Source organism: Magnolia sinica, chromosome 10 (genome assembly GCF_029962835.1).
Source record: "Magnolia sinica isolate HGM2019 chromosome 10, MsV1, whole genome shotgun sequence".
Classification (NCBI taxonomy): Eukaryota; Viridiplantae; Streptophyta; class Magnoliopsida; order Magnoliales; family Magnoliaceae; genus Magnolia; species Magnolia sinica.
In genome coordinates this window covers 53,876,942-54,021,120 of record NC_080582.1, presented here as the reverse complement: position 1 = coordinate 54,021,120, position 144,179 = coordinate 53,876,942, and the positions used below count along the sequence as shown (strand labels likewise).

Sequence of the window (144,179 nt, the reverse complement as noted above, 5' to 3'; positions counted from 1 at the left end):
GCGGCACTTTCGAGCGATTCCAGCGCTTGCGACCTCCTACATTTGCGGGTTCTCATAGACCCGAGGAGGCCGAGTATTGGATCGACCACATCTCTAAGATGCTGAGACCGCTGCATTATTCAGAGGTCGAGCAGGTTGAGCTTGCCTCCTTCATGTTTGAGAAGGAGGTTAGTCTGTGGTGGGACAGTGTTCGTCGCACTGTCGAGGAAGGTTTTGTGTGGTCGTGGCAGGCGTTTGAGGAACGCTTCCACGAGAAGTATTTCCCGGTTACGTACCGATATGAGAAGGAGAGTGAGTTCCTTCGCCTCCGCCAGGGAGGATTGTCGGTGACGAAGTATGAGAACCGGTTTACTGAGTTGGGTCGGTATGTTCCTTTGATCCTGGGTGATCAGCCGATGAGGATGCGGCGTTTCTCTGAGGGATTGAGACCTGAGATCCAATCGAAGATTTGCTTTGCTAGCATTTCTTCTTATGCGGAGCTGGTTAGCATGTCCTTGCGAGCAGAGCAGGACGGGGATAGGTCGTGCCGCATGCGAGCACCAATGGTTCCTAGGCCGCGACCGGACTTTCAGGGTGCCCCTTTCCTCGGCAAGAGGCCGTGAGCAGATTCTCCTCATAGGCGTTCAGCGCCGCCCGCTCAGCAGATGAGAGCTGATCTTCGTTGTTCATATTGTGGGAAGACAGGGCATTTGGACCATTTTTGCTTCTCCCGTATGCGAGCCAGTGATTTTACTCCACCGCAGAGGATTAGCCATCCGATGCCTCAGGTTATTTCTCCTCCACCTCTTTGATCAGCGCTAGCTCATCCATCCTTTAGACCTGCAGTTCCTAGCTTCAGGCCACCTCAGCGGCCCATGGTTCCTCCACCGAATCGTCAGCAGCAGGCTCGAGTTCATGCGCTTTCAGCTGAAACGCCTATGTCTGACTTGGTGCCGAGGTCCTTCAAGGTGACAGCGCACATTGAAGGTATTCCCGTTTCTATGTTGGTGGATACAAGGTCCACTACTTCTCTTATATCTTATGCGGTAGTTAGGCGTTTGGGTTTGAGATCTGTTCCTATGCAAGGAGTGACGCTTACTACCGCTACGGGGATTTCCTCTGCTTTGGGCAAGCGTTGTATGGATTGTTTGGTCGATCTGGGAAGTGGATCGATCCGGGTTGATTTCTTAGTCGCACCGCTTTATCATTACGATATTATTATGGGTATGGATTGACTCACGAGGATGCGAGCTGAGATTGATTGTGAAGCTAGATCAGTGACGATCCATGGACCTGAGGGCGAGATTGTTACTTTCCCAGTGCAGGTCAGTTACCCTCTTCGTATTGATTTTTATTCTTCTCTGTTGGAGTGTATGGCTGAATCGGCGTTAGTTAGTACACCGGTAGTTCGGGAATTTGAAGATGTGTTTGAGTCGATTCCTGAATTACCTCCTCAGCGTGAGATTGATTTTGTTATCGACCTCATGCCTGGTGCGGCGCCCATTTCATTACCCACCTATCGTATGCCTCCGAGTGAAATGGAGGAGTTGAGGAAGCAGATAGATGGTTTACCGGATTTGGGTTTTATTCGGCCTAGTGTGTCTCCTTGGGGAGCACCTATTTTGTTTGTGAAGAAGAAGGATGGTTCCTTGCGATTGTGTATTGATTATCGCAGGCTAAATTTGGTAATTGTGAAGAATAAGTACCCTTTGACCAGGATTGATGATCTGTTTGATCAGTTGAAGGGGGCACGGTACTTTTCGAAGGTTGATCTGCAGTCAGGGTATCATCAGTTGCGCGTCAAGGATGGGGACGTGCAGAAGACCGCTTTCAGGACTAGCTTCGGTCACTATGAGTTCCTTGTGATGTCGTTCGGTTTGACGAACGCACCGGCCGTGTTCATGGATCTGATGAACAGGGTGTTTCGGCTATTCTTGTTCCGATTCGTCATTGTTTTTATCGATGACATCTTGATTTATTCGGCGAGTCAGGAAGAACACGAGGAGCACTTAAGAGCGATTTTGGATACTCTTAGGAAGAATCAGCTTTTCGCGTAGTTCAAGAAGTGTGATTTCTGGAAAGAGGAAGTCAAGTTCCTGGGACATGTGGTGTCCAAGGAAGGAATAGCCGTCGATCTTGCCAAGGTAGCTGCAGTGCAGGACTGGAAGCAACCTGGTTCAGTTACTGAGGTAAGGAGTTTTCTGAGTCTTGCAGGCTATTATCGATGCTTCATTCAAGACTTCTCGAAGATTGCCAGACCGTTGTCGCAGTTGACAGGGAAGGATTTGAAGTTTGCTTGGAATGAGCAGGTGGAGTCAGCTTTTCAGGAGCTGAAGGACAAGTTGACGTCCGCCCCTGTGCTAGTATTGCCAGAGTAAAGGGTTAAGTATATTATATATACTGACGCCTCTCGTGTTGGCCTGGGTTGTGTCCTTATGCAGAAGGAAAGGGTGATTGCTTATGCTTCGCGTCAGTTGAGAAAACACGAAGAGAATTACCCTACGCACGACCTGGAGTTAGCAGCTGTCATATTCGCATTAAAGCTTTAGAGACATTACCTCTATGGTGAGGAGTTCGAGCTCTTTTGCGACCACAAGAGCCTTAAGTATATTTTCACGCAGCGTGATTTGAATATGAGGCAGCGCCGATGGATGGAAACGTTGAAGGACTTTAAGTTCAATGTTTCTTACCATTCGGGTAAGGCGAACCTTGTGGCAGATGCGTTGAGTCGCAAGAAGGCTATTGGGTTTGCGGCTCCGCTGATGATAGCAGAGTGGGATATGTTGGAGTTCGTGCGAGATTTTGAGCAGAAGCTTACGGTGGTTGAGCCGTATGAGGTTATCGCACACATTCGTGTACAAACCCTTGTCAACGAGAGGATCGTTGCAGCTCAGGCAGATGATGAGCTTTTGGTGAAGATGAGGAAGCGGGTTGGTACAGATGAGAACTCCGACTGGAGTGTTAGTTCTGATGGGGGCCTACGTTTTCGTGGCCGGTTATGTGTTCCTGACATTCCTGACTTGATACGGGAGGTTCTCGAGTTAGCCCATAGTTCTAAACTTGCGATGCATCCAGGTAGCACGAAGATGTATCAGGATATGAGGAGATGTTATTGGTGGGATAATATGAAGGTCCAGATTGCTGAATTTGTTTCTCGTTGTCTCACGTGCCAGCAGGTCAAGGCAGAGCATCGCCGACCTCCTGGATTGTTGCAGCCCATGCCCATAGCTGAATGGAAGTGGGACTTCATCTCTATGGATTTTATTTCTGGGTTGCCGAGAACGAGGAAGGGATATGACTCTATTTGGGTGATCGTTGACCGATTAACGAAGTCGGCGCATTTCTTACCGATCAGAGTCACTAACTCTGCAGACGAGTTGGCTAGGTTGTATATCAAGGAGATAGTACGTCTGCATGGAGTTTCCCTGGAGATTGTATCTGATAGAGACACGCGTTTCACATCTATCTTCTGGACTTGTCTTCAGGAAGCGATGGGTGTGAAACTGAAGTTCAGCATCGCGTTTCATCCGCAAACAGATGGGCAGACGGAGCGCGTGAATCAAGTCCTGAAAGATATGTTGCGAGCTTGTGTTTTGGATTTCAAGGACAGTTGGGATGATTGTCTTCAGTATGCAGAGTTCGCGTATAATAATAGTTTCCAGACGAGTATCGGCATGTCTCCCTATGAGGTGTTGTATGGTCACCCGTGCAGAGCACCACATTGCTGGGTAGAAATTAGTGAGCGTAGTTTGCTTGGCCCAGAGTTGGTGCAGGTGACTTCAGAGAAGGTTGACATCATTCGACGTCGACTTCTGACAGCCCAGAGTAGGCAGAAGAGTTATGCTGATACAAGGCATCGACCGCTTGAGTTTGAGGTTGGAGACCATATTTTTCTGAAGGTCTCTCCTATGAAGGGAGTTCTGCGATTCGGTAAGAAGGGGAAGCTGACGTCGAGATTTATTATCCATTTCAAGTTCTGGATCGAGTGGGAGCGGTAGCGTACCGCCTTGCTTTGCCCACACCTCTTGCGGGCGTGCATAACGTATTTCATGTTTCTGTGCTGAAGAAGTACGTTCCTGATCCTTCGTATATTATCAGTTGGGAGCAAGTGCAGTTGAGTGAGGATGCCACTTATGTACTGCGACCGACGCGTATTCTCGACAGGAAGGAGCAGGTATTGCGTAGTAAGGTTATCCCTCTTGTGAAGGTACTATGGACGCATCATGGTGTGAAAGAGGCTACTTGGGAATCTGAAGCTGAGGTCAGGAAGACCTACCCTCTGATCCTTGAGGAATATATGAAGGTATGAATTTCGAGGATGAAATTTTCTTTAAGGGGGGTAGATTGTAACGACCTTGGAAATTTTGTGTTAATCTTTCCTTAAGTAGTTGTTTTTGGGGTAATTAGCGCTATACTCGATTGCTTGTGAAATTTGCATCAATCACTTTAAATTGTATCTGTATAACTCAAAACCTGTAGAATAGTTAGCGCTATGTTACTCTGAAATCTGGGATCCATTGCTAAATTCAGTTGTTCTGGGGAATTTTTGGAAGATCTGGATCGGATCTAGACCGCGCGTCGAAAGTCCGATAGCGATGATCTTAGGCTGTTACGGTCACCATGTTGGGCTTGACCATCACCTCGAAAATCAAGTCCATGTGATGTTCTGGGTCGATTTGATTGAGTTCGGAGTGAAGAGTGTGAGAACGGTTGGAAATTTAATAAGCTTTTATGAAATCTGAGTCGTGTCGCTTGTGCGATTATTTTAAGCTATCTGACCGTTGGATTCTGACCCAATTTCACCCTCTGATCAGGGAAGGTGGCCCAGGCATGTCCTTGTGCTTGTGGACCTAATCGAGATTCTGTGACCGTTGAATTGAGTGTGGTCCGCCACGGCTGATCTGAAGAGCCGGTCGATATGAAAACTCAGGTTGACCTAGATCCATGGTCAATGAGCTTAAGTCCGACCTTTCGTGGTATTTGGCCCACCAGAAGTGCTTCGTTGGATCGCGAGAGGCAGGTTTTGGTTATACCCTAGGTATACCTTGGCCTTGGGGTTATTTTCATCAATATTAAGCCTATTTATAGTCCTTAAACCCTAGCTCTCTTTTCCATACGAATTTTCTCTAACCCTAGGTAAGAAAGAGAGTGGAAGAGAGAGAGAGAGTGAGAGAGAAGTTGGTGAATCATCTTAGATTCTTTCCTGTTCTTCTTTTTCTTTGAACCTTCACTTTGAATCGTTATTCTGACGATTCTGAGTTCATCCTTCGGTAAGTTAGCTTAACCCTAATCTGTGTTAGAGCTTAGAATAGTCTTTGTGTTGTTGTATCTCATTTCTATTCTTGTTTTAGGGTATTCTATCGCCGTTGACGAAGACAACTCATCTGAAATCAGTTCGGTGTTTCTTTTCTGTCTTAAGGTGCGGACTTTAAGTGTATAGGTTATGGTTTTCAAGGCTTTCAAGGCCAGTTAATGATTTATTCTTGTTATGGATGAGATTTCACATGCCAAATGTTGTGTTTATGTTGCGTTCCTGATATGCATGCGTTATATTGAGATTTGTGTATTCTATGTGTATGTATAAAGTACCGTATGCGTATAAAATATGAACCTGTGTTTGCCATGATTATTTGTCGTGCATGTATGCTAGATGTATGTGCAACAACTCCTTAGCAAAAGGAATTGTCCAAATGTGTGTTTTTCAACATACGTCATGTATGTTGTTTTATGTATTCTAAGTGTTTGTAGAAATGTCTGAATGATCTAATATGAGATATTTGAACCTAGTATGGGCGTTGAGAAGCGATTCTCAACTCTCCCACTAGTGTGTGTGATTTCCTTCTTACTAGTTACATTCCTTGTTGTTTAAGTTCAAGCATTACTTATGCTTACATTTATGTTAAGTTGATATTCTTCAAGTGCTTATGTACCATGACTGAAGTTGTTGTTCTATTACTGTTCTTCATTTAATACGAATATCTGTTGTAGTGTAATGTGTTTGGGACTATGAATAGTCCAGGAAATCGGTAATCTGCCTTAAGGTTATGGCTGAGATTGCTTTCGCCACAACGGACGTAATTAGACGAACCCGAGCCGTATTAGAGTTGGCGGCAGTGGTTTGGCCATGCGGAGTGTTTGCGCACTCTATGTCGTTCAACCCAACGTGCGCTCGTGCTAGTCGAGTTCGTCAAGTAACCCGATTGTCCGATGTATGTTCACCATGTATTGACGCTACTGTTTGAATCTAGGGTACCGAACTTACCAGTGAAATCCTATTAACCATGGTACCTTGATTCGCTAAGACTCATGAGCCGGACATGGTAGTATGGGATACCGTGGTCGAGCTGCCGGCCTACGCTAGGGTGACGAGCCTCCCCGTAGTGACCAGTGAGCAACTAAACTCGTGAGCCGATTATGGTGGTATGGGACACTATATTCGTGCTGTTGGCCTACATTGATTGGTGACGAGCCCTTTGTAGTGACCTCGAGCATACCTGGATACCTCAATGAGGTGACGAGCCGAATTATGGTAATAAAGGTGTGATAGGCGTGCATTGATTGGTGACGAGCCCTTTGCAACGACCTCAAACCATATGATCGTATGAGATACCTAGGATTGATGACCCTAGAATGGATCACTGTTTGGATGGTGATATGAGGAATGTATCTTACTTCCTAATCTTGCTATACGAAAAGGACTAATAACAACTTGGTAATCATATCCATGCACCGCATTTGTATGTGCTTTGTAGATGTGGCGTACTTTGAGGTGGTGTCATGCGTAATGTAAGATGAAGACGCTGAGGGTGTATGCGTGAGGGCACGCATCATTTTGCATATATCCTTGCATTAACAAGAGTACTTAGGTTGTGTTTAATTGTCCTGCTTTATCATTACTGCTTGATTGAACTGATAACATGTTAACCAATGCCTTATTGTTCCACTAAGTTGATCACTCACTCCCACGTTTTGGGGCGGTGTTAAACACCCACCAGACTCTGTCTTAGGTTCTGATGTTGCAGATGTGGATGTGACTTCTGAGGCAGAGCGGGAGATGGATGATGATGAGGCTGCTTTCTCTTATATGTAGTTTTCAGACGGGTTCTAGCGAGCCTTGTTCTGATGCACGGGGTTCTGGGATTATTTTTGGGATTTAAATGATGTAACTTGATACTTGTAATTTTAATAAGTAACACTTTCATGCGACCTGGTTTGTATATGTACTTTAGGGATCTGCACTTGTACACATATATTTCTATAAGTCTTCCGCTTGCTTTCTTCACTTATCCTTGAATTATATATATGTTTTGGCTTAATCTATTCCATGTTTTATACACTAATACAGTCAACATACATCCATCATTAAATATGTTGCATAAGTGATGTTTTGGAACTCGGGAGCTGAATTATGCTCGACCCCCGAATTTCAGGGCGTTACAGCCGGTAATTAAGAAAGAGCTAATATTAGCTCTAAAAAGAGTTGCATCTCTTGTACCTAGTCTTCATGTTGTTGATGTTGATATCCCACTCAGTGATATGTGCAATGAGTTTGTGACAAAGAATTTAAGCATGGATGGCATTGACTTGAATATATTGGATTTTTTTTTTGTACAGTTAGAAATCTTTTTCTTTGGGCCACCCAAATGCCAAGATTAGTGTCCTCCATGCAGCCCTATCTTTTGAAGCCCCCATATTATTTAAATCTTATGATGTGTAGAACAACATAAACCCATTGTAATCACCCTTTGTGCAGGTTCTAGACCATTGTGAGAAGATTGAGCTTCCGGTAGACAAACAGAGAACCTTCACTCACAGGTGGTGAACCTCAATATCATTGAGGGCTTGAACCTGATGAAGGACTCTGAAAAACTGGTGCTGATGCTTTTTACTGCTACACAGCTCACCAAAGATCGACAGAAGAAACGAGTCCCTTGGAAACAATGGCAATCATTGGCAACAAGGAGATCATTGACATTAACCAAGGTATGTTAGCTGCTTAGACTGGTGTAAAAAAATAAATAAATAAATAAATAAAACTAGGATGCATGTGGGTCACCTTTTCTTTTTCTTTTTTTTTTCTTTTTCTTTTTTTTTAACTTTTTGATAAGAAAGATTTTCTCTATAGCTACGGATTTTCGGTGGATATGATCCCTATAGCTACCGATTTAATCTGTAGTAAAGTTTTAAACAGCTACGTTACCAATGCCTATGATCACACTGTGGGCTAGTCATATTTAGCTATGGATTTTATCCGTAGCTTTTGACAATTTTCCGGTAGGGTAGCAAAAACTGGCGATTTAGCGGCGTCCAGCACAATCATCAGTAAATGTGCTGACCTTTACCGGCTGTTAGCTGACTGCAAGTAAAAGATTTTCCAGCAGTTTTCTGGGCCTTTGCCGGCGGTTTTGATCGCCGGTAAAGGCCTGTTTTCTTGTAGTGGGTAGATGTTGGGGATAAAATCTGTAATCTCAATGATCATCTTAGAATCTGCAAACACCTACTACTTTACTATTGAGCTATCATCAATGATCATCTTAGAATCTCCACCCTTATACGACTATCTCCATTGTTGATAGACTAGCTATCTATCATAATTGTAACATGTGGGCCAAAAAGTCATGATGTTCATATATTAATGTACCTGGAAATAAAAAGATGTTGCCATTAAACTTATAATAACATTATAACAATATTAAACTCACTTTTGCTATTTCCAAGGATACCTGCGCTTTCAACAAGATTTCAATTGAGGTTAGTTGAAGGGTCTCCATTATGCATTTTCACCCGAAGTCACCACCATAGATCACCAATATTCACTGTGGATCGCTTATATCCACTATGGGTCGCTGATATTCATAGTGAATATCCACTATGAATATCAATGATCCACCATGAACATCGGCAATCCATAATGAATATCAGCATTTCATAATGAATATCAATTAATGATCCACTGTGAATATTGACGATTCGAGGTCCATGGGTCTCTGAGGTGCATTTTTTATGGGATCACCATTGAGCTTCCATTGTACATTTATGACAGGATCCCCAGTGAGCCTAATCTAAATATCGCCATTGTGCATTTTAGATAGGATCCCCGTTAAGCTTACTCCAGGGATCTTCATTGTGCGTCTCAAATAATATCACCAATGAGTTTAGTCCTTGGATATCCATTGTGCATTTCCAATAGGATACCAATGACCTGGGTCCAAGAATCTTCGTTGTGCATTTCCAACATGATCACCATTGGAATGGATTTGTTTTAGTAGATAAAATGCATCAAATAGATGTTACACCCACCCTTTTGTCAATGTTATCTAAGGAAGGATAGTGACTAGTCCTGCCCCCATCCGATGGAAGGGACATATGTCATCGGATAGTGGACCCTTCTCGCTAAAACAATAATTAAAAAAGTCGTCAGAAACTCATTGAAATAGAAGGAATGGTGCCAAATGCTCGTCAGAGTGGGTCCTACAAAGGTGGCACAATGGTCCTAACTACCTTATAGGGTGGTGGTCCTCTCTCTCCAAAATAACCTCCCACATAAATTTTGAATGGCTTCAAAATTAATATTTTTGGAGTCCATATAACTTTTCGGACCCCATTTTGTGGGACCCATCGTGCACCCCCTTTGAAATCTGCTCTGACCATTAGCTCTGGTAAATAATTTCAGGGCAAGACCTTAATAATGAGGGAAGAATACATCATGGGTGGACCACACCAGAGGAAACAACTCAAAGATGAAAGGCTCCGTTATCTCTATTGGGCCCACAAAGGTTTCAGATGGAGATGAAATCAACGACCTCCGATGTCCCATGATGCCCTTAAACAAATGAATGGATCATATCGATGAAGGAGAGAGCTTTTTCTTCTTTTTGTGGGATCTAAAGTCTCCTCTTCCAAAATCCATTTCTCCTTCCAAGACAAGCTACTATCCTATGAGGAGTATTTGTTAAAAGGGGCATTTTCATCCTTAGAAAAAATAAAAAGTTCCCTTGGGACTTAAAACACTAATGTGAAAAGAGGAGAGGCTAAGGCATTGGCTATGTCATACCTCAAGGCTATTTTGGCCTTGTTCTTTCGATGGGTTGGTAGGAGATCGAGCTGAATCTGGAATCTCAAGGCTGTAAACACCGACCACCATACGATTAAGCTATTGACAACAATTAACCACAAAAAAACGTCAATTTCCATAGCCCACGCCTCACAAGGAGCCCATAAAGGCGTAACCTATGTGTGGTCCCTCACGATGTTGACATGGCATCCACTCCAACCATCAGTTTTGCCCTACCCACCAAAAGAGCAACTACACAAACTTTGATACGCTAGCAGAGTATTATTATCCACGCATAGGCAGACATTAAGCGTATACACTTGGCATACACGTGTCCCAATTCAAATTCAAACTCTCCAAATGGTGGGTCCCACTTTAGATAACTCCTAACCCAGGAAAAAAACATTGAAGGACTATTTCAACTGTTTGACAAATGGCTAAATAAGGGACGGTTAAAATGAAACGCTGTCATTCAATCATTCCAAATTCAAAAACACAAAGATCAACTTATAAGTTTGGGATTGTCCATTCCATCTCATTTTACAATATGTTTCATCTACACCGTGGCTCACAATTGGACGGTTTAGATTGCTGCATTTGTAATAGGAATGTGTATGTGTATGGATGGCCGTACTCCTCCTCAATCATAGTGGAATATTTAATTTGGGAGTTCATATAATTAAATGCAGTTAATAGTGACATTGTAAAAATTAAAAAGAAACGTGTAAAAATAGACAAAGTGATTGGAATCAGGTACATCTACTCCAGGTAGTCTGTAAAATACTCGAGTCTATTTTGGGCCACCATGTTATATATGTAAAATCCACTCGATGAATCAGGTTATGTCCTCCCTTCCAAGCCTTAAAGAAAGAAAAAAGAAAAAAAAAAAAAGAAAAAAGAAAAAAAAGAAGCTAGATTCAAAAATCAGATGGGCCACACCACATGGAAGAATGAAGACGGGATGCCAACCACAAATTTGTGGGTGAGATAGCATGGTGTGTATATTTAATCAAACCCGGTAGATCAAGCAATGAAGAGAACATACAAATGTTGTAGCCAATTCTGAGTTGGAAAAAGAAGAGTCCTTGTATCTGGTGGGGCTAGTTGGGGAAAAATCTATATGTCTGGAAGTCGGCTTATGGAATGGACCAAGTCTAATGAGCCAGCACGGGCCCATGGAAACCTGAGCCTGATAAGGCCTCTACGTCCAGAAACAGAACAATCTCCAAAGAGAGCGATGCAATTGTAAGGACACAGAGCTTACAAGCTCACGCAAGTGGTCGAAATACCAACCTAATTTATAGGCCGGCTAAAGGATGGTTGTGGAATGCCTATAAATCAGCCACGTGTCGATTACGGATCGACCATAGCTCGGTCACAGATCAGTAATAGACCGGCCATAGCTCGGTCATAGATCGATCACAGATCAGTCACAGATCAGTCACAAACAGGCCATAGCTCAGTTATAGATCGGCAATAGATCAATGATACCCCTAGCGAGGCTAAAAGGTTTCAACACCCAGATGAAGGGAACACGAACCTTTCGACTCATCTGACGATTGAAAATGGTGAATGCTGATCTGACGATTAGGACAGTTCCAACTCAGTGTCCGCCTTGGGATCCGACCTAAAATAGAACAACAGATTCAAAGAATCCTCGTAGGACTCGAAGAGCTCTCCTGAGATCTTCGGAAGATGAGATCAAATCCCGATAATCACGGGAACCTACAATCTTGGGAAGATCCTGGATCATATCAGATCTCCAAGATATCAGGAAAGGATTCCCATGGCAAGGGATCCTCTCTCTCCTATAAATGTGTGAACATCTCCCACCGTTTGAGGTATGTTAAAAAAAAACTCTATTATTCGACTGGTCTCTTTTCTCGAGATCTTACTGTTGAGGGTCAAATATTGCATATTATCCCCCATTTATTTCTTAGTTTTACAAACATAATATGGCTTGGTGGTATATTTTACATGTGTTTGTGTTGCAAGGTGAATTTAAGAGCTTGGATTGAAAAGAATGTTAAAAGCATGGATTTAATGCTTAAGAATCATCAAGCAAAGAATGGATCTTTGGAGACCAAGATGGAAGATTTCAAGACCCCAAGATTCATCCAGTGTGAGTCAAATGGGGATGCTTATCCAGCTGACTTTTGGGCAAAACCCATGCAATGTGGCCGGTCATTAGCAAAAGTACATACTACATGCGTAGTGCCAAATTCACCAATGTGGCCAGTCACCAGTGAAAGTACAGAGTACATGCATAGTACCAAACTCACTGAAGGTGGGTCAATAGTCGATGGTCTGAGAGCTAGCGAAACGATACCCCAACTAAATTCTATTGGGCACGTGCTACAACATCCAGAATTAGCCACCCGTTATCGCCCGAATGCTATGAATTCATAATTAACCCATCTGTTATTATTCCATTTACAACCAGCCAGTTTAATAAGCTCAAAGGTCACTATGGGGGGTTCATCACCCAATGTAGGTAGACAGCTCAGGCATAGTGTCCCATTCCACTATCCCTAGCTCATGAGGCTACCACCTTAGGATGTTTAATGGAACTCATCGATAGTGGCAAATCATATGTAGTATATGAGGCTTGCCATCGCATGGTTGCACCATATAAAACTTCGAACCCATATAGAAAAAATACCAAAACAAGCCACATAGGGCGAATATCAAAACTAAGCCACATAGGGCAAATATAAAAAATATGCGATAAAAGACCATCCTAAAAAAACCACTTAAACCAACAACCCCTGGATGGCAGGCCCACATCAATATTCAATTTAAATCACCATTCAACAACCACCAAGTCAAAGGTCGATTACAACCACCAAGTCGAAGGTCCACCATCAGAACTATTCTGCCAATCTGACTGACTCTCAAATGCTGCCTCTGCCTGATAACTCTGCACTGACCCATCTGCCTGCTGAGCCTCGATTACCCTTGCGACAAGAGAGGGTTGAATCGACAAACTCAATAACTACACAATAGAAGATTGCAAGCCGATCTCGAAGTCAAATGCTGACACATCCTCGAGCATCTTCCACTCTTGAATCATCATGTGCGCCACCAGGCCTCGTGGCTGATGGCTGAGGGCATCCACCACCACGTTCGCCTTGCCTGGGTGGTACTGAAGATCAAGATCATAATCCTTTAGGAGCTCCATCCAACGCCTCTGCATCATGTTCAACTCGGACTGAGAGAACAGATACTTCAAGCTCTTGTGGTGGGAGAAGAGCTTGAACCTCACCCCATAAACATAGTGCCTCCACACTTCAGTGCAAAGACAACTGCTACCAGCTCCAAATCATGCGTGGGGTAATTCATTTCATGGACTTTGAGCTGGCGAGACGCATAAGCCACCGTCTTCTCGTGCTGTATCAGGACAACATCCACGCCAACTCACGAGGCATCGGTAAATACAACAAATCCATCACTCGTAGAGGGAAGAGTGAGGACATGAGCGAACGTGAGGCGGTCCTTCAGCTCTGCTCACAAGTGTCGCTCCAAACGAACTCGGCACCCTTCTGGGTCAACTTGGTCAACGTGGCTGCAATACGAGACAATCCCTCAATGAAACGTCGATAGTAGCCCGCCAAACCAAGGAAACTACGGATCTCGGATGCGTTCGTGGGATGGCCCCACTGATGCAAGGCATCAATCTTTGAGGGGTCCATTGTGATGCCCTGCCTCATCACCACATGACTGAGAAACTTCAGCTCCTTCTACCAGAACTCGCATTTCTCCAGCTTTGCGTAAAGCTGGTGTGCACGGAGGGTCTGTAAGGTAATCTCCAAATGCCGGTCATGCTCCTCACAGGTCCTCGAATATATCAGAATGTCGTTGATGAACACCACAACAAATTGGTTGAGATACAGACGGAAGACCTCGTTCATCAACTGCATGAATACTATAAGTGCATTGGTTAGTCCGAAGGACATGACATGGAACTCAAAATGACCATAGCACATCCTGAAGGCTGTCTTCGGGATATCTTCATCTCGGACCTGAACCTGATGATAATCGGACAGCAAATCTATCTTCAAAAAAAAACTACACCTCCTGCAGCTGATCAAACAAATGATCGATCCTCGGGAGCGGGTACTTGTTCTTGATCATGACCGTGTTGAGCTTGTGGTAATTGTAACTTCCCAGAATTTTGTTAACTTGGAGTTAGACATCCTTGGGCAATGAGTCTATCATAACACCTTATTTACTTCTCAGAACTCAATCCCAAAGTCACAAATCTCCTTCTCAATCCTTTTCCTTCAAAATCTCCCCTTTTACCACCTTATTCTTCAAATGTTTCTAAGTACTTTCATATTAAACATTAATCTTAAAGTATAAATGATGAAGAACAATACTTAAACTAAAATTTATTATAAATAGTAAATTTATAAATAAAATGGGTTTTTGACCATTAACCTTATGGAATCTCCCAAAATAAATAGGTTATTTGGATATATCCGCTTCTCCTACTTAAAATTCATATATGACACATCGCGTAACTCATTTCGGATTGGAAGATACACCTATTTCAAGAAGGTGAGTGGAAGAACCACCACCAAGCGAGCATGGGGCCTCGCCCAAGTGGCGATGGCATCGCGCCGACTGCGATGCCTCGCCGGTGCACCAAGTTTTGGTGGACCCTTGCTGCAGTTTTTTGTAGTTTTTCGACCGACTTCAAAAGTCATATCTCCCTCGATATAACTCCGATTTATGTGATTCAAAAGCTAAATTGAAGCTTGATAAGTCTAGTTTCATATAAAAATAAGTAAAAAATATAATAAAAATTTTAATATGGTTAAATCTAGGTTGGTATGACAATTGTCCAAAAATTATTGATCCGGACAGCTGTTACTTCTAGAATTTTTAGAATTTTTCTACGTTATTAAATCTAATAAAATTTGGTAGAGATGGAGTAGAATTAATGATGAACTACTATAAAAATAATTAAAATAATATACTAATTAAAAATGCCAAAAAGGGGCATAGAACTACCATAGGACTTTATTCAGTTGTAATTAGGGCGGAAGTTAGTTAAGTACTAAACTAAATGATCGACGGATTTGGCTGGAACCACTTTCTATATGAACTACAAGACCCAAAATAATTAAAATTACTAACTTAACATTACTTAAAAACCTAGGAGCAACCTTAAAACCTAGTTTCTCTTGGGAGCACTTTGAAACTCTATATCGGGCCTGGACCGGGCATCAAAAGTTCGATTACCCCGAAATTATAAGGTAATGACTACCTTATTTGGGCTTGAAAAGTTTCACGGGAATCGAGCCCAAATAGTATTCAGAAACGCACAACTTGAGCCTTGAGCGGAGTACGTGAGAAGCACGAATATCTTTAGAAAATGAACTTAAACTTAAGTGAATTGGGGCGTTCGCTTACAGGCCAAATTTAAGATTTCAGACCATCAGATTTTGACCCAAATACACCCTTGGATCAGAAAAATTTTCCTGCACCTCTTGGAATACTTGTGGCCCTGATCGAGTGCCGATGACCGTTGAACTTAAACGGGTCCTCCACGGTCAATCCACTAATTCGATTGGACCAAAATCGTAACCTAGTGTAGATCCATCATCAAGGAACTTACCCTGTGACGTATGTGAGAAATGGACCTTTCCATGGGCCCGTTTGCCCGAAATAGACGACTTTTGACTATAACCTAAGTGTACCATGGGCCTAGGGCCATTAACATCAGTTTTGGGCCTATAAAAGGACCTTAATCCACCCATTCTCTCTCACATACGAATTTTCTCCAAACCCTAGGAGAGAGAAGAGTGAAAAGAGGAGAAAGGTGTGAGGAGAGAAGAGAAAGAGTGGGAGATCGTTGCTGAGATTCTCTCCTATAACTCCACATCTCGATTTACCCTTCCACATCGCTTCATGGTCGTCTCCAACTTCGATTTGGGTAAGGAATCCTAACCCTAATCTCGTTTTAGGAATCCAAGTAGAAGAATCAGCGAAATAACTAACCTCTTTCATGATTTAGGTAGCCGTTGTGTCGTAGACAAAGACGTAGGGTTCGAACCGAGTTCGTAATCAGCGTACTAGCGAAAGGTGCGGATTATAAATGTTTAGGTTATAGTTTTCAAGGCTTTCAATGTCAGTTAATGATTTATGACTGACTTGGTTGCTATCACATGTGCTTAGATGCGATGTTTTCATATATTACACATATATATAAACTATGTTGATTTTTAATGCATTCTATGTGTTTGTTGAAATGTTTGAATGAATATGGAATTACGATTTGTGCTTGCCATGATTATTGATTGAGAATATATGATTGTTGTATATGTGGTAAATCCTTTATGAAAGGATTTTCTATAATGCCTATTATAATTTATTACATGTATGTTGATATGTGTGGTCTAAGTGTTTAATGAAATGCCTGAATGAGAAAATGCTTGTTGAAATGCATTTAATGAGGGCATTGAGATGGGATTCTCAATAACCTTATCTATAGTTATAGTTTTCTTCATATAATCTATCTCGCTATTACGGGATTTATGGATGAATGTCTATGTATGATAATATGAGCACTATGTGTTTGTTAAAATGCTCAAATGGGATTTATGTTTGAATTGTTTGTTAAATGCTATTTTGACTATCACATATGAATGCCTATTGTGTTTGAATATGATTGAGACTACTGCATAGTCTAGGTAATCGGTAATGATTCCTGAATTAGTGGCCGAAGTCATTTTGCCACACAGGATACGTTCGATGAATCCGAGTCGTACGCTATTTGTCAACAGTGGTTAGGCTACGCGGAGTGCTTATGCGCTCCATGTCAATTAATTCAATATACACTCGTACCAGTTGAGCTTGTCAAGTAACCCGATTGGCCTAATGTATATTCACCATGTATGGACGCTATTACTTGAATCTAAGGTACCACTTACCAATGTAAAGCCCATTTTAACCTTGGTACCATGATCCACTAAGACTCATGACCCAGGCATGGTGGTATGGGACACTGTGGTCGAGCTGTCGACCTATGTTGGGGTGACAAGCCTCCCCGTAGTGACCAGTGAGCAACCCAAACTCGTCAGCCGAATACGGTGGTGTGGGACACTGTATTCGAACTGTCGACCTACGTTAAGGTGACGAGCCTTTCCCGTAGTGACCTCGAGTATATGATAGGCCTACCCTGGTGTAGCATAGCTATGGTCCCTAGTCGGGTTGGTGACGAGCCTTTGAAAATAGACTGCCAGTTGGTAGGGCATTGGTGGTGTGACCTCAAGTACAAATTAGGCCTACACTGATGGTGACGAGCCTCTCGTAGCAACCTAGAGTGTAAACTCTCGAACATGCTTATCGTATATGATTAACTAGGATTAACGACCCTAGATGGATCATTGTTTGGGTAAATGATATAAAGGGAGGTACCTTAGCTTCCTAAACTTGCTGTATGAATAGGTCTAATTAAGAACTTGGCTAAAACGCACATGCACCGCATTGTATGTGCCTTTGGCGATGGAGTTGAGCACAGCAGGAGTGTTGTATGCACGACCACGAGATGATATCACTGAGGGAGTGTAGGCAAGGGCATGTATCATTATAGCATATCATCCCTACATTAACAAGAGTACTTATGACATGATTGTTGTACTGCTTTATCTTTATTGCTTGACTGAATTGATAACATGTTAACCTTTACTTTATAGTTCCACTAAATTAGTTACTCATTCCCACCTGGGATGGTGTTTTAAAACACCAACCAGACTCTGTTGTAGATGCAGATAATGGCGGAATCTATGCAGCTGAAATGGACTTCATGGACGAGGAGGAGGAAATCTCCTATATTCAGCTATCAGGAGGGTCTTTGTAGACCTTATTCTGATTCAACGGGATTATTGGGTTGCATGGATTAGTTGGACAGTTACATTTTGATATTTTGTAAAATTTGGAATTATACAATGTAATTATTTAACCTGGTGACTTTCATACCCTGGGGACTTACAATCACTTATATGCTCTATATATTTATCACAGTCTTCCGCTTGCATAATCTAATTGTCTCTAAAGTATGATATGCTGATTTAGTGTAATCCCATTCATGTTTAATGTGCTAAGATAGACAACATTTAATCATCATTATCTATGCTGCATAAGTGATGCATTGGAATTCGGGAGTTGTGCTTTTGCTCGAACCCCGATTTTCAGGGCGTTACAGTAATCTAGCAAAGCCTCAATGAGCCATCCTTCTTCTTCACGAAGAGTACTAGCTCTCCCCACGGTGAACTGCTCGGACGGATAAAGTATAACTCCTGCAAGTCATCCAATTGTTTCTGCAGTTCCCACAGATCCAATGGTGTCATACAATACAGGACCTTCGAAATAGGCACAGTTCTGGGCACAAGATCAATCTAGAACTCGGTGTGCTAATGAGGTGGTAAGCTCGGAATCTCTTGGAACACATTAGGAAAGCCACAAATGATCGGTAGCTGGTCGATACTTAAAGTAATTGACTCCTCAATGACACATGTTAACAGGCAGGAAAGCTGCTCTCCTCCGGGCTTAGCAACAAACTGGAATTCTGGCAAGCCAGGTATATAGAACGTGACTGTCCTTATGGAGCAGTCTAATATGGCATGGTACTCGATGAGCCAATCCATGCCCAGGATGACATCAAACTCGGAGATCAGTAATATGAACAGATCAGCAGGTAAAAAGATATCCCCAATCAAAATGGGGCAAGACGAGCAAAATCGGTCTATCACTGCAGTCTTCCCCAAAGGCGTCGACACCGACAAACCCTTACGAGCTGACTCCAACGGTAAACCGGTCGCTCGACAGAAATCATTAGCCACAAAGGAATGCGATGCGCTAAAATCAAACAATACACATGCAATGCATGCAGAAACAAGGAGAGTACCCTCGAAGACCCCTCCTGATGACCGAGGGTCCTGCTGGGTGGCATAAAATCTGCATTGGGCCTGCTAGGGAGGTGCATGTCCCTTCTGAGGTCTCTGCTGCTGCTGTTGCCGTTATGGTAGCTTGATCTGTTGCCTCTGCTGCTGTGGGGGAGGTCCAGGAGGCTGATGCTGCGGTCGCTGCTACTGCTGTGGGGGTTGCCACGGAGGCTGATACGGTGCCCTTGGCTGCTACTATTGCAGATGGGGACAGTCATACCTACTATGTCCTATCCTACCATATCCAAAGCAAGTACCTGAGAACGGTCCCGGAGGTGGTGCTGGGGGTGCCACTGGTGCTCGGAATGCTAGGCGGGTCATGCGTCGCTGCTGTGGACGATGTTGTTTCTATTGGGAGCTACTGGAGGGCACCTTCCTCTTCCACTCTCCTCTCTAGTCGTGGGCCCTCTACAAACTGGCTCAATCTACCTCGTAGACCTAGGGCCTCTACACAATCTACTCAAAAGTCAGAAACATGTGTTCGATCACACGGCTCCCAAGGGCAGGACGCAAGCCGTTCTCAAAACGGCAGGCCTTCCACCCCTCATCGTCAATAAGGTGTGTTGTGAATCTTGATAACGCGATGAAACATGCCTCATACTGGGACATAGTCATGTCTCCTTGTACCAAGGTCTCGAACTCTAATGCGTGCTGTTGTCGAAGGTACTCAGGAAAAAACTTTCGGTCGAACCAATCTACAAAGTCCTCCCAGGTCCACTCGAAATCAGCTGCTCCCACTCAGGTGACTAATGCCCACTAGTGTTGAGCCACACCTTGGGGAAGAAATACAGCTAACAGGACCCGCTGTTAAGTTGTACATCTTATAGTGTCAAAAATTTTCTCCAACTTGGAGTGTCATATCTTTGCTGCAGTAGGGTCTGACACACCCTGGAAGGGTGGGGGATCGTGTCATCGGAAGTCTTTAAGAAGGGCACTCACATGCACCTGCTTTCCCTGGGCTGACGTAACAACGGGCCGCCCGCCCTGCTCCTGAAGGATAACGATCATCGTCTGCAGCATCTGCTGAAGTTGCTCTGTAGTCACGGGTGCTGTCGAGGCTACGCCAGGCTCACACGAGGGAGTGAGATTCGCTCGGGTTGCTCTCCTAGGCGGCATGTCCTATAGGGAGGAACAAGGGCCTATCAGCCTTGAGAATTCTTGAAGGCATAAACGTTAAGGGTCTATGTCGAAAAATCGCTAAGTTATTCAGACTCGGGACCTATTTTTTCTAAGTTCATAGTAGATATGTGATGTGATCCTCAAGTATTCTTAAGTTATGCTCTGATACCAACTTCTGTCACGCCCCAAATTTAAAAAATGGACTCACAAAATTCCTGATCGCCGAATCCGGCGCCGACAACCTCCATAGTGCCCCATTCTCGACTCCCGGCACTCATATGCCAGATTCCGATCCTGTGATCCTATAAGGAGGATTTTCAGTATGATTTTTTTTTGTAATGGAGAATAACCACAAGCATAGCTAAGTCACAAAACAACATCACCACATATCCACTATATCAAAAATTTTAAGTACAATGCAGAAAGGGATATACAAGGTGATCAAAAGGCTCTAAAATAATTTGATGCGCACTCCTGCCTCAGCGCTGCTGCGATCCAACGTCACCTATACGCAACGGTCATGTATAAGCTTACAAAAGCTTAGAGGGTGGTGTAAGTGTGTGCACAAGGCGAGTGCCAAGTATGTAGTATTAGAAAAATGTGAAAATATATTGGTAAGTCCATGAATACTATCGGCTGTACCAAGGCTATGCGATGTAAGGCATGAATGCTATCGGCCATACCAAGGCCATGCGATGCGAGGCCTACGTAGCCGAATGTCATATGCGAGATGTAATGCAAGCATGTCATTCCTCATTAAGTACATATATCAGTACAGTTCCCTTCTGAGATTTCACCAGGGTCTAGTACACTCCACACTGACTGCCACCTCCCGAGCCACACAGCCCAGCAAGTGGAAGAGACCACACTATCTGCCTGACTAGTAGTCCGCCAATACCCACCCGGCTCGTTGATAGCGGACCCATTTGTGAGCTAGTCAAACTCAGCTTAGCTTACAACCCCCTCACTTAGGCGGATAAGGCCACACCCCCTTCCAACTGACCTTGACACAGTGAGAGAGATGGCTTACTGGTATTTGACACTCATACGCTCATGTATCCACTCGGTTTAGACGTTGGAGCATTTCTTGGTACCCAAAAAGGTTCTGAAAATTTCACCTAAGGACATCTTATGTGTCCACAGTGCTAGAGCCAATATTTTCTGTATCTAATCCATCCATCCACGATGTGCCTGTGGAGGCCACGACCTTGATGTTGTTAGGGTGTACAATGATCATGTCACACATATGCGAGATGCATGAGTCACACCGTCCCGTCATACAGCAATCCTTCGTGTACCTCGTGCTCATGTGGGTAACTCCTATTGATGAATCCCATAAATAATCTGCCCTATGACATATGCTATGATCAGTCACTACTCATATCAAGCATATATGTGATGTATATGACATGAGTCATGGAATTATATTGAGCATGTTATATGGTGATGAATTATCCTCACAATGAAGATGGGCCTAAACGGCCTATACACAATAAGTATGAGCTTATCAATGAGCTGTAGGGAGAGTTACAATGTGGACATTTAACCATCATTGTTCTTACAATGTGAGCGTTAAACCATCACTTCTCCCAAGGCATGGCCCGCCATAAACATGATTACATAAACCATGGTGGAATCATACATTGCAATGGACTTTATATACATCCCATTGGGCCTCAACCCATTGGCCTTAAATACACCAAATGGGCCGCATCACATGGGCCTCATATATATCAAGGTAGACCTCAACAACGGGCCTCATACACATCAAGGTGGGCCTCAACAACAGGCCTCATACACATCAAATGAGCCTTAACAACAGGCCTCATACACATCAAATGGGCCTCAACAACGTGCCTCTTACACTTCAAATGGGCTGCATCATGTGGGCCGCACCGATTACACCATTCATTTAGAAATCTTTTTAGAGTATTATGCAAAAATATGAATCATATCAAGAGATCATCTAGACCATAACACACATAACAGTGGAGGTAATGATTTTTCACTGTTAAAAATCATGATGGGCCTATCATAGCATTTATTTTCCATCCATCCAGTTCTTAAGGTTACAAGGACCTGAACTGAGAAGAAAAGCAAATATCATATCGGTCCAAAACTTCTGGAATCCAAAGGGTTTCAATGGTCGATGTTCAATCCCACTGTTTCTGCAGTGTGGTCCACGTGATACTAGATATGTCTTATTTTTTTCTCAAGCCTTCAAATTATTTTTCAAAATGGTTGGACGTTGTAGATACATCACATGCGTCATTGTGGGTCCCACCATCCAAGGTCCGGACAATGTGGATTAAACCCACACATGCATACGTAGATTGGGGGGGACACGGACGGACAGATGGATGGATGGACGGATGCACATACATCATGGTGAGGCCTACGGTTGGGACCCACGATCCCTGCCATTTCCACGGCAGCGCAGTAGGACGCTGTCGCACCATCCTCTAGACAGCAGCAGCAGCAATGCCTGTTGCATGCTTATTATTATTTTTCTTAAGGTTTTTTTCCTAGGTGGGGCCCACATCAGGAGGATCCAACCCATCCTACCAAACAAGCCCAATATTCAACATGTTTTAGTGTGTGGAAACATCAAAGTGGGTCTTAACAACTTTTAACAGTCAATAGCATTGTTTTTTATGCTGCGGCCTACCATATATTTGGATTGGCCTCATTTTTCGGCTCAACGCCTAAGATGAGCTAGGAAATAGGGTGGACGGCATGGATTAGATCCATATATCAAGGTGGGGCCTACATGAGCGACCCACCATAAATTTTGAATCAAGCTAATATTTTTATTTTTACATAGCAACGTCCAGACCCTGCTGGACGGTCTGGACAACAGGTTTTGCACTGGCCCATCTGGCCATGTTAAGGTCCACCAAATATTTGTATTCCCCCATCATCTTGACCCTCCAAACAAAAGGGTAGCAAGGTGGGTTGGTCCCCATGTTTGGACAGCCATGGGGTCCATTGGATGAATGGTCTGGATAGCACATACACTCATCAAGTGGGCCACAAAATATGGGAAGGAGAGAGAGAGAGAGAGAGAGAGAGAGAGAGAGAGAGGGAGAGAGAGAGAGACATGTGCGATGGAGGGCTCTGCCACTATGAGCCCTACCTTTCCATGCATTTCAATTATATATCAAGTGGGTCCCAATACATGTGGGCCCACCAAATCAAAATCAATGGTGAAGATTCCTTCTTCACCAAAATGGAAGGTCTAGATGACCCCTTTTAAAGTAGAAAGTAAACATCATGATAAGGTCCATGGAGAATGGCCCCATCATGGAATGATCATGTGAATCATAGTGGGCCATCGACTACATTTAAGGTCCAAAGTGAGATCCATACCATCAATCGGTATGACCCACTTGGCCCATCATAAAAAAAATGAAATTTAGGCCTATAAAACACCCACTGTTCGATCTTCTTGGTCTGATGGAACGCCAAACTCTTTGTCTCTCACTTTGATGGAAGATGATGAGGATTGAAGGGCTATGATGATGGATCTTGGGATAGGAAGTGGGCCACACACAACACACTTTTCTCTCCTTGGAAGTTCTTGGACGTGCACCTCTTTGGTTGCTTGGAGAATGTAAAGAGAAAGAGAGAGAGAGAAAGGGTGGTTGTAAGAGAGAGATGATGGGTGTGATTGATAGATGTACTTGACTTGAGAGTTGACTTAGGGTAGGTTACTTGTCTTGGGGAGAAAGAAGGCATGGGTTGTGTACTTTGATTGATTGATTGATTGATGGGATGGGTTGTAGAGATTCTCTTGGGTTCACAAATATGCAGTGTTTCTTCAAAATAAATAAGGGCCCACATCTCCTGGCTAGGGTATCGAATCGGAGTGCAAGTCTCGGATTAAGCCGACTCAAATCTATGGGATACGACTTAGGGTCACGTGCAAACATTGATTATAGGTCGCGGGTTATCGAAATTCGACGAGAAGAATCGCGGGAGTGTACAGAATGGTACATACTAGGATACAGGCCTTACAACTACTGTGAGATAAGTTGGTAGCCCTACTTTGACCCTTTACCGACATTTTTGGTGGTCCCACGAGGAAATTTCGGGCATTGATCCCACCATCATCACGCATCGACTGAACATCAACTCGTCCTACCGGCTAGTTTTACTGAAGCGACGTGCCCTCGGCCCAGAGAGATATGTAGTGATTGGAGAAGAGGTCAGCATGCTCCTCAGAGCCAACTTCATCAAAGAAGTCTACTACCCGGACTGGGTGGACAACATCGTACTGGTCAAGAAAGCTAATGGGAAGTGGCATGTTTGTGTAGACTACACAGACTTGAACAAAGCCTGTCCCAAAGACAGCTTTCCTCTTCTTAGGATCGATTAGTTGGTCGACAGTACCGCAGGTCACGAACTGCTCAGTTTTATGGATGCATATTCAGGATATAATCAGATTGTAATGCACCCAGTAGATAAATCTAAGACCACCTTTATCACTGACAAATGTCTTTATTATTACTGCGTAATGCTTTTCAGTTTAAAGAATGCAGGAGTGACCTACCAAAGGTTATTTAACAAGATGTTCGCTCGCCAAATAGGGTGAACCATGGAGGTCTATATCGACGACATGCTCGTTAAGAGCATAAAAGCCACAAATCACATAGCCGACCTAGAGGAGATGTTTCTCATTCTCCTTAAATACCGGATGAAACTAAACCCGAGAAAATGCGCTTTCGACGTAAGCTTAAGAAAGTTCCTCGGGTTTTTGGTCAGCCAGCGAGTGATCGAGGCAAATCCCAAGAAAATTAAAGCCCTCCTCGACATGAAGTCTCCAAAGACGATTATAGACATAAAGAGGTTAACCGAAAGGATAGCTTCTCTTAACCGCTTTGTTTCTAGAGCTACCGATAAATGTCTCCCCTTCTTCAAACAGCTGAAGGGGGGACAAATAATAGAATGGACCGAAGAATGTGAAACAACATTTCAGTGGCTAAAGGAATAGCTGGGATTGCCACCTTTACTCTCCAAACTCGAGCTGGGCGAGTCTCTACTGCTGTGTTGGCCGTATCTGATGCAGCGGTTAGCTCGGCATTGATAAGAGAATATGAGGGAAAGTAATTCCCAGTCTATTATGTTAGCAAAGCGTTAGTTTCTATAGAGACGAGGTACCTGACCTTAAAAAAATTGGCTCTAATTTTAGTCACATCTTCCTGATGCTTGTGGCCATATTTCCAAGCTCACTCGATCATCATTCTAACCAATCACCCACTACGTCAAGTCCTACAGAAACCTGATTCTCAGGTGGCCGACTAAGTGGGTGATAGAGCTAAGTAAGTTCGACATCAAGTACTAGCCACATGCTGCAATTAAAGGCCAAGCAGTGGTCGACTTCATTGTTGAACTGACAATCTCCAGAGAAAGAGCTGACCAATGACCAATCCATGGCCTACCTACCCAGGTTAGGGTTCCTCCTAGAGATGTCGGCGGAACAACATCTTATAGGACCATCCGACGCCTAAGTCCTTCCCGTCTCACCCCTACATTGATGGCTCATCCAACTCTTAGGTAAGCGGGGCTGGGGTAGTCCTGGAGACTCTTAACCATATGTGCATATAGTATGCCTTGAGATTTTGATTTCAAGCCTCCAACAATATGGTAAAATATGAAGCCTTGATCGTCAAACTCAAACTGACAGCAAACATAGGGGCTCGGTATTTAGAAGTCTTCAATGACTCACAATTGGTTATCAACCAAATAGCCGATGTCTACCAAGCCAAGAAAGAATGTTTGAAAGCTTATCTCAAAAAAGTCAAGGAATTGATCAGAAGTTTCCAGAAATGCAACATCGCATTAATTCCATGAGCGGAGAATTCCAAAATCGACATGTTGGCAAAGCTCGCTACAGCTGATGAGGACGAAATCCCATGATCCATCCCGATCAATTTCTTTGCTAAACCAAGCGTGATGAGGTTGACCCTACCCCTGACCTTTCGGTTAGTTCAGAACCAACGTGGATGGATCCGATTATCCAGTACCTCGAGAGTAACGAACTCCTCGAGGACCGAGTGGAAGCACGATGAATGAAAGTCAAGGCTGTCCGATATACCTTACTCAATGGCGTGCTCTATAAGAAAGGATTTTACCTCCCTTACTTGAGGTGTATCTAACCAGAGGAAGCAGAGTATGTCCTAAGGGAGATCCACGAAAGAATTTGTGAAAATCACTCGAGAGGGCTCTCACTAGAACACAAAGTTGTCCGATAAGGATATTACTGGCCGAGCATCCAACACAATGCCCGAAAGCTTGTCCAGAGATGTGACAAGTGTTAGAGGTTTGCGAACATCCCTCGGTAACCACCGGATGTGCTCACACCAATGGTCGGATATTGGACGTTTGCTCAATGGGGGATCGACATCATCGGCCCACTCCTTATGGGCAAAGGTCAAACCAAGTTTACAGTAGTGGCGGTCGATTACTTCACTAAGTGGGCAGAAGCTAAACCATTAGCGAAGCTAACTGAACAAAAGATTACTGAATTCGTTTGGAAAAATATCGTATATAGGTTCGGAATACCTCAGACTATTGTCTTTGATAATGGAAAATAGTTCGACAACAAGCAATATCAAGAGAACCTTGGGATTCGCAACATTTACTCGTCACCATGGCATCCACATGCAAACGGGCAAGTAGAGGCAGTCAACAAGATCATTAAACATCATCTTCAGACCAAGCTTGAGAGTGCTAAAGGAGCATGAGACAAAGAACTTTCCAAAGTTCTATGGGCTTACTGAACTACTGCTCAGACAACTACTAGAGAGACTCCGTTCTTCCTAGTATACGGGGCAGAGGTGGTTACCCTTGTAGAGATCAGATTACCTACAGCCCGAACGAGCTCGTTCGATGAATAGGCCAATAGTGAGCTTATGTCCCTCTATCTCGACCTCCTAGAAGAGTAAAGGGAGCAAGCTCGACTTCGAACCATTGTCTATTAGCCGCAAAGATCATGGTTTTACAATGCTCAGGTCAAGGTCAGAAGGTTTCAAGTTGGGGATCTAGTTCTCCGAAAGGTATTCTAGAACACTAAAGAAGCAGGAACAGGAGCCCTACGTCCGAATTGGGAAGGGCCCTACGCGGTATCACATACAAGCCGACCTGGATTGTACCGACTCGAAGACCTTGGCGGCCAATTGCTCCCGTACCCATGGAACACCAAACATATAAAGATCTACTACCTGTTGATAGACTGGAGCGATACTCATTTTTTGTACTAGTCAAAGTTACAACAATAAAGATCTGACCAAGATCCGACTAAGATCCGATCTACCTGGCCACAAGAACTTCGACAAAATTCTGATCAACACTAGATTAATGTCTAAGCAATAGCTTGGCTTCAATCCGATCAACAACAGTGAAGCTAAAGAGAGAATTCTAATTGCTCGACTCAAACGAACAAAGATCGATCAAAAAGGAATGTTTCTCATTGATAAGACCCAAAATGGTCTGATTACATCAACCTTGCATCGACTACAACTTCAAATTTGTACATCAGACAATGAACAGAATTCTAGAGAAAGGAAAACACAAAAGAAGACGACGCTAGGTGCGCTTGAAGTGCTTGAAGCTTAAAAGAAGCAAATACTTCTATGTAAAATTAACTTTAAGACTCCGACACCAACTTGGGAGCTGCATTGGGGGCCGCCTCATCGCCCGACCCATCAGAGCTCGACTCCGCCTCGTCGAAAGCAGAGAGATCGAGGTCAGGGAAGGAAGCCCTCATGTCCTTTGTACACTTGGCGTAACCTTGGCGAAAGAGGGTGCCTCTCTCATCCATGAATGCCTGAGAAGATACGAACTGACGGACGACTTCCTCTTGAGCCTTGATGATGACGCCCTTGGTCTCCGCCTTTAGCTTGTCCAGCTTCCCCTTGCCTCGAGTAGCTCGACATGACATTCATCGTGCACGCGCTTAGCCTCCTCTAGCTGCGTCACCATCGTAGCCTTCTCAGCGGAAGATGCTTCAAGAGCCGTCTTCGCGATCTCAAGCTCAGCATCGAGCTGAGCCACCTTTTTCTCAGCTCCCTTGGCCCAATCATGCATCCTAGACTCCTCTAGCTGTGTCGCCATCGTAGCCTTCTTAGCAGAAGACGCTTCAAGAGCCATCTTTGCGATCTCAAGCTCAACATCGACCGAGCCACCTTTTTCTCGGCTCCCTTAGCCCGTTCATGCATCCGAGCAAAATTAGCGCGCGACTTCAACACACACGGAGCGAACTGTAGAAGAAATGGAAAAAGATGAATACGAGCGATTTGATAGATAGAACGTACTTCGGGTGAAATACTTACCCCAAGAAGGGTGGTTGTCACATGCGTGAGGGTCGTCTCCATTGGAGAGTCAAACAAGGTGACAAACTCAGCGTCAGATGTGTGGCGATCGACCCAAGGGAGGATCTCCTCCACAGTCCGACGAAGGAAGCTCCCTCGCCTCTCCCCGGCTTCCGCCCCTTCAGAAGGGTGAGCTTTAGCAAGAAGCTCAGCAGCTCCTTAAGCTTCAGCAGGGGCAAGGCGGTCAGGGACGACCGTCCCTGCCACTCCAGAGGAGGTCTTCACCTCCCTACCCTCTCCCTCATCCTCGATGACGACCGGGCAAGAGGGACCAACCCTCCCCTTAGATTTTGAGGTCTTTTGTCTCTTTTTCTTTGGGGCCCCAACCTCATCTCGAGGAGGCGCACGGACCTTAGGGAGAGGGCGGATGAAGGGTCGAGCTTTAGGCATCTCTGCAGAAAAACAAATGTGTCAGAAGAAAGAAAAGGTGATCGATTACAAAGTTGTGAGCTCGGCTAGAGGTCTTACCCAAGGTCGTACCTATGAGAGCCGAATCTAAGCCCGCATGGATGAGTCGCTTGAGTTGGAGGACTCTTTAAGATTCGAGCCAATGACTCCCTATCAAGCAAAGGTTGATGCTTGGGAACAACTATGATAAGAGACAAGTGAACAAGGTCAACCAACAGTGTAAGTCAATCAATAAAAGACGAACAACTATTACAGTACGGACCTGGCTAGGAGAAAGCTTGGGGGATGAGAGACTGAGTCGATTTTGGGTCGACCGTCTCCCAGCATCCATAGGCCCAAAACCACTTATCCCTCCAGTGCTTATTAGAGGAGGGGGGGATCAATTATCAAGGCCCTGCCGGTATTTCGCCATACAAAAAAGTAATGCCAGTTGGCTTGAAGGGTGTTCGGCTTTACTTGATACAAGTGGAGGAACTTATCCACTGGATAGCTCGGGCTGCTCTAGCTTAGCCCATAAGACTTCACAAGTGAACAAGTCCCTCCACCCATTCGAAGTCAGTTGTCTCGGGGCCAAGACAAGGCAGGACAGAAGATGCCGGACAATTCCCTGAAGTGGAAATCGCAGGCCACATTGCAGGGCGACCTGAAAAATTGCTACTGCCCTTTCAGGAAGTTGGTCAAGGAGTTCATCCACCATCTGCCAAAAGAAGCCTAAGAATCACAAACTCAGGGACGTGATACCCGAGCCTGATCCAGACTAATTCCTCCTTGGATAAGGTCGAAGGCACTGGCCCCCTCGGATCCTCGTCGCCCTCGGGTTCCCCTGCTCTAACCTCATCTGGTGGATTACGCGCTTCAGCGACTTGTTCAGTCATTGAGGGCGCGTTCATTTCCCATGCACCAGGGGTCATCTCACACCTGGGTGACATATTCAACGCCCTAGTGGCAGGCACCGATAGTAAAAGTTACTTTTGGTTGGAGGATGTGCATTGACTACCGAAAGTTGAATACCATAGTAAGGAATGACCACTTTCCTTTACCTTTCGTTGATCAAATTTTAGAAAGACTAGCTAGTCATTCCTACTACTATTTCTTAGATGAGTATTCGAGCTACAATTAGATAGAGATAGCCCTTGAAGATCAAGGGAAAACGACATTTACATGTCCCTTTGGCACATTTGCTTACCGAATGATGCCATTTAAACTACATAATGTCCCTGTCACATTTCAGCAATACACATTGAGCATATTTTCTAATATGGTGGGGCAATACTTAGAGATCTTCATGGACGATTTCTTTGCCTTTGGTCCATCCTTTAACGAATTCCTTGAAAATCTTAAATGTGTACTGAAGAGATGCGAAGAGAAAAACCTTGCATTAAATTGGAAAAAAAAATGTCATTTCATGGTTCCTAAGGGAATAATTCTTGGACACATAATTTCGTCTTAGGGAATTAAGGTAGAGAAGGCAAAAATTGATCTTATCTCTAACCTACCTCCACCTAAGAGCACACGTGATGTGGGATCCTTCTTAAGATACACCTAATTTTATAGATGATTCATAAATGACTTTATCCATTTCTCTCATCCTTTATGTAATTTCACTACAAGAAAACACACTTTTACCAATGAAAATTTTCATCGCTAAAAGCTTTTTTTTTGTAGGTAAAAAGTTTTACCGACGAAAATTTTTGTCGGTAAATTCGTCGGTAAAAGACCATGGTAAAAGTTTTTTACCAATGGAAAAAAAATTTCGTCGGCAAAGGTAAGACTTTTACCGATGAATTTTTTCATCGATAAAAACTTTTACCGACACTATTTCTTGTAGGTAAAAATATTTACAAAACTTATACCTATGAATATTTTCATAGGTAAAAATTATTGTAAAACTTTTACCTACGAATATTTTCGTAGGTAAAAATTTTTACAAAACTTTTACCTATGAATAGTTTTGCAGGTAAAAATATTTACACAACTTTTACCTACGAATATTTTTGTAGCTAACAATATTTACAAAACTTTTACCTACGAATATTTTTGTAGCTAACAATATTTACAAAACTTTTACCTACGAATATGTTCGTAGCTAAAAATATTTACAAAACTTCTACCTACAAATATTTTTGTAGGTAAAAATAAAAATATTTACAAAACTTTTACCTACTAATATTTTCGTAGGTAAAAATATTTACAAAACGTTTACCTACGAATAGCTTCGTAGGTAAAAATATTTATAAAACTTTTACCTATGAATAGCTTCGTAGGTAAAAAACGTGGATGAGACTTTTACCTATGAAAATTTTCGTAGGTAGAAAAACGTGGATGAGACTTTTACCTGTGAAATATTTCGTACGTAAAAGTCTCTTTTTTTTTCCCCAATTTTCCAGCACAAAATTCCAAATATACATCTGTTACAATATATTTCATCATATTCTTCCTAATATACACTTGTATATAATATATTTCATCATATTCACATTCACATCCATCTAAACCCAAACTACGTAAATCCATCCAAACATAAACTACATTCATCCAAACATAAACTACATCCATCCAAACACAAACAATCTTATCCACATCACATTCATCCATGCAGAAATACATATAAGTTTAACATCATAAATAAAATACAAAAAAACTATTCATAGCCTATTTCCTGGTGAGGCTCACAAAATTCAGTGTGGTGAACACATTGCCAACTGTGCACACACACCTAGGTCCTTACTCATGCCTTCATAGTAGATTCAAAATAGTTTCAATACAAAGTCACGAGTTCAAGTACCCATTGTGGCCGTAAGCGACTCTGGTGTGTGAGTGTGTGTTAAAAGAAAAAGAAAGAAATAAAATGTTGATTTATCTTTTGGGTTAAGCCTAATGGTACTTGGTGATTTCTCACCAGGTAAAAATTATTATTAGTTGTTTTTAGAAAGGTGAGATTAGGCCACTTATAATTATATTATCATGATTACATGTTGTATGTATATTCGAGCAGACACCACAAAATAAACAATCCTATGGGAAAAAAAATGAAAAGAGAGAGAGAACATATGAGAGGTGATCCTTATCTCCTTTGATGAATTCAAGTTGCATGTGCCCTACCCAACTTTCTATAAGGAGAAGTTATATGGGTCTTGGAATAATGTTGGTGACAAATCCACCTTGTCTATTAATATTATCATATTGTGTTAGGACATGACTCTAAAAATGAGATAAATCCAAATCTCAAATAATCTATGCTATAAGAGATAATGGAGATGGAAATAGATGCATTGTGATGCTTCAGTTTGAGTATGCTTGCAAACAAAGTAAGATTTTTTTGTTTCTTGCCATGCGATTGGGCTACATTATTATATATTATGTTTGATGCAGCAATGCTGACAACGTTAATGATGACTAGGACTTGCAGTCACAATGCAAGAAAATGAGAAATTTTTATTTGTATCAATGGTAAGCAGAGGATCTAGATTCGTGATGCTCATATGTCATCCAAATTGTTTATAAAGTCATTACCCCTAAAATAAACTGAAAAACACAAAAGTTTGCTAATCCTAAATTCTTATATCCCAAAGAAGTTTTGGATCTATGTTACGCTCCAAACCCAAAAATTAGATTCACAAGAATCCTGATCACCGAATCTAGTGCCGACAGCCTCCGTAGTACCCCATTCTCGGTTCCTAGCCTCCATATGTTAGATTCTGATTTTGGGATCCTACAAGGAGGAATTTTTTTTGTACATTTAACTTATAATAAGCATAACCACAAGATTACTCAATTCACAAAGGCAACATCATCATTACATATTCACTACTATAATCATTTCAGTACAATGCTAAAAAGGAAATACATAAATAAAAAATCAAGCTCCAGAAGACCACTGTACACTCCAAGATCAACACTGTTGCAACCTAACATCACCTGCATGCATCTATCGTGCATAAGCTTATAGAAAGCTTAGTGGGTGGTGAAAGTGTATGCACAAGGTAAGTGCCAAGTATTTAATACAATGCCATAGTCATACAATACCGAAAATATTGGTAATCCATAAATTATACAATGTCGGAATAATCAGAAGTACTGACAAGATCAGGAATTATCAGAGTAAACAGAAATATTAACTAGATCACAAATCATAAGATAACAGAGTAACCGGAAATATTGACAAGTCCATAAGTCATACAATATTAGAATACGCAATACGAATCAACTATGCAAATGAGGAGTCATAGAGTGCCAAATATCAGGTGCAGAGAATGCAATGTAATATACATTCCTGATGAGTAACACAAATAGCGTCAGCCGTACCTAGACCATATAAATGTAGAAACACAATAACCCAAATTGCCATATGCCGCAAATATAATACAATATGCGGTGCGAATGAAGTGACCATGTTAGAGTGTGAAGTCAGGATGATAGTACGTAGTATCGCAAGCTATAGGGGCCATCACAAGGGACTTCTATCTAAACCAGTCCCATACCTAATTTGGATAGTCAGTAATGTGGGAAACTCCTGATCTTAGGTTAGTCGCGTGCCCCAACTGAAATCCTGGCCATTGCGAATGTACACGTAACAAATAGTTGCGCACCACCAGCCTGAGTGGATAGTGAATGAATGAATGAATGAGTATGCAACTCTTGCTCAATAAGTCCACGTATCAGTACAGTTCATCTTTGGGATCATCACCGGGGTTTAGTACACTCCAAATGGCACTGCTGCTCTCCCAGCCGCATAGTCCAAGTGAGCGTAAGATACCTCACTATCCACCTGGGCAATAGTCTGCCAATACTTATTCGGCACGTCGATAGCGGACCCATTCATAAGCTGGTCAAACTTAGCCTAGCAATGCTCCCTGCTCTCGGGCGGGTAAGGCCACACCCCCTCCCAACCGACCACGACATACTAGGAGATGCTGCCTCCTGGTATTCGGCACTCGGGCGCTCATGTATCTACTTAGTCTCGACGTTGGGGCGTCCTCTGGTACTAAGAGGGTTTAGGGATTTTCACATAACCCGATGCTAAAACAAATTTTCAGTGTCCCATCTGGCTATCCATGATATGCCTGTAGAGGCTACAGCCCTGATGTTGCTAGGGCGTACAGTAATCATAATGCAAGATGTATGAGTCATACAATACAGTCATGCATCAATCCTGCGCATACCGTGCGCTCATGTGTGATAACCTCCACCTATCAGGGAGTCTCATAACAACATGCTCAATGACATATGCAATGATCAGCCACATCTCATAACAAATATGCAGATGATGCGTATGGGCATGTATCATGATGTTATGTTGTCACATACTCATAATCGGTATCAATAACCGGCATCGACAATCGACCTTGACAATGTGGACATTTAACCCTCATTGCCCTCGAGGAATGTCCCTCATAGATCCTAACATATAATGGACCCATGACCTCACACAAGGGCCAAATATACAACACCATGGGCCTCGCTCAAGAGCTTAATACACATCACAATGGACCTTTCACATGGGCCTAACATACATCACAATGGGCTCCATCGCCTGACCCTCAAATGCATCACAATGGGCCTCATCACATAGACCTCAAATTCATCACATTATGCTTAAAACACGGGTTGAATATACATCACAATGGGCATCAATTACGAGTCACATATACACCACATAGGTCTCGATAATCGGCCTCGACAATTGAAATCAGCCAGGTGATGTATATTCGGCCCATGTGTCATGGTCGGCCTCGACAATTGGAGTCAGCCTCGATACTTGGCCTCGACAATCGGGATCAATCGATAATCAGAATCAGTAAATCGATCACGTTAATCGGAATTAGCAATCGGCCACGATAATCAGGATCAATTGATAACAGAGTCGGCAAATCGGCCATGTCAATCAGAATCGGTAATCGGCCACAGTAATCGGCCACGACAATCAAGATCGATCGATAATCAGAATCGACAAATTGGTCACAACAATCAGATCGATCGATAATCAAAATCGACAAATCGGTCACAGTAATCAGAGTTGATAATCGGTCATGACAATCAAAATCGATCGATAATCAGAATTAGCAATTGGCCACGACAATCGGGATCGATCGATAATCAGAATTGGCAAATCGGAGTCGGTAATCGGTCACGACAATAGAAATCGATCAATAATCAGAATCGACAAATCAGTCACGGCAATCGAAGTCGGTAATCGGTCACGACAATCAGAATCGGTAAATTGGTCATGGCAATCGGAGTCGATAATCGGCCACGACAATCAAAATCGATCGATAATCGAAATCGACAAATCAGTCACGTCAATCGGAGTCGGCAATTGGTCACGACAATCGGGATCGGTCGATAATCAGAATCAACGAATCGATTACGGCAATCAGAGTCGGTAATCGGTCATGACAATCGAAATCGATTGATAATCAGAATCGGCAAATTGGTCATGATAATCAGAGTCGGTAATCGGTCACGACAATCAGAATCGATCGATAATCAGAATCAGGAAATTGGTCACGGCAATCGGAGTAGGTAATCGGTTACGACAATCAGAATCGATCGATAATCAGAATCAGGAAATTGGTCACGGCAATCGGAGTAGGTAATCGGTTACGATAATCAGAATTAGCAAATCGGTCCGGCAATCGGAGTAGGTAATTGAAATGGCCAAGCTATATGTCCTAGAGGGGGGGCGAATAGAACTATGCCAAATTTTAAGATAAATACAGCGAAAATAAAGAAAGATAGAACTGAATAAATAAATCAATTCACACTGCTGAATGCTAGCTCAAAATATTGATAGTTCTAAGGACAACCATGCACCATAAAAATGGCAGGGTAACCTTACTAGAATAAATAGAGAAACTGAAGCTCAAAGTAATAAAGAGATAGCAAAAATATAATGTTGAAATGTAAATCTAAATTATTACAACATTTCCCACTGTGCTTGAAATGTAAATTTACAACATTCACATCCACACATACGTTTCACAATTCTGAATGATAAAAGATAGGAAATATAAGTCACACATCCACAACACAAAGAATTATAGTGGTTCGCCTGTGTGTTCACCAACTGTTAAACAACAGCCACACAGAATGCTACTCCACTTCTAATATCCTCACACAGGGGATATTAGCGTTCACTATCAAATAGGTTTTCACAGGTTCACCCAAAACCTTCACAATTATGTCTTTTTCAAAGGGCTTACACAATTCAAAAAACCCTCACTTCTAAGTTTTCTGGCTCTCCTCAGATAATCAACAACTTTGAGATTTTTCTGGCTTAACCTCAAATAAAACCAAACAATGTAAATTACACAAATTGTAAAATACCTGATTTTCTCCTTCGTTGTAGCAGCCCAGAAGAACCAAGTCGGAGTAGAGATTTGAATGTCAAAGTTTAATGTCCAATACTCACTTTATAATGGTTCTAGGTTCTAATAGATTTTAAATTAAAACAAAAGGGCTAGCACTAATTGATTTTGATTCCAGAAAAGGGAAAATAACAATTCCTCTTTTCAAATTAGATTGGAATACAAGAAACAGAATCAATTAAGAAAGTTAAAGAAAGAGAATATTAAATATGCACACTTAACTTATATGGAGCACCGACTTATCTCTTAGAAGGCTGAATTAATTTAGCTTGAAGTTCTTTAATTTTCATATATAATTCTGAGATTCGTGCTCTATTTATAGGTGAGCAAATCACGCCTTCGACTGGTCTAAGGACCTCTACGACTGGTTGTAGAACAACAGATATTTGAAAATTCGGGCGCGATAAGATTTGGCAGTTTCACGACTGGTCGTAGAACCAACAGATATGTGAAAATTCGGACGCGATAAGATTTGGCAGTTTCACGACTGGTCGTAGGTTTCCTTCGACTGGTCGTAGGTCTCCATCGACTAGTCGTAGGTGGCTGAATTTCAACGTTGTTCTTTGAGTAGTAGGTCTACGACTGGTCAAAGATGCAGTTGACACTGTTCCTATGACTGGTCGAACAATCCCTAGGACTAGTCGATGCCTAAAATTTTTTTTTTAAAATTTTTGTAACAAACTTATGACTAATCCAGGAAATGTTTAGACAGGTCGAAGCAGTGCTAGGACTAGTCGAACAAAGTCCAGGACTAGTCTTAGAACAGACCAAACTCACTTATATAAAACATATGAATTATGTATCCAAAATGGCCTACTCTAAAGGTCAACCTAAGGTCAGTCATACCTCAATAGTGAAGTAAGGACATTGAAACTTTTAGAGACGAGTGACCTTTAAAAGTAATGGAGCTTGAAGTCTTGATGTCATTTAAACTTGAGAGCCTTTTGAGATCTTGAGATTGAACTTGAAAGCTTCTTGAGATCTTCAGGTTGAACTTGAAAGCTTCTTGAGATTCTTGACTTGTGAACAGTGCTTGTCAAACTAAGTTGATCTTGAGTAGAGCGTTGTTCTTCACAGATGCAAGGTTCATAACAGTGTCTTTGGCACCACAAATTTGACAACAAACAGGGCTATAAACTATAGTGACAAAACACAATTTCAAGATATGTTACATAACACAGAATATCTAATTAAAAAATCATACACCAGTTGTTATATCTGATTAAAGAATCATGCACCAGTTGTTATCAACTGGCATCTTGCAGACTTGTGAATTAATATTCAGTCCACCTCTGCACACCTCTACTCACACCTCTGCACATACTCCCCCCAAGCAACATACTCATAAAACACCATACATTACAATGCTATTCCCTCCTCATGACAACATCCATATCCATATACATATTTGATAACATATCCATACTCCCCCTTTTTGTCACAATAGGACAAAGGAAGCACCGAACAGATGGCTGAGGAGAAATAATTAATGAGAAATATGAGAGGTAACTAGTTAAGATATGAGAACATAGCATAAGCAACACACATAATTCATAGACTGAGCTAAGTTAAAGAGAGTGACAAACTCAGAACTAGTTAGGAGTAATAAAGTTATTATAGACCAATAATCTTAAAAATACTAATCTGACCCAGATGAAGGAGCAGGAATGGAAGGATCAAGTTGATGCATGCCTTTGTTCAAGCGCCTAAGATATTTGCGCATATATTCGAACTGTAAATCATGAGCAACAGACATATTTTCCATCTTAACATTTAGATTCTCAACTTTATCTTCCAATGCACTCAGACGTGCATCAAATGGAGAAGGCTCATAATCTGGATCATTTCTAGAATCGGACTCAAGTTCTTCAAAAATATCATCCATGTTAATATCATCAGGAGGAAGATCATCAGCTTCTTCCTCATGATCAGCCTTAGCACTGCCAACACCATTACTTTAGCCAGGAAGGAAATCCAGCTTCATCTTATTGATATTAGAATTGTTAAATATCAGATGATGAATAGGAGCCTCTTCAACCGGCATATCGACTGACATATGTGTAGCCAACACAGTCATCAAATATCCAAAAGAAATGTCACTGTGACCAAGATGGAGTCGAAACTGAATGATGAAGTGACAAATCAAGGATGGTAAATAAATGTTAACACCTCTGATAACAGAATGAAGAATACGAACCATGAAGGACGTCAATTCAGATTTATTACCCGACCGAGGATACAAATTAGACATAAAGATTTTGTAAAGAACTCTGTATTTGGGTAAGAAATACCTGAGGGAAGCACATTCCCTTTATGCATCCATTGTACATCCAAATTGCATAAGTTCTTAGTCAGCATACGTTTTTCAGTGACAGAGAGTTTATCAGATAAAGTATGGATGAGAATACCCTCATCATTCACTGGAATATCCATAAGGGCTGAAATCAAATGACGATCAACTTCAAATGGCCCTTCTCTTGTGGAGATAGAAAAAGTTTAATTTTCCAGTGAGAAAGCACATATGCATGCAAACATGGATTGGGCAATGACCGATATGCTGGCCTACCCCAAAGCAATAAGTTATTCCAACCTACAGATTGGAGCATAGGAAAAATATCATAAGGAGCAACATGATTAATATCAATTGGATGCTCAACAATAACATTATGCAATCTGATCTCCCAAACATAAGATGGATCATCCTCAGGAGCCTTAAGATGACACTTAGTGATAGGGGCTGATCTGGAAGAAGAAGACGGACCACGGAACGTTGATTTTCTTCCTCTAGAAGCCATATGCAACAAGGATTTCAAGAATATAAAGAGTTACAAAGGATTGAGAAAAGGGTTTTCTCAATTCAAATATTTCAAAAGAAAAATCCCAAATCTCAACTAAATTCGAAATAGACAACTCTAAGAGAGAAATAGAAGCAATCTAGACATAAATCTACAAGTAAAATGCAAATAGAGCACTAACCTTGAAGATTTTGAAAGATGGGTTCGACTAGTCGTGTGTCGGCACGTTGGAGAGTGAAGTTGAAATGAAGAAGAAGATGATTTTCCTAAATTTTAAGTGAATCCACGCAATTCACGACTGGTCAAGTACAGGCCAAAAAATCTGATTTTTACATATTTTTTAAGATTTGAAAACTAAACTAGCAAATATATACAATATGATACAAATAGGCATAATTAATCATTTTAAAATGCACATGCCGAGATCAAATTTTATTTTGTTAAACCTGCTTTTGTCCAGTGGTTTAGTGAAAATATCAGCACGTTGATTCTCGGTAAGGATATATTCCAAAGATATAACCTTTTCTTCAACTAATTTCCGAATATAATGAAATCTAATATCAATGTGCTTAGTACGAGAATGTTGAATTGGATTTTTCAAAATATTTATGGCACTGGAATTATTACAATATAATAACATAGAATCCTGTTTAATTCCATAATCACTTAGCATACGTTTCATCCAAATAAGCTGTGTACATGCATTACCAGCTGCGATATATTCAGCTTCAGCTGTTGAAAGTGATATAGAACTTTGTTTCTTGCTAAACCAAGAGACTAAACTGTTTCTGATATAAAAACAACCACCACTGGTTGATTTTCGATCATCAAGATTACCAGCCCAGTCAGCATCCGAGTACCCAGCTAATTGAACACTAGTCTCATGAGGATATCGGAGACCGAGATTAACAGTACTTGCGACATATCGTGTAATCCGCTTGACAATAGTCAAGTGCGACTCTTTAGGTTCAGACTAATATCTAGCATAAATACCAACACTTAGAGCGATATCGGGTCTACTAGCAGTTAAATACAATAGACTACCAATCATACTCCGATATAATTCGGATCCACATTTTTACCTGCAGAATCTTTTGAGAGTTTCAAGGTTGTACTCATAGGAGTATCAAAGTTCTTACCATTCTCAAATCTAAATCTCTTAATCAAGTTTATAGCATATTTAGTTTGAGAAATGAACATTCCATCAGGTTTTTATTTTACTTGCAACTCGAGGAAATAATTCAATTCCCCAACCATGCTCATTTCAAACTGAGATTTCATCAAATCTGCAAACTCAATAGTCATGTTAGTACAGGTAGATCCATAAATGATATCATCAACATAGATTTGTACTAATAAGATGTGATCCTTATGTTTTTTAATAAATAGAGTTTTATCAACACATCCCATTTGAAAATTATGGCTTAATAGAAACTTTGTTAGTTTCTCGTACCATGCCCTAGGAGCTTGTTTTAAATTGTAAAGTGCCTTTTTAAGACGATACACATGATCAACATTTTTGGGATCTTCAAAACCCATTGGTTGTTCAATATAAACTTCCTCATGCAGATCGCCATTTAAAAATACACTTTTCACATCCATTTGGTAAATCTTAAACTTTCTAAAACACGCAATGGATATAAAGAGTCTGATTGATTCAAGACGTGCTATTGGTGTAAAGGTTTCATTATAGTCAATACCTTCAATTTGAGTGTAACCTTGTACCACTAGTCTAGCCTTGTTTCTAATTATATTGGCAAGTTCATCAGACTTATTTTTGAAAATCCATTTGTTTCCAATGATGTGTTTATCTTTAGGTCTAGGTACGAGATACCAAACATCATTTCTCACAAATTGGTTAAGTTCTTCTTGCATCGCAACAATCCAGTTTTTATCAGCAAGTGCTTCTTTTACGTTAGATGGTTCTATCTGGGATGTAAAACATACATAATTGCATATATCCTTAAGTTGTCTACGGGTACGAACACCAGTTTGAGGGTTTCTAAAAATTTATGTGGTTGGATGATCTTTAACAGTCCTCAGTTCAGAATTAGTTTGATTAGATGAAATATTAGATTTATCAATTACTAGTACTTCATCATTATTTGAATTTGAGACTGGTGAGTTTAAGTGATCATCAATGACCACATTGATGGATTCTTGAATCACACCGGTCCTTTTGTTCAGAACCCTATAAGCTCGACTGTTTAAAGAGTATCCTAAAAGGATCTCTTCATCACTCTTCGTATCAAACTTTCCCAGATGTTCATGATCTTGTAAAATATAACACTTGCTGCCAAAAACTCATAAGTATTTGACAGTAGGCTTTTTATCGAACCACATTTCGTAAGCCGTTTTATTATTACCTTTACTAGTGTAAACCCGGTTAATAATATAGCAAGTTGTATTGACTGCTTCAGCTCAAAGATTCTTAGAGAGCTTCATATTATTTAACATGACAATAGCCATTTCTTGAAGCACTCTATGTTTCCTTTCAACTATACCATTTTGTTGTAGAGTTTTAGGCACTGAGAATTCATGTAATATTCCCTGGTCGCTATAGAACTTCTCAAAACCGCTATTCTCAAATTCAGATCCATGATCACTACGAATCTTACTAACTTGAGAACCTTTTTCAGTTTGAATCCTTTTGAGAACCTTTTTTATTTCTTCAAGGGTTTCTGATTTGTCCCTTAAGAAGACAACCCATGTATATCTAGTAAAGTCATCTATTATTACCAAAATATATCTTTTGCCACCTCGACTTTCTGTCCTGGTAGGTCCTACAAGATCCATATGGAGAAGCTCTAGTGGTCTTGATGTGGTATTGAAATTCACCTTTTTGTGTGAGTTCCTTGTTTATTTGCCAATCTAGCATTCATCACATATTTTATTTAATTTTTGTAGTTTGGGTAGACCTCTTATAAGTTCCCATTTGCTCAATATATGTAAATTTCGGTAGTGTACATGTCCAAGACATTTGTGCCCCAAATCCGTCTCCTCTGTTTGGACTATGTAACATGATTGATTAGATGAGCTAGATTCGCTAACAATATAGCAATTTTCAGACGTTCTACATCTAGTTAGTATTACTGAACCCTTGTTGTTTAGAATCTCACAACTTTGATTAGAAAACCGTACACTATGGTTATTATCATAAATCTGAGATATGCTTAGAAGATTATGTTTCAGTCCGTCAACATACAACACATTTTTAATCAAAGGAAGGTTATAGAGTTGAACCATACCTTAGCCCATAATCTTGCAGTTGCTGCCATCTCCAAATGTGACTGAACCGTCAGTCATGTCTTTGAGATCGGTGAATAATGCCTTGTCGCCTGTCATATGCTTGGAGCATCCACTATCTAGGTACCACTTAGAATGACTTGTTGCTTTGAAAGCAGTGTGGGCAACCAAGCAAGTGACCTTTGGTACCCATTTCATAACCATTTTGGGTTTAGGAGGATAGCAAGTCTTCTTTCGATTGTAAGAGTTATAAGTATGACCTAGTGAGTTAGACTTCTCCTTAAGTAAATCAACTATCTTTTCTGCCAAAAGGACTTTGGTTCTTCTTTTTATAGTTGATATGTCTTTTAGGTTTTTGAAAAGATTTAAAGTTTTTAGAAAACATTTGATCTTTCTCTTTTGAGTTCAAGATCTCTCCCTTTACAAACATGGGAGAAGTATTCTTCGGTTTAGGAGGAACACTCTTGTCATAGCCCAGACCGATCGATCGCCACATTTTCTCGATCCAGATAAGAGTTTTTCTAATTTTGGATCACCTTAGGCATATTTCCAGGTTTCCTTTAAACTCAAGAGAGGAGACTTCATGTTTTAGTTGTTCATTTTCAGATTTAAGATTTTCAAACTGGGAGGTTTTAAAATCTAAATCGCATTTTGTTTTTTCAAAACAGTCTAAAATATGAGACTTTTCTAAAACAAGAGATTCATAAATTTCTTTGAGTTTAGAAAATTTCTCTTTTTGAAGTTTCAATTTCACAGCAATTTTACAACTTTCCTTGTATAGGGCATTGTAAGCATCTTGAAGATCATCTTCATTTTCATATTCATTATTCAGATTTTCTTCATTAGTCGAGTCATCATTATCTGAAAAGGTGAATTTGACTAGAGTCATAAGGGCCTTAACATCATACCCTGACTCAGTTTCAGAATCTTCTGGTTCAAAAGAGACTTCAGAATTAGAGGACTCATCCCAAGTAGCCATCATACTTTTCTTTTTTGACTTGCCCTTATTAGGGCATTTGTTAGCCAAATGCCCATACTCATGGCAGTTGTAACATTGACTGTCTTTTAATGATTTTCTAGTTTTAGGTTTAGGTTTCTTTTTATCAAATGCTTTTTGAAAATCAATCCTCTTTTTACTTTTAAAATTTTTATAAAATCTCTTTGCCAAAAGAGCCATATCATCCTCAGAGTTTTCTAAATCAGAGTTTAAACATTTTCATGAAAACTATTTTTAGAAGTTTTTAAAGCAATAGATTTACCTTTTGGAGATTTAAAGGTTAACTCATATATTTGTAATGAGCCAACTAATTCCTCAACCCTCATATTGTCCGTATCACGAAGTTCCTGGATTGCGGTTACTTTAGAATTGAACCGTTCAGGAAGTGAGCGTAGTATTTTAGCACATATCTTGCTTTCAAGAATTTTATCACCTAGACCCCACATAGAGTTTACAACGTCATTTAATCTGGTATAAAAGTCCATGAACATTTCATTTTCTTCCCTACGTATTTCCTCAAATTTAGTTGTGAGGATTTGTATCTTAGATTTCTTGACAATTGAAGTACCCTCGTGTGTCATTTCCAATATATCCCAAGCATGTTTTGCAGAATCATTAGATATAATTCTTTTGAATTCATCCGGTGATAGTGCACAAGTAGTTGCATTTAGTGCTTTAGCATTTGCACTACTCTCAGTTTTCTGAAGTGTGATCCAAGAGAAATACGGTGTAATTTTCATAGATTTTGAACCATCAATCCCGGTTACTTCAATGGTAGGAGGGGTCCATTCATTCAATGTGGATAGCCACACACTTTCACCCATGGATTTGAGGAAGATCATCATCCTGGCTTTCCAATAGGCATAGTTGGAGCCATCAAAAGGTGGAGGCCTAGTGACTGATAGGCTATCAAAATTTGACATCTTTTATATAGCTGAGATTGTTAGCCCAGGAATTAAATCCAAATAAAAAGTAATAAGAGCGAGCTATTAGGCTCTGATACCACTTGAAATGGCCAAGCTATATGTCCTAGAAGGGGGGGGGGGGGGGGGGTGAATAGGAATATGCCAAATTTGAAGATAAATACAGCGGAAATAAAGATAGATAGAACCAAATAAATAAATCAATTCACACTGCTTAATGCTAGCTCAAAATATTGATAGTTCTAAGGACAACCATGCACCACAAAAATGGCAGGGCAACCTTACTAGAACAAATAGAGAAACTGAAGCTCAAAGTAATAAAGAGATAGCAAAAATATAATGCTAAAATATAAATCTAAATTATTACTACATTCCCCACTGTGCTTGAAATGTAAATTTACAACATTCACATCCACAAATACATTCCACAATTTTGAATGATAAAAGATAGGAAATATAAATCACACATCCACAACACAAAGAATTATAGTGGTTCGCCTGTGTGTTCACCAACTGTTAAACAACAGCCACACAGAATGCTACTCCACTCCTAATATCCTCACACAGGGGATATTAGCGTTCACTATCAAATAGGTTTTCACAGGTTCACCTAAAACCTTCACAATTGTGTCTTTTTCAAAGGGCTTACACAATTCAAAAAACCCTCACTTCTGAGTTTTCTGGCTCTCCTCAGATAACCAACAACTTTGAGATTTTTCTGGCTTAACCTCAAATAAAACCAAACAATGTAAATTACACAAATTGTAAAATACCTGATTTTCTCCTTCGTTGTAGTAGCCCAGAAGAACCAAGTCGGAGTAGAGATTTGAATGTCAAAGTTCAATGTCCAATACTCACTTTATAATGGTTCTAGGTTCTAATAGATTTTAAATTAAACAAAAGGGCTAGCTCTAATTATTTTGATTCCAGAAAAAGAAAAACAACAATTCTTCTTTTCATATTAGATTGGAATACAAAAAATAAAATCAATTAAGAAAGCTAAAGAAAGAGAATATTAAATATGCACACTTAACTTATATGGAGCACCGACTTATCTCTCAGAAGGCTGAATTAATTTAGCTTAAAGTTCTTTAATTTCAATATATAATTTTGAGATTTGTGCTCTATTTATAGGTGAGCAAATCATGCCTTCGACTGGTCTAAGGACCTTTACGACTGGTCGTAAAACCAACAGATATTTGAAAATTCGGGCGCGATGAGATTTGGTAGTTTCACGACTGGTCGTAGGTCTCCTTCGACTGATCATAGGATCCCTTCGACTGGTCGTAGGCGGCCGAATTTCAACACTGTTCTTTGAGTCGTAGGTCTCCGACTGGTCGAAGATGTAGTTGACACTGTTCATACGACTGGTCGAACAGTCCCCAGGACTAGTTGAAGCCTAACAGAAAATTTTTAATTTTTGTAACAAACTTACGACTAATCCAGGAAATGTTTAGACAGGTTGAGGCAGTGCTAGGACTAGTCGAACAAAGTCCAGGACTAGTCTTAGAACAGACCAAACTTACTTATATAAAACATATGAATTATGTATCCAAAATGGCCTACTCTAAAGGTCAACCTAAGGTCAGTCATACCTCAATAGTGAAGTAAGGACATTGAAACTTTTAGAGACGAGTGACCTTTAAAAGTAATGGAGCTTGAAGTCTTGATGTCATTTAAACTTGAGAGCCTTTTGAGATCTTGAGATTGAACTTGAAAGCTTCTTGAGATCTTCAGGTTGAACTTGAAAGCTTCTTGAGATTCTTGACTTGTGAACAATGCTTGTCAAACTAAGTTGATCTTGAGTAGAGCGTTGTTCTTCACAGATGCAAGGTTCATAACAGTGTCTTTGGCACCACAAATTTGACAACAAACAGGGCTATAAACTATAGAACTTACAGTAATCGGTCATGACAATCGGAATCGATTGATAATTAGAATCGGTAAATCGGTCACGACAATTAGAGTCGATAATCGGTCACGACAATCGGAATCGATCGATAATCGAAATCGGCAATTAGCCATGTCAATTAGAGTCGGCAATCGGTCACGACAATCGGGATCGGTAAGAATGGGCCTAACAAGGCCTAATGCACTGTCACAATGTGGACATTAAACCATTATTGCCCATCATTGTGGTCATTTAACCGACATTGCTCCCAAGGAGTGGCCCACGTAGAGTCAAACATATAGTGGGCCCATGGCCTCACACAAGGGCCTAATATACATCACAAAGGGTCACATCCATGGGCATCTCATACATCTGGTGGGCCGCATCAATGGGCCACACCAACGGGCCTCATATACATCAAATGAGCCACAATACATGGGTCGAAAATACATCTCAATGAGCCTCTTCACATGGGTTGGAGATATATCGCAATGGGCCTCGCCCATGGGCCTCGAATACATCACAATGGGCCACAACCCATGGGTCTCAATTACATCACGATGGGCCTTACCAAATGGGCCATAGATACATCAAGGTGAGCCGCATATATGGACCGCACCAATGAGCCGCACCATCTATAAGTGGGCTGCATCAATGGGCCATAAATACATCCGGGTGGGCCCCATGGATGGGTCATAAATACATCAATGTAAGGCCCACCATATTCTCCATTCAATCTGGTCATAAGGTGATAAAGACCTGGATTAAGAGGGAAAACAAGTTTCATATTAATCCAAATCTTCTGTAACCTCAAAAAAAGGGTTTTCAATGGTGGATGCTCAATCTCCACTATTTTCTGTAGGGTGGTCCACCTGATAGATTTGACTCATTTTTCTTCTCAAGCCTTATAACAAGCTTGCCAATTGGATGGACGGTTTGGATATAACACATATATCATGGTCCACCATCCATGGACAGTGTAGATAAAACACATACATCATTGTGGGACCCACGGATCTTGCTGATGCTGTAAAGCAGCTATGTTGCATGTGGGTCCCAGGTGGATGGTGTGTATGAACACACACAGCAAAGGTGGGTCCCATCATTAATGGGCGGTATGGATCGGGACATCCATCAAAGGTGGGTCCCACGTGGATGGCCCTGGTGAAACCCATACATTGCAGTGGGGCCCACACTCTCATGATATGAAAATGGACGGACGGTGTGGATTGAACCCATACATCACAACTGAGGTCCACACGTCCAAAATGGATGGACAGCGTGGATGAGACACATCATGATACGTAATACATAGCACCGTCTAGATGGACGGTGCAAAACATAAACAGCAAGGTGGGTCCCACATGGGCCCACCATATATGCAAATGATATATATAATATAATAGTATATTATTATATTTTATTATTATATTATATATTGTTTCTTCTTTTTTTGTGTTTGAAAAGGGGATCCAGCGTCCTAGACAAGGACGCTGGACAGATGGCTGGATAGAATACATTTATCAGGGTGGGCCCACCCCACATGTGTGACACATATGGGTGGGTCCCACGAATGCCATAACACAATATCTTCAATTGGCTGGATGGTATGGATTTAATACATTCATCATGCGTGGGTCCCATAGTACCGTCCAAGTACGGGCGGCTTGGATAAAACTTATATCATGGTGGTCCCATGATTTTGATGGTGTGGATCACCCCAAAAGCAAGGCAGGGCCCACACGTCCTATGCTGTTTTGGATGGCAGGGATGAATACATGCATCAAGGTGGCACCACGTGGGTGGGCCACCAGAAATTGAATCAAGCTGATATTTCTGCCTTCCTTGGTGGCTGCTGGACACTCTAAAGCTTGGATGGCTAGAGTGCTATTCGTCCATCAAGGTGGGGTCCACGTACACGTGGCCCACTAGCCACACATATCAAGGTGGGGTCCATCTTGTAGATGGCATAGATCAAGTGGGCCATACAATTATCATGATCATTAAGAACAAAAGAAAGAGAGAGAGAGACGTCAGATGGTGGAGGGACCCCGCCACTATGGGCCCCTCTTTGAATAATGCATACATCAAGATGGGTCCCATCATATGTGGGCCCTCAAATCATCAAAAATCAACAAATAAGATCACCCACCTTTGGATCTCCTCTTCCTCCTTCCGCCAATGCATGCTAGAGCTCCAAGGAAGAATTTCAATGGTCGAGATGGACTTTGAATGGTGGAGATGAGAGTTAGGAAGGTGGGCCACACTAGCTTCTCCCATTGGAAACCATGGACGTGGGTTGCTTGGAGAGAGATGGAGTTTGAAAAATGAGAGGGAGAGAAATGAGGAGAGAGAGGTGTAAGAGAAGTGATGGGAGAGAGGATGGTGAGGTGATGGGAAAGTTGACTTTTGAGATTACTTTTGTACTTGGGAATGGGGAGAGTAATGGGTTGAGTGATGGGTGTACTTTTGACAAGTGAGGTGATTGATGTGATGGATTCTTTCAGGATTTGTAACGCGCGGTATTTTTCTCAAACTGAACGCGGGCCCATATCTCCTGGCCAGGGTACCACATCGACGTGCAAGACGTGGCATTGGAACCGCGATGACGGTGCGGCGCATTGGTACAGGTCTTAGGTCGCGCCAACTCTGATATATGGGACACAATTCAGGATCGCGCGCAAATGCCGGTAATAGATCGCGGGTCGCCAGAATTTGACCGGCAGGACTGCTGAAGCCTACGGAATGGTACGATTAGGACACAGGCCTTATAATGTAGGCGTTTAATCTCTATTCTTATTTGTCATGTGATTCACTTGAGTATGGATTTACTTCATTTTTAGGCACATGTCCTAACATAAGATTATAAAATTGAAAGACAATGAATTTCTCAAGAATATCAGAGTGAGTCCCACCTAGATTCTACCTTGGTGGGGAGCACACGCAATTCGAATCCCCCTCTAATCACCTTCCATGCCTACAAAAGAGGATAAAAATCATCATAATAAGTGATAACAGCTAATGTCCTAACAAGGTATTCAACTGAAATCATACAGGAAATAGGCTATGAATAATCTACTTGTATAAGGATAATTCTTTAAGATTTTGTGTGGGCCCATTCAATCGAGTTCAGGTTCGGGTTTAGGTTTGGGTTTTCAAGTTTAAGTTTAGGTTTAGGTTAGTGAGTTGAGATTAGGATTAGGTGTAGGTTTAGGTTAAGGGATTTGAGAATACATTTAGGTTATAGGTTTAGGTTTAAGTTTTAGGTTATAGGTTTAGGTTTAGGTTTTAGGTTTAGGTTTAAGTTTAGATTTTAGGTTATAGGTTTATAGGTTTAGGTTTAGGTTTAGGTTTAGGTTTTAGGTTTAGGTTAAGGTTAGGTTATAGGTTATAAGTTTAGGTTATAGGTTATAGGTTATAGGTTAAGGTTTAGGTTATAGGTTTTGGTTTAGGTTAAGGTTATAGGTTTAGGTTTAGGTTTAGGTTAAGGTTTAGGTTTAGGTTATAGGTTTAGGTTTAGGTTTAGGTTATAAGTTATAGGTTATAGATTATAGCTTTAGGGAATTGAGAATATGTTAAGGTTTAGGTTTAGGAAATCAGGTTCGGGTTCGGGATCGGGTTTAGATTTGGGTTTTCAAGTTTAGGTTTAGGTCTAGATTAGGGAGTTGAGATTAGGATTAGGTGTAAGTTTAGGTTTAGGGATTTGAGAATACATTTAGGTTTTAGGTTTATGTTTAGGTTTTAGGTTTAGGTTTAGGTTATAAGTTTAGGTTTAGGTTATAAGTGTAGGTTATAGGTTTAGGTTTAGGTTAGGTTATAGGTTAAGGATTAGGGAATTGAGTTTAGGTTATAGGTTATAGGTTAAGGTTTAGGTTTTAAGTTAAGGTTTAGGCTTAGGTTATAGGATAGGTTTAGGTTAAGGTTTAGGTTTAAGTTATAGGTTTTGGGATTTGAGAATAGGTTTAGGTTATAAGTATAGGTTTAGGTTAATGTTGTAGGTTATAGGTTTAGGTTATTAGTTTATGTTAATATTGTAGGTTATAGGTTTAGGTTCAGGTTTAAGGATTTGAGAATACATTTAGGTTTTAGGTTTAGGTTTAGGTTTTACATTTAGGTTAAGGTTACAGGTTTAGGATATAAGTGTAGGTTATAGGTTTAGGTTTAGGTTAGGTTATAGGTTAAGGTTTAAGGAATTGAGAATAAGTTAAGGTTTAGGTTTAGGAAATCGGGTTCGGGTTCGGGTTTAGATTTGGGTTTAGGTTTGGGTTTTCAAGTTTAGGTTTACGTTAAGGAGTTGAGATTAGGATTAGGTGTAGGTTTAGGTTTAAGGATTTGAGAATACATTTAGGTTTAGGTTATAAGTGTAGGTTATAGGTTTAGGTTTAGGTTAGGTTATAGGTTAAGGTTTAGGTTTAGGTTAGGTTATAGGTTAAGGTTTAGGTTATTGAGAATAGGTTAAGGTTTAGGTTTAGGAAATCAGGTTTGGGTTCGGGTTTAGGTTTGGGTTTTCAAGTTTAGGTTTAGGTTAAGGAGTTGAGATTAGTATTAGGTGTAGGTTTAGGTTTAGGGATTTGAGAATACATTTAGGTTTTAGGTTTAGGTTTAGGTTAAGGTTATAGGTTTAGGTTTAGGTTATAGGTTATAGCTATAGGGAATTGAGAATAGGTTAAGGTTTAGGTTTAGGAAATCGGGTTCGGGCTAGGGTTCGGGTTTAGGTTTGGGTTTTCAAGTTTAAGTTTAGGTTAAGGAGTTGAGATTAGGATTAGGTCTAGGTTTAGGTTTAGGGATTTGAGAATACATTAGGTTTTAGGTTTAGTTTTAGGTTTTAGGTTTAGGTTAATGTTATAGGTTTAGATTTTACGTTTAGGTTAAGGTTACATGTTTAGGTTATAGGTTTACATTAAGGTTTAGGTTATAGGTTATAGGTTATAGCTATAGGGAATTGAGAATAGCTTAAGGTTTAGGTCTAGGAAATCGGGTTCGGGTTCGGGATCGGGTTTAGGTTTGAGTTTTCAAGTTTACGTTTAGGTTAAGGAGTTGAGATTAGGATTAGGTGTAAGTTTAGGTTTAAGGATTTGAGAATACATTTAGGTTTTAGGTTTAGGTTTAGGTTTTAGGTTTAGGTTAAGGTTATAGGTTTAGGTTGGGTTTAGGTTTAGGTTATAAGTGTAGGTTATAAGTGTAAGTTATAGGTTTAGGTTCACGTTAAGTTATAGGTTAAGGTTTAGGGAATTGATAATAGGTTAAGGTTTAGGTTTAGGAAATCGGGTTTAGGTTTGGGTTTAGGTATAGGTTTGGGTTTTGAAGTTTAGGTTTAAGTTAAGGAGTTGAGATTAGGTTTAGGTTACAGGTTTAGGTTTAGAGATTTGAGAATACATTTAGGTTTTAGGTTTAGGTTAAGGTTATAGGTTTAGGTTTAGGTTATAGGTGTTATAGGTTTAGGTTTAGGTTATAGGTTATAGGTTATAGGTTATAGGTTATAGCTTTAGGGAATTGAGAAGAGGTTAAGGTTTAGGTTTAAGAAATTGGGTTCAGGTTCGAGATCGAGTTTAGGTTTGGGTTTTCAACTTTAGGTTTAGGTTATAGGTTTTGGGATTTGAGAATAGGTTTAGGTTATGAGTATAGGTTTAGGTTAATGTTGTAGGTTATAAGTTTATGTTAATGTTGTAGGTTATAGGTTTAAGTTTAGGTTTAGGTTTAGGGATCTGAGAATACATTTATGTTTTAGGTTTAGGTTTAGGTTTTACGTTTAGGTTAAGGTTACAGGTTTAGGTTTAGGTTTAGGTTATAAGTATAGGTTATAGGTTTAGGTTTAGGTTAGGTTATAGGTTAAGGTTTAGGGAATTGAGTATAGGTTAAGGTTTAGGTTTAAGAAATCAGGTTCGGGTTTGGGATCGGGTTTAAGGTTGGGTTTTCAAGTTTTAAGTTATTGGTTTAGGTTATAGGTTAAGGTTTAGGTTTAGGTTTAGGTTTAGGTTTAGGTTATAGGTCATAGGTTTAGGTTTAGGTTTAGGTTTAAGTTATAGGTTTATGTTTAGGTTTTAGGTTTAGGTTATAGGTTTAGGTCATAGGTTTAGGTTTAGGCTATAGGTTTAGGTCTACGTTATAGGTTTTGGTTTAGGGTTAGATTATAGGTTTAGGTCATAGGTTTAGGTTTAGGTTATAGGTTTAGGTCATAGGTTTAGGTTTAGGTTATAGGCTTAGGTTTAAGTTTAGGTTATAGGTTTAAGTTTAGGTTTAGGTAATCAAGTTCGGTTTCGGGTTCGGATCGAGTTTAGGTATTCTCTAGTATTATCTACTATTTAACCTAGTGTTATCTACTACATTTTAGTAACATACAACCAATATTGGGGCACCATACCATAAGCTACAAGAATTTCATGTCCCCCTAAACAAGGTATCCTCCATTGATAACAAATATATGTATATATATATATATATTATTAGTTCTTTATTTTCATTTACATTCGCAAATACATTCATCATCCATCTAAGAAAATTGAAACAAGTACTATCACTCTATGACTAACAGTTGAAAAGGAAAATCATGCATCTTATCTTACTGCCGCAATTGCCTCTGTAGTGCCCCATTCTCAGATTCCGGCACTCATATGCCAGATTCCGATCCTGGGATCCTAAAAGGAGGATTTTTCAACGTACATTTGTCTCATAAGAAGTATAACCACAAGTATATCCAAATCATAAAGGCAACATCATCACCACATATCCACTAATATAAACATTTGAATACAATGCTAAGAAGGAAATACATATGTCAAAATTAAAGCTCTAGAGGACAGCTGCACGCTCTAAGCTCAATGCTGCTGTAACCTAACGCCACTTGCACGCATCTACCGTGCATAAGCTTACAAAAGCTTAGAGGGTGGTGAAAGTGTGTGCACAAAATAAGTGCCAAGTATACCATAAAACCCATAAATCATACATCATCGGAATAAGCGAAAATACTAATAAGATCATGAATCATACGGTATCAGAGTAAGTGGAAATATATTAGTAAGTCCATGAGTGCTATCAGCTGTACAAAGGCTATGCGATGCAAAAAATAATAAGACAATAACAAATGATGAGGATGCAATGCAATATGCAAATCCTAACGAGCCACGAATACCATCAACCTCATCTAGGCCATATAAGTGCAAAAAAAATATAGTAACCCAAAATGCTAAGTACTGCAGATGCAATGTAATATGCGGTGTGAATGAAATGACCATGCTGGAATGTGAAGTCGGGATGATAGTACGTAGTATCGCAGGTTATGGGGTCCACCACAAGGGACTTCTATCCAAGTCAGTCCCATACCTAAATTTGGATAGTCTGACTCAATGTGGTAAATTCCTAATCTCAGGTTAGTCGCATGCCCAACCGAAATCCTGGCCATGCAAAGGTACACGTAACAAATAGTTACGCACCACCAGCCTAAGTGGATGGTGAATGAATGAATGAATGGATATGTAATTCCTGCTCAATAAGTCCACATATCAATATGGTTCCTCTCTGGAAAAATCACTAGGGTCTATTACACTCGACACCGACTGCCTCCTCCCTAGCTGCACAGCCCAGCAAGCGGAATAGACCTCACTATCTGCCTGACCAGTAGTCTGCCAATACCTACCCGGCTCATTGATAGCGGACCCATTTACGAGCTGGTCATACTCAGCCTAGCTTATAGCCCCCTCACTCGAGAAGATAAGGTCACACCTCCTCCCAACCGATCACGACACAGTAAGAGACGCGGCCTACTGATATTCGGCACTCAGGCGCTCATGTTCCACTCGGTCTAGATGTTGGGGCACCTCCTGGCCTCAGAGATTCTGAGATTTTCACCCAAGGACATCCTAAGTGCCCACAGTGATAGAACCAAGTATTTTCGGTGTCCCATTTAGCCATCCATGATGTGCCTGTGGAGGCCACGACCCTGATGTCATTATGGCGTATAATGATCTAGTCATCCATATGCGAGATGCATGAGTCACACCGTACAATCATGCAACAATCTTGCACGTACCTGTGCTCATATGGGGCACTTTGTCTCATAAGAAGTCCCGTCAATGTCTCAGCCCAATGGCTTATGTTATGATCAAACATTCCTCATATCAAGTATATATATGATGCGTATGGCATGAGGCATGAAATTATACTAAGCATGTTATAAAGTGATGAACTATCCTCACAACGAAGATGGGCTTACATGGCCTATACGTAACAAGTATGGGCCTATCAATGGGCCCTAGGGAGAGTGATAATGCAGACATTTAACCAACATTATTCTTACAATGTGGACGTCAAACTAACATTGCTCCCAAGGCATGGCCCGCCATAAATGTCATTACATAACCTATGGTGGAATCACACTATGCAATATACCTTGTATACATCCCATTGGGCTTCGATCTATAGGCCTCAAATACATGAAATGGGCCTTATCATATGATCCTTATATATGTCAAGGTGGGCCTCAATAACAGGCCTTGAATACATCACAATGGGCCTTAACCCATGGGCCCCAAATACATCACAATGGGCCTCAACCCATGGGCCCCAAATACATCACAATGGGCCTCAACCCATAGGCCCTAATACATCACAATGGGCTTTAACCCATGGGCCCTATATATATATATTAAGGTGGGCCTCAACAACGAGCCATAAATACATTAAGATGGGTCTCCTCAAATGGGCCTCATACATACCTAAAAAGAGTCACATTAAAGGATCATTTGGACCATACCAAAAGATCAATTGGATATATACATATATATCTAAGAATCATATCAAAAGATCAATCGGACTGCCCTCCAAATAACAGCGGTGCTAATGATTTCCACCATTAAAATTCCCAAGGCCCACATACATTTATTTTCCATCCAATCTGATCATAAGGTCACACAGACCTGAATAAAAAAGAAAATAAATTTCATGTTGATCCAGACTTTCTATGATACCAAGAGGATTTCAATGATAGACGTTTAATGCTCCACTATTTTTAACAGTGGCCCACCTGATAAGTAGATCTGTCTCATTTTGCCTCAAGCCATGAAAGGAGCTTGCTAAAAGGATGGACGGTTGGATTAACCGTATACAACAGGTGGGGTCCACGTTCACCAAATGAATGAACAGTTTGGATATCATATACATGCCATAGAGGGCCCACCGTCCAGTCATCTAGATGGAGGGATACAAAACATACATCACAGTGGGTCCAAACCACTGCTGACGTCATCAGTAGTGGGACCATGCCCCTTGCTAGCGCCAATACACCAGCTAAGCGCTGGTGTGCGGTACCTAGCAAAACGACTAGATGGGTGGGTCCCACATGGGCCACCACATGTTATTTATGCACCATCCAATCCATTGATAAGGTCATACAGACCCGGATTGAAGAGAGAAAAACAAATTTCATATGGTTTCAAAACTCCAGGGACCCAAAAGGGGTTTCAAAGGCAGACATGCAATCACCACTATTTCATATGTTGTGCGCCACTTGAGCCATGTATAGGGCTGATTTTTGGGTGGACCACTGTCCCACAGGGGACCCAACAGATGCACGGTGTGGATATACAAACACATCATGGTGGGGCCCACGTATGGGACCCACTTCCCTGCCCTCTAGCGTCAAATGCAGGAGGCCGTGCGTCTTAGCGTCGGCAACAGCAGTAGTGCTGCTGCCTAATTTATTTTATTTTATTTTATTTTTTGAAACTGGTTTTTCATAGGTCTTTCCTATGTGGGGCCCACATTAGAAAAATTCACCCCAGCCATTAGTATCTACAGACCATAACAAATCCATCAAGCCCAATATTGGGCATATTTCAGTGTACAGAAACAGCAGGGTGTATTTTAACGGTGAACACCACTGTTTCCTATGCTATGGCCCACCAGATACTCAGATCAGCTTCATTTTTTGGCTCAACGCCTAAAATGACCGGGAGAATGGAATGGACGGCGTGGATTAAACCCATACGTCAAGGTGGGGCTTACATGAGCAGTCATTCCCAAAAGCTTTTAACCAAAGCTACTATTTGTATTTCCAAGTTCACTTCCAAGTTCATGTCCAAACGCACGCTAGACTGTTTTTGGGTATAGGAATATATTTAAGGTGGGCCCTACTTAGGTGGGCCACCACATGGCTAGGTGGTGTAGAACCTACACATATATAAAGTGGGCCTCACCTATAAGTGGCTTGGATCAAATACATGCTTCATGGTAGGGTCCATCCAAGTGGGCCACACGGCCACATCAACACATAAAAAATAAATGAAAAAGAGAGAGAGAGAGAGAGAGAGAGAGAGAGAGAGAGAGAGAGAGAGAGGGCCACGGGTGATGGAGGGCTCGGCCACTATGAGCCTTCCCTTGCATTCAATCATATATCCCCTTGCATTCAATCATATATCAAGTGGGCCCTACTACATGCAAGCCCACCAAATCAAAGATCAACGATGGAAGTTCCTTCTCCACCCAAAATGGATGGTCTAGATGACCTTTATCCATGAAAATTAAGAAAATAAACATCATGATGGGGTCCATGGAGAATGACCCCACCATGGAATGATCATGATAATCAAGATGGGCCATCGACCACATCTTAGGGTACAAAGTGAGATCCATACCATCGATCAGTAGGCCTCACTTGGCCCATCATAAAAACATGGAAATTAGCCAATAGAAGCACCCACCGTTCGATCTCCTTGGTCCGTTGGAACGCCGAGCTCCTTGTGCTTCACTTTGATGGAGGATGATGAGAGATAAATGGCTAGGATGAAGGATTGTGGGATGGGAAGTGAGCCACACAACTCACACTTTCTCTCCTTGAAAATGTTGGACGTCCACTCCTCTCTTTGCTTGGAATTGTGTTGAGAAATGAGAGAGAGAGAGAGAGGTTTGTAAGGAGTGATAGATGTGAGGTGAGTGATGGGTGAGGTGATAATGTACTTGACATGTATAGTGTGTAAAAGAGAGGGTGAGAGAGAGTTGACTTGGTGGTTGCTTAACTTGTGGAGAAAGAAAGCATGGGTGTGTGCACTTGACATGAGGTGATTGATTGATTGATTGATTAATGGGACATGATGTAGAGATTCTCTTGGGATTGCAAACGCGCGGCATTTTCTTTGAAATAAATGTCGGCCCACATCTCTCTGCCAGGGTATCGGATCGATATGCAAGACGCAGTGTTGCAACTGCGACGATGGTGCGGTCACAATGGTACAAGTCTCGGATTAAGCCGATTCAAATCTATAGGATATGACTCAGGGTCATGTGCAAACGTCGATTATAGGTTGCAGGTTGCCGAAATTCAACGGGAAGGATCGCGGCAGTCGACGGAACAGTATGGACTAGGATACGGGTCTTACATGGGGAACCATGTGATACATCCATCCCCAAGATGATTGTGAGAACTCTAGAAATCATTCCACCAATCAATTGCAATATGGTTAAAAAAATCTCCTAACAGGAAAATAGAAACAATTCATTAAGAAGTATTAGATACCATGTGAGACCATGTGAGCAAGACCATGTATACAGTGGATCAGTCCCACCAATTAAGAAATGCAGAAAATGTGCTGAGTAGTCTAGCCCTTTTCAAACGTGTTTCATCAGCTTCCACCTACAAAATAGAAAACATGGGAGTTCCAAAAAAAAAAGTTCATACAAACAAATGAAGGTTATTTAAAAAAAAAAAAACTTACAATTATTTCCTTTGCAAATTCAAAATAACCCAACTTTTCCTCATAGAATAAGTCCTTCAAATCTGACAAATTTTGAAAGCAAGGATCACTTCTAAGAATTAAGTTTGAGAATATAAACAACTTGAGCAGTACAAAAAATTTGAACGAGTATCAAAAATTGGAATTTAAACTCCACCTTTACATAATAATTAAAAAACATTTAATCTCAGATTCAAGTCACAGTAATAAGGAAATCAACAAAACCTAGAAATGTAAGGGAGAGGGAACCTTTGATGAGGAAGAAGCCTCAATGTTAGGGGGAGTGAGGGCAAGGGAGAACCGGTGGAGGCAGCGCTATTGAAGATCTGGTGCTGTTGAAGGAGGTGTGAGGGCGCGGGAGCTCGAGTGAGGGAGAGGGAGACGGCGAGGGACCTCGAGGGAGGGAGAGGGAGAGGGAGACGGCGAGGGCGCTGACGGTGGGAACAGAGAGAGTGAGAGAGAGGGAGGAAGATGAGAGAATGAAATAAGGAATGGAGTGAGAGAGAGAGAGAAATGGGGGGGGGGGGGGGGGGAAGATTTGGGCGCGGCTCCGTTTTGAGCGCGCGCCCAATTTGGGCGTAGGGCCATGGACGGTCCTCTCAGGGGCTCTGTGGGGCCCACCATGATGTATTTGGTTAATCCATTCCGTCCATTAATTTTACTAAAATATTTTAGTTCCTAATCCCAAAAATAAAGTATATTGAATTCCCAAGTGGACCACACCATAGGAAGCACATGTGATTTAATCTCCATGTTTCCTACCGTGTGGTCCACTTTAGCCTTCTATCTACTTGATTTTTAGTTTCATGCCCTATAATAATATTTCAAAATAGATGGACAGTTTAGACAGAACTTTTTAAGGCCATGTTTCAAAATAGTTTCATGCTCACCATTTTTTGGGAGGGGCCCACTCAATTTTTTTTTATCAAACTGATCTTATTATTCTCCCTATGTGACTAAATCAACGGCTTGGATGGCAAATAAACCCTATGGTGGGCCAATGTCACATGGGATAGTGGGCCTCACAGCATATACAGGTATTAGCCCTACCTTGGCCCATTCCATTGATAGTCGTGGGGTCCATGGACACCATTAAAAACTTCTTATGGTCCAATCACATGGATTAGATACTGACAGGTTAAGTAGCAAGTCGGAGTGACGTCACCAAGTTTTGTGGGCCCACTATGATGTATGTGTTGTATCCACATCGTCCATACATTTTAAGATATCATTTTAGGCATGAAGACAAAAAGCTGTAGTGGACCCCACCACAAAACAGTGGTAGAGTGATTCCCACCATTGAAACTATCCTAAGGCCCACCATAGTGTTTATTTGAAATCCAACCTGTTCAAATTAAAAGTTAAAAAATACATTAAATAAGGGAAAACACAAATATCATCTTGATATAAAACTTTTGTTGCCTTTAAAAGTTTTTAATGGTGGGCATCACTGTCCCACTGTTTTTTGTGTTGGGGTCCACTAGAGCTTTGGATTTAACTCGTTCTTTGGATATTTCCCTAAAACGATCTCTCCAAATGGATGGAAGGGGTGGATATAAAACATACATTATGGTGGGGCCCAATAATGAGAGTATATAAATATCAGGTGGACCACACCACATGAAAACAATAGTGATTGGATATCCATCATTAAAATCCTCCTAAGGCACACTTTACTATTTATTTGACATCCAATCTGTTTAGTAGGTCATACAGGCCTAGATGAAGGGGAAAAACAAAAATCATCTCGATCCAAAACTTTTATGGGCCCCAAAATGTTTTTAATGGTTGACGCTCATTCAACATTGTTTCCTGTAACGTGGTCCATTTCAAATTTTATTTTATTTTTATTAAAAAAATTCAAAAATACCAATTTTTTCTGACGATTTTTGTATTTCGTCGCTAAAAGACACTTTACCAATGATTATTTTCTAATGATGGGCATGACTCGAACTGAGTCACACTACAGGTGATTTCTATTTAAGCTGTCCAATATTTATCTCATACTAATCTAAATATATAATCAATTCAAATATCATACTTAGATCTATTTTCATGCCACCTAAAGATGAATTCATATCATTTTGGATCGGAAAAAATTTCATCGGTAAAAGCGCTATTTCTTGTAGTGCATAAATAATTTAAATAACTTACGATCCAAATACTTCATTTTTTTTTAAAGAAATTTTATTTATTTTTTGTATAATAAATTAATTTAAATTTATAACTATTTAAGAATTATTATTCTAAGAATATTGCTAACCTCAAGTTAGCATGGCCACCAAACCTTTTAAACAGCATACTACGTGACTTATTGCTAATCTGGATGAAAATTGCTCGTTCAATTATACTACTAGGAGCAAGCCATGGTATAAGAATTATACCAATCGATTAATCCTGACTCTTTAAATGTGGCTAATTTGTTTTAACTATATGTCATTTAAGAGTTGTAAATCACAAGGTTAAAATCATCGAATCTAAGTGTTACTTTAGATTCCTGAGAAATAGAAAGTGTATCAACTAGATATTTCGATATGATGATTGGACTTATTTTATTTCATCAGCCAATCTTAATTGTCCATTTTATGTTATTGATCAGGTTCTTAAAATCACTTGATTGGCATGATTTTGCATTATGGCTTGCTTTTAGCCATGTAAATAAATGTATATCAAATTGAGAGTAATGATCAGTAAAATAGAATGAATGGACCAGACATATAAAATAGGTCAAATATTCTAGTCAAAATTGTGACCCAACTTATTGACACCCTGAAACTTAAGAATTAATGTTAGTAAGTTTTGTGCGGCCCATCATGATGTGTGTCAAACATCAACACCGTGCATTTGATGTGTCCCCTTTAGCTTATGAGATATCTCAAAAATCATCCGTATATGAAACTCAGGTGGGCCATCCAATGGCTGGTGGTTGGTGCTGTGTGGGCCCCACCATGATGTATGTGTTTAATCCATGCCGTCCATCTATTTTCAAAGATCATCTTATGGCATGAGACCAAAAATGAGGCATATCATAATCTGAAATGGACCACATTACAAGAAATAGTGTTGAATGAGCGTCAACCATTTAAAACATTATGGGGGCCATAAAAGTACAGTGGGCCTCCTTGGCCTCTAAATCTTCAACCCAACCATGGAATCCCATGCCACAGATGTTTGAACTACTTCCACTAGCTCCATTAGTTCCTATAGACCCACGCATATCTCCCCTTCTCTTCTCCAACACCAAGTGTTGCTAGAAATTTCTGCAATCCCATTGGAGCCAGCACGGTTGCTGAGATCAGGGCAAGGTGATAATCACATTAACCTTAGATACTTTCAATACCTCCCCAATCTTTGAACTTGAGGACTGCTGCCACGTCTCACCCAAACTAGTCTGAGCCATCAGTTGTCCATGCTTAGAGATAACAAATGTAGAAAAAAAAAAGTCAGGGGGAATTAGCCTTTGAACATAATAGTTATACTGGCACAGGTCACTACTGTTTGACCCCAGGGATGCATCTCCTACTTGTATACCTCTAAAAACTTCCATATGTCCCACTTCACCTACCCCACCCCTCCTTCTCCATTCAAACAAGGTGCTTTTCCCACCCCACCTTCCACCAAAACCTATTGTAATAACCATTTGTCCCTGAATGACGGACAATCTATCGACATCCATTCCAGATATGGGCTTGACACTATTTGGGATCTACTTTCTTCAGTAAAGGAGCTGTGAGGTCACTGAAGAGATGGGTGCCAATCCCAAAATGATCCCCTCTACTTCCTATGAGCAGATCCTCTCAACATAGCCAGCGCGCTTGCACTCCACACACGCATTAGGCTTTGTACGAAATTATGAATGCCATTTAAAAAATTTGAGCCTCCTAGTTTTGGACAACTGTGACATCATCAGCGATGGAAGTTATGGCCTCTGCTGACACGCCACACACTCATTGTGACACATATCACTAGGTGGATTTGGTGAACCACTGGACATAACACACACCATTGTCTCCCCCACTGTGAAACCCACCTTCTAGCGACTTCTAAGACAAGGCATGCCTGTTTTGGGTGACGCACGAGTCCGCCTCCTTCATCTAGCCCTGTATGACCTAATCAACATATTGGATGTCAAATAAACAGTACAATGGGCCTTATGAGGATTGTAATGATGGATATATAATAATTTTATAATTTAGTGTATATATATATGTATGTAGGTATGTACGGGAAACGGTTCCATACGGTTGATCTCATGGGAACTTCTCATATGGTCGAGCTGTGTGGGACCCACCATGATGGGTGTCGAACATCTACCCAATCAGTCAGATGCACCATTCCATGGTGGGCCTGGGGCTTAAAAATCAAGTCAATCCGTGACTTTTTTGGTCACACCACATACAAAAGTTGAGAGGGGTTACCCTCCATTAAAATATTCATAATCATTTGTTGGGACCACCGAGATGTGGTTCACAAATCCAGCCCATCCATTATGTGTGTTCCACGTGGATGAGGAGTCAGACCAAGTTTCATATTCATCAAAATTTCAGGTGGGCCCCACCAAGTGATTTTATATGTTTTAGGCATTTCTTCACATGATTTTAGATGGTATGGCCCACCTAAGTTCCGTATATGGCTGATTTTGGGGATATCCCATAATTTAAAGGGGACCCATCAAATGCACGGTGTTGATGTCGACACGCATCACAATGGGACCCACACAGCTCGACCTCTTGGGAAGTTCCCATGAGCTCGACCGTATAGAACCTCTTCCCTGTATATCCGACCCCACCCAACCCGAGCCCCATTTCCCTTTCTTCTCTTTCTATAGCCGTCGCACGCCTGCCTGACGCCCGACCACCAGAAATCCCTCCTCTCTCTGTGTCTCTCTCACACCCTCTACCTCTTCTCTCTCTCTCTCTATCTCTCTCTTCCTCTCTCTCTGATCTCTTCACCCCACCGTTGTCGCATGCCCTACCCACGCACTCCCTCTCTCTGTCTCTGAAGCTCGGTGAGGTATCTCTCTCTCTCTATCTCAATACTGATTTAGGGATTTGGGGATTTAGCAATCTGTGATTTTAGGGATTTAGCAATTAGGGATTTGGGGATTTAGCAACAGGGATCCACCCATCAATAGTGTTAGGGCTCGTTTGGCTGGGTAGATTGGAAGGGATTGGATGGTATTGGAAGGGATTGGAAGTTAAATCCCGGAATTGGTCGGGCGTGCTAAACAGATTGGGTGATCTAGATCCCGGGATTTGAAGACAATCCACTGACAACACCATCATTACCTTGAAATCCATGCCATCCACCCTAATACCAGTCAATCCCTTTCAATCCACCTGGCCAAAAGGGCCCTTAAAGGTTTGTTAGTTTGTTAGGTTGGTTGTAGTTGGTGGCAAATGAATCTATTTACTATTGATTTATTTATTTTGAATTCACTAAGAGGTGTGATTTCATATCCTATTATTTTAGTTTTGAATTCATCAAGGGGAGGCATGAATTCATGTTTGATTATGACTGATTTCCACAAATGAAGTTTAACAGGAAAATTGTGAGAGTTTAACTCCAAGAATTGTTTCAAGGATTTCATATCTGATTATTTTAGCTTTGAATTCATTAAGTGGTATTTTCTAGAACATAGCATGGATTAGTTTTTCTGGTCATCTGTTTAGACACACCCTCCAGTAGGGCGTTTGAGGCCCAAACAATGTTTTGATCCCAAAGGCAGTTGACCCAATGTATGTATGTATGTATGTATGTCATAGCCCAAGAATTGGGTTAGGCACCTGTGTTGAATAGGGGTTATTTGCCAATTGATTTAAACTGTCCGTTTTGTTTACACTTTGTGGATCACCTCATGAATCCACCGACCTGATTCTTGGGGCCATGGCATTTACAGTTAGGGCCAAGACAAGGGCATGCAGATGGTCCCAATGCCTGTGCGGTTGAGCCCAAAACTTGAGTGTTGTTAAAGCATAAGGCACTATTCAAAATTTTGCTCAAGATGCAATGCCTCTGATTCGATGTGCTTTACATCCATAATGAAATAATCATCAAATAAGTTCTACTGATAAAGTAATCCGAATGGGTTCTTTTTCAGCCATAAAAACTCTTGTTTGCATTGTGCTTGTCTTGAATGTGTACTAAACTTCCCATTGTACTATTCAACACAGTATGTGACATCATGTAATTTAGTTTGTGTTTTCTCTTTCTAAGGTGTGAGCTTGATATTTGTTCTTCAGGTTATATTTTAAGAAAAAATCAATTATTAAAGAAAATGCTCTTGAGAATAAATTATCTTTATAGGAAGAGTAGCTTGGAGACTTGGAAATGCGTACTTCTAATAATGTTTGAAGAATGTTGGGCTATGGTGCTGAGAGATTCGCCTTTATGACTATTTATCTGAATAGTGTCTTATGCTTTCTAAAGTTATTTTTAGCATCAATGGTACTTTCTGATGAATTATATCTTGAGCATTAATGGTGCTGTCGATTTTGACTATTCTGGCACTCATATTGTCATTCCTATGTAGGTGAAGTTTCGAGAGTTCATTCCCAGCGTTTTGGCTGGATCCTTTCGTATTGTTTTTAGTCTGTCTAGTGACTCTTATCAACTACTATAAATGTATTAGCTCGAAATTGATGGAGCAGACCCAGATGTGCGTCAGAGCTATCCTGACGTTGAGTGGGGGTCCTTGGAAGGTGGGAACTGTTATTACGACCATGATGAAGCTGTCAATTTTCTATGGACAGCATTGGAGTGGCCTGGCCATTTGGACAGGCCGTGTTTATGTATTTGCTCAAAATTGATAGAGTAGACCTAGATGTATGTCGGAGCTATCCGGATGTTGAGTGGGGGTCCATGATGAAGCTGTCCATTTCCTATGGACAATATTGGAGTAGTCTAGCTATTTGGATAGGCCATGTTTATGTATTTGCTTGAAATTGATGGAGCAGACTCGAATGTGCGTCAGAGCTATCCGGATGTTAAGTGGGGGTCCTTGGAAGGTGGGAACCGCTGTTATGACCATGATGAAGTTGTCCGTTTCCTATGGATAACATTGGAGTGGTCTGGCCATTTGGACAGGCCGTGTTTATATCTGTATTTGCAGGGACTACACTCTTAACCTAAACCACACCCTAAACCTATAACCTCAACCTAAACCTTAACCTATAACCTAAACTTTAACCTACAACCTATAACCTAAACTTTAACCTACAACCTATAACCTAAACCTATAACTTATAACCTAAACTCAATTCCCTAAACCTTAACCTATAGCCTTACCTGAACCTAAACCTATAACCTAAACCTAAACCTATAACCTATAACCTAAACTCAATTCCTTAAACCTTAACCTATAACCTAAACCTAAACCTAAATTAATAACCTACACTTAATTTCCTAAACCTTGACCTGAATTCCTAAACATAAACCGAAACCTTAAACCTAAACCTAAACCTAAAACATAAATGTATTCTCAATTCGCTACTATAACCTACAACATTAACCTAAACCTAGACTTATAACCTAAACCCTAAACCTAAACCTAAACTTCTAACCTATAACTTAAACCACCTATAACCTGCACTTATAACCTAAACCAATAACCTATATTTATAACCTATAACCTACAATATTAACCTAAACCTAAACCTTAATCTAAACCTATAACCTAAACCTAAACCTTAACCTAAACCTATAACCTATAGCCTAAACCTAAACCTATAACCTAAACCCGAACATAAACCCGAACCCAAACTCGAACCCGAACCCAAATTCTTAAACCTAAACCTAAACATATAACCCATAACCTAAGCCTATACCTAAACCAATATAACCTAAACCTAAACCTTAACTTAAACCTATAACCTATACCTATAACCTTAACCTATAACCTAAACTTATAACCTAAACTCAATTCCCTAAACCTTAACCGATAACCTAACCTAAACCTAAACCTATTCTCAAATCCCAAAACCTATAACCTAAACCTAAACCTTAACCTAAACCTATAACCTAAACTCAATTCCCTATAACCCAACCTAAACCTAAACTTATAACCTAAACCTATTCTTAAATCCCAAAACCTATAACCTAAACCTAAACGTTAACCTATAACCTTAACCTATAACCTAAACCTATAACCTAAACTCAATTCCTTAAACCTTAACCTATAACCTAACATAAACCTAAACCTATAACTGACACTTATAACTTAAACCTAAACCTATACCTATAACCTAAACCTATAACCTTAACCTAAACATTAAACCTAAACCTATACTTATAACCTAAATCTATTCTTATAACCTAAACCTATACTTATAATATAAACCTATTCTCAAATCCCAAAACCTATAACCTAAACCTATAACCTATAACATAAACGTAAAACCTAAACCTAAACCTACACTTATAACCTATAACCTAAACCTTAACCAAAAACCCAAACGTAAACCTGATCTCGAACCTGAACCCGATTTTCTAAATCTAAACCTTAACGTGTTCTCAAATCCCTAAACCTAAACCTACGCCTAATCTTAATCTCAACTCCTTAACCTAAACCTAAACTTGAAAACCCAAACCTAAATCCAAATCCGAACCCGATTTCCTAAACCTAGACCTTAACATATTCTCAATTCCCTATAGCTATAACTTATAACCTATAACCTATAACCTAAACCTAAACCTAAATCTAAACCTATAACCTTAACCTTAACCTAAAACCTAAACCTAAACGTAAAACTAAATGTATTCTCAAATCCCTAAACCTAAACCTACACCTAATCCTAATTTCAACTCCTTAACCTAAACGTAAACTTGAAAACCCAAACGTAAACTTGATCCCGAACCTGAACCCGATTTCCTAAACCTAAACCTTAACCTATTCTCAATTCCCTATAGCTATAACCTATAACCTATAACTTATAACCTAAACTTAAACCTAAACCTAAAACCTAAACCTTAACCTAAAACCTAAATGTATTCTCAAATTCCTAAATGTAAACCTATACCAAATCCTAATCTCAACTCCTTAACTTAAACCTAAACTTGAAAACCAAAACCTAAACCTGAACTCGAACCCGAACCTGATTTCCTAAACCTATAACCTACACTTATAACCTAAACCTAAACTTATAACCTAAACCTGGAACCTTAACCTAAATGTAAAACCTAAACCTAACCCTAAAACCTAAATGTATTCTCAAATCCCTAAACCTAAACCTAAACCTATGCTTATAACCTAAACCTATTCACAAATCCCAAAACCTATAACCTAAACCTAAACCTTAACTTATAACCTATAACCTATAACCTAAACTCAATTCCTTAAACCTTAACCTATAACCTAACCTAAACCTAAACCTATAACCTACACTTATAACCTAAACTTAAACCTAAACCTAAACCTGTAACCTTAACCTAAACGTAAAACCTAAACTGTCATGCCCCAAACTCGGAAACCGGGCTCACAAAATTCCCGATCGCCGAATTCGGCGCCGACAGCCTCCATAGAACCCCATTCTCGGCTCCCAGCGCCCATTCGTCAGGTTTCGATCCTAGGATGCTACGAGGAGGATTTTCAACATCAGTTTGATTCATAATAAGCATAACTAAAGGCATAACCCACAAGCAACAACCAAAAACTCCATCACATTTTCACTATGATCAAAAACTTTAAAAGTACAATGAGCATAAAGGGAAATACAATGATGATAAATAAAAAAAACTCCAAGATGATCAACAAAGCACTCCTGCCTCAGTGCTGTTGTGCTCCAACGTTACCTGCACGCAACGGTCATGCATAAGCTTATGGAAAGCTTAGAGGGCGGTGAAAGTGTGTGCACAAGGTAGTAGTTATGCAGTATCAGAGTAATGCGGAATATGCTGATGAATCCATGAATGCTATTAGCCGTACCAGGGCCATGCGGTGTAAAATGCAACTTAGGCATGCGTATCCTCATCTAAGTCCACATATCAATATAACTCAACTCTGGGATATCACCAGAGTCTAATACACTCTAAGCCAGATTGTCGCCCCATCGCGCGTAATAAGGTGAGTGGAAAAGACCTCACTATCTGCCTGTCAATATCAGGCTCGGCTCGCCAATAGCGGACCATTCCTCGAGCTAGTCAGACTCAGCCTAGCTTTGTCCCCTCCTCTCGGGCGAGTAAGGCCGCACCCCCTTTCAACTGACCATGACACAGTGGAAAGAGCAACCGTCTGGTAATCGGCACTCGGCACTCATGCACCCACTCGGTCTTGACGTTGGAGCAACCTCTTGGTACCATAAGGGTTTAGGGACTTTCACCCAGGGATATCTATAGCACCCCATATAGAATAATATTTTTGGTATCTAATCCTGCCAACCACGATACGTCTGTGGAGGCCACGACCCTGATGTCGCTAGGGCGTACAATAACCATATCACATAATGTGAATGCATGAATCACACTATCCAGTCATACAGCAATCTTGCGCATATCGTACGCTCATGTAGGGCAACACCTCCTATTCGGGAGCCCCTAAGCAATCTGCCCGAAGGCATATGCTATGATCAGTCATTTCTCATATCAAGCATACGTATGATGCATATGATCATGAATCATGGAACTAAGCATGTTATATAGGATGGATGATGTTCATAATGAAGATGGGCCTAGACGGCCTACACATTACACGTACGAGCCTAACAATGGGCCCTAGGAAAAGTTATAATGCAGACATTTAACCAACACTATACTTGTAATGTGGACGTCAAACCACCATTGCTCCCAAGGCGTAGCCCATCGTAAACATCATTACATAAACCATGTTGGGATCACACATTGCAATGGACCTTAGGTACATCCCATTGGGCCTTAAATACGTCAAATGGGCCATATCATATGGGCCTTATATTCATCAAGTGGGCCACATCAATGGGCCGCACCAATGGGCCTTATGTGCATTGTAATGGGTCATAACCCGTGGGCCTTAGAATGCATCAAATAGGCCTAATCTCATGGGTCTTATGTGTAACAAATGAGCCACAACAATTGGGCCCCATATGTACATCAAATGGGCCTCAACCCATAGGCTCCAATACATCTTAATGGGCCTTAACCCATGGGCCCCTAATACATCAAATGGGCCACACGAATTGGGCCTAACCATACAATAGGTGGGCCCCGCCCATGGGCCAAAATACATCATGATGGCTTCATGGATGGGCCGCACCCATAGTCCTCAAGTGGGCTTGGACCACACCAAACTCACTTCAATAATTGTAGGTGTAACACATGCATCACTGTACACTATCAACCCATGGGGCACGTGGCCCATTAATGATGATAACACTGCCCAAACATTGTCCATATACATCAGCACCATCCAAATTTTGTCCAGGTGCGGGTCCCACTATCAGGACGGCTGGGATGATCATGTACATCACGTGGGGCCCATGGTACTTACTGGCATCAGCCCAACAGTGGGTCCCACCATCAGAAAGGTTTGGAGGCATAAATACATCACGTGAGACCCATGGAGTGTGCTAACGTGCATGGACAGTGGGAATAAAACACATGCATCACCGTAGGCTCCACCGTCCGCTAAACGGTGTGAATAAAACTGATACATCATGGTGGGTTCCACCGTCCACAGCCGTGGACGGTGTGGCAATACATACAGTCAATGGTGGGTTCCACATGTGTGGTCCACCATAATATTTTCCTGCCATCCAACCTGTTGATAAGGTCACACAGACCTGAGTGAAAGGAAAAACACAAATTTCATCTTGATCCAAAACTTCTGTGGCCCACAAAACAGTTTCAACGGTAAAAATTTAATATTACTGTTTCCTATAGTGTGGGCCACCTGAGTTGTGGATGGAGCTGAAATTTGGAGGGGGCCCACAGCTGGGAGTGGCCCACCTCGTGAACCGGTTGGATGATAAATAAACATCAAGGTGGGGCCCACGGTTAGAGCCGTGGGTTGCTGTCCGTCCGCCTGCCCGTCGCACGCAGTAGCAGGCGCTGCCTGCTCTTCTGACAACAGCAGCAGCAACGCTGCTGCCTATATTTTTATTTTTTTATTTTTGAAATCTTGGTTTTTCCAAGGTTTTTTGTACATGGGGCCCACATCAGAAGAATCCACCATGCCCACTGATTTCTACAGCCCATAACACATCCATCAAGTCCAATATTGGGCATTTTTCAGTGTATGGAAAAATCTGGGGGACTTTAAACGGTGGAGATTACTGTTTGCTAAGGTATGGCCTACCAAATGATTTGATCAACCTCATTTTTTTGGCTTAACACCTAAAATGAGTTGGTATATAGGATAGACGGCGTGGATTGAACACCTGCATCAAGGTGGGGCCTACATGAGTGGGCCACCCATGAGCTTGGAAACAAGCTGATATTTGTGTTTTCCCTTTTTGTCCAGCGTCCAGGGACGCTGGATGGTTTAGCCTTACATATGTATTTGAAGTGGGCTCTGCTTAGGTGGGCCACCAAATGATGGATGGTGTGGTTACTACACATATAAGGTGGGCCCCACTTTAAGATGTTTGGATAAAAATACATACCTCGTGGTGGGGTCCATCTAGGTGGGCCATACAACCATGTTATGATCACATAAAGAAAAAATTAAAATAGAGAGGGAAAGAGAGAGATAGAGAGTGGGACACGCATGATGGAGGGACCCCGGCACTATGGGCCCTCCCTTCAATGATCTACAACATAAATCAAGTGGGCCCCATTACATGTGGGCCCATTAAATTAAAATTCAATGGTAGAGATCCCTTCTCCACTAAAATAGACAGTCTAGATGACCCTAAGTATGCAAGGAAAATAAACATCATGATGGGGTCCATGGAGAATGGCCCCATCATGGAATGATCATGATGATCCAAGTGGGCCATCGGCTACATCTTAGGGTTCAAAGTGAGATCCAAACCATTGATCGGTTGGCCTCACTTGGCCCATTATAAACATATGAAAATCTAACCTATGACACACCCACCGCTTGATCTTCTTGCTCCCTTGGCTCCCTTAGCTCCTTAGCTTTGATTCCAACGGAGGAGGTGAGGTTTGGATGGTTGAGATGGGAGATGAAGGGGTAGGAAAGGTGGGCTACACTTGTTGCTTGGGAATGCTTGGAAAGGCTTGGACGTATGGTGTTTTCACTCTTGCTTGGGAATGAGTTTGAAAATGAGAGAGAGAGACTTGTAAAGGGAGAGAGAGTGATGGGTGATGGAGTGATGGATGTGGTGAGTGATGGGTGTGTAAGAGATTTTTGACTTTGGGGCTTGCTTGGGAAAGGGAGAAAGGTGATGTGTACTTGACATGTACTTGATATGATGGGATTGATTGATATGACAAGTCGTAGAGATTCTCTCGAGTTTTGCAACTTGCGGCCTTTTTCTCGCACTGAACGCTGGCCCACATCTCCCGACCAGGGTATCGCCTCGGCGCGCGAGTCGCGGCATCGGAACCACGGCGACGGCGCGATCGCTATGGTAAAAGTCTTGAGTTGAGTCGACTCAGGTTGATGACATGTGAATTAGGGTCGCGCGCTAATACCGGTTAAGGGTTGAAGGTTGCCGGAATTCGACCGAGAAGACCGCGGAAGTCTATAGAACGGTACGGTCTAGGATACGGGGCTTACATAAACCTAAACCTAAAACGTAAATGTATTCTCAATTCCTAAACCTAAACCTAAACCTAAAAACCTAAACCTAAAAACCTAAACCTATGACCTACAACATTAACATAAACTTATAACCCAAACCTATAACGTACAACATTAACCTAAACCTATACTTATAACCTAAACCTATTCTCAAATCCCATAACCTATAACCTAAACTTAAACCTTAACCTAAACCTAAACCTATAACCTAAACCTAAACCTTAACCTATAGCCGAAACCTTAGCCTATAACGTATAACCTATAACCTATAACCTAAACTTAATTCCTTAAACCTTAACCTATAACCTACACTTATAACCTAAACCTAAACCTAAACCTAAAACCTAAACCTAAACCTAAAACCTAAATATATTCTCAAATCCCTAAACCTAAACCTATACCTAATCCTAATCTCAACTCCCTAACTTAAATCCAAACCTAAACTTGAAAACCCAAACCTAAACATGATCCCGAACCCGAACCCGATTTCCTAAACCTAAACCTTAACCTATTCTCAATTGCATAAAGCTATAACTTATAACCTAAACATAAACCTTAACCTAAACCTATAACCTAAACCTAAACCTTAACCTAAACCTAAACCTATAACCTTAACTTAAACCAAAACCTATGACCTAAACCTTAACTTATAACCTATAAAACCTAAACTTATAACCTATAACCTAACCTTAACCTTAACCTAAACCTAAAACCTAAACCATAACCTATAACATAAAATCTAAACCTAAAACCTAAATGTATTCCCAAATCCCTAAACCTAAACCTACACCTAATCCTAATCTCAACTCCCTAACCTAAACCTAAACCTAAACCTAAACTTGAAAACCCAAACCTAAACCCGATCTCAAACCCGATCCCGAATTCTTAAACCTAAACCTTAACATATTCTCAATTCCCTAAAGCTATAACCTATAACGTATAACCTATAACCAAAACTTAAACCTTAACCTAAACCTATAACCTAAACCTAAACCTAAACCTAAACCTATAACCTTAACCTAAATCAAAACCTATAACCTATAACATATAACCTAAACTTATAACCTATAACCTAACCTTAACCTAAACCTAAAACCTAAACCTAAACCTATAACCTAAAGCTATAATCTAAAACCTAAACGTAAATGTATTCTCAAATCCCTAAACTTAAACCTATACCTAATCCTAATCTCAACTCCCTAACCTAAATCTAAACCTAAACTTGAAAACCCAAACCTAAACCCGATCCCGAACCCGAACCCGATTAATGTAATAATGTAGCCCAATCACATGGCAACAAACAAGAAAATCTTGCTTTGTTGGCAAGCATACTCGAACTCAAACATCACAATGCATCTATTTCCATCTCCACTATCTCTTATAGCATAGATTATTTGAGATTTGCATTTATCTCATTTTTAGAGTCATATGCTAACACAATATAATAATATCAATAGACAAGGTGGATTTGTCACCGACATTATTCTAAGACCCATATAATTTCTCCTTATAGGAAGTTGGGTAGGGCACATGCAGCTTGAATCCATGAAAGGAAATAAAGATCACCTCTCATGTGTTCTCTCTCTTTTCATTAGTTTGGCTTTAGATGGATGTGAATATGAATATGATGAAATATATTATATAACAGGTGTATATCATTATGAAATATATTGTAACAGGTGTATATCAAGGATTTTGTGTCGAAATATTGGAAAGAAAAAAAAAAAGACATTTACGTACGATATAGTTCGGCACCAATGTGTGAGTGCTACGGACGAGAGCACAAGTCAAACCTAATCTGGCGGACACCGACACAAAACTCTAGATTCCTTCTTTGGGGGCGGACTAGGTGTTACCCGGGTAACACATTAGTGGGTCTTACCTGACCTTCGGGCCCACCTTAATGATGTATTGCATATCCACGCCGTCCATCCGATTTTCCAGCCCAGTTTAAGAAGCTGTTCCAAAAGGTCAACCAGATCCAACTCAGGTGGACCACACCGAAAGAAAAGGTTGTGACTAAACTCCCACCGTTAAAAACTTCCTAGGGCCCACAGTAACACCCACTGTAATGTTTCTTTTTCATCCGACCCATTGATTAGTAAATACAGACATCAATGAAGGGAAAATATAAAGATGAGTTTGATCCAAAACTTGTGTGGCCCACAAAAAGTATTTCATGGTCATTCATCACGGTTTCCAGTGGTGTGATTCACCTGAGATTTGCATCTGCTTAATTTTTGGATCACTTCCTAAAATGATAAGTAAAAACGGATGAACAGCTAGCGTGGATATACACAAAAAATAAAATAAAATAATAATAATAAATAAATAAATAAATAAATAATCATCTAGGTGGGCCCCACATGATAAGGGTAACGCCCACTAAGGTGTTACCCGGGTTATTTGACCTAATCAACATGCTGGATATCAACTACACATTACAGCGATCACCAGCCAAACCCGTCCTAAGCAAAGACTTTAGACATGCTGCGGGCCCACCATTCGGTGATGGAAAGTTTCCAGGACAGAAAATTCTAACCCTTCAATCAGCAGCCTACGAATAAATGGTTGAGAAGAAGTAATGATACCCTCACACTTACAGCTTCAGGTTCAGTTTATTTGTGGGATATCATCCATCTATAGCTGAGCAACAAAAAGAGAATGGATGCTCGGCTTCACGAAGCAGCTCTAAAGGGGGATGTTGATTCCTTGACTAGATTGCTTGAAGAAGATTCGTTCATTCTCAATAGAGCAGTTAACTTTTCTGAGACCCCTTTGCACGTGGCCGCTCTCTTTGGGCACGTCGAGTTTGCGAAGGAGATCTTAAGTAGAAATCCAGGACTTGCCAGTGTTTTGGATTCTGAACGATCCTCGCCTTTGCACTTGGCATCAGCAAAAGGGCATGTAGATATGGTAAAAGAGCTCTTGAAGATCGACCCCAATATGTGCCTTGTTCGTGACCAAGACGGAAGGACTCCTCTCCATGCAGCAGCACTCAAAGGTCGGGTGAAGGTGGTGAAGGAGCTTATTTGTGCAAAGAGAATAGCGACTCGAGTTTTGACGGGTCGCAGGGAGCCAATTTTGCACCTGTGTGTGAATCATAACCGCTTTGAGTCCGTGAAGTCGATCTTAGAGTGTGTAGAGAATAGCGAAGATGATGAGTTTGTGAAAATGAAGGATGATGATGACAACACCATCCTTCATCTTGCAGTTTCTAAGAAGAATATCCCGGTATAGATCCTCTTCCCCTCCTCGTTTTCTTCTTATTCAGCATCAACAACGCCATCTAATTGCATTTTTTTTTTTTCCTATATACTTTACATAATTAAGTTATATCTTCATTATAGAAGTAATAAAGGACTCAAAGAATGCATCTTGGCTTTTCCAGATTTCCAATCTCTTTTAAAGGTTTAAATTTCACGTTTAGATCTTCCTCATTTCTTAGTCACATGCCCCAAATGAAAGCTCGATACTGCTCTTTTCTTCATGAGACCAACTCATATCTCCCTCAGGAATGAGAAGATTGCTTTCATGTAGAGAGAATGAGGTGGCTAGAAGGTGTTCTGGCATGTTGTAATCCTGCGAATCTGGCCCTTCATTTCATTCATTGTCTGCATAATATTTACAGATTGAATGGATCCAACATCTGACGTCAACATGAATCTGGCCCTTCTTGCATTTATTGTCTATATAATATTTGCAGGAGAGTGGATCCTCTTGTTTCCAGCGCACCCTGGCTCCCCGTATCCTGGAATTTAATTGGTCCACGTCATTTGTACTGACATCAGCCCAGCTCTTTAATAAAATAAAAAATAGTTTACAAAATACCACTTGATTAAGAAGAAAAATTACCCTTCCAGGGACGCGGATTTTCTATGGAAGACTTCCGCAGAAAGTTCCTGCACTGGAACCCAGGTGGGGCCCACTGTGATGTTTGTGAGAAATCCTCTCCGTCATCCGTTTTGTGAGCTTATGTGAGGACATGGTGCCAAAAATGAACAATTTTAAAACTCAAGTTTGCATGATTCAGTGGGGCCACTACTATGGGTTTCTAGGGGATCAAGTCGCTTGATCAAAATATCCACAATGTGTTGCCCCAACAGCCAAAATATGAAGCAGGTCTGAGCTCTGGGTGGGCCACACCATAGGTCAAGGTGAGGTCAATGTTCACAGCTGAAAAGGGCTTTCGTGTGGAAAGTCAATTACCTCTTTTGCGTGAATTTCTTGGTTTAATGGATGACGGGAAAAGGTGAGGTCTGACATGGTGTTTGGTCTTTCAGAAAATTTATGTATTTCACCGGATTTGCAAGGTCGTGTTGGGCCATAGGCCCAAATATAAAGTAGATCCGAGCCCTATATGGACCACACGATTGTTGTTCGCAGTGTGGGACAACCCTCACCGCTAAAATAACTTACGCTCTGCCATGCATAGTGTTAACCATATTTACAAATTTGCCTTGGAATTCTCAAATAACTTATGTCATTTATTATGTCGGAACGCACTGTCTGATTGTCTTAAAATTGGGCAGGCATTCCTCGTTTTCCATGCTCTTTCCATCGGTCAAGTTTGGGTCCCGATCTCTAAGAGATGTCCAAGATACTCTTTTAACTGGCTAACACACTCCGTATTTCAAGACCGAGGTTGCAGATATCTGATTGAAACATTACATAATGGTTTGATCATATAATCTAAGATCTTCATAGTGACTAAATTATCCTAATATTCTGATGGCCCATTTGGGGGATCCAAATACGATGGATGGTTAGATGACATGCTAGAAATAAGAAGACTTAATAATTGGTATTCTAGTCATGTATTCAGGTGATTGTACTGTCAGTTTTGTAAATGAATGAACACAAGGTGGGTTTCTAGAGTGATTAGGGGGTAGAACATGTGTATCGTTAGGTTTATGTGTCTTGTTCACATGTGCCAATTTTTCAGATTGTAGTGTTGATGGTAACCTAAGCATATTCATTGGTGATGAATAAGATGAATAGATTAGAATCTCAACTTGATGTGTGTACGAGAGGATGCAGAGATCAAGTAGCTAGTTTACTACGATCGGGTGGTCCAAAATCAAAGCAGACGGTTAGATGTCTCTATCTAGCAGTGTATATTTGACTGAGCAATTGGTTATGATGGACAAGTGAGAATATGATGATCATGTCTTAAAATCAATGGTCAGATTGCTTGATCTATGAATGGGGATTATTTCCAATGGTCAGACAAAGTGATGGGGTCTAATTTGAGAAAGTGACGAGATTAGCGGACAAAGTGACATGATTCACTAGACAAAGTGATAGAGTTGCTAGACAAAGATTAATTGGTCCACGTCATTTGTGCTGACATCAACACAACACTTTAATGAAATAATGACCAATTTACAAAACACTACTTGATTAAGAAGAAAGATTACATTTCCAATAGCTGATTCAAGAGCGCATACTTGCCACCTAGGATCGGTGACGTTGGGAAGCAGATTGCGTAGTGATTACTAATAAACTCAGTCAGGTCCACCTTGATTTATTTATTTTATCCACTTCGTCCATCCATTTTCCTAGATAATTTTAGTGTTTGAGCCCAAAAATTAATCATATAAAATGTTCAAATGGACCACACTACAGGAAATAGTTGATTTGAACGTCTACAGTTGAAGTTTTGGATCAAGCTTATATCTGTGTTTACCGTTCATCCATGTCTTTCTAATCTCATGAACAGGTTGAATGACAATTAAACGTCACTGTGGGGCTTAGCAAGGTTTCAACGATGGAAATCATTATACTCACTGTTTCCTTTCCTATGGTATGATTCACTTGATCTTTAGATATGCTTCAATTTTGGAATCAACCCCTTAAATTAGATGGAAAAATGGATGGACGGCGTGGATAGTCCATATACATTCAAGGTGGGCCCAACTGAGCTTACTCAATATGATAAGAGTGTACTGAGTAACTTAGTACGCAATACAATTTTGGTGACGTACGCCCTCCATCCGATTTTATTTTTATTTTTATTTATTTATTTATCATGACCATAGGGAGGACTCCGCCACTATAAGTCCTCCAACAATCCAAACCTTACATCATAGGTCCATGTAACGCCCTGAAATTCGGGGGTCGAGCATAACTCAGCTCCCGAGTTTCAAAACATCACTTATGCAACATATTTAATGATGGATGTATGTTGTCTGTAAGAGTACATAAAACATGGAATAGATTAAGCTAAACTGCAAACATAATTCAGGGATAAGTGAAGAACGCAAGCGGAAGACTTAAAGAAATATATGTGTACATGTGCAAATCCCTGAAATACATATACATACCAGGTCGTATTACAAGTGTTGCTAACAAAATTACATGTATTAAATGACATCATCTAATCCCAAAAAGAAATCCCAGAATCCCACGCATCAGAAAAAGGCTCACTAGAACTCGCCTGAAAATTGCATAAAAGAAAATGCAGCCTCATCATCCTCGATCTCCTGCTCTGACTCAGGGGTCGCATCAATATCTGCAACTAAGACAGAGTCTGGTGGGTGTTTAAACATCGCCCCAGAACGTAGGAGTGAGTGATCAACTCAGTGGAACAATAAAGCAAAGGTTAACATGTTATCAATTCAATCAAGCAGTAATGATAAAGCAGAATAATCAAACATGTCCTAAGTACTCTTGTTAGTGCAAGGATGTATGTAGAATGACGCGTGCCCTCGCCGGTACACCCTCACCGTCTTCATCTTACGTTACACATGACATCACCTCAAAGTGCTCCACCTCTTCCAGGCACATGCAATGCGGTGCATGAACATGATTACCAAGTTGTTATTAGTCATTTTCATACAGCAGGATTGGGAAGCTAAGGTACCTTCCTCATATCAATTTCCACACAGTGATCCATTCTAGGGTCGTCAGTCCTAGATCATCTCATACGATCATATGGTTTTAGGTCACTGCAAAGGGCTCGTCACCAATCAATGCACGCCTATCATACCTTCATTACTAAAATAAGGCTCGTCACCTCAATGCGGTATCCAGGTATGCTCGAGGTCACTACAAAGGGCTCGTCACCAATCAATGTAAGCCGACACCACGAATATAGTGTCCCATACCACCATAATCGGCTCACGAGTTTGGTTGCTCACTGGTCACTAAGGGGAGGCTCGTCACCCCATCGTAGGCCGAGAGCTCGACCACGGTGTCCCATACCACCATGTCCGGCTCATGAGTCTTAGCGAATCAAGGTACAATGGTTAATAGGATTTCATCGGTAAGTTTGGTACCCTAGATTCATATAATAGCGTCCATACATGGTGAACATACATCGGACAATCGGGTTACTTGACAAACTCAACTAGCACGAGCGCACGTTGGACTGAATGACATAGAGTGCGCAAACACTCCATGTGGCCAAACCATTGCTGACAACTCTAATATGACTCGGGTTCGTCTAATCAAGTCCTACGTGGCGAAAGCAACCTCAGTCACGAACTCAAGGCCGATTACCGATTTCCTGGACTATTTCATAGCCCCAAACACATTCCACTACAATAGATATTCATATCAACAATTTAGAATAGTAATGGAACAATAACTCAAATCATGTAGTATGTGAGCATTTGAAGAATATCAACTTAACATGGATTTACACATAAGTAATGCTTGAAGTTAAACAACAAAGGATGTGACTTGGATATAGGAAATCATACACATCAATAGGAGTGTTGAGAATCACTTCTCAACGCCCACAATTAGGTTAACATATCACCCTTTCGACCATTTAGACATTTCTATAAACACTTAAAATACATAGGTCAACATACATGACGTATGTTGGAATACACACATTTGGACAATTCCTTTTGCCAAGGAGTTGTCACACATACATTTTGCATAAATACACGACAAATAATCATGGCAAACACATGCTCATATTTTATACGTATACGGTACTTCCTACATATACATAGAATACACAAATCTCAATATATCACATGCATATCAGGAACGCAAAATAAACATAGCATTTGGCATGTGAAAACTCATCCATAACAAGAATAAACCATTAACTGGCATTGAAAGCCTTGAAAACCATAACCTATACGATTAAAGTCCTCACCTTAAACTAGAAATAGAACACCGAACTGATTCAGACGATATGTCTTCGTCAACGGTGACAAGATAACCTAAGGCAAGAATAAAAATGAGCTACAACACACATAAACTATTCTAAGCTCTAAAACAGATTAGGATTAGGTTAACTTACCTAAAGATGAACTTAGAATCGCCGGAAGAACGATTCAAAAGTGAAAGTTTAAGGATGTAGAGTAACAGGAAAGAATCTAAGATGATTCACCAACTTCTCTCTTACTTTCTCTCTTTTCCTCTCTCTTTCTTAGCTAGGGTTAGGAAATTCGTATGGAAAAGAGAGTTAGGGTTTTAAGGTTTATATATAGGCCTAACATTGATGAAAATAACCCCAGGGCCAAGGTATACTTAGGTTATAACCAAAACATGCCTCTCTCAATCTAACGGAACACTTCTGGTGAGCCTTTTTCTACGTGCGGTCGGACTTAAGCTCATTGACCATGAATCTAGGTCAGGCTGAGTTTTCGTACCGATCGGATCTTCAGATCAGCCGTGGCGGACCACACTCAATTCAACGGTCACCGAAACTCGATCAGGACCACAAGCACTATGACATGCCTAGGCCATCTTCCCTGATCTGAATATGAAATTAGGTCAGAATCCAACGGTCAGATTGCTTAAAATCGTCGCGCAAGCGACACGACTCAGATTTCATAAAATCACATTTAATTTCTCATCGTTCTCACACTCTTCACTCCGGACTCAAACAAATCGACCCAGAACATCATCTGGACTTGATTTTTGAGGTGATGGTCAAGTTCAACATGGTGACCAATACTACCTAACATCATCGCTATCGGACTTTCGACGCACGGTCTAGGTCCGATCCAAAGCTTCCAAAAATTCTCAAGAGCAACTGGATTTAGCGATGAATCCCAAATTTCAGAGTAACCTAGCGCTAATGATTCTACAGGTTTTGAGTCATGCGGATCAAATTTAAATTGATTGATGCGAATTTCACAAGCAATCGAGTTTAACACTAATTACCCCACAATAACATCTAAGGAAAATAGAGGTAGTACTCGGGTCTTGGCACAAAATTTTTCGGGTCATTACAATCTACCCCCCTTAAAGAAAATTTCATCATCGAAATTCATACCTTCTCATATTCCTCAAGGATCTGAGGGTAGCTATTTCTGACCTCAGCTTCAGACTTCCAAGTAGCCTCTTCTTCACTATGATGCGTCCATAGAACTTTCACAAGAGGGATGACCTTGCTATGCAATACCCGCTCCTTTCTGTCTAGAATACGTGTTGGTCGCAGTACATATGTGGCATCCTCGCTCAACTACACCTGCTCCCAACTGATAATATGCAAGGGATCAGGAACGTACTTCTTCAGCATAGAAACATGAAATACGTTATGCATGCCCACAAGATGTGTGAGCAAAGCAAGGCGGTATGGTACCGCTCCCACTCAATCCAGAATTTGAAATGGACCAATAAATCTCGGCGTAAGCTTTCCCTTCTTACCGAACCGCAGAACTCCCTTCATAGGGAAAATCTTAAGAAATGTATGGTCTCCAACCTCAAACTCAAGCGATCGCCGTCTCGTATCAGCGTAACTCTTCTACCTACTCTGGGCTGTCATAAGTCGATGTCGAATAATGTCAACTTTCTCTGAAGTCACCTGCACCAATTCCGGGCTAATCAAACTACGCTTGCCAACTTCTGCCCAGCAATGAGGTGCTCTGCACGGGCAACCATACAACGCCTCATAGGGAGCCATGCCAATACTTGCCTGGAAACTGTTATTATACGCAAACTCTGCATAAGGAAGACAATCATCCCAACTGTCCTTGAAATCCAAAACACAAGCTCGCAACATGTCTTCCAGAATCTGATTCACATGTTCCGTCTCCCCATCTGTCTGCGGATGAAACGCGATGCTGAACTTCAATTTCACACCCATCGCTTCCTGGATACGAGTGCAGAAGATAGATGTGAAACGCGTGTCTTTGTCAGACACGATCTCTAAGGGAACTCCATGCAGACGTACAATCTCCTTGATATACAACCTAGCCAACTTGTCTGCAGAGTTTGTGACTCTGATCGGTAAGAAATGAGACAACTTCGTCAATCGGTTGACGATCACCCAAATAGAGCATGTCCCTTCCTCGTTCTCGGCAACCCTGAAATAAAATCCATAGAGATGAAGTCCCACTTCCATTCTGCTATGGGCATGGGTTGCAGCAGCCTAGGAGGTCGACGATGCTCTGCCTTGACCTGCTGGCACGTGAGACAACGAGACACAAATTCAGCAATGTGAACCTTCATGTTGTCCCACCAATAAGATCTTCTCATATCCTGATACATCTTCGTGCTACCTGGATGCATTGCAAGCTTAGAACTATGGGCTAACTCGAGAACTTCCCGTCTCAAGTCAGGAATGTCTAGGACACATAACTGGCCACGAAAACGTAAGCCCCCATCAGAACTAACACTCCAGTCGGAGTTCTCATATGTACCAACCTGCTTTCTCATCTTTGCCAAAAGCTCATCATCTGCCTGAGCTGCAACTATCTTCTCGTCAATGAGGGGCTGTATACGAATGTGTGCAATAACCTCATACGGCTCTTCCATCGTAAGTTTCTGCTCAAAGTCTTGCACAAACTCCAACATGTCCCATTCTGCTATCATTAGCGGAGCCGCAAACTCTATAGCCTTATTGCGACTCAACGCATCTACCACAAGGTTCGCCTTGCCTGGATGGTAAGAAACATCGAACTTAAAGTCTTTCAATGTTTCCATCCATTGGCGCAGCCTTATATTCAAATCACGCTGCGTGAAAATATACTTAAGGCTTTTGTGGTCACAAAAGATCTTGAACTCCTCTCCATAGAGGTAATGTCTCCAGAGCTTTAATGCGAAAATGACATCTGCCAACTCCAGGTCGTGTGTAGGGTAATTCTCTTCGTATTTCCTCGACTGTCTCGAAGCATAAGCAATCACCATGTCCTTCTGCATAAGGACACAACCTAGGCCAATGCGAGAGGCGTCAGTATATATCGTATACTTAACCCCTTACTCTGGCAATACTAGCACAGGGGCGGACGTCAACTTGTCCTTCAGCTCCTGAAAAGCTATCTTCGCCTTCTCATTCCAAGAAAACTTCAAATCTTTCCGTGTCAGCTGAGACAACGGTCTGGCTATCTTCGAGAAGTCTCGAATGAAGCGTCGATAATAGCCTGCTAGACCTAGAAAGCTCCTTACCTCAGTAACTGAGCCAGGCTGCTTCCAGTCCTGAACTGCAGCTACCTTAGCAAGATCGACAGCTATCCCTTCCTTAGACACCACATGTCCCAGGAACTTGACTTCGTCTTTCCAGAAATTACACTTCTTGAACTTATGCTTCACAAGGCCTCGAAGATCCATGATATCCTGGCGTAAAACAGCCTGCCCTTCCTCAAGCCGAGTGATACGGGCATCCCTGGCAGCTTGATCTGTGCTCTGCTCTGATGCCACAGGAGGAGAGCTCTCACTCGTATCCTGTGCCTCAACCTCTTCCTCGTCCTGCTCTGTTTCTTCTTCAATCTCAGCTCCACCCTTAGCATAACTCTCATCCTCGTCACTCTCTGACTCATCCTCACTCTCTGAGGCCTGTCGATGAGGACCAATTTCCATCTGCTTAAGGGTCGTCAGATTAATATGACGAACAGGAACCGGCTTCTCTGCCCCAAGCCTATAGCCAAACTCATGTGCAAGCTTACAAATGAGTTGGCCAAATGGGAGTGATTCGGTCCTCCTAGTCGAACGAGCGATAAGGATAATCTGACGCAAGATGTATATCGGCACACATAACTTCGCTCCTTGCCCCACTTGGTACAGAAAATCTACCATCAAGCGCGTACACTCACTGCGGTTGCTCCACCTTGGATATATATTGAATGTACATATGTGGTGAAGCAAGAAGAAGTCGTCCGTCATGTTGGTAGCTAGAAGGCTTCTATTAGGCTGCCATTCGACTAGACGACCACACAAGAGCCGGGTGCGACTATCCCTCTCGCGCATACTGTTCAAATTCTTCTCACTGGCATGCACTTCACCAAGTGACACATTCAGGAGTCGGGATATTAAAACGACGTTGACCGTGGCCTCCCGACCACTACCATAAGGAATCTTGAACTGCAGAGGCTCCAACGAAGGATCACGAATGTTGGCATAAAAAGCTCGAACAATGCTTGCATTGGTGCGATACTCGCCCTCAAACAAGGGACACCAACCAGCCCATTCCAGATGCTCCAACAACAGGAACTCGTCAAATAGCCGCGGATCAACGTGAGCCTCAAAAAGGACCCTACGGCCTTCATAGACTCCATGAGATAGCTCCGCCAACAAGGTTCTTTCAATGGGAGCTTGAAGATCAAGGTCCTGCTTGGTCTGGAATTCACGAGTGGCAGTCGTGCTCTCGGCGGTACCTCTTGGCCTCTGTGCACGAGTTGGGCGGCTAGGCCCGGCTTCATCCATAAGCACTCTCTTCTTCCCCATCAAAGAAAGAAGGGTAGAGATGAAAAATATGGCCGTGATGAACTCAAAGAGGGCCATGGAAAATGAGAAAAATGGGAGAAATGGGAAGGATGGTGAAACTTCCACACACTTGAGATCCCAAAGGAGTTTGAGAGCCCAAATGAGAAGAAAAGAAAGTGTAAACAGCAATGGGGTTGAGGTTTTGAGATGGGTTGGTTGGGTGTGCATGAAAATGGAAGAAGAAGGAGATTTGGGAAGGATTTTGGTGGACTTTTGAGAGGAACTTGAAGAAAAGGAGAGCTTGGGAGGGTGGTTTGTGAAGGGAATAGGGTTTAGGAAGGGTTTTAATCAGCAAACCGTGGAGGGGTGGGCCACACTCGGCCACAGAGTCGTCGGCCCGAACCGACCTGCCCGACTTGGCCCGCTGATCGGCGAGGACATCGCCGGTCTTTGGACCGTCCGGCGATGGCTCGCCGTTTGGGCAAGGTCCTCGTGGTCCCTTATGTGGAAAACGATGTGGGTCCCCCCTGAAAATGCCCCGATTGGCCTCTTTGTCCGATTCGACGCCTATCGGGCCATTAAAGTTAAAATCTGATACAAACTGAGGTTTCTTGACAATTGAAGGGTTGAGATGGGATGATAAACCATCTAGACTCGTCAAGGAATGGTCTAGAAGAGATTTTGGGTCGCTATGTGTGATCAGGAGTGCGGACAGACTCGATCTCGGCGATCGTTTTTAGTAAACTTTCGCCGATAGAAGCAACGGGATACTAACACAAAATCTACGATAAACTCGCACCCAAATATACTAAGGTGGCGACAGCGTGCAGTGTGTGACCATAACCCAGGTCCAGTTTAATCTAATTCATGCTCTGATACCAACTTGTAATGCCCTGAAATTCGGGGGTCGAGCGTAACTAAGCTCCCGAGTTTCAAAACATCACTTATGCAACATATTTAATGATGGATGTATATTGTCTGTAAGAGTACATAAAACATGGAATAGATTAAGCTAAACTGCAAACATAATTCAGGGATAAGTGAAGAATGCAAGTGGAAGACTTAAAGAAATATGTGTACATGTGCAAATCCCTGAAATACATATACATACCAGGTTGTATTACAAGTCTTGCCAACAAAATTACATATATTAAATGACATCATCTAATCCCAAAAAGAAATCTCAGAATCCCACGCATCAAAACAAGGCTCACTAGAACTCGCCTGAAAACTGCATAAAAGAAAATGCAGCCTCATCATCCTCGATCTCCTGCTCTGACTCAGAGGTCGCATCAATATTTGCAACTAAGACAGAGTCTAGTGGGTGTTTAAACACCGCCCTAGAACGTGGGAGAGAGTGATCAACTTAGTAGAACAATAAAGCAAAGGTTAACATGTTATCAATTTAATCAAGCAGTAATGATAAAGCAGAACAATCAAACATGTCCTAAATACTCTTGTTAGTGCAAGGATGTATGTAGAATGATGCATGCCCTCGCTGGTACACCCTCACCGTCTTCATCTTACGTTACGCATGACATCACCTCAAAGTGCTCCACCTCTTCCAGGCACATGCAATGCGGTGCATGGACATGATTACCAAGTTGTTATTAGTCCTTTTCATATAGCAGGATTAGGAAGCTAAGGTACCTTCCTCATATCAATTTCCACACAGTGATCCATTCTAGGGTCGTCAGTCCTAGATCATCTCATACGATCATATGGTTTTAGGTCGCTGCAAAGGGTTCATCACCAATCAATGCACGCCTATCATACCTTCATTACTACAATAAGGCTCGTCACCTCAATACGGTATCCAGGTATGCTCGAGGTCACTACAAAGGGCTCGTCACCAATCAATGTAGGCCGATAGCACGAATATAGTGTCCCATAACACCATAATCGGCTCACGAGTTTGGTTGCTCACTGGTCACTACGGGGAGGCTCGTCACCCCAGCGTAGGCCGACAGCTTGACCACGGTGTCCCATACCACCATGTCTGGCTCATGAGTCTTAGCGGATCAATGTACAATGGTTAATAGGATTTCATCGGTAAGTTTGGTACCCTAGATTCATATAATAGCGTCCATACATGGTGAACATACATCGGACAATCGAGTTAGTTGACGAACTCGACTAGCACGAGAGCACGTTGGACTAAACAACATAGAGTGCGCAAACACTCCGTGTGGCCAAACCACTGCCGACAACTCTAATACGACTCAGGTTCGTCTAATCACGTCCTACGTGGCGAAAGCAACCTCAACCACGAACTCAAGGCCGATTACCGATTTCCTAGACTATTTCATAGCCCCAAACACATTCCACTATAATAGATATTCATATCAACAATTTAGAATGGTAATGGAACAATAACTCAAATCATGTAGTATGTGAGCATTTGAAGAATATCAACTTAACATGGATTTACACATAAGTAATGCTTGAAGTTAAACAACAAAGGATGTGACTTGGATGTAGGAAATCATACACATCAATAGGAGTGTTGAGAATCACTTCTCAACACCCACAATTAGGTCAACATATCACCCTTTAGACCATTTAGACATTTCTACAAACACTTAGAATACATAGGTCAACATACATGACGTATGTTGGAATACACACATTTGGACAATTCCTTTTGCCAAGGAGTTGTCACACATACATTTTGCATAAATACACGACAAATAATCATGGAAAACACATGCTCATATTTTATACGTATACAATACTTCCTACATATCCATAGAATACACAAATCTCAATATATCACATGCATATCAGGAACGCAAAATAAACATAGCATTTGGCATGTGAAAAATCATCCATAACAAGAATAAACCATTAGCTGACATTGAAAGCCTTGAAAACCATAACCTATACGATTAAAGTCCGCACCTTAAACCAGAAATAGAATACCGAACTGATTCAGACGATATGTCTTCGTCAACAGTGACAAGATAACCTAAGGCAAGAATAGAAATGAGTTACAACACACATAAACTATTCTAAACTCTAAAACAGATTAGGGTTAGGTTAACTTACCCAAAGATGAACTTAGAATCACCGGAAGAACGATTCAAAAGTGAAGGTTTAAGGATGTAGAGTAACAAGAAAGAATCTAAGATGATTCACCAACTTCTCTCTCACTTTCTCTCTCTTTTCCTCTCTCTTTCTTAGTTAGGGTTAGGAAATTTGTATGGAAAAGAGAGTTAGGGTTTTAAGGTCTATATATAGGCCTAACATTGATGAAAATAACCCCAAGGCCAAGGTATACTTAGGTTATAACCAAAACAGGCCTTTCTCTACCCAACGGAACACTTCCGATGGGCCTTTTTCTACGTGCGGTCGGACTTAAGCTCACTGACCATGGATCTAAGTCAGGCTGAGTTTTCGTATTGATCGGATCTTCAGATCAGCCGTGGTGGACCACACTCAATTAGGACCAGAAGCACTATGACCTGCTTAGGCCATCTTCCCTGAACCGAGGGTGAAATTGGGTCAGAATCCAATGGTCAGATTGCTTAAAATCGTCGCGCAAGCGACACGACTCAGATTTCATAAAATCACATTTAATTTCTCACCGTTCTCACACTCTTCACTCCGGACTCAAACAAATCGACCCAGAACATCATCTGGACTTGATTTTTGAGGTGATGGTCAAGTCCAACATGGTGACCAATACTGCCTAAGATCATCGCTATTGGACTTTCGACGCGCGATCCAAGTCTGATTCAAAGCTTTCAAAAATTCCCAAGAGCAATTGGATTTACCGATGAATCCCAGATTTCAGAGTAACCTAGCGCTAATGATTCTACAGGTTTTGAGTCATGCAGATCAAATTTAAAGTAATTGATGCGAATTTCACAAGCAATCGAGTTTAGCACTAATTACCTCACAATAACATCTAAGGAAAATAGAGGTAGTACTCGGGTCTTGGCACAAAATTTTCTGGGTCATTACAGAGACATTGGTCACCAAACGACCACCATGGAAAACTTCCTAGTGTCCATGGCTATGTTTATTTGCGATATTTGTGTCTGTTTTGTTTTTATTTTTTATTTTTATTATTATTTTTTTTCATTCCTTAAAATAAGCTAGCAAAACAAATATATAACATAAATATACAATACATACATCAAAGTGTGCCCCATGATAATGTCCAACTCACATCCTGGTATCTGGGGTGCAACAAAGTTGCATTACTTTTTCAAGACCAAATTGCATGGTATAGCAAGCAGCACCCATGTCGGTGTTATGTACTAGTACACAATCTCCACAGGCAAACCATGATAGATGTGTCTTATCCATGGTGTCCATCCATTTTTTTCACCTCATGCATATTAGGGCATTGTAATGTTTATATGCCATCCAACCTCTTGATCAAGTCACAAAGTCATGGATGAAAAGAAAATACAAATATAAGCTTGATCCAAACTTTTGTAGAGCCACCAAAATTTTTTTAATGGTGGGGGTTGAATTGCCAGTTTCTTATGGGTGGTCTACCTGAGATCCATATCTACCTCATTTTTGTGCTCACGCGCTAAAATGAACTATAAAAGTGGATGGACAACATGAATAATATGCATACATCATGGTAGGACCTGCAATGCTCTTCTAGTAGCACGCAATTGTCCATGGTGCATGTAGCCCTAGGCAATCTAAGTACCATCCCTCACAGCCAACTACAATAGCAAATGGTTAATTGGTGTATCAACTTGGACTCAATGTGATATTTATGTAAAATAAACCCCAACCACAAAGTTTTTGACCCCATGTTAGGCCATGGGCCCAAAAATCAATTACATTTATCATTCACGTTGACTTGTATATAATGTAAAGGACTCTACCAATTTCCATTAGTGTGGTCCAAGTGATTCATGTCTAGTTATAATTGTTTTTAGGCCATAGGCCTCTTTTTATTTATTTATTTATTTACTTTGCAATTTAGTGGTTGGAGTGAATTTCATACAAGCATCATGGTGAACCATTTAAAAATCAAGAGTATACATCTCTCTCCCAACCATTTCCTTTAGTGCAACACACGAGAATCACATGTCATTATGATTTTTGTCTTTATACCCAATATGAGATTTAATAACAAATGGTCATAGTGGATCTTTGAAATAGCCAAGCTATATGTCCTAGAGGGGGGTGAATAGGACTATGCCAAATTTAAAATAAATACTACGGAATATGAAACAAAGAATAGATATACACCAACCACAGAATAAGAATGGAAAGCAACCTAAAATAGATAAATAGAAACACAAATTATTCTAAGGACAACCTAACACCAAAAACCAAAGTTTATGGTAGGACAACTTTATTTCTAGAACAAATAGAGAAACAGAAGCTCAACGTAATAAATAGATAGCAAAAAATATAATGTTAAAATGTAACTCTAAATTATTACAACATTCCCCACTGAGCTTGAAATGTAAACTTTACAACATTCTCATCCACACCTACATTTCACAATTCTGAATGATAAAAGATAGGAAATATAAATCACACATCCACAACACAAAGAATTATAGTGGTTCGCCTGTGTGTTCACCAACTGTTAAACAACAGCCACACAGAATGCTACTCCACTCCTAATATCCTCATACAAGGGATATTAGCATTCACTATGAAATAGGTTTTCACAGGTTCACCCAAAACCTTCACAATTGTGTCTTTTTTGAAAGGGCTTACACAATTCAAAAACCCTCACTTCTGAGTTTTCTGGCTCTCCTCAGATAACCAACAACTATGAGATTTTTCTGGCTTAACCTCAAATAAAACCAAACAATGTAAATTACACAAATTGTAAACTACCTGATTTTCTCCTTGGTTGTAGCAGCCCAGAAGAACCAAGTCGGAGTAGAGATTTGAATGTCAAAGTTCAATGTCCAATACTCACTTTATAATGGTTCTAGGTTCTAATAGATTTTAAATTAAAACAAAAGGGCTAGCTCTAATTGATTTTGATTCCAGAAAAAGGAAAACAACAATTCCTCTTTTCAGATTAGATTGGAATGTAAGAAACAAAATCAATTAACAAAGCTAAAGAAAGAGAATATTAAATATGCACACTTAGCTTAAATAGAGCACCGACTTATCTCCCAGAAGACCAAATTAAATTAACTTGAATTGCCTTTATTTCAATTGATTAATTCTACGATTCGTGCTCTATTTATAGGTGAGCAAATCACGCCTTCGACTAGTCTAAGGACCTCTACGACTGGTCGTAGAATCAACAGATATTTGAAAATTTGGGTGCGATAAGATTTGGTAGTTTCACGACTGGTCGTAGGTGGTCTACGACTGGTCGTGAGTTTCCTACGACTAGTCATAGGTGGTCTACGACTGGTCGAAGCAAGTCAAATTTCAACGCTGTTCTTTGAGTCGTAGGTCTACGACTGGTCAAAGCAAGTCAAATTTCAACGCTGTTCTTTGAGTCGTAGGTCTATGACTGGTCGAAGATGCAGTTGACACTGTTCCTACGACTAGTCGAACAGTCCCCAGGACTAGTCGAAGCCTAATAGAAAATTTTTAATTTTTGTAACAAACTTACAACTGATCCATGAATTTCTTAGACAGGTCGAAGCAGTGCTAGGACTAGTCATACAAAGTCCAGGACTAGTCTTAGAATAGACCAAACTCACTTATATAAAATATATGAATTATGTATCCAAAATGGCCTACTCTAAAGGTCAACCTAAGGTCAGTCATACCTCAGGAGTGAAGTAAGGACATTGAACATAGGAGACAAGTGACCTTTGAAAGTAGTGAAGCTTGAAGTCTTGATGGAGCTCAAACTTAAAAGCTTCTTGAGATCTTGAGGTAGAACTTGAAAGCTTCTTGAGATTCTTGACTTGTGAACAGTACTTGTCAACCTAAGTTGATCTTGAGTAGAGCATTTTTCTTCACAGATGCAAGCTTCATAACAGTGTCTTTGGCACCACAAATTTGACAACATAAAGGGCTATAAACTATGACACTTACAATCTCCTCCTTTGCCAAATTAGTGACAAAATACACTTTCAAGATATGTTTCATAACACAGAATATCTGATTAAAGAATCATGCATCAGTCGTTATCAACCAGCATCCTGCAGACTGTAGACTTGTAAATCAATATTCAGTCCACCTCTTCACATACTCCCCCCTGAGTAACATACTCATAAAACACCATATAATATAATCTCCCTCCTTATGACAACATCCATATCCATAACATATTCATAACATATCCATACTCCCCCTTTTTGTCACAATAGGACAAAGGAAGCACAAAATAGATGACTGAGGAGAAATAATCAATGAGAAATATGAGAGGTAACTAGTCAAGATATAAGAACATAGCATAAGTAACACACATAATTCATAGATTGAGTTAAGTTAAAGAGAGTGACAAACTCAAAAAATAGTTAGGAGTAATAAAGTTATTACAGACCAGTAAACTTAAAAATACTAATCTGACCTAAATGAAGGAGCAGGAATGGAAGGATCAAGTTGATGCATGCCTTTGTTCAAGCGGCTAAGATATTTGCGCATATATTTGAAATGTAAATCATGGGCAACAGACATGTTTTCCATCTTAACATTTAAATTATCAACTTTATCTTCCAATGCACTCAGACGTGCATCAAATGAAGAAGGCTCATAATCTGGATCATTTGTAGAATTAGACTCAAGTTCTTCAAAAATATCATCCATGTTAATATTATCAGGAGGAAGATCACCAGCTTCTTCCTCATGTTCAGCTTCAGCACTACCAACACCATCACCTTGGCCAGGAAGGAAATCCAGCTTCATCATATTGATATTGGAATTGTTAAATATTAGATGATGGATAGGGGCCTCTCCAACCGGCATATCGACTGACATATGTGTAGCCAACACAGTCATCAAATATCTAAAAGGAATGTCACTATGACCAGGATAGAGACGAAACTTAATGATAAAGTGACAAATCAAGGATGGTAAACAAATTTTAACACCTCTAACAATAGAATGAAGAATACAAACCATGAAGGACGTTAATTCAGATTTGTTACCCGACCGAGGATACAAATTAGACAAAGATTTTGTGAAGAATTTTGTATTTAGGTAACGAAAACCTTGAGGGAAACGCATTCCCTTTATGCGTCCATTGTACATCCAAATTGCAAAAGTCAATAGTTAACATACATTTTTCAGCGATAGAGGGTTTATCATATAAAGTATGGATAGGAATACCCTTAACATTCATTAAAATATCCATAAGGGCTGAAATCAAATGTCGATCAACTTCAAATGGCCTTTCTCTTGTGGAGATAGAAAAAGTTAAAATTTTCAGTGAGAAAGCACATATGCATGCAAACATGGATTGAGCAATGGACCGGTATGCTGGCCCACCCCAATGCAATAAGTTATTCCAACCTACAGATTGAAGCATAGGAAAAATATCAAAAGGAACAACATGATTACTATCAATTGGATGCTCAACAATAACATTACGCAATCGGATGTCCCGAACATAAGATGGATCGTCCTCAGGAGCCCTAAGATACGCTTAGTGATAGGGCTGCTCTGGAAGAAGAAGACGGACCACGGGACGTTGATTTTCTTCCTCTAGAAGCCACATGCAACAATGATTTCAAGAATATAAAGAGTTGCAATGGATTGAGAAATGGGTTTTCTCAAATCAGATTTTTCAAAAGAAAATCCCCAAATCTCAACTAAATTCGCAATAGACAACTCCAAGAGAGAAATAGAAGAAATCTAGACACAAATCTACAAGCAAAATACAAATGGAGTACTAACCTTGAAGATTTTGGAAGATGGGTTCGACTAGTCATGGGTTGGCTCGTTGGAGAGTGAAGTTGAAATGAAGAAGAAAGTGATTTCCCCCAAATTTTAAGTGAATCCATGTGATTCACGATTGGTCGTGGATGTACACGACTGGTCGTATCACGACTGGTCGTGGATACTCACGACTGGTCGAGTACAGGCCAAAAAAAAATTCTGATTTTTGCATATTTTCAAAATTGAAGACTAAACTAGCAAATATATACAATATGATACAAATAGGCATAATTAATCATTTAAAAATGCACATGCCGAGATCAAATTTCATTTTGTTAAACCTGCTTTTGTCGAGTGGTTTAATAAAATATCAGCACGTTGATTCTCGGTAGGATATATTCTAGAGATAAAACTTTTCTTCAACTAATTCCCGAATATAATGAAATCTAATATCAATGTGCTTAGTACGAGAATGCTGAATTGGATTTTTCAAAATATTTATGGCACTGGAATTATCACAATATAATAACATAGAATCCTATTTAATTTCATAATCACTTAGCGTATGTTTCATCCAAACAAGCTGTGTACACGCATTACCAGCTGCGATATATTCAGCTTCAGCTGTTAAAAGTGATATAGAACTTTGTTTCTTACTAAACCAAGAAACTAAAGAATTTTTGATATAAAAACAACCACCACTGGTTGATTTTTGATCATCAAGATTACCAGCCCAGTCAGCATCCAAGTACACAGCTAATTGAACACTAGTCTCATGAGGATACCAGAGACCAATATTAACAGTACTTGCGACATATCTTATTATCCGCTTTACAGCCGTCAAGTACGACTCTTTAGGTTCAGACTGATATCTAGCGTAAATACCAACACTTAGAGCGATATCAGGTCTACTAGCAGTTAAATACAATAGACTACCAATCATACTCCGATATAATTTCGGATCCACATTTTTACCTACAGAATCTTTTGAGAGTTTCAAGGTTATACTCATAGGAGTATCAAAGTTCTTACCATTCTCAAATCTAAATCTTTTAATCAAGTTCATAGCATATTTAGATTGAGAAATGAACATTCCATCAGGTTTTTATTTTACTTGTAACCTGAAGAAATAATTCAATTCCCCAACCAAGCTCATTTCAAACTGAGATTTCATCAAATCTGCAAACTCAATAGTCATGTCAGTACAGGTAAATCCATAAATGATATCTTCAACATAGATTTGTACTAATAAGATGTGATCCTTATGTTTTTTAATAAATAGAGTTTTATCAACACATCCCATTTGAAAATTATGGCTTAATAAAAACTTTGTTAGTTTCTCGTACCATGCCCTAGGAGCTTGTTTTAAACCATGAAGTGCCTTTTTAAGACAATACACATGATCAACATTTTTGGGGTCTTCAAAACCCATTGGTTGTTCAACAAAAACTTCCTCATGCAGATCGCCATTTAAAAAAACATTTTTCACATCCATTTGGTAAATCTTAAACTTTCTAAAACATGCAATGGATATAAAGAGTCTGATTGATTCAAGACGTGCTACTGGTGCAAAGGTTTCATCATAGTCAATACCTTCAATTTGAGTGTAACATTGTACCACTAGCCTAGCCTTGTTTCTAATTATATTGCCAAGTTCGCCAGACTTATTTTTGAAAATCCATTTGGTTCCAACGCTGTGTTTATCTTTAGGTCTAGGTACGAGATACCAAACATCATTTCTCACGAATTGATTAAGTTCTTCTTGCATCGCAACAATCCAGTTTTCATCAGCAAGAGCTTCTTTTATGTTAAATGGTTCTATCTGGGATGTAAAACATACGTAATTGCATACATCCTCAAGTTGTCTACGGGTACGAACACTAGTGAGAGGGTTTCTAAGAATCTGTGTGGTTGGATGATCTTTAACAATCCTCAGTTCAGAATCAGTCTGATTAGATGAAATATCAGATTTATCAATTACTAATACTTCATCATTATCTGAACTTGAGACAGGTGTGCTTAAGTGATCATCAATGACCACATTGATGGATTCTTGAATCACACTGGTCCTTTTGTTCAGAACCCTATAAGCTCGACTGTTTAAAGAGTATCTGAAAAAGATCCCTTCATCACTCTTCGTATCAAACTTTCCCAGATGTTCACGATCTCGTAAAATATAGCACTTGCTGCCAAAAACTTGAAAGTATTTGATAGTAGGCTTTTTATCGAACCACATTTCATAAGCCGTTTTATTTTTACCTTTACTAGTGTAAACTCGATTAATAATATAGCAAGCTGTATTGACTGCTTCAGCCCAAAGGTTCTTAGAGAGCTTCATACTATTCAACATGACATTAGCAATTTCTTGAAGCACTCTATTTTTCCTTTCAACTATACCATTTTGTTGTGGAGTTTTGGGTGTTGAGAATTCATGTAATATTCCCTGGTCGCTACAGAACTTCTCAAAACCGATATTCTCAAATTCAAATCCATGATCACTACGAATCTTACTGACTTGAGAACCTTTTTCAGTTTGAATCCTTTTGAGAACTTTTTTTACTTCTTCAAGGCTTTATGGTTTGTCCCTTAAGAAGACAACCCATGTATTCTGGTAAAGTCATCTACTATTACCAAAATATATCTTTTGCCGCCTCGACTTTCCGTCCTGGTAGGTCTTATTAGATCCATATGGAGAAGCTCGAGTGGTCTTAATGTGGTATTGGAATTCACCTTTTTATGTGAGTTCCTTGTTTGTTTGCCAATCTGGCATTCACCACATATTTTATCTAATTTTTGTATTTTGGGTAAACCTCTTATAAGTTCTCGTTTGCTCAATCTATATAGATTTCAATAGTGTACATGTCCAAGACATTTGTGCCATAAGTCAGTCTCGTCTGTATGGACCATGTAACACGATTGATTAGATGAGCTGGATTCGCTAATAATATAGCAGTTTTCAGACGTTCTACGTCCAGTTAGTATTACTAAACCCTTGTTTAGAATTTCACAGCTTTGATTAGAAAACCATACACTATGGTTATTATCACAAATCTGAGATATGCTTAAAAGATTATGTTTTAGTCCTTCAACATACAATACATTTTTAAACAAAGGAAGGTTATAAAGTTGAACCGTACCTTGGCCCATAATCTTGCAATTGCTGCCATCTCTAAATGTGACTGAACTGTCAGTCATGCCTTTGAGATCGGTAAATAAAGCCTTGTCGCCTGTCATATGCCTGGAGCATCCATTATCTAGGTACCACTTAGAATGGCTTGTTACTTTGAAAGCGATGTGGGCAACCAAGCAAGTGACATTTGGAACCCATTTCATAATCATTTTGGGTTTAGGAGGATAGTAGTTCTTCTTTTGATTGTAAGAGTTATAAGTATGACCTAGTGAGTTAGACTTTAGAAGCTCCTTAAGTAGATCAACTATCTTTTCTGCCAAAGGACTTTGGTTTTGCTTATTATAGTTGATATGTCTTTTAGGTTTTTAAAAAGATTTAAAGCTTTCAGAAAACATTTGATCTTTCCCTTTTGAGTTTAAGATCTCTCCCTTTACAAACGTGGGAGAAGTATTCTTTGATTTAGGAGGACCACTCTTGTCATAGCCCAAATCAGATCGATCACCACATTTTCTCGATCCAGATAAGAGTTTTTCAAATTTAGGATCACCTTAGGCATATTTCCAGGTTTCCTTTAAACTCAAGAGAGAAGAGACTTCATGTTTTAGTTGTTCGTTTTCAGATTTAAGATTTTCAAACTGGAAAGTTTTAAAATCTAAATCGCATTTTGTCTTTTCAAAACAGTCTGAAATATGGGACTTTTCTAAAACAAGAGATTCATAAATTTCTTTGAGTTTAGAAAATTTCTCTTTTTGAAGTTTTAATTTCACAACAATTTTACAACTTTCCTTGTAAAGGGCATTGTAAGCATCTTGAAGATCATCTTCATTTTCATATTCACTATTCAAATTTTCTTCGTTAGTCGAGTCATCATTATCTGAAAAAGTGAATTTGGCTAGAGTCATAAGGGCCTTAACATCACACCCTAACTCACTTTCAGAATCTTCTGATTTAGAAGAGACTTCAGAATCAGAGGACTCATCTCAAGTAGCCATCATACTTTTCTTTTTTGACTTGTCCTTATTAGGACATTTGTTAGCCAAATTCCCATACTCATGGCAGTTATAACATTGACTGTCTTTTAAAGATTTTCTAGTTTTAGATTTAGGTTTCTTTTTATCAAATGCTTTTTGAAAATCAACCCTCTTTTTACTTTTAAAATTTTATAAAACCTCTTTGCCAAAAGAGCCATATCATCCTCAGAGTTTTCTAAATCTGAGTTTAAATCATTTTCAGAAGTTTTTTGAAGCAATAGATTTACCTTTTGAAGCTTTAAAGGTTAACTCATAAGTTTGTAATTAGCCAACTAATTCCTCAACCTTCATATTGTCCGTATCACGAAGTTCCTGGATTGCGGTTACTTTAGAATTGAACCGTTCAGGAAGTGAGCGTAGTATTTTAGCACATATCTTGCTTTCAAGAATTTTATCGCCTAGACCCCACATAGAGTTTACAATGTCATTTAATCTGGTATCGATGTCCATGAACATTTCATTTTTTTCCATACGTATTTCCTCAAATTTAGTTGTGAGGATTTGTATCTTAGATTTCTTGACAATTGAAGTACCCTCGTGTGTTATTTCCAATATATCCCAAGCATGTTTTGCAGAATCACAAGATATAATTCTTTTGAATTCATCAGGTGATAGTGCACTAGTAATTGCATTTAGTGCTTTAGCATTTGCACTACTCTCAGTTTTCTGAAGTGTGGTCCTAGAGAAATATGGTATAATTTTCATAGATTTTGAACCATCAATTCCGGTTACTTCAGTGGTAGGAGGGGTCCATTCATTCACTGTGGATAGCCACACACTTTCATCCATGGATTTGAGGAAGATCCTCATCCTGACTTTCCAATAGGCATAGTTGGAGCCATTAAAGGGTGGAGCTCTAGTGACTGATAGGCTATCAAAATTTGACATCTTATATATAACTGAGATCGTTAGCTCAGGAATTAAATCCAAATAAAAGCAATAAAAACGAGCTATTAGGCTCTGATACCACTTGAAATGGCCAAGTTATATGTCCTAGAGGGGGGGTGACTAGGACTATGCTAAATTTAAAATAAATACTGTGGAATATAAAACAAAGAATAAATATACACCAACCACAAAATAGGAATGGAAAGCAACCTAAAATAGAGAAATAGAAACACAAATTATTCTAAGGACAACCTTACCCCAAAAACCAAAGTTTATGGTAGGACAACCTTATTTCTAGAACAAATAGAGAAACAAAAGCTCAATGTAATAAATAAATAGCAAAAAATATAATGCTGAAATGTAACTCTAAATTATTACAACATCCCCACTGAGCTTGAAATGTAAAATTTACAACATTCTCATCCACACATACATTTCACAATTCTGAATGATAAAAGATAGGAAATACAAATCACACATCCACAACACAAAGAATTATAGTGGTTCGCTTGTGTGTTCACCAACTGTTAAACAACAGCCACACAGAATGCTACTCCACTCTTAATATCCTCACACAGGGGATATTAGCATTCACTATCAAATAGGTTTTCAAAGGTTCACCCAAAACCTTCATAATTGTGTCTTTTTCAAAGGGCTTACACAATTCAAAAACCCTCACTTTTGAGTTTTTTGGCTCTCCTCAGATAACCAACAACTTTGAGATTTTTCTGGCTTAACCTCAAATAAAACCAAACAATGTAAATTACACAAATTATAAAATACCTGATTTTCTCCTTCATTGTAGCAGCCCAGAAGATCCAAGTCGGAGTAAAGATTTGAATGTCAAAGTTCAATGTCCAATACTCACTTTATAATGGTTCTAGATTCTAATAGATTTTAAATTAAAACAAAAGGGCTAGCTCTAATTGATTTTGATTTCAGAAAAAGGAAAACAACAATTCCTCTTTTCAGATTAGATTGGAATGCAAGAAACAAAATTAATTAACAAAGATAAAGAAAGAGAATATTAAATATGCATACTTAGCTTAAATGGAGCACCGACTTATCTCTCAAAAGATCGAATTAAATTAACTTGAATTGCCTTTATTTCAATTGATTAATTCTGAGATTCATGCTTTATTTATAGGTGAGCAAATCACGCCTTCGAATGGTCTAAGGACCTCTATGATTGGTCGTAGAATCAACAGATATTTGAAAATTTGGGCGCGATAAGATTTGACAGTTTCACGACTGGTCGTAGGTGGTCTATGACTGGTCGTGGGTCTCCTACGACTAGTCGTAGGTGGTCTACGACTGGTCGAAGCAAGTCAAATTTCAGTTCTGTTCTTTGAGTCGTAGGTCTACGACTGGTTGAAGATGCAGTTGACACTGTTCCTACGACTGGTCGAACAGTCCCCAGGATTAGTCGAAGCTTAACAGAAAATTTTTGATTTTTGTAACAAACTTACAACTGATCCATGAATTTCTTAGACAGGTCGAAGCAGTGCTAGGACTAGTCGAACAAAGTCTGGGACTAGTCTTAGAACTGACCAAACTCACTTATATAAAACATATGAATTATGTATCCAAAATGGCTTATTCTAAAGGTCAACCTAAGGTCAGTCATACCTCAGGAGTGAAGTAAGGACATTGAACATAGGAGACAAGTGACCTTTGAAAGTAGTGAAGCTTGAAGTCTTGATGGAGCTCAAACTTGAAAGCTTCCTGAGATCTTAAGGTAGAACTTGAGAGCTTCTTGAGATTCTTGACTTGTGAACAGTACTTGTCAACCTAAGTTGATCTTGAGTAGAGCATTGTTATTCACAGATGCAAGCTTCATAACAGTGTCTTTGGCACCACAAATTTGACAACAGAAAGGGCTATAAACTATGACACTTACAGTCTTATAAAAACATTGCTGTGGGCCCTATCTAAGTCAATAAAGATGTCTCATAGATTTTTTTTTGCAAGTAAACTCCGTATACATTTGAAGAAGTTCTATTAGACAAAGTGACGGGGTTCCACTAGATAAGGTGGCTGAATTGCAAAATAAAGTGATGAAGTTCCACTAACAAAGTGACAGGGTTACCAAACAACATGACAAGATCCATTATACAAAGTGACGAAATTTTATAAGACAAGCTGATGAGGTTGCTGGACAAAATGATGAGGTTTCAATAGATAAAGTGACGAGGTTCTACTAGACAAAGTGACCGGATTATGGGATAAAGTATTGGAGTTTTACTAGACAAAGGGACGGAGTTTCCAGACAAAGTAATGTGATTCCACTAGACAAAATGATGGAGTCTTACTTAACAAAGTGACATGATTCATTAGACAAAGTGATGGAGTTGCTGGACAACTATAAGATTCTACTAGAGAAAGTGATGGGATGTGAGATAAAGTGGCGTGGTTGCAGTAAACAAAGTGATGGGTTTTATTAGAGAAAGTGACCGGGTTGCTTGACAAAGTGGTGAGGTTCTACTACGTAAAGTGACGGGGTTGCCAAAAAAAGTGTGATGGCTTCATAAGACAAAGTGACGAGGTTGTCGGACAAGGTGATAGGATTTGACAAGACAAAGTGATGATATTACTAGACATAATGATGGGTTCCACTAGACAAAGTGATGGAATTGTTAGACATAGTGACGAGTTCCACTAGACAAAGTGATGGAATTGTTAGACAAAGTGGTGTGGTTACACTAGCCAAACTGATGGGGTTCTCTTGCAACACTTTCGGCTAACAATATTTGAGTACCGAATATCTTGGAACATCACCAAATAATTTTATTTTATCAGTGACACAAATAAATGTGCACACACCCCACTACACTCAATAACCCTGAAATTTATGCACACAACCCAAATTTTGGGTTGGTGTATCCACAGTCCATCAGGCCCACAACTGGAGTTAAGCAATCCAACATGTAATTACCAGGTCATCTAATTATAACCACACCACTTTGTCTATAATTCCATCACTTTGTCTAGTGGAACCTGTCACTATGTCCAGTAATCCTGTCACTTTGTCTAGTTTAATCCTGTCACTTTGCTTGACAACCCTATCACTTTGTCTTATGAAGCCATTACACTTTTTCCAGCAACTTAGTCACTTTATTTAGTAGAACCTCACCACTTTGTCGGGCAACCCCATCACTTTCTCTAATAAAATACATCACTTTGTCTACTATATCCACAACACTTTATCTCATAGCCTCATCACTTTGTCTAGTAGAATTTTGTCTCTTTGTCTAGCAACTCCATCACTTTGTCTAGTGAATTATGTCACTTTATCCACTAATCTCATCACTTTGTCAAATAAGACCCATCACTTTGTCTAGTGGAACCACGTTACTTTGTATGGAAACACCGTTCCTTTGTCTACTAGAACTCAATCACTTTGACCCGTAATCCTGTCATTTTGTCTAGTGGAACTTTCTCACTTTGTGTAACACCCCAAACTTTTCAATACCCTAGTATTGAAAGTTCTCGAGTGTTACCATAAAATGTAACTTATTATGTACATATGTATGATACCAATCTACCTATCCTAACCTTACATCTATCCTCCAACACAAATCTGACCGTTGGGAATAATCTTCATTCATAGATTAAGCAACCTAACTGTTGATTTTAAGACAGGATCATCATATACCCAAATATTCTCACTTCTCCATAATAACCAATCGCTTAGTTAAATATGCACTGTTAGATAGAAACATTTAAGCATCCACTTTGATTCTGGACCACCTGATCGTAGTAAACTAGCTATTTGATCTCTACATCGGCTCATACACACATGAAGTTGAGATTCTGATCCGTTAATCTTATTCATCACCTATGAATATGCTTAACCCACCATCAGAACTACAATATGAGAAACTTACACAAGTGAACAAGACACTCAAACCTAAAGATATACATGTTCTACCCCCTAATCACTTCAGAACCCCACCTTGTGTTCATCCATGAAGATGCATGATTAGCCTAACCATTATTATTCTAGTTGCAACTAGCCAAATTATGTAAACTTAAGGATCAATGTGAGGGTTCGTCCCCTAGCGTAGTTCAACAACTCGACATAATATAGGTCATTAAAGGTCACCTCTTAAACTAGTGGCCAATCATTACCCAACAAGTGGAGTTTTCCATCGCAAGGTCGTACAAAAATGGTCTATCAAGCCACATAGGCAAATGTTCTATCAAGATCGCAAGGACCAATAACCCATCCTAAGGATGCGATAAAAAATAGGATTATTTCAAAAAGCCATATAGGTACAAATGATTCACAAGATGGTAATCCCATAACAACATTCTATTTAATCTTATCAGGATACATGACTACTAGTTTGAGGACCTCCAAAACACTATAAAGTAATCGCAAGTGGTAACACAAGTCACGTATCATCTCAATATTGCTTATACATTTAAAATATCCATCTTAACCTTGAACAGAGGTAATTAAATTTCATCACACTTTCAAATGTTTAAATTTAAATCTAATCCATCAATCATCTATAAAGGCCAAAATCAACAAGAGAAATTCACCATTTAAGCAATTAATGATATAAATGTACAAAGATGAATAAACTAAGCTAACTATCAAGATGTAGAGAAGCTTGAAGGGTGATCCTCACCAAGTAAGTCGGCTCCACCCTCTTGCGGTTGTTAGATTCAGGTATACTTGTCATGTCCCAAACCTGGAAATCAGATTCACAGGAATCCCGATCACCGAATCCAGTGCCGACATCCTTCATAGTACCCCATTCTCGACTTCCAATGTCCATACGCCAGATTTTCGATCTTGGGATTCTACAAGGAGAATTTTTAACGTACATTTGTTTCACAACAAGCATAATCACAAGTTTACCCAAATCATAAAGGCAACATCATCATCACATATCCACTAATATAAACATTTGAATACAGTGCTGAAAGAAAAATACATATGTCAAAAATCAAAGCTCCAAAAGTCTATTATATGCTCCAAGCTCAACACTGCTATAACCTGATGCCACCTGTATGCATCTATCATGCATAAGCTTATAGAAAGCTTAGAGGGTAGTGAAAGAATGTGCACAAGGTAAGTGCCAAGTATTCAATATCAGAGTAATCAGAGTAAGCGGAAATACTGACAAGTCTATAAATGCTATCAGTAATACGGGCATGTTAATAAATCATACAATTTCAGAGTAATGCAAAAACATTCTGATAATCCCATAAATACCATTAGCCTTATCCAGACTATGCGATGTAAAAATATAATAAACCAATATCATATGCTGAGGAAGCAATGTAGATCGTCTATTCAATGGGGAGACATAGTACGCCAAATATCAGATACCGAGTCCATGAATATTGTTAACTTTAATTATGTTATGCAATATAGAAGCACAGTAAACCAAATGCTATGTGCTAAAGATGCAATGTGATGTGAATGAAATGACCAAGCTGGAGTGTGAAGTCGGGATAATAGTACGTAGTATCACAGGTTATGGGGTCCATCACAATGGACTTCTATCCAAACCAATCCCATACCTAAATTTGGATAGCCAGACGCAATGTAGTAGACTCCTGATATGAAGTTACGAAGGTACACAACAATTAGTTGAGCACCACCCACCCGAGTGGCTAGGGAATGAATGAATGAATGAATATGCAACTCCTACTCAATAAGTCCACATATCAGTATGGTTACTCTCTGGGGAATCACCGGGGTCTATTACACTCCAAACCAGATTACCGCCCCATCGACGCAACAAGGTGGGTGAAAGAAACCTCATTATCCACCTGCCAATATCGGGCCCGACTTGTCGATAGCGGACCCATTCCTCGAGTTGGTTAGACTTAGCCTAGCATTGCCCTCTCCTCTCGGGTAGGTAAGGCCGTACGCCCTTCCAACCGACCACGACACAGTGGGAGACGCGACATACAGTATACGGCCCTCATGCGCTCAATCATCCACTCGGTCTATATGTTAGAGCAGCCTCTGGAACTAAGAGGGTTCTGGGACTTTTACCTAAGGATATCCATAACACCCCTTGTAGAACAGAATTTTGGTGTCCTATTTGGCCATCCACGTTATGCCTGTGGAGGCTACGGCCCTAATGTCGCTAGGGCATACAACAGTCCTATCATAAAATGCGAGATGCATGAATCATACCATCCAGTCATGCACCAAACCTGCGCGTACCACGCCCTCATGTGGGCAACTCCTCCCATCAGGGAGTTCCATAATAATCTGCTAAATGGCATGTTCTATGATTAATCATTCCTCATATCAGGCGTACATATGATGCGCATGGGCATGGGTCCTGAAGCTATACTAAGCATGCTATATGGTAATGGTGTGATGCGCATGGCATGGGTCATGAAGCTATACTAAGTATGCTATATGATAATGGTGTGATGCACATGACATGGGTCATGAAGCTATACTAAGCATGCTATATGATAATGATGTACTTTCCTCATATCAAGGATAGGTCTAGACAGCCTACTCATAATAAGAATGGGCCTCACAATGGGCCCAAGGGAAGGTCACAATGTGGACCTCTAACCATCATTGTCCATCAATGTGGTCATTTAACCAACAGCCCTCCCAAGAAGTGGCCCACATAAATATCATTACATATATTATAGTGAAATCACACATTACATCGGTCCGCACCTTCATCGATTGGGCCTCACTCAAGGGCTACATGTACACCGCATCGGGTCTCACCATACGGACCACAAATACATTACAATGGGCCTTATCAAATGGGCCACAAATACATCACAACAGGTCACATACTTGGTCCTAATACACATCACAATGGGCTCCATTGCCTAGCCCTCAAATGCACCATAATGGGCCTCATCACATAGGCATCACATACATTATATAGGCCTCAAATGCATCAAGCCGAGGCCGAATGTTCATCAGAATGGGCCTCAAATATGGGCCGCATATACATTACAATGAGCCTCGGTAATCGGCCTCGACAATCGGAGTTGGCCTCGATAATCAGAATCGGCCTCAATAATCGCAATCGAAAATCAGCAATCGGAATCGGCCTCGACCCCGATAATTGAAATCGGTAATCGCAATCGGAATCAGCCTAGACCTTGATAATCAAAATTGATAATTGGTAATCAGAATTGGCCTCGACCCTCGATAATTGGAATCGTTAATCGCAATCGGAATCAGCCTCGACCCCGATAATTGGCACCAATGATCGGCATCATCAATTAGCACCGATAATCTCTATCAATAATCCGCACCAACAATCAGCATCGATAATCGACACCGACAACTAGCACATAAATAAGGCGGGGTCCATAAATGAACAGTTGATTAACCATAATATAAGGATAGACCATTGGCCATGGTTATTAAATCCGGTAGCATGGAGCCATCCATCTATGGTGAATGGGGCCCACTTATTTGGGTCAACCCATGAAGAGAGTGGCCTAACAAGGCCTAAGGGAAGGTCATAATGAGGACGTCTAACCGTCATTGCCCATCAATGTGGACATCTAACCAACATTGCTCCCAAGGAGTGACCTACATAAGGCCAAACATATGGTGGGCCAATGGCCTCACATACAATCATGATGGGCCTCGTTTATATCATATCAACCTCGTCATATGGGCCAACATACATCACATCGAGCCTCGAATACACAATAGGTGGGCCTTGCACCTGGGCCTCAAATATATCATATGAGCCTCATCGCATAAGCCTCAATACTAGGCCTCATATATCGAGTAGGTCTCATTACATGGCCTTAACAATACAAACGGGTGGGCCCCACCCATGGGCCAAAATACATCATAATGGGTCGCACCAATGGGCTTCATGTATATCAAATCGGGCCGCACTAATGGGCCTCATCTATATCAAATCAGGCCGCGCCAATGGGCCTTATGTATATCAAATTGGGCCACACCAATGGACCTCATCTATATCAAATTGCGCCGCGCCAATGGGCCTTATGTATATCAAATCGGGGTCGCACCAGTGGGCCTCTTATATATCAAATTGGGGTCGCACCAATGTGCCTCATATATATCATGGTGGGCCTCAATGGACGGGCCATAAGTACATCAAGATGGGCCTCAAGAATGGGCCTTACATATATCAAGTGACTTTAACTACGGGCCCTATCAATTCCCAAAAAAATGAGTTATATTGAAGGATCATTTGGACCATACCACAGTAGCAATGGAGATAATAATTTTCATAGTTAAATAAATCATCGGGCCCACTGTAAAGTTTATTTTCCAACCAATCTAATCATAAGGTTATAAAGACCTGGATTAAGAGGGAAAACAATTCCCTTATTGATTCAAAACTTCCATGGCCCCAGAGGGTTTCATTGGTAGACATTCAAATCCACCTATTTCTTTGCAATGTGGCCCACCTGATCAAAGGGTTGGTCACATCATGGTGTGGCCCGCATTGATGTATTTGAAATCCAACCTATTCATAAGTTTACATAGTGATAGATGAAGTGAAAACAAATATCGGCTTTTTTGGAAACTACTATGGCCCTTAGAAGTTTGAATGGTGGAGGTCACTGTCCACTATTTTAAATGGTGGGGTCCACCTGAACTTTAAATTTGACTCATTCTTTGTCTCATATCATGAAATCATATCTCAAAATGGTTGGGCAGCAGGGATACAAAACAATGTATCATGGTGGGTCCTATAAATAGACAGCGTGGATGGAATAGGTGGGACCCAATGGATTTGTTGTCGTCTATACAGTTGCCAGCGGTGGGGTCCACATAGCTGGACGGTGTGGATAAGGCAACTGCATGGTGTAGCATTTGCTGTTTTTAAGAGGCAGAGTTGGGTCCCACATAGGGCCCACCCTCATATATAGATATATAATATTATAATATATATATATATATATATATATATATATATATATATATATATATATATATATATATATAGTCTCCATACCTGGTGCTAGTGCAGCTTTTCTGCATTAAAAGAGTAGAGGTGGGTCCCACGTAAGCCCACCACAACATTAATATGGGATATTATAATATATTATAATATAATATATCTTACATAATATATTATATTAATATTATATATATATATATATATATATATATATATATATATATATATATATATATATATATATATATATATATATATATATATATATAACATTCACCATGGGGGGCCCACATAGCACCGACCAAGGTGGCCCCACATGTGGGGTGGGTCTCACCATCCAGGGACAGTGGATGGTGTGGATAAAACACATAAACCATGGTGGGTTCCACCGTCCAATGCCGTGGACGGTGTGAATAAAACACATACATCATTATGGGGCCCACCACAACGTTTATCTGCCATCCAATCTATTGATAAGGTCACACAGACCCTAATGAGGAGGAAAAAAAATTTTCATAAGGATCCAAAACTTTTGGACCTCAAAAGGGGTTCTAATGGCAGACGTTTAATTCACATTGTTTCCTATGATGTGGGCCACCTGAGCTCCACATGTGGCTGATTTTTGGAGGGGGCCCACTACCCTAAAGGACCTACCAAATGCACGGTGTTGATGACCAACACACCTTTCGGTGGGGCCCATGGATGGGACCCAACGGTCCATACCCAACCGTCTCAGTGAAGCATCCTACTGCTGCTACAGCAGCAGCAGTGTCAGCAGCTATATGCTTTTATTTTTTATTTTTTTGAAAACAGTTTTCTTATGGTTTTTCCTAAGTGGGGCCCATATTAGGAGGATCCGACCCAGCCATTGGATTCTATGGCTCAAGACAGTCCAAATGAGCCCGATATTCGATGTATTTTTGGGGTACAAAAACCTCAGGGTAGATTTCAATGGTACAAACACTGTTTTCTATGTTATGGCCCGCTAGATAGTCGGATTGGCATCATTTTTTGGCTTAACGCGTAAAATGACCTGGTGAATGAGATGGACGGCGTGGATTGATCAGCGCATCAAGTTGGGTCCTGTATGAGCGACCCACCCCAAGTTTCAAATCAAACTGATATTTTTTTTATTTTTATCCTAGTGCACTACACGGTCAGTTCACACTTCACTGATGGCGGCCCGCTTACAGATGGCGGCCTAGGTGGACGACCAATGGTTGGATGGTGTAGATAAGACACACATCAAAGTGCGGTCCATCCAAGTGGGACACAACCACATTATCACACAAAATGATAGAGAGAGGGATTGAGAGAGAAGCACCCACCTCTAGATCTTGAAGTCCACCTTCCTCCAATAGGTCTTAGAGCTCCAAGGAGGTTGATTAAACGGTCGAGATGGAGTTTGGAGGGCTGGATTGAGAGAGATCTAACTAGAAGGTGGTTGGAAATGGGAGGGCTGCCATGGATGTTTTTAGCTCCTCTCTTGCTAGGGGATAAAAATGAAGAAGAAGAGAGAGTAGAGAGATGAGAGAGAGTGAAAGGATGGGTTGTAAGAGAGATAAGAGCTCCTCACTTTAAATTTGACTCATTCTTTGTCTCATTTCATGAAATGATATCTCAAAATGGTTGGGCAGCAGGGATACAAAACAATGTATCATGGTGGGTCCTATAAATAGACGGTGTGGATGGAATAGGTGGGACCCAATGGATTTGTTGTCGTCTATACAGTTGCCAGCGGTGGGGTCCACATAGCTGGACGGTGTGGATAAGGCAACTGCATGGTGTAGCATTTGCTGTTTTTAAGAGGCAGAGTTGGGTCCCACGTAGGACCCACCCTCATATATAGATATATAATATTATAATATATATATATATATATAGTCTCCATACCTGGTGCTAGTGCAGCTTTTCTGCATTAAAAGAGTAGAGGTGGGTCCCACGTAAGCCCACCACAACATTAATTTGGGATATTATAATATATTATAATATAATATATCTTACATAATATATTATATTAATATTATATATATATATAACATTCAGAACGTCCAGGCCAGGGCCTGGACGGACGCATGCACCAAGGTGGCCCCACACGTGGGGTGGGTCTCACCATCCAAGGACAGTGGATGGTGTAGATAAAACACATAAACCATGGTGGGTTCCACCGTCCACGGAATAAAACACATACATCATTGTGGGGCCCACCACAACGTTTATCTGCCATCCAATCTATTGATAAGGTCACACAAACCTTGATGAGGAGGAAAAAAAATTTCATAAGGATCCAAAACTTTTGGACCTCAAAAGGGGTTCTAATGGCAGACGTTTAAATCACATTACTTCCTGTGATGTGGGCCACCTGAGCTCCACATGTGGCTGATTTTTAGAGGGGGCCCACTACCCTAAAGGACCTACCAAATGCACGGTGTTGATGACCAACACACCTTTCGGTGGGGCCCATGGATGGGACCCAACGGTCCATGCCCAACCGTCTCAGCGAAGCATCCTGCTGCTGCTACAGCAGCAGCAGTGTCAGCTGCTATATGCTTTTATTTTTTATTTTTTTAAAAACAGTTTTCTTGTGGTTTTTCCTAAGTGGGGCCCACATTAGGAGGATCCGACCTAGCCATTGGATTCTATGGCTCAAGATAGTCCAAATGAGCCCGATATTCGATGTATTTTTGGGGTACAGAAATCTCAGGGTAGATTTCAATGGTGCAAACACTGTTTTCTATGTTATGGCCCGCCAGATAGTCGGATTGGCATCATTTTTTGGCTTAACGCGTAAAATGACCTGGTGAATGAGATGGACAGCGTGGATTGATCAGCGCATCAAGTTGGGTCCTGTATGAGCGACCCACCCCAAGTTTCAAATCAAATTGATATTTTTTTTTATTTTTATCCTAGTGCACTACACGGTCAGTTCACACTTCACTGATGGCAGCCCGCTTATAGATAGCGGCCTAAGTGGACGACTAATGGTTGGATGGTGTAGATAAGACACACATCAAAGTGCGGTCCATCCAAGTGGGACACACAACCACATTATCACACAAAATGATAGAGAGAGGGATTGAGAGAGAAGCACCCACCTCTAGATCTTGAAGTCCACCTTCCTCCAATAGGTCTTAGAGCTCCAAGGAGGTTGATTTAACGATCGAGATGGAGTTTGGAGGGCTGGATTGAGAGAGATCTAACTAGAAGGTGGTTGGAAATGGGAGGGCTGCCATGGACATTTTTAGCTCCTCACTTGTTAGGGGAGAAAAATGAAGAAGAAGAGAGAGTAGAGAGATGAGAGAGAGTGAAAGGATGGGTTGTAAGAGGGTAATAATGGGTTGTAAGAGCATAGGGAAGAGAATCTCATAATGACTTTTAAGAGAGAGTTGACTAAAGCTCTCATGGGACATGGTGCTCCTAGGGTGGGTCCACCTAGGGAAACATGTGCACCCCCTCAAAGTGGACCCCACATCAATCAAGGGCTTGAATATCGTAAGTGGTACATCTTTTGATCTACCCGTTGGATCGGTGCACGAGACATGGCGTTGGAATCGAGTGACGATACGGTCGCAATGACATAGGTCTTAGGTTCAGCAGGCTCAGAATTACAGGATGATACTCAAGGTCACGCGCAAATGTTATCTACGTGTCCTAGGTTGCCAAAATTCGACTGGGAGGACCGCAAGAGCCTACAGAATAATACAGTCTAGGATACGGGCCTGACAGCTCTCCCCTCCTAATAAAAATTTCATCCTCAAAATTTACTATCATGTAGGACAAAGCGAGGGAAGAGAAAGCATTGACATAAACATATACAAGGCATAATCAATCTATAAACAAATGTAGATAGCAATCTCTAATCTTAGCCTTGCGCTCCCAAGACGCCTCCTTAAGAGAATGGTGAACCATACAAATCCTCGGATCCCGGATCTAAGACAATCGAAACAGGAATGTTATGCAGCCTCATAATCTCAATGGTAGGGAGCTATATAAAAAAATCTCTAAGTTATTCGAACTCGGGGATCTAGCCATTTTATGTTCTCAACAATCATAGAGTGAAGGGTAGATATTAGTAGATATGTGATGTTATCATCAGGTATTCCCAAGTTATGCTCTAATACCAACTTCTGTGATGCCCCGAACCTGAAAATAAGATTTACAGGAATCTAGATCATCGAATCCGGTGCCGACAGCCTCCATAGTACCCCATTCTAGACTTCCAACGTCCATACGCCAGATTTTCGATCTTGAGATCCTACGAGGAGTATTTTTAACGTACATTTTCTTCATAACAAGCATAACCACAAGTTTACCCAAATCATAAAGGCAACATCATCATCACATATCCACTAATATAAACATTTGAATAGTGTGCTGAAAGAAAAATACATATGTCAAAAATCAAAGCTCTAAAAGTCTATTGTACGCTCCAAGCTCAACACTGCTACAACCTGATGCCACCTGCACGCATCTATCATGCATAAGCTTATAGAAAGCTTAGAGGGTAGTGAAAGTGTGTGCACAAGGTAAGTGTCAAGTATTCAATATCAGAGTAATCAGAGTAAGCGAAAATACTGACAAGTCTATAAATGCTATCAGGAATACGGGCATGTTAATAAATCATACAATATTAGAGTAATGCAAAAACATGCTGATAAGCCCATAAATACCATCGGCCTTATACAGACTATGTGATATAAAAATATAATAAACCAATATCATATGCTGAGGAAGCAATGTAGATCGACTATGCAATGGGGAGACATAGTACGCCAAATATCAGATACCGAGTCCATGAATATCGTCAACTTTAATTATGTTATGCAATATAGAAGCACAGTAAATCAAATGCTATGTGCTAAAGATGCAATGTGATGTGAATGAAATGACCAAGCTGGAGTGTGAAATCGGGATAATAGTACGTAGTATCACAGGTTACGGGGTCCATCACAATGGACTTCTATCCAAACTAGTCCCATATCTAAATTTGGATAGCCAGACGCAATGTAGTACACTCCTGATATGAAGTTAGTCGCGCGCCCAACCGAAATCCTTACCATTACAAAGGTACACAACAATTAGTTACGCACCACTAGCCTGAGTGGATAGTAAATGAATGAATGAATGAATATGCAACTCCTACTCAATAAGTCCACATATTAGTATGGTTACTCTCTGGGGAATCACCGAGGTCTATTACACTCTAAACCAGATTGCCGCCCCATCGCGGTCAACAAGGTGGGTGGAAGAGACCTCACTCTCCACTTGACAATATCGGGCCCGGCTTGGCGATAGCGGACCCATTCCTCGAGCTGGTTAGACTCAGCCTAGCATTGCTCCCTCCTCTCGGGCAGGTATGGCCGCACCCCCTTCCAACCGACCCCGACACAGTGGGAGACGCGGCCTAAAGTATACGGCCCTCATGTGCTCATACATCTACTCGATCTAGACGTTGAGCAATCTCTGGAACTAAGAGGATTCTGGGAGTTTCACCCAAGGACATCTATAGCACCTCATGTAGAACGGATTTTCGGTGTCCCATTTGGCCATCCATATTATGCCTATGGAGGCTACGACCCTGATGTCTCTAGGGTATATAGTGGTCCTATCATAAAATGCGAGATACATGAGTCATACCATCTAGTCATGCATCAACCCTACGCATACCACGCGCTCATATTGGCAACTCCTCCTATCAGGGAGTTCCATAATAATCTGCCCAATGGCATGTGCTATGATCAATTATTCCTCATATCAGGCATACATATAATGCACATGGGCATGAGTCCTAAAGCTATACTAAGCATGCTATATGATGATGGTGTGATGCGCATGGCATGGGTCATGAAGCTATACTAAGCATGCTATAAGATAATGGTGTGATGCGCATGACATGGGTCATGAAGCTATACTATGCATGCTATATGATAATGGTGTACTTTCCTCATATCAAGGATATGCCTAGACAGCCTACTCATAACAAGAATGGGCCTCATAATGGGCCCAAGGGGAGGTCACAATGTGGACCTCTAACCATCATTGTCCATCAATGTGGTCATTTAACCATCATCGCTCCCAATTAGTGGCCCACATAAATATCATTACATACATTATAGTGAAATCACACATTACATCGGTCCGCACCTTCATCGATTGGGCCTCACTCAAGGGCCACATGTACACTGCATCGGGTCTCGCCATACGGACCACAAATACATCACAATGGGCCTTATCAAATGGGCCACAAATATATCACAACAGGCCACATACCTGGTCCTAATACAGATCACAATGGGCTCCATCGCCTGACCCTCCAATGCATCACAATGGGCCTCATCACATAGGCCTCACATACATTACATAGGCCCTAAATGCATCAAGCCGAGGCCGAATGTTCATCAGAATGAGCCTCAAATATGGGGCGCATATACATCACAATGGGCCTCGACCATCGGCCTCGACATTTGGAGTTGGCCTCGACAATCAGAATCGGCCTCAATAATCGCAATCAGAAATCGACAATCGGAATTGGCCTCGACCTCGATAATCATAATCGGTAATCGCAATCCGAATCAGCCTCGACCCCAATAATCAAAATCGATAATCGGCAATTAGAATCAGCCTCGACCCTCGATAATTGGAATCGGTAATCACAATCGGAATCAGCCTCAACCCGATAATCGGCACCAATGATCGCCATCATCAATCGGCACCGATAATTTGCATCGATAATCGGCACCGACAATCAGTATCGATAATAGACACCGACAACTAGCACATAAATAAGGTGGGGTCCATAGATGAACAGTCGATCAACCATAATATAAGGATCGACCATTGGCCATGGTTATTAAATCCGGTAGCACGGAGCCATAAATCTATGGTGAATGGGGCCTACTTATTTGGGTCGACCCACGAAGAGAGTGGCCTAACAAGGCCTAAGGGAAGGTCATAATGAGGACGTCTAACCATCATTGCCCATCAATGTGGACATCTAACCAGCATTGCTCCCAAGGAGTGACCTACATAGGGCCAAACATATGGTGGGCCCATGGCCTCACATACAATATGATGGGCCTCATTTACGTCACATCGGCCTCATCATATGGGCCAACATACATCACATCGGGCCTCGAATACACAACAGGTGGGCCTTACACTGGGCCTCAAATATATCATATGAGCCTCATTGCACGAGCCTCAATACTAGGCCTCATATATCGAGTAGGTCTCATTACATGCCCTTAACAATACAAATGGGTGGGCCCCGCCCATGGGCTAAAATACATCATAATGGGTCGCACCAATGGGCTTCATGTATATCATATCAGGTCGCACCAATGGGCCTCATCTATATCAAATCAGGCCGTGCCAATGGGCCTTATGTATATCAAATCGGGACACACCAATGGGCCTCATCTATATCAAATCAGGCCGCGCCAATGGGCCTTATGTATATCAAATCGGGGTCGCACCAATGGGCCTCTTGTATATCAAATCAGGGTCGCACCAATGTGCCTCATATATATCATGGTGGGCCTCAACGGATGGGCTACAAGTACATCAAGATGGGCCTCAATAATAGGCCTTACATATATCAAGTGACTTCAACAACGGGCCCTATAAATTCCTAAAAAAATGACTTATATTGAATGATCATTTGAACCGTACCACAATAACATTGGAGATAATAATTTTCTTGGTGAAATAAATCACAGGGCCCACTATAAAGCTTATTTTCCAACCAATCTAATCATAAGGCCATAAAGACCTGGATTAAGAGGGAAAACAATTCCCATATTGATCCAAAACTTTCATGGCCCCAAAGGGTTTCAATGGTAGACGTTCAAATCCCCCTATTTCTTTGCAGTGTGGCCCACCTGATCCAAGGGCTGGTCACATCACGGTGTGGCCCGCCGTGATGTATTTGAAATCCAACCTATTCATATGTTAACATAGTGATAGATGAAGTGAAAACAAATATCGACTTTATTGGAAACTACTATGGCCCTTAGAAGTTTGAACGGTGGAGGTCACTGTCCACTATTTTAAATGGTGGGGTCCACCTGAACTTTAAATCTGACTCATTCTTTACCTCATATCATGAAATGATATCTCAAAATGGCTGAGCAGCAGGGATACAAAGCAATGCATCATGGTGGGTCCTATAAATAGACGGCGTGGATGAAATAGGTGGGATCAAATGGATTTGTTGTCATCTGTACAGCTGCCAGCGGTGGGGTCCACATAGCTGGACGGTGTGGATAAGGCGGCTGCATGGTGTAGCATTTGCTATTTTTAAGAGGCAGAGGTGGGTCCCACGTAGGGCCCACCCTCATATATATATATATAATATTATATATATAATATATATATATAGTCTCCATACCTGTTATTAGTGCAGCTTTTCTGCATTAAAAGAGTAGAGGTGGGTCTCACGTAAGGCTCACCACAACTTTAATATGGGATATTATAATATATTATAATATAATATATAATATAATATACCATACATAATATAATATATTAATATTATATATATATATATATATATATATATATATATATATATATAACATTCACAACGTCCAGGCCCTAGATGGCCTAGACGGACGCATGCACCAAGGTGGCCCCACACGTGGGGTGGGTCCCATTGTCCTGGGATGGTGGACGGCGTGGATAAAACACATAAACCATGGTCGGTTCCACTTTCCAATGCCGTGGACAATGTGAATAAAACACATACATCATTGTGGGGCCCACCACAACGTTTATCTGTCATCCAATCTGTTAATAAGGTCACACAAACCCTGATGGGGAGGAAAAACAAATTTCATAAGGATGCAAAACTTCTAGACCACAAAAGGGGTTCCAATGGTAGACGTTTAATTCACATTATTTCTTGTGATGTGGGCCACCTGAGCTCCACATGTGGCTGATTTTTGGAGGGGGCCCACTAGCCTAAAGGACCTACCAAATGCACGGTGTTGATGACCAACACACCTCTCGGTGGGGCCCACGAATGGGACCCAATGGTCCCTGTTCAATCGTACCAGCGCAGCGTCCTGCTGCTACTGTAGTAGCAGTAGCGTCAGCTGCTATATGCTTTTATTTTTTTTAAACAGTTTTCTTGTGGTTTTTCCTAAGTGGGGCCCACATCAGGAGGATCGGACCCAGCCATTGGATTCTATGGCTCAAGACAGTCCAAATGAGCCCATATTCGATGTATTTTTGGGGTACAGAAACCTCAGGGTAGATTTCAATGGTACAAACACTGTTTTCTATGCTATGGCCCGCTAGATAGTTGGATTGGCTTCATTTTTCGGCTCAACGCGTAAAATTATCTAGTGAATGGGATGGACATCGTGGATTGGATCAACGCACCAAGTTGGGTCCTGTATGAGCGACCCACCGCAAGTTTTAAATCAAACTGTTATTTTTTTATCCCAGTGCACTACACGGTCAGTTCACACTTCACTGACGTCCAGGGACGCTGGACGGTTTTGGATACAACACATATTAAGGTCGGCCTCGCTTACAGATTGCCGCCTAGGTGGACCACCAATGGTTGGATGGTGTCGATAAGACATACATCAAAGTGGGGTCCATCCAAGTGGGCCACATAACCACATCATCACACAAAATGATAGATAGAGGGAGACAGAGAGAAGCACCCACCTCTAGATCTTGAACTCCACCTTCCTCCAATAGGTCTTAGAGCTCCAAGGAGGTTGATTTAACGGTCGAGATGGGGTTTGGAGGGCTTGATTGAGAGAGATCTAACTAAAAGGTAGTTGGAAATGGGAGGGCTGCCATGGACATTTTTAGCTCCTCACTTGCTAGGGGGAGAAAAATGAAGAAGAAGAGAGAGAGAGAGAGAGAGAGAGAGAGAGAGTAGAGAGATGAGAGAGAGTGAAAGGATGGGTTGTAAGAGGGTAATAATGGGTTGTAAGAGCATAAGGAAGAGAACCTCATAATGACTTGTAAGAGAGAGTTGACTAAAGCTCTCATGGAAAATGGTGCTCCTAGGGTGGGTCCACCTAGGGAAACATGTGCACCCCCTCAAAGTGGACCCCACATCAATCAAGGGCTTAAATATCGTAAACGGTACATCTTTTGATCTACCCGTAGGATCGGTGCACGAGACACGGTGTTGGAATTGTAGCGACAATGCAGTCTCAATGACATAGGTCTTAGGTCAAGCCGACTCGGAATTACAGGATGACACTCAAGGTCACGCGCAAATGCTATCTACGTGTCGCAGGTTGCTGGAATTTGACTGGGAGGACCGTGAGAGTGGACAGAACGATACAGTCTAGGATACGGGCTTGATAATACTTGTTTTAGAATTGAATTCTACCATAAATTATAAGAATTGTACGATTAGACTACTATATACACACACTAAAATTGATTAAAATCAACCTCGATGCTGTAACCAAGTAGGATTAGGATATTAAATCCACGTTTTAAACCTAGGTTTGACTTTTAGGGATTTTGACTCCCACATTCAACATAAACATAGAAGCTTAGACTAATAAATTAATTTCATTCTTAAAATGATATAAGAAGCCTTACCCAATCGACTCGAATCCACTTCGGTTTGATTTGGTGAGATTTGGCAACAACCCAAGGGGCGTTGGTAACCTAGCTTTCGTCGTGACTCACTTCCATGCTCTTGCTGCAACAACACACATTAAGCTGAACTGGACTCGACCCACGCCAGGCCCGACTCGACGTTAAAATGGTAGGTTGACTCACTGAGTCAACTCAGCTTGACTCACTCTCTCTCCCTCTCTATCTCTTTTTCTTTTCATTCTTTCCAACTTCTCTGTTATTAATGTCCAGTAATTGGACTGATGATCTTGACTTGACCTGCCATTATTTGAGCTGAGTCGAATGACTCAGTTGTGGCGACTGATAGACAATCCTCTCTCTTCTTCTTATTCTTCCCTTTTCCTTTCTTTTTCTGCTCACACTCTCTCTGAATCACCGAGAACTTGCTCATGCTCGAACTAACTCATTTAGAATCAAGTACCTTTGACTCGTTTCTGCTGAGTTAGGCCCAACACTAACCCAACACCCATCTCACCTTCCATCTTCTTCCTTCTTTTTCCTTTCTTCCTTCTTACTTCCCTTCATGCAGCCACGACCAACAGCTTGCTGGACCCAATCGACTCAAAAGGAAAATCAGCGAATCGCCAATTCAATCGACTTGGCTAAGACTCAATCTGACCAAACATGGAAACTCGGAAGAACCTAGAGGGCATCCCACTTCCTCTTATTCTTCTTCCTTCTCTTCTTTTTCTTCTCTAGATTTATTGGAGTCCCAAGCTCGGTCCAGACTCGGAAGGACTTCACAAATGACATAGACGAGTCAGCCTAGTGCGGACAGGCTCGGGCTCTCTCTTTTCTGTCTTCTTCTTCATCACTCCTTGTTTCTCATCTTTCCTTTCTCCGATGGACCAACCAGGTGACTCCCTGGACTCGGCCCAATCTTGCAGCGACTCAGACTAAGTCAGCTCAACTCAGTGCAGCAGCGACTCTCTTTCTCTCTTATGCTTTCTATTTTTAGAAAGTGTTACCCTAAAAGAAGCCTTTTTAAAGGCTTTACTAATCCTATTCTAGAGGCTTCGAAAAGGGCAACTAATCCAGGGGTTAGTTACACCTAAGTACGGTTTAATTCGAGCACCACTAACTGATTCCTCTCCTAAAACTGACCAGGATGGATGCATGGCATTAATTTAATGCCACATCTGAACTTCTGACGTCGTGGTTCTCCAGATGGATGACCCTGATTAGAAAATGGGCCCCATCATCAGGTGATGGGTTCTTTCAGCCAATGGAGGAGATGACCTGGTCAGTAATAATGATCCTTAGTTTAATGGGTTACCCTTCGATCTGAAGCATTTTGAGGGTCTTGATTTGACCATTGATCATCATGGGGCCCATCGTCCATCACGACATCCCCATATAGGCGATGGGTCACAGTATTTCCAGCCGTGTGCAAATTCTAGCGTGAAGGTGGATTTCTTGCGGAGCTCCCTTTTGCTGTCGAGTGAGCTGAAGTTCGCCCTAGAATGGATGTTGTTGATGCTTCAAAAGAGTTTCTAGAAGCTCACAAATGGTCCGGATGAATCCACCTCGAAATGGAAAGATTCCTTCTGCCTTTCTACACAGCTGTACAAGCCCTTAAATGCCTAGATTGTGCGGCTCAGATTCATCTAGGTGGTTAGCTGAGATCAAGAGCTGGTTGTTGCTTTGGATTGCCAGTGAGGCAGTGAAAGCGACATGAATTTCCATCCTTTTGAAAATGGCTGCAAGCACAGGTGATCGTGCATGTGCATTTGCATGCCAAAGTGCAGAAGAATTCGTGGTGTGGTCGGATTCGTGGGCCGCACGCGATGGATGGTTCAAATCTAACCAATGATCACCATGGTGGGACCCATCTTGAACAACTGACGACCGTCCATTTAAAATGGGCTCTGGCGGGAAAAGTGGGGAGAAAATCTCCTTTCATTTTTTTTTTCATCAGGTCGGCGCGGTCAAAACTGCATGAACCGTTCTAGTGCAAGGCGGGTGCATGCACAGATGGTGCATACACTCCACTAAGGTGGGGTCCATAGGATGTTCGTGGGAGATTTGCTCCGTTCATCTGATGTCGTTCATCCATGGTAGTTATTTGCTAAAAAATGGAGTTGATCCCATTATCATATGGGTCACATTTCTTGATTAATGTATCTAATTGATGATTACCGATAATCTGATGGTCGGATTATTTCCCGATATGGTTACTGACATTTCTAAAGGTTCTAAAGCTATTATAGATGGGCTTTAAGGGTTATTTTCGTAATTCAATAGTTTCATTATGTAACTAAGTTTTCTTGTTGTAAGTTGTTGGCATAATGAATGGTGGACCACTATATGGAGTGTTATGGGTATAAGTATTGTGGGCCCGTTTAATGGTGGATCTTGATAATGTAACGGTCCATCTTGAAAATTAGCGGGTGGATGGCTTGATCCATAGATGAAGATTACTTCAAACTGTCAGATTTAGGTTGGAATGAAGATGAGTGGTTCCATAATTTAGATTATTAGGTAACACCCGAGTGTAGAAAGTATGAGGTGTTACAGGGAGATAGGGTGCCCTGGAAATAGAGGATCCACACTCTATTTGCAGATTGGATGGATCAAACATGTGACGTAACCATGACACAATTTATACATGTTACCACATGGAGCAGATGAATACTCCATGGATCTCACACACGTCCAAACCACACGTCAATAATAGCAAGAGAAATCAGACTCTTTGTTAAAAGTAAACTGATCTCACAACTACAATTCCTACACTAAGCAAACCACAAGAGCATGGTCAATGTCAAACCTTGCAGTGATTTCACATCCCTCGTACCATGTTTAATGTGATCTGTAGTCACCAATAACCTGTTTCCTTCATGCAGTTGAAGCTGTACAAACTCTTTTTTGTTGCCAGTCTTGTAATTTAAACACTTCGTATCAACCATATAATCATTGGCATAGTCTGTGATAACACCTATGCCATCTTGTTTGGTTTATGAACATTTTGTATGATCAAGACGAAGAATGAGGTGCAATCATACGTAATCTAATTGTTGACTGTAACACCCTGAAATTCGGGGGTTGAGCATAACTCAGCTCCCGAGTTTCAAAGCATCACTTATGTAACATATTGAATGATGGATGTATGTTGTCTGTATAAGTACATAAAACATGGAATAGATTAAGCCAAACTGCAAATATAATTCACGGATAAGTGAAGAACACAAGCGGAAGACTTAAAGAAATATAAGTGTACATGTGTAAATCCCTGAAATACATATCCATACCAGGTCATGTTACAAGTGTTACTATCAAAATTACAAGTATTAAATTACATCATTCAATCCCAAAAGAAATCCCAGCATCCCTCGCATCAGAACAAGGCTCACTAGAACCCGTCTGAAAACTACATGAAAGAGAATGCAGCCTCATCATCCTCGATCTCCTGCTCTTACTCAGAAGTCTCATCAACATCTGCAGCTAAGACAGAGTCTGGTGGGTGTTTAACACCGCCCCAGAACGTGGGAGTGAGTGATCAACTCAGTGGAACAATAAAGCAAAGGTTAACATGTTATCAATTCAATCAAGTAGTAATGATAAAGCATAAAAATTAAACATGTCCTAAATACTCTTGTTAATGTAAGAATGTATGTAGAATGATGCGTGCCCTCGCGTGTACACCCTCAGCATCTTCATCTTACGTTACGCATGACATCGCCTCAAAGTGCGCCACGTTTACAAAGCACATGCAAATGCGGTGCATGAACATGATTACCAAGTTATTATTAGTCCTTTTCAAACAGCAGGATTGGGAAGCTAAGGTACCTTCCTCATATCAACGTCCAAACAGTGATCCATTCTAGGGTCGTCAGTCCTAGACATCTCATACGATCATATGTTTTCAGGTCGTAGCAAAGGGCTCATCACCAATCAATGCATGCCTATCATACCTTCGTTACTACACTAAGGCTCGTCACCTCAATGCGGTATCCAGGCATGCTCGAGGTCACTACAAAGGGCTCGTCACCAATCAATGTAGGCCGACAACACGAATATAGTGTCCCATACCACCTTAATCAGCTCACGAGTTTGGTTGCTCACTGGTCACTACGGGGAGGCTCGTCACCCTAGCGTAGGCCGACAGCTCGACCACGGTGTCCCATACCACCATGTCCGTCTCATGAGTCTTAGCGAATCAAGGTACAACAGTTTACAGGATTTGCACTAGTAAGTTTGGTACCCTAGATTCAAACAATAGCGTCCATACATGGTGAACATACATCGGACAATCAGGTTACTTAACGAACTCGACTAGCATGAACGCACGTTGGGTTAAACGGCATAGAGTGCGCAAACACTCCGTGTGGCCAAACCACTGCCAACAACTCTAATACGACTCGGGTTCGTCTAATCACGTCTTTTGTGGCGAAAGCAGCCTCAGGCACAATCTCAAGGCCGACTACCGATTTTCTGGACTAATTCATAGTCCCAAACACATTCCACTGCAACAGGTATTGATATCAACAATTTAGAATAGTAATGGAACAACAACTCAAATCATGTGGTACGTAAGCATTTGAAGAATATCAACTTAACATGGATTTTCACATAAGTAATACTTGAAATTAAATAACAAGGAATATGACTTGCATGTAGGAAATCATACACATCAAAAGGAGTGTTGAGAATCGCTTCTCAACGCCCGCAATTAGGTAAATATATTACACTTTAGATCATACAGACATTTCTAGAAGCACTTAGAATACATAGTTCAACATACATGACGTATGTTGAAATACACGCATTTGGACAATTCCTTTTACCAAGGAGTTGACACACATACAATCAGCATCAGTATACGACAATTAATCATGGCAAACACAGGTGCATATTTTATGCATATACGGTACTTCCTACATATACATAGAACACACAAATCTCAATATATCATATGCATATCAGGAATGCAACATAAACATAACATTTGACATGTGAAATCTCATCCATAACAAGAATAAACCATTAGCTAACATTGAAAGCCTTGAAAACCATAACCTATACAATTAAAGTCCGCACCTTAACCAGAAATGGATCACCGAACTGATTCAGACGATATGTCTTCGTCAACGGCGACAAGACAACCTAAAGCAAAAATAGAAATGAGCTACAACACACATAAACTATTCTAAGCTCTGTGACAGATTAGGGTTGGGTTAACTTACCCAAGGATGAACTTCGAATCGCCGAAAAAATGATTTAAAAGTGAAGGTTTAAGGATGAAGGAGAACAGGAAAGAATCTAAGATGATTCACCAACTTCTCTCTCACTTTCTCTCTATTTTCCTCTCTCTTTCTTAGCTAGGGCTAGAAAATTCGTATGGAAAAGAGAGCTAGGATTTTAAGGTCTATATATAGGCCTAACATTGATGAAAACAACCCCAGGGCCAAGGTATATTAGGTTATAACCAAAATAGGCCTCTCTCGATCCAACGGAGCACTACCGATGGGCCTTTTCCCACGAGAGGTCGGACTTAAGCTCACTGACCATGGATCTAGGTCCAGCTGAGTTTTCGTTCCGATCGGATCTTCAGATCAGCCGTGGTGGACCACACTCAATTCAACGGTCACTGAAACTCGATCAGGTCCACAAGCACAAGGACATGCCTGGGCCATCTTTCCTGATCAGAGGGTGAAATTGGGTCAAAATCCAACGGTCAGATTGCTTAAAATCGTCGCGCAAGCGACACGATTCAGATTTCATAAAATCTCTCACCGTTCTCACACTCTTCACTCCGGACTCAATCAAATCGACCCAGAACATCATCTGGACTTGATTTTTGAGGTGATGGCCAAGTCCAACATGGTGACCAATACAGCCTAAGATCATCACTATCGGACTTACGACGCGCGGTCCAGGTCCGATCTAGAACTTCCAAAAATTCCTAAGAGCAACTGGATTTAGCAATGAATCCCAGATTTTAGAGTAACCTAGCGCTAACTATTCTACAGATTTTAAGTCATGCAGATCAAATTTAAAGTGCTTGATGCATATTTCACAAGCAATCAAGTTTAGCGCTAATTACCCCAATTAACTACTAAGAAAAAAAATAGAGGTAGTACTCGGGTCTTGGCATAAAATTTTTCAGGTCATTACATTGACTAATGTCTTCAATATGTGCTAAAAATAGAGGTCCTGATCGATCGACCAGTTTGATTGATTGATTGATAAAATTCATAAAATTTATATAAATTCTCTAGATAAAATTGAGCATATTGATTAAACGAATATTGGAGCTTGATTGATTGAGAGTTTGCTCGATCGACGATGCGCATGATTTTGTGAAATTGCAATGATTGTATGTGTGTGTGTGTGTGTGTGTGTGTGTGTGTGTGTATTTCCAGATTAGAGAATAACTAAGAAGGCTAGAATGTTTCTTAGAGGGTTTTGAAAAGAGCCTAGGATTTTCTGAAGAATTTTCATCTGTAAGTTCTTCTAATATCTTATAACTCATTTTCATAGTGATCGTCATCGCTTTATGCCGTGGTTTTTCCTCGCAAGGGTTTTTCCACTTAAAACCTTGTGTACTTGTGCATGCTTTGTTGCATTTCTCTTTTGTGTATTTGATTCAAATTCAGGGTTTGTTTCCACAACTTCCTCGAGACTCGAGTTTGAACCTGTAACATAATGATGAAGGGATCAACATGCAGTATAAAACATAGAAGTTCACCGGCAAAAACAACTTTTAACTATAAAAGGTGAAGATAAGAGGCATTCTAGTTCAACAAGACTTGCTACATGTCACTCCTTGGTACAACGAAGTGTCTTATGTATATGGACGATGAAACCTCAATCCAATTATGTCTAGCAGATAATGTATTCTATAATGCCCTCGATCAGAATATCACCGCAGGAATTTTGGCGAAGTTAGAAAGCTTGTACATGACAAAATCTCTTTCTAATCATTTGTATCTGAAAAAATAATTCTATAACTTAAAAATGGAGGAAGGGTTTGATCCGAATAAGTACATCAACATGTTCAATCAGTTGCTTTGCAAATTGAGGAGTGTGGAGGTAAATATCGATGATGAAGATCAACCCCCAATCCTTTTAAATTGCCTTTAAGAGTCGTATGAGAGTCTCGTAGATATTATATGCCACAATAAGGAGACCATAAACGTCTAAACTATCATCTCGGCCCTTCATTCGAAGTAGTTAAGAAAGAAGGACAACACCGGTGGTTCCTCTACGAATGTGTTGGTCGCTAGGGGAAGAGGTAATTCGGAGAAGGAGAAGGCAAATCGCGATCTTGGTCCAAGTCGAAGGGCAAGGAAAAGATGAAGTTTTGGAATTATAGGAGACCGACGCATATGAAGAATAATTGTTAGAATCCTAAAGCCCAAACGGAGGAAAATCAGAAGAAACATTATAGGAGGCCAACACAATATAATCCAGCAAGGAGGAGGGTGGTGGTGACATTTTGACCACATCCAAATTCGGTCATCTTAATAACGACTGGATTTTGGATTCAGGAGCTTCATTCTACATGACCTATCATAGGTGCTAGTTCACTAGTTATAACGACTATGATGGTGGCTAGGTGTTTGTGGGCAATTACTTTGCATGTAACGTCGTTAGTGTCGGAATAGTGTGTATTAAGATGTTTGATTAAATAGAGCATATCTTGATGGATGTTCGACACATTTCTTGACTGAGAAAGAATATGATTTCTCTGGGTGTTCTCGATACACTTGGGTGCAAGTTCGCCGAATACGATCATGTCCTGAAGGTTTTAAAAGAGGCAATCATTGTGATAAAAGCCGATTGGTAACCTTTACAATGTGATTAGGAATATCATATTAGGTGGAGTTACAACATCTGTAGCGAAGTCCACGTCGGCATGTTTATGGCATGGGGGCTTAGGCCACATGATTAAGCACGATATGAATGTACTTTCTAATTGTTGCTTTATTCATTCTTTTAAAAGTATTAATTTTAATATTTGGGAGCATTGTATATATGTTAAACAATCACAGTTGTCTTTTAAATCAGGAAAATATGTAAGTAAGAATATTTGGATTATATGCATTCAGATGTATAGAGGCCATCTCCTGGGGTTTCTGGAAGGGGTCAATGTTTTTTATTTCATTCATAAATGACTACTCTTGACAAGTTTGGGTTTACTTTATGAGTATAAATTTGATGTTTTTGCAACTTTTAAGATGTGGAAGGCTATGGTTGAAAAGCGGATAGGGCAGAAATTGAAAATATTAAGGACAGACAATGATGGAGAATTTACTTTGAATGAATCCAATCAATTATGTAAAGATAAGATGGTCGTATGACATAACACAGTTAGCCATAGAATGGAGCAGAATGGTATGACGAAACATATGGATTGGACTCTATTAAAGAGAGCCCGAAGTATGTTGAGCAACGCTAGTTTAAGCAATGAGCTATAGACTAAAGATGTTAACATGACTTATTATCTAGTGAATCAATCTCCGTCTACTCCGATTGGTTGTAAAATTCTGAAAGAAGTGGGGAGTCGTCATGAAGATGACTACTCAGGGTTGAAAGTAGTTGGTTATGATGCTTACTCTAATTTACTGTTAGTTGAGAGAGATGGGGTAGACCAAATGACTAAGAAGTGCACCTATGTTATCTATACTGATGGTTTAAAGGGATACAAGTTGTATGAACTAGTCACACGGAAGATCATAATTAGCCGTGATGTCAGGTTTGATAAGGTTTCCTTATTCTGCAAGGAAGAACACAGGAAATGAAAAAGTTAACAACAATTGGTGAGATATATGAAGAAGCTGAGCCGTAGGAAGAGGTACAAGAACAGGTGGAGTAGCCACCTATAATGAGAAATCCACTGAAATATTGCAGATTAGCGGCGAGATATAGAGACAACCCGAATATTGCATTCACTCTCATTATGAATGAGTGAGATTTATCTACCCTTTCAAGAAGCACTAGATGATCCAGACGTTAAGAAGTGAATGGCGAAGATGCAAAATGAGATGGAATTTTTGTACAAGAATGAAATGTGGGAGACGGTGGAGTTTTCCATTTAGCGTAAAGCAATTGGATATAAGTGGATTTACAGGAAGAAATAATATAGATACAAGGTGAGAATGGTTGCTAAGGGTTATACTCAGCAAGAAGGTGTCAACTTCAGTGAGATCTTCGTGTCAATTGTTAGCAGGTATTTATCAGATTTGTGTTAGTGCTATTTGCCCAATATAATTTAAATTGGAATAAATGGATGTAAAGACTACTTTCTTATATGAGGAATTGGAAGAACATATCTACATAAAGGTTGAGGTGCATGGATCAAATAGTATGGTTTGTAGGTTGATAAGGTCATTTGTATGGCCTAAAATAGTGATGTAGAGTGGGATACAAACAATTTCATGGCAAAGATAGACCATAAAAGGCTCAATTGGAGGTGGAAATGATTCGAATCGTTAGAACCTTAAAACAGCTGTATCTTGCAAACTGGGGATGAGTTTTTCGACATATCATATGATTTTGAGATTGGAGAAGCTACTTTATCCAATCAACCTTGCCACGCTAGGTTACCCATGCCGAATTTGCGAGATTCCATCATACCAACGGTCTAAAACCCCTTTTATTTTCATTTTTATTATAAATAACAAGTTTTAGCTCGAGTATAACTTCTGATCCTTTAAGTTGTATAAGTCGTGCCAAAGATGAAAAGAGCTTAGAAAATTTGGGAGAATGACCTCGTTATGCCAAATTGGATACTTACTATTTTTGGCCAAACACCACGAAGTCTAGTAGGTATGGAGACCGTTTAAAAATAGTAAGTTGACTATTTATAGTAAGTCACATTTTTTAAGGAGTTCGAATCTAAACTCCGTCCCAGGTTTAAGCTCATTATTTAAAGGATTGTGATTTCATTTTTATAATCAATCAATTTATTTTCAAATTTATTAGAAATTATTTTTATTTTATTCCTCGTGGATTAGAGGAGACTCCGTGATGAGTCCAGAGAGCTTCATGGATTTGGAGTAGTTATTCTGTGAGGAAGACGATGATCGACCTCATCACATCCCTCCTTGTGACAATTAGTGGTCGAGGCAGTGGTATAAAAAAATGACTCTTTCATGGTGAGTTAGAGGTTTACTAGAAGTGATTATGATCATTATATGTAATTCAAGAAACTGAGTGATGTAGAGTTTATCTTACTGGTATTATATGTTGATGACATGCTTATCGCCAGCTATAGCATGTCTGAGATCAATATATTTAAGACTTAACTATCAGGGATATTCAAAATGAAAGATCTAGGGGCTATAAAGAGGATTCTTAGCATTGACATACACAAAGATAGGAGAAAAGCAGGTTACAATTATCTTAAGCAGAATAACTTGAGAAGGTGTTGGTGAAGTTTGGGATGGACAAGGCTAAACAAGTTAGCACACTCCATGCTTTTCACTTTAGGCTTTTTTTTCATATCAATGTTCCATTATAAATGAAGAAAAGCAGGTTATGTCTCGTGTGCCCTACTAGAGCGCAATTAGTAGTTTGATATATGTCATGGTATCTATGTGACTGGATATTTCACATGCAATCGATATTGTGAATGAATATATGTCAAATCCTCACAAGCAACATTAGGAGGCAGTGAAATGGTTACTTTGGTATAGACGAGATACAATGGACTACATCTTGATAATTGAAACATCAGAAGGAAAACATGTAGGCAATATTGATTCGGATTATACAAAAAATATGGACAACAAAATATCGACTGACGGTTACTTGTTTGTATTAGCGGGTGAAGCAATTAGTTGGATGTCGAAGCTTCAATCTGTGGTGACTTTTTCTATAACCGAAGCTAAGTATATAATAATGAGAGAGACATTCGAGGAATGTGTTTGCTTGAGAGGAATGATGAACAAAATCGAGCTTCAGTACGAGGTCATGCTAGTTAATTTTGACAGCGAAAGAACGATCAATTTGGCAAATAACTTAGTTTACCATTATCCGACGGGTGCTTAAGGAAGGTTTTGTTACTCACGAGAAGATCCATAAGAGCGTGAATCCAATGGATATGCTTACTAAGGTGATTCCTGTAGAGAATTTTAAATTTTGTTGGACTTTGTTAGGCTTAACAGAGGTTTGATGGTGATAGAGTGTGCACGAAAGGTGACGACGATGAAGTTATAATAAAGGCGATTAGAAATGGAACTTGAAGCTGTGGTTCTTGATGATTGAAGCCATGTTGGAGATTGTAGAATGACGTCTTCAATCTGTGCTAAAAACAAGGGTCTCGATCGATTAATTAGTCTGATCGATCGATTAACAAAATTCGAAAAATTCATATAAACTCTCCGGAGAGTTTGTAGCATGTTCGTTTGATTGAACATGAGAGCTTGATCGATCAAGGGTTTGCTCGATTGATGACACATGTAATTTTATGAAATTGTGCGTATAGTTTCCTATTCCGGGTGTGATCACCAATGCTTTGTGTTGTGGTTTTTCCCGCAAGAGTTTTTCCATGTAAAATCATGTGTAGTTATACATTTTTTTATTGCGATTCTCTTCCATGTGTTTGATTCAAATTCGGGATTTACTTCCACGGCTTCCCAACACTAATGACACAATTTCAATGGATATAGTATCATAAATTTCTCTTCAATATCTAAGTAATCAAACATTTCATCTCCGGTTTTGTCCCAATCAGACCATTCACTTTTGATGTCAGTCCAATCCTACGGTTGAATAAAACTGTTGATCTTCAATGTCCAACCAATTGCGTCATTTATCTCCAATTTTGGCCAAATTAAATTATTCGCCTTTGCAACACAATGCCAATCAAGTATTGATATTCAATATCAGACCAATCATATTCTTTAATTTCGGCCACACTGGACCGTTCATCTTGATATTGGCCTGACCAAACTATTATTTCTAATATGATTCAAATCAGACCATTTGTCTCCAACATCAATCTAATTAGACCATTGATCTTTAATCTAGGCCCAATGAAACCCCATTTATCTCCAACCAACCCTTTGATCTTCATATGTCCAATCATTCCATATCTCTCTCTCGATCAGGAATTTAAGCTGTCAAGGAGTTTGGATACCATTTAGGCAAAGGAAAAAATAAAAAGATCCATTGCTAATAAAGCTGCGGAAAGAAGAGGAATGTCCCTGAAAATTGCATCCCCAATATTCTCATGTGAAATCAAACATAAACAGAGGCCCGCCGCAAAGCCTACAGTCAGCAGCAATGAACATATCTGATAAAAATCCCGCACGAACATCCTTAAATCATCAACCAAAAAATAGAAAATGGAAATCTTTGCCCTAGCCAAGGCTTCTAATAACGGCCGATTCCATTGATCTTCAATATTTGCTCAACTAGTCCATTCATCCATGATTTCAGCCTAATCAGATGGTTGATCTTCTATATCAGTACAGTCCTTAAAAGTCATTAGAGTTGACTATACTAATTGTTGAATCGTTCAAATGAAAGTTAATGGTGTATATTCATTATATAGAGGTCCCATCATTGATTGGAGTATACTTGATGTGGAGTCCACTTATAATTTCCAATTTTGAGATGAAAGGATGAGAGAGAGATGAGGAGAGAGGGTAAGAGAGCTGTCTGAACTTGGTCGACAGTCACTAGTAGAAATATAATTATGTCTCTCAATTTAAAAATAGAATGGGAATTATAATAATAATAATGGGTATTTCAAACACCTTTCATTAGCATAACATATTATGCTAAACGTTAGTTTTAAAATCTATAAATAACCCACAATCAGCAATCTAAATGGGCCCTAAATGTTAAATATCAAACAAATGTTTGTTTAATTCCCTAGACACTCCATGTAAAGTTGCCAATGGTTTTTAGATTGACGTACGTGAGTGGCGCGCTCCTCTACAATAACCAGAATCTTTGAAATGCCTACCTGCACACAAATATGCAAGGCAGTTCATGAACACACCATCATGCATACCATAAATGCATGTGGGTATTAGATCCAATCCACCCTTCAGGGTACCCATAATGTACATGCCATGTCCCAAGAATTACAATTGATAGAGCATATGTATCAATGAGCAAAATTTAGATGAAGTTTTGTAAGCCATTCACCTATTAAAATCGTAGGGCCCCCAATTTGTGGAGTAGCCTGATTTTCTGCGAAAGAAAATAAAAAAGGTAGGGTAAATCTCCTGATTGGACTTGGATTGTACATATGTGAACGTGCATATGCTTCCCTTACCATAGGTTCCCGCTAGGTCCTTTTATTTTATTTTTTCTCCTGGCGGTAGCCCCAAATATCACCCTTGGAATATTGTACAATTTTGTGATACGGAATGAAAAGAGGCTTCTTTATATTAATGATAATAATAATAATAATAAAACAAACAAACAAACAAACCTGCAGATGCTTGTTTCGCTTTAGATTTTCAACAGCTTCCTCTCCATATTTCCAATATTGGGGATTGGGTCTAAACAACTGCAGCCATGTTCACTAATGGCCCATATCCGACCAGACTCTGAAGATCATACCACGTTGATTGGTTCCAACCCTTCAATCATCTGCCGGCAATAGACAGTGAAAAATATGCCAATCGTCCATTGTTGGAGAAAAATCGGATGGCTAGAATCTTTAAATATCCAGACTTTCAGGCCATGAGCCATCCATGGTAGGGGCCATCAAACGAATGGACTGGATCTTCCTCCACATTTGTTACTACTAATCTAACAATTGTGAAAATGCTGCCTAGTCTGCACTTGTTTTTGTTTTTGTTTTTCTTTTCTTTTCTTTTCTTTATCTGATAAATGCTCCAGTGCTCTCAAACCTCTATAAGTTATAGTGTTCCTCATCCATCTCTCACTTAGATAGTACTCCAATCGATCAATTGATCTGAATGGTCTATCAAGTCCAGAGAATATTTTATAGGTTACCATGCAAAAATTACACTGATCCCACGATCCAATTCATCCCTGATTTGGCATTATTTTTGTAGCCACCCTTTTTCTGAGCCTTGGATTGGATGGTTAAGATATCCTAAAAAGGTGATTCTTCATAAGCAATCTGAGATCTGAAAGATAGATTATGAAAATGTTTTGGACGTAATTTTATTTTGTAAATAATATGGACCGTCCAAATTAAAAGCCAATGTTAATTTATGTACTTAGGATTGTCGGATTAGTGCGATATTTACATGGTACCCCAATAAAACTGTGTTGAACTTTACAGTCCATATAAAATTGGATTGTCAAAGTATCCCAATGCAATCTCTGAGGGCTCTCTCTCTCTCTCTCTCTCTCTCTCTCTCTCTCTCAAGAAATAACGACAAGAACTGTGCAGCTCACGAAGTTTTTGCTCCAAAAAACCAAGATGAAGGCGGAGGTGAATGCCTTGAACGTAGATGGTTTCACAGCATTCGACGTTTTAATGCAAAACCATAGAAAATCGAAGGACATAAAACTTGAAGGGATCCTCATAGGCGCTGGAGCTAGAAGATCTAAATACATGCATTGCAGGACAGACGATAGAACAATTCAACCATTGTCTCGTTGGAAGAATAGGTGGAAGGATCACATGGATTGGTTGAATGAGACACGGAGTGTACTAATGGTGGTAGCGATATTGATATCTACCATCACATTTCAAGCTGAAATCAACCCTCCCGGTGGGGTTTGGCAGGATGATAAAATGGATGCGCCTACACTGCTGGATCCTAGAAACCACCCTATAAGGGATGTGCCTAGAAACCACACTGCAGGGGAGTCAATCATGGCTGATAAATATCCAGACGTTTTCATAATTTTCACAGTTTTTAATTCAATAGCATTCGTGGCATCTTTGATCATAATCATATTGCTGATGAGTGGATTCCCTCTAAAGCGACGGATTTTTATGCGCACCTTGATTATCATTACCTGGTTGAGCGTGTCTTCACTGCTTGTTACTTATGGGCTAGCGTATTATACTGTCTCCACTGGACAAATCTGGTCAACTGAGCTTGTGATTCGCATTGCATTACTAGCGTGGGTCCGATTGAATTGCCTAGCCTTTGCACTGAATTTCCTCGAATTCATTACAACCATCATATATGCATGTATATAGACAAACAAGTCACCTTCAATGGATGTGACCAATGTTAATGTTGAGTACGTTGATGTTGAGACTCGCATTGGACACGACTAACATATGTGACATGATATATATGTATTTGCATTCATGTATATTGCTTTTCGCTGCTATGATCACTTAGATGGTAAGGACAGCCTTTGGGTTATCCTATATATCCTCTCTCCACCTCTCATGCTGTGTTTGATTGTAACCGGTCAGTGGATAATACATATACGAGGATGCCTTAAATTCGTGTGCTTTGAAAAGCCACTATGAGCAGTCTATCTATGGTTTAATATTGTCATTGTTTATATTAATCAATGTTGATTATCTGGCAATTGTGCATGGAAGAATGGAATGAAACTAATCTTTATTGGGTTAGTGTGCAACCATGGTTTGTGGAGTTCATACGAAAAGAAGGTAGGGTCACTTACAACCGAAATGGCTAGTGGGAGGATAAGGGACTACGGTCCTGAAATACTTAGAAATTGCATGTATAAGAGATGTGAGTGATGGATGCATGAGAATGATTGATACATCATATTAGCAATTGTTGCATACATAACAAGGAAGGTCTGTAGAATTTCAATTATAAGTAAATTCAAAAAAGCACTTAATACAAAGAATCACAATCAGCAGAACCATAAGCATAAATAACAAGGAAGGTCTGTAGAATTTCAATTAAAAGTAAATTCAAAAAAGCACTTAATACAAAGAATCACAATCAGCAGAACGATCAAACATCTACTTTAATCACAACGGCGAGGAAACATATTTGGATCACTCACCAAAAATCTAGTGATATGGATTCTAAGATGTTATCCCCTGATCATTGAATTTGCAACCATTTAAATAATTAAAATTAAAATTATATTTTTATTGGTGTACAACAATGCAATCAACACACGTATATATAATTAATCAATTTCTCCAAATCTGAAAGTTGTATATGAATCAAATCATTGATCTTGATTTTGACCTCTACAAATTTTCGAAATAATTTCTTTTCAATGTTGGGCCTACTCAATTAACTAAGGTATTCTAATCATCCCAACATTAAAAGAAAAACAAAGATTATTATTAATTTACATTACATAAATGAGACATCAAAGTTCTAAATATCAGAACATTTCAGCGCATTATCGACCAATCGATCAATGCTACCTTCAATCGGTCGAGATTCAATTGAAATCTACTTCAATCAGTCAAAATAAATCTGAATTTTTAACAGAATTCTCTGGAAACTTTTTTGTTCCTTTCGATTGGTCGAGACTGCTTCTTCGATCAATCGAAATAGTCATTCGATCGGTCAAACTGCCCTATCGACTAGTCGAATACGTCCTGACTTTCAACTTTAGTTGTTGGACACTTTGGACTACTTTCGACCGGACAATTGACCGAACCGATGCTATTGGCATTGTCCAGACGAGCCGAAAATTACAAATTTTTAAGTGTTTTTCTTATTTCTCTTATTTTAAATGATTCTCTGATCATATGTGATAGATCTGATCATCCATTGACGTCACAAAATTTCAAATTGGGAATGGGTTAATAGATCGCTCAAATCCAGACCATCTATGCTTTCAAACTCTAATTCAAAGTATGATATGTATGATTCTACCATTTTATCTTTATGGTCCATCAAACGGTCATATCCAACCATGTTTTTTGGATAATAAGTTAGATCTATCCCAGAATAAGCATAAATGGTGGGCATCAGATTTGATCCATCTGATCACTATCTTATTAAGGAAGATCCTGTTGGGGGCCTTGTTACTGGTTGTTTTGGTGAGGCCATCAGCCACTGAGTTGCCTTTACGAAGGCTGTGCGAGAATTGGATTCGCATAAATTGAGTAAGTTGTTGAATTTTTCCCAGACTGTATGATATTTTCCAGCGGTAGGTGGAGTTTGGATTGAGTAGCGCCTCATAAATCACGTGGGAGTCTGTTTCTGCAATAATGTTGGACAGCCCCATGTCCCTACAGAGTTGCAGACCATCCGCCATGTCTTGGGCTTCTGCAACTGTATTGGAGACTAGACCATAATGGTTGTGGAAAGCAGAGATCATACATCCCCTGTGATCTCTGGAAACGCCACCGCCTCCTCCTATCCCAGGGTTATCTCTAACTGAACCGTCGACATTAAGCTAAATCCAACTCGGCGAAGGTATTTCCCAAGTAATGATAAGAGATCTGTTGAAGCTAGTTAATGGATGTGCATCCAGGCCTAGAGCATGCAAAATGGACTTCCCTAGAGAGGAGGTGATGTCGGATGTAGGCAGGTAGGAGCCTAATTCTTGGAGCCATCTGGTAACCTTATAGATGGTAGTGCCTAGAGAGAATGGGAGATTCTCAAATCTAGCCACATTCCTGCCTAGCCAAGTCTCCCAAATGATGAGAGAGGGGGCTATACCACATGGATATTGCCATGAAGAGGATGTCTAGCTACTGCAAATCACTACTGGAGTGGAGATTGGATGACTTGGTTGCAGATGAGCGGAACCTGAAAAAGACGAGCGAAGTGGCACCAAATGTGTGTGACAACCTAACCATTACATAGGAGATGATTAAGATCGTCCATACTATATGAAGGGGAACGCTGAGATGGGATTGGAAGGGAGTTGGCTGTTCAAAAAGTGAGATGATTGAAAGGGGTTGACGATTATCATGTGGTTGGGGGACATTGTCCCATCTGTATTGGGGTTGGGTGGTCAGGGAAGGGGCCAAAACAGGACTAGGTGGATTCAGCCAGTCATGGTGTTGGAAGGGCTAATGGGTATCATGAATATGGGATGATGGGAATAGTTAGCCTGAGGGTCTAGCTACTGGATGGTGGGTGGTAAAATGTGGATGGGAGGGCAGATGGGGATGACTGGGCTGAATGGGTAGTTGGGTAGGTCTGGGACTCTGGTTATGGAGTGTTGAAGAGGGGATGGGAGGAAATCGGTCCAGCTAGTCCTACTGTGGACGGTGCCGATGGAAATGGTGAGGATTGGCTGATGGGGGTGGGTGCGCTAGGTAGACTGGGTGGTTTGCTGATGAGGGAAGAGTAAACTGAAGAGGATGAGGGGGCTAATCATGATGGATATATGGAGTAGCTTGCTGAAACGAGCTTGGGCGCTGATTTGGGCTCAAGGTGTACTTGTTCCCATTGGGTTGTAGCTAAGCAGTGGGTAAGGTGGCCGATTGTGATTGTGGGATGTCTGATGCCATTGAATCTTGGTCTGAATCATGGTTGTTACAACACACACACATTTAGATGCTAAGTTAATCTTGACTTTCTGGATGGCAGAGTCAACTAGAATGGCATTGTGCAACACTTTCCAGAGGAAGATGGCTAGCTTGGGGGGCAGCACCTTTTTCCATGCCCAGGGAGTCCAAGGCTGCTTGGGCCTGGCTGATTTGACAGTGTTCCAGGCTGACTTCACAGTAAACTTGTTAAAGGGATTAAAATTCTAGATGAGTTTGTTTATCCTGCGAGAGGGGAAAATCCTGTTGCCTAAAATGGATTAAATTGTAGCTAGGGTGAGTGTTGAGGGTTAAATATTGTATATTATGCCCCATTTATATCTTGGTTTTATGAACATAATAATGCTTAATGTCCTATTTTACTCATGTTTGTGTTGCAAGGTGAATTCAAGAGCTTGGATTGGAAAAGGAGTTAAAAGCATGTATTTAATGCTTAAAAGTTACCAAGGCAAAGAATGGATCTTAGGAGACAAAGATTGAAGATTTCAAGGTCCCATGATTTAAGAAAACCAAGTGGAGAAGGAAAGAAGTTGAAAGAACAAGTGCAGAAGTCTCATTAACTTTGTCATCGAACACTATTCGATGACATTGAAGCTACCATTCGATGACATCGACAACGGGATGATGATATCGAATTTATGGATGAAAGTCTATTAAGGGTCAAATATTGCATAGTAGACCCCAGTTATTGCCGGATTTTATGAACATGGTACTATTTAACAGTCCGATTTGATCGTGTTGTGATGCAAGGTACATTTGCGAGCTTGGATCGAAACAAGGTGCTAAAAGCTGAGATTTAATGCATAGAATTCAAGAAAGCATGGGACGGACCCTAGGAGACCGAGATCGATGGATATACACGCCAAAAATCTGAGAAAATCGAGAAACTGAAGCTCAAGTGGCCCGAAATTGGTCCAAAATACAAGATTACAGGGTTCAAATCATCTGTTTAGCTCGAAACTTCATATATAGCCTGAGGATCATAAATTAACCATACACGTCAAAATTTAGCCCTTTGATCAATGTATAAGTGACCTGATGGACAAGATCAGACAATAACCATTAAGAAAGCATCTTGGACATCCTTGAAAGATTGAGACCCAAACTGAACCGATGGAAAGAGAACGGAAAACGATGGATATTCACCAAATTTCACTTCTTTTGAATGGCACAACAGGGAGGAACGAACGACAGACGTTTCTAGAAGGCAGAGTGATAATTCTATAAATATAATGAACTCCATATGCACGTCAGTGAGAAGAGGCTTGCTTCAACTATGGATATTGACTCATCACATGTGAATGGTGTGGCCCACCTAGTGTTCAGATATACTTCATACTTTGACCCATGGGCTTACACGTTACTAAGAAGAGGATGAATAGAGTAGATCTTCAAGAATACCATCAGAAGTGGGCCCACCTATTTTTTGTACAAAACATCCAAATAGTGAGAAAAACGTCCAGTGACGAACATGCTTGCGATTGAGTTTTAACAGTTGGCCCCACCCATCATCCCTTTTCATGATCTGGATTGTCCATTGGTCTCCCATCGAGCCTTTTATTACTGACTAGGTGGCAGAATTATAGAATATCGTGAGGATCTAAATCCAATCGTCCAAACGGAGGATAGACGGCAGAGGGGAAATCCATGGGCCACACTGAATCCAATCCAAAACCATTCACTCTTGACTGGTTTTTCGAGGGTATTTCAATGGACGGCGCTGATTCTTCAAAAAACATGGCATGTGGGCCCCACAGTAACGCAGAATTAGAGTTTCCGCCTCTGTTACGCAAGTAACGGACTCCGGAAAGACCCGGACACTGCCGACTCCAGTGGACCCTTATGTTATCTCAAGGACGATCGGATTGATGATCCAGGCCATTCAACCTCTTGAGAAATGGGCTTTCAACCCCACAATGAAGTTAGATTACTTAGATGAGAGGATCTCTCCTCTCAATCTCGATCCAAACACGACTGCAGAACAGAGTGCGCGGTTTGGCGTGTGTAAAGGAATTTCTAAAAAGGCCTTGCTGCGTAAACTTACACACATAAACCACCTCTTATACGGAAACTCTCCACCGACTTTGCTGGCTCATATAAAAGAAAGACGAGGGAGAGAAAGAAGGGGATGGAATCGGGGAATTAGTTGCTGAGAAGTAGGATGTCAGAGAGAGTTTGTTTAAATTTTTATTTATTTAATTACTATTTTTTTATATGATTATTTTCAAGAGATTTAATCCCATCATGTTGGGCTAAACCTTTTAGCTAGGGCTAAGAGGTGAAGCTTGTAGCGTGATGAGGGGACCTTTTACTTATGTTTATTTAGATTGAACTGATATTGATTTTTTTTTTTAATTAAGGTAATGCTTTTAGTTTTTAATGGTCTGTTGTGAATGAAATTACAATGGGTCTGCGATAGCTTTGAGCATCTTCCTTCTCTTTTTATGTTTATGACGTTAGGAAGCCCTGTTGTTCACCATCGTCTCCTAGACATGGTCGGATGACGGAACCCTTCCTAACCTTGATACATCAATGATTGGTTGCCAATTAGTTTAATTCTATTATTTGCTTTGTCTCTTGGGTATGGTTTGGTGATGAAATCCATTCTAATTCATACACCTTTCATCTCTTGGAAACTATATCAAAGGAAGTTCAGTCTTGATTTTTGTGGTTACACCCTTCAACTGGATGAAGATAGACTCCAAGTCCAGATGAGTTTTGATGCAGGCATAAGATCTCCCTGATCTTTACAAGTGGATCCTCTGAATCCTTAGTTTCCTACCTTTGAATTCTACATATTTTAGTTTACTATTTCATCATTATTCCTCAAATCCACCTGATTTAGATTTCATCTTTTTCTAGTTTTAGTTCTAGTTATTTTCAGATTACGTACATGGTTCAGTTCCTTGGGATTCGACCTCGGTCTTATCGAGTTTATTACTACATCGCAACCCTATACTTGGGGAGTGAACAAGTTTTTGGCGCTGTTGTTGGGGATTGACGGTTACGTTTTTCTAAGATTAACTAGTTTTAGGATTAGTTTAAGATTAAGATTTTTCTAACTTTACTTTTAGATTTTTTTGATTTCTAGAAACTAACTTGTTTTCCTATTTTGTAGGATCCTGACATAAACTTCTTAATTGGTAATCCCTTTCTAATTCATCTACTTTTTCTATTTTTAGAATTAGGGTTTGAGTTTTAAAAATTTTCTAATTCTAATATTTTTCTATTTTTAGGAACTAGTTTATTTTTAGAAACTTTTTAATTTTAGGTTTAGATTTTCTATTTTAGAAACTTTCTAATTCCGGGTCTTCTTTTTAGAAACTAACTTAGCTTCTAGGTTTAGGGAACTTTCCTTTTTAGAAACTAACTTTCTATTTCAATTGTAGGAACTTTCTAACTTTAGACTTTCTATTTTAGAAACTAATTTCTTTTGTTTTCTTTTGCAGGATCTTAACATAGGAACTTCTCATTTGGTACCATCTTTCTAACTCCTCCTCTTACTTTCTGTACTTTTCTAATTTTAGATTTAGATTCTTCTTTTAAGTAACTTTCTATTTTCTAGTTTTAGAAAAATTTTCCTTTTTTAGAAACTAACTTTCTATTTTTATTTTTAGTAACTTTCTAATTCTAACTCTTTTAGAATCTAACTTTGTTTCCTAATTTATTTTTAGAAATTTTCTTCTTTCCTTTTAGGAATTTCTTCTTTTAGAAACTAGTTTACTTCTATCTTTCTTTTTAAGGATTTTCTAATTTTAGACCTTCTCTTTAGAAAATGACTTGTTTTGTTTTCTTTTGTAGGTTTTTAACTTAGGGACTCCAATTTGGTAACTTCTTTCCAACCCTCTCCTTCTTTCTAGATTTTCTTTTCCTTTCTTAGGATTAGGTTTCAAATTTGATTGAGGGTTGCGAGTGTTTCGTGCCCAAGTGGGCCCGTGACAACACTCGACGTCTCTTGACTGAAGGAGGATTGGTTGAGGGGTTAACTATCTATCGTAGGACTAAACGCCACTCGAAATCCCCTGAGTTAATTGAAGTGATGGCTGAAAACCAACCTCTTCTACCCCAACCTAGCTTGGAGGACATTCAGGATGAGAATGAGGCGAATCAAGCACCCCCGCCTCATACTTTACGAGATTATTTACAACCAGCGGGGGTGAGTATGCCCTCATGCATGATTTTTCCTGAAAATACAGGACATATGGACATCAAGCCAAGGGTTATCCAACTCCTTCCTAAGTTCCATGAGCTTGAATCTGAAGAACCATATCTACATTTGAAAGAGTTTGATGAGATCATAGCCACTTTATATTTTCAAAATGTGTCTGAGGACACAGTCAGGCTAAAACTCTTTCCTTTTTCCTTGAAGGAGAAGGCTAAGACGTGGTTACATTCATTGCGTCCTAGATCCATTGGCACATGGAATGATATGCAGAGGGAATTTATAAAGAAATTTTTTCCACATCATAAAACGATTACCCTTAGAAAAGCAATCATGAACTTCAACCAAAAGGAGGATGAAACATTTTACTAATGTTGGAAAAAGTTCAAGGATTTGGTCAGTTCATGCCCACAACACGGCTTTGAAATGTGGCGCATTACAAATTTTTTCTACGATGGACTGACATCTTCCATACGCCAAATGGTCGAGACAATGTGTAATGGAGAATTCATTAATAAAAATATCGACGAGGTATGGGATTACCTCGATAGTCTTACTGAAAAAACACAATCATGGGACTATTACCCAAAATTGAACACCACATCCAGGCCGACTCAATCTAAGGAGAAAGGTAGATTGTATCTCTTGAAAGAAGAGGATGATCTCAAGTATAAAGTGACTACGCTCATAAGAAAATTTGAGGCCATGGAAGGAAAGAAGGATAAGGTTAATGAAAGTGTTTGCGGCATCTGTGATTGCAACATTCATACAACTGAAAATTGTCCTACAATACCCGCCTTTCGAGAAGTATTGAATGAACAATCTAATGCCGTAAATACCTATCAAAGACCTTTCAATGGACCAACCTCTAATACGTACAATCCTGGTTGAAAAAAACATCTAAACTTTAGTTGGAGAAATGGACAAACTGCTACCCCTCAAGGTTTCTTCAATCAAAATCTAAATCAGGGGAAACCTCAAGAAGAACTGGTTCAAAATTCCATGCAAGAGCTGACCCAGGCAATGCGAGATTCTATGTAAAAGATGGATTCACGTATGACGGTTATAAAAAAGGGGATGCTTCCTGCACAACTGCTCCCCTATCCTAAACTACAATACGAGATAAGTAATCCCAGCTCTACAAATCAAATGGAGCACGCTAAATCCATGACCACTCTTAGGAGTGGGAAGATCATTGATAAAACCCTTTCGGTTAGGCCCGAAAAGCCTCAAGAACTAGAAGAGGACAACAATGATGGATCTAGTGAGGCTCCATAAAAATTAGAACCGAAACTTCTAGAAAAGCCAGTTGCTCCATTTCCCCAATGGTTGGTCGCACCAAAACCTCTCTCTAACTCTCAGGATATCCTAGAGGTGTTGAAACAAGTGGAAGTCAACATTCCTCTACTTGATGTCGTAAAACAGATACCTTCATATGCCAAATTCCTAAAAGACTTATGCACGACTAAACGATGACAGAGTATTCAAAAGAAGATCTTCTTGACCGAGAAAGTGAGTGTCATCCTAAAGTAAGACGTGCCACAGAAATTCAAAGATCCCGGTAGCCCAACCATATCATGTGTAATCGGGGACCATCGAAATGATCATGCACTTCTTGACTTGGGAGCGAGTGTCAATCTGATTCCCTACTCAGTATACAGACAGTTAGGTCTGGGGGAATTAAAATCTACCCTAACCACACTACAACTTACTGATCGCTCTGTTCGTGTACCAAAAGGGATAATTGAGGATGTATTGGTCCAAGTTGATAGATTTTACTACCCTGTAGATTTTATCATCCTGGACACCAAACCCACTAATAACATGAGCACTCAGATTCCTGCCATTCTTGGTCCCCCATTCCTTGCCACTTCAAATGCAATTATCAAGTGCAGGAATGGTGTCATGACTATGTCTTTTAGGAATATGACATTGGAGTTAAACATCTTTTTCAATAACAGTAGAAACTTAGAGGATGATGACGATTTTCATGACATTAACGTGATTGACTCTTTAGTAGAAGATACGACACCTCTGACCTTATCCTCTGACCCTCTAGAGATGTTCCTGACCCACTCCCATGATTTTGATGATGACATGATTAGGGAGACGTGTGCCTTACTTGATACTGCACCAGTACTTGAAGTTAACCGGTGGAGGCCATAATTTGAAGAATTGCCACAAACCGATGTAGTGCCTCTACCGTCTAACCTCAAGCCACCGAAGCTTGACTTAAAATCTTTGCCCTCTGATTTGAAATACGCATATTTAGGTCAAGACGAGACATACCCGGTGGTGATCTCTGCCCATCTGGAAAAAGAACAGGAGAGTATGCTCATATCTACTCTCATTGAGCATAAGGGAGCCCTTGGATGGACGATAGCGGACCTCAAAGGAATCGACCCCTCGATTTGTACTCACCACATATATCTTGAGGATAATGTGAAGATTGCTCGGCAATCACAATGTAGACTAAATCCAAATATGAGGGAAGTGGTTAAGGCCGAGGTTCTTAAACTATTGGATGTGGGTATCATATACCCCATATCTGATAGTCAATGGGTGATTCCAACTCGGGTGGTTCCTAAGAAGTCTGGGATCACCATCGTAGCCAATGCCAATAATGAACTTGTGCCAACAAGAGTTACTATTGGTTGAAGAATGTGCATTGACTACAGGAAGCTGAATACCGTCACGAGAAAGGACCACTTTCCTTTGCCCTTCATTGATCAAATCTTGGAAAGGCTAGCTGATCATTCCTATTACTATTTCCTTGACGGGTATTCGAGCTACAATCAAATTGAAATCGCCCCTGAGGACGAGAAAAAGACCACATTTACATGTCCCTACGGCACCTTTGCCTACAGAAGGATGCCATTTAGATTATGTAATGCCCCAGCCACCTTTTAGCGATGTATGATGAGTATCTTTTCTGACACGGTGGAAAAATATCTAGAGGTCTTTATGGACGATTTCTCCATTTTCGGTTCATCTTTTAGCGAGTGCTTAGAGAGTCTTAAATGTGTGCTAAAAAGATGTGAAGAAAAGAACCTGTTACTTAATTGGGAGAAGTGCCATTTCATGGTTCATAAGGGAATTGTCCTTGGACATATTATCTCGTCTAAAGGAATTGAGGTGGATAAGGCAAAAATTGATCTTATTTCTAACCTACCTCTACCCAAGAATATACGGGACGTGCGATCATTCTTAGGACATGCTGGGTTTTACAGAAGATTCATAAAGGACTTTAGTCTCATTTCTCGTCCTTTATGTAATCTACTTCAAAAGGATGCACCATACGAGTGGACTGAGCCATGTCAGGAAGCTTTCACTAAGTTTAAGGGCATGTTAACTAGTGCACCCATCATACAACCACCCGACTGGGGCATTCCTTTTGAACTTATGTGCGATGGGTCTGATTATGCTCTTGGGGCAGTTCTGGGCTAGAGAAAATATAAGAAACCTTACATTATTCGTTATGCGAGTAAGACTCTAAATCCTGCCCAAGTGAACTACTCGACTACGGAGAAGGAACGCTTGGCCGCAGTGTTCGCTTTGGACAAATTTCGGTCCTACTTGATCGGATCCAAGATCATTATTTACACTAATCACGCGGCACTCAAGTATCTTCTATCTAAGAATGATGCTAAGTCCCGCCTGATACGATGGATCCTCCTACTCTAAGAATTTGACGTAGAAATAAAAGATAAAAAGGGAGTAGAGAATGTAGTGGCTAACCATCTTTCTCGCCTTAATCCCTCTAATTCCCTTGAAACGACACATATCAATGACATGTTCCCTGATGAACAATTGTTCAGAGTCTCCCATTCACCTTGGTTCGCTGATATTGCTAATTATCTTGCCACAGGTTCCATACCGACACATTGAACTGCGTAAGATAAGAAGAAAATTTTCACCGAGGTGCGCAACTTTTTTTGGGATGATCCATATTTATTTAAATATTGCCCAGACCAAATCTTAAGGAGATGTGTGACAGACGTTGAGCATCAAAGTGTCATCTCTTTCTATCATTCACAGGCCTGTGGTGGTCACTTTTCTGCCAAAAAGACCATGGCCAAGATTTTACAGTGTGGCTTTTACTGGCCCACTATGTTCAAGGACACTCATGAGTTTTGCAAAGCTTATGAGTGTTGTCAGAAATTGGGAGCGTTGTCCCGTCGAAATATAATGCCCTTGAAT

At 40.5% G+C, this 144,179-nt stretch overlaps 1 protein-coding gene and 1 non-coding gene across 2 annotated transcripts; one reads left to right on the top strand and one right to left on the bottom strand.

Annotated features, from left to right (window-relative positions):
- Positions 1–74,146: 74,146 nt before the first annotated feature.
- Positions 74,147–132,696, top strand: LOC131257471 (ankyrin repeat-containing protein BDA1-like). Its single transcript, XM_058258304.1, has 2 exons — positions 74,147–74,737; positions 131,801–132,696. The coding sequence occupies exons 1-2, from the start codon at positions 74,168–74,170 to the stop codon at positions 132,560–132,562; spliced, it is 1,332 nt and encodes a 443-aa protein (XP_058114287.1). The 5' UTR covers positions 74,147–74,167; the 3' UTR covers positions 132,563–132,696.
- A 7,598-nt stretch (positions 132,697–140,294) lies between these two features.
- LOC131217912 (small nucleolar RNA R71) lies at positions 140,295–140,401 on the bottom strand. The gene has a single exon (XR_009157497.1). It is a non-coding gene; the product is annotated as a small nucleolar RNA R71 (small nucleolar RNA).
- Between the last annotated feature and the right edge of the window lie 3,778 nt (positions 140,402–144,179).

Coding starts and splice junctions, on each gene's coding strand:
- LOC131257471 (XM_058258304.1), top strand. CDS start 74,168: ATGGATGCTCGGCTTCACGAAGCAGCTCTAAAGGGGGATGTTGATTCC. Junction 74,738..131,800: donor TTTCTAAGAAGAATATCCCG/GTATAGATCCTC, acceptor AGAACTGTGCAG/CTCACGAAGTTTTTGCTCCA.